The sequence below is a fragment of the Heptranchias perlo genome, chromosome 1, assembly GCF_035084215.1.
Source record: "Heptranchias perlo isolate sHepPer1 chromosome 1, sHepPer1.hap1, whole genome shotgun sequence".
Taxonomy (NCBI): domain Eukaryota; kingdom Metazoa; phylum Chordata; class Chondrichthyes; order Hexanchiformes; family Hexanchidae; genus Heptranchias; species Heptranchias perlo.
The window spans coordinates 69,365,580-69,509,758 of record NC_090325.1 but is presented as its reverse complement, the minus strand read 5'-3'; the positions used below and the strand labels follow the sequence as shown (position 1 = coordinate 69,509,758).

The window sequence follows — 144,179 nt, the reverse complement described above, 5'->3', positions numbered from 1 at the left end:
TGTTTCAAGAGCTCCTTGAAGCCTACGCATTTATACCGTGGAATGTTGGCCTTTATCTCAAAGTGGCTGGAATACAATGGGGAGGAAGTTATGCTTCAGTTGTATAGAGCCTTGGTCAGACCCCACTTGGAGTACTGCATTCAGTGGTGGACATTGCACCTCAGGGAGGATATCTTGGCCTTAGAGGGGGTACAGTGCTGATTCATCAGAATGATATCTTGGTGATTAGTAGAGTATACCAGTGGAGGGATGAATGGAGTCAGCAGCTATTGGAAGCATGCAGAAAGCAGCACTGAAACAGGATGGGAACCAGCAGGAGCAGATCAGAGCTAGGTCAGCACAGTGAAAAATTCCTGGCTAAGGATCAGAAAACTGTGGATGCAGGAGTAGGCCTTTTATATTTAAAAAAAACAGTAATGAATTGGCATATCACTTTGTTTACAGCTCTTGTTTCTGCGTGATACCTTCCATTGCAGGGATGGTCCATGGGAGATAGTGGGTCAATCGTGACTAATCATCTGCATCTTCTAGTTGGTTTCAGGCTGCCAGACTGTTCCCTTAGCTGGGAATGAATGGAGTATTGTGGAACAAGCTTATTTTTAAGAAAGGGCTCTGGCAAAAATGTGCTGAGGAGTTTCCTGTGGCAACAAAACATATTTGTTTCCAGGATGGATGTGGGGTGAATTGTAGTTTTTCCATTATCCTTCAATCAGATAGTCGTGACAGTCTGAGTTTAAGTGGTCCACACACAGAACACACGGTGAAAAAGATAGTGGGTATGTGGAATGTGAAGTATTTTAATGTAGGCTGCTTCAAGACTTAAGTATGTTGAAAAACTTGTTTTCTTAAGTGAACTGATTACTGTGTCTACTGATCGGTATGTCTGCCATGTTTGTGCTCAATTTTACAAAGGTTTGGAACGACTCACCTTTAAGTTGGAACTAAAGAAGTTTACAGGAGAAGAGGGAGAGGAGAAGAGAATTGTACCTATTGTATCTGCTGGCCCTTTTTATTCTAAAGCAATCCACTGCCCTGCTGTCTCTCTCCATTGTCCTGTATCTTCTATGCATTAAATAAGAACATAAGCAATAGGAACAGGAGTCGGCCATACGGGCCCTCGAGCCTGCTCCGCCATTCAATAAGATCGTGGCTAATCTTCGACTTCAACTCACTTCCTGCCCTATCCCCATATCCCTTGATTCCCTTAGTGTCCAAAAATCTATTGATCTCAGTCTTGAATATACTCAACAACTGAGCATCCACAGCCCTCTGGGATAGAGAATTCCAAAGATTCACAACCCTCTGAGTGAAGAAATTCCTCCTCATCTCAGTCTTAAATGGCTGACCCCTTATCCTGCAACTATGACCCCTAGTTCTAAACTCTCCAGCCAGGGGAAACAACCTTTCAGCATCGACCCTGTCAAGCCCCCTCAGAATCTTATATGTTTCAATGAGATCACCTCTCATTCTTCTAAACTCCAGAGAATATCGGCCCATTCTACTCAATCTCATAGGACAACCCTCTCATCCCAATATTCATCTACTCTTTTCAAAAGATCCAATGGTGTCTGCCTCAACCACTCCGTGACAAAACATTCCATGCTTGAACCCTCTTGCGTAATTTCTCCTAACCTCTTTCCTGACTCGGTGACCATTTTAAAATCATGACCCCTTCGTTTTCTCTCTTCACTCTTACCAAAACCCTTCTTCATTTTAAAACCTCTATTAAATCTGCTCTTAGCCTTCTCTGCTTCAGTAAAATAGTACCAGTGTCTCATAACCAGTTTACCGTCCCTGTCATCATCCTGGTAAATCTATCCTGTCTGCTTTTTAACAACACCCAAAACTTTGCACAGCACTAAGAACTTGACCAAGCAATTATTAAAATTTATCAATGCCCTCGAACTCTGTATCACTATTTGTAAAACCCAAACTGCCTTTTGTATGGCTTAGTAGTACAGCAGAAAATTCTATTAAAGTTTCTGTTGTTCTGTCAGTTTAGTTTTATCCTTGAACTGCATTAAAGGAATTTGTACAAGACTGTTTTAAATTTTATTCTGATCCTGTTTTCTGGAAAATGTTGCACTGAGCAGTACATGTTGAAATCTCTTTCTCCTCTTCCTTTCTCTTGCCCGCATTCTGTCTACAATTAGATTGAATTAAAAACATTGTTTTTCTTTTTTTAAAAAATACTGCAGATCGAATGGGATATAATTATTTCTAGCAAAGTATTAAGCTGACCTACATCTGGTAATAGAAAAAGTATCCTATATACTTTGTGGTCCTCTTGAAATAAAATTGGTATTTCATTACCTCTCTCCATAATGGGACAGACTTAAAGGAACTAAACTTATATTTTATTTGCAGAACTGAAGTACTCTCAAGTAGAATTTTGTACATTGCTGGAAATGTCTTTCAAAGAACTGACATCCAGAGCGGTGCTGCTATATGATGAATGGCTTAAAGATGCAGGTAAATGTCTTTTAGTGGAGGTGAGAAATGGGAAGAGGTTGACGTCGTATTAGATGTTGGAGTATCTTTGAATGTATGATATATATTGTGTACATGTTCCTGACATTCCTTTTTGTCTTTTTATTATCTTCAACTTGTGGATGGGGTCAAAGCAAACTTCCTGGAATAAGAATTAATTATTTTTTTTCAAATAATTGCCTGCTGTTGATCCAAGCTGATTCACTTTGCATTGCATTTTATCCCAGAACAATACATACTATGAAATACCATGTGTGAGCTGGGTGGGGTCAATAAAAAGTTGCACAATTTTTCTTTAGTTCTGAGGGTGGTGACTTTATGCTAAAGTACAGTTTATGTGGGTGTCAACAATCATTTGGTACCGCACCAACTTGCCAATTTTTACACTAACCTTGGTGTGAGTCAGCAGACTATTTCATTAATTGGGGAGGGGAAGCATTCTATCAGAACATGATTCTGTCGTTGCCACAGACTTGATCGTGTTTTTTTTTTCTTCCTGTTATTTTAACAACTGTGGAAAAATCAGGAGCTGTGAGTCGGGCATACCGATTTTTGCAACCAATTCTCCGACCCACACTCCCACCAAGTGAGGCTCTATGCTGAGAGCAAGTCTCTCGATATTTACCTAAACGACTGAGCCTTTAGGTGAGCTAAAGTCTTAGTTATTTAGGAGCAGTGCAAGTTTTGAGGTTGAAGGAAAACTGAAATGCACTCAACTATTTCTGTGCTAAAAGGTTTCTTTTTTCATTTTGCAGATCCCAGAGTTGAAGACTGGCCATTAATGTTTTCTCCGCTCCCGCAAACAATTATCCTTGGAGCCTACATCTACTTTGTAACGTCATTTGGACCAAAACTAATGGAGAACAGGAAGCCATTGAACCTGAAGCAAATAATGATTGTGTACAATTTTTCCATGGTGCTCTTTTCAATATATATGTGTTATGAAGTAAGTATTTTCTGACCGTAATTTGACGACTTCTGTAAAACTTGTACTAGGTAGACAACTGCTTATCAGAGTTGATGAGTTGAATTTTCACTTTATAGCTGTGAGGGGCCGATGTGAAAGGATTGAACACTTATTCATATTTCCTAGTGTGTGAGAGTGCACTGCATGTTGCTCCCATTGCCATCTTTGATGTGCTTGTTCTCAGCAAAGCTATCACTGTCTCCCATCCTTGCTTACCCCTCTAGTGCAGCATACATCTTCACTACCTCAAATCTGAAGGGTGCAAGTTTGATCCCACCTGATGTGCGTTGGCCTAGTCATCCGTCACCGCACCTAGTTTGGCCAAGTCGAGCACTGTTGTGTTTGGCTCACCTCAACCAAAGCCACCTGCTATTCCAGGATCACGCTGAAGTGTAACACCCAAGCGCTCTCTTTCTCTCATGAGCAATTGTCTCAATAAACTCCTCCCCCTGCCTCCTGTACCCTCCCGTCAAACACGAAGTGCAGGAAGCTTATGGATTTCTTCCTCGGAATCAAGACTTTCTGTGCAGCTGCCTTCCCAACCAGTAGTCTCCCTCTCACTCTGGCCCTGACTCCTGATTTGCAGCTTCCCCCTTATCACATGAGCCCCACCTCCTGCTATCGCAATCTTCTTCCCACTCAACTGACCAAGCAAACTCCCCATTTTAGCTGTAATCATAGAAGTTACAACATGGAAACAGGCCCTTCGGCCCAACATGTCCATGTCGCCCAGTTTATACCACTAAGCTAGTCCCAATTTCCTGCACTTGGCCCATATCCCTCTATACCCATCTTACCCATGTAACTGTCCAAATGCTTTTTAAAAGACAAAATTGTACCCGCCTCTACTACTGCCTCTGGCAGCTCGTTCCAGACACTAGCTTGATGCAGTCAACAGTTCCTTTTCCTCGGGGACATTCCCTCTTCCCTTCTTGCCATCTCAAAAAACCCACACTCTGTCCTACTGTCCTAATCAAATACCACCCTGTCCCCAAGTTCCTAGAATTATAGAATGATACAGCACAGAAGGAGTCCATTCAGTCGATTATGCTTGTGCCGGCTCTTTGAAAGAGCTGTCCATTTACTCCCAGTCCCCTGCCCTTTCCCAATAGTCCTGCAAATTATTCCCCTTCAAGAATTTATCAAATACCCTTTTGAATGTTACTATTAAATCTGCTTTCATCTCCTCCCAGCGCTGTGTCTGTAACTCCATTTGACTCCCTCTGGTGCAACTAGAAACTTCTGGAGCACCAAAACATCTTTAACCAAACTCACAAATGACATTCTCTCTGCCTGCTGCTTTATTCCTTCTCTATCTTTCTGCAGAATTTTGAAATAGTCTTTGTCCTTCAATGCCTCTCCTCTGTCACCTAACTTTGTTGGGCTGCCCTCATTGTTCCATTCTTGCTTATCTAAACAAAGCCAGCATATCTCCACCTATAGCTTCTCTTCCCTCTTCCTTACATCATAAGCTTGAGTCTCCCACAGATCTGTCCTTGAGCACCACCTCGTCCATATTTACCTACTGTTCCTCGGTGACACAATCGTCAAGCATGGGGTTGGCTTTGATGACATGCAGCTCTATCTATCCACCACCTTCCATGATTCTTCAACTGCTTGTGTGTGGTCAGACTGCTTGTCCAACATCCAGACATGAGTCACAACTTTCTCCAGCTCAACAGGAAGACTGAAGCTGCCATCTTCAGTCCCCCACCATGGATTCCTTCCCTCATCCTGGCCTCTGTCTCAAGCTCAACCAAACTGTTTCCAACTTTGGGGGCATTCTGTTTAATTTTGAGCTGAGTTTCAGATCCCATATTCTCGCTCAGTAAGACTGGCTACTTTCACCTTTGCAACATTGCCCATCTCTGCCCCATTACCACTACATCCCCTATCTTTGCCTTTGTCACCTCCAGACTTCACCACTCCAGTCCTCACCCTGCTAGCTTACCTTCCTCCATAAACTCCCATTTGTGGAAGACTTTGCTGCAAAACTCCTGTCCCACTGACCTAAATTGGCTCCTTCCCCCCAATGCCTTAAGTTTAATATCCTTTTTTTAAAAAAAAAATCAGTGGCCTTGCCCCACCCTATTTCTGCACTCTCCTCTTGTCTTGTAGTTTTTCTCCTTCCCTTCACTCCAACATTGGCAGCAAAGCCTTCAGCTGCCTGGATGAGTGCAGCTCCAACAACACTCAAGAAGCTCGACACCATCCAAGATAAAGCAGCCCGCTTGATTGGCACCCCATCCACCACCCTAAACATTCACTCCCTTCACCACCGGCACACTGTGGCTGCAGTGTGCACCATCCACAGGATGCACTGCAGCAACTCGCCAAGGCTTCTTCGACAGCACCTCCCAAACCCGCGACCTCTACCACCTAGAAGGACAAGGGCAGCAGGCGCATGGGAACAACACCACCTGCACGTTCCCCTCCAAGTCACACACCATCCCGACTTGGAAATATATCACCGTTCCTTCATTGTCGCTGGGTCAAAATCCTGGAACTCCCTTCCTAACAGCACTGTGGGAGAACCGTCACCACACGGACTGCAGCGGTTCTAGAAGGCGGCTCACCACCACCTTCTCGAGGGCAATTAGGGATGGGCAATAAATGCCGGCCTTGCCAGCGACGCCCGCATCCCGTGAACGAATATAAAAAAAAAGTTCTACCCTCTAGAATTCCCTCTGTAAATCCAACCCCTTTCTCTTCAGTTGTTTTTTTCGTCAAAATACAGCTCTTCAACCAAGCCTGGTCACTCATCATAACCTCTCCCTTTCAGGCTCGGCATCAGTTTTCTTTTTGCCCGTCAGTGAAGGTAATGAATGCAGTTTTTTTCACATTAACGGCACTATGTAAAAGCGTTTTGTCATTATCCCATAGCTTGAGACTTGCTCAAGGGTAATAATAATAATAAATGGGATGGAAAGTTGAGAAATTCTCATTGGTGTGTAGAGAATGATCTTTTGAGGCTGGGGGGAATAAAGTAAATACAGTTTTGCAGATCTTCAGGTTGTGTTGTTTGTAAACTGGAAGTGTTCAATTCAGATTGCTGGTTGTTCCATTTTCCAACACTGGCATGCCTCAACCTTGTCAGCATGAAAAGTCATCCCAGAAGAGTCAAATTATTATATAGACAATTAGATTGTTTGAATATTTTCCTCGTGAGGGATGGAAAACAACTTTGGGCAGATTTTTTAATTTTTTGGGGGTCGATGGGGAAAATGAAATCTGTCCAGCATTGTGCTGACTGAACACTGAAAATTGACACACAATAATAGCTCATATGAGTTAAGTATCACAACAACCTGAAAATTTTGGATTTCTGTAAACTACAAGGGTCCAATTAGTCACGCTGATTGAAGAATGTCAGAAGTATTCAGGAAACCCATGGTTTTTATAGAGTGGAAACTCATGCCAGTGAGCTGATTGTTTCTGTAAGCAGGCTGCATCCCATGAATTGAAACATGTGACCTTTTTATTTTCTGCTATACGGAGATAGTGTAGTCCAGGTTTAAAAATATAACTTGATTGTGGTGAATTGCTTTATTGGACTTCACGTAAGATGCTCATTACATTTCTACCCAATGCAGAAGGTGAAAAATATAAACTTGAGTACTTTGTGCAGATTAAAACTACTGGTCAGATGGTTCATAGAAACAAACATACTGACACCACTGTATAGTGGTAGTTTTGTTATACACGAGATGACATTCTCCCTGCTGCTTCTGGCAAACTCTGATAATATGTAAGCTGCTTAGAGTTCAGTGCATCCCAAAATATCTGACTATGGTGATACTGGGGTTCCTCTTCTGTGAAATTATATTTTACACTGCCACTATTGTACCTGTATTAATACATATACAATATTCCTGTTTCATCACATTTTAAAACTTCCTATATACAAATGATTTGGCTTTAACTGGATACAACATTTCCTCACACTAATCCTCATGCTAATTCAGGATGGAGGTTTTGGGCCACTTTTGAAGTAGGAAGAAAGAATTTGCTGAATGCTGCTGCCTTTTTAATGCATTAAAATAAACTAGTGCAAATTTCATAATTGGAGGTGGTGACCTTATTAGTATTTTTGAATTGCAAATACAACCTCACCCCCACCCCATACAACCAGCAAGAAGGCGGCATGGAGAAGAATACTCTTTTTTTTGTAGGGAGAAGTCAGCTGGGTGTTTGATTTGGATGGTGATACATTTCTGCTTATGCCATCTATTGTGAAATCCATGCTAGTAGAACGTTGATGTCTTTTCCTCCTATGCACTTAGGTAACAGCTAAGGCTTGGGGTTCCTGGCGTGTACATAGGTGGCTCTGCTGGAGCTATAATGATGCAGCTTACGAGCACAGGGCATTGGCAAGCGAGGGCTATTGTACATATTGGCTTGTAGGGTTATTTGGAGCCAAATGGGAAGAATCTTGCCCAGTATCAATGAACTAACCAGGTTGAATGTTCAATCAAAAATGTGGAGAACTGTGGTCTACTGGCTGAAGTACCTCTGTTGGCAATCTCTCATTGCCAGGCATATTATCTTGCAGCTGGCTCTCTTCCAAATAGATCATGTTTATCTCCCCACTCTCTCTCTTGTCTCCCATATGATAATAATGGTAATTTATTACATAACTGATGAATACAGATTTGAGTCCTTGCTAGGTTGACAGAAGATACTGGACTCTCCTCCAGTGCGCTATGGTAAGCACAGCATGGGCATATTGCGCTGCTATGAACAATAGTTTTCATTGGCGGTTCATGTACTTGCCCTCCAGATAATGCCTTCCAACAGCTGTTGTCCTAAGCTACAACAGTTGCCTTCAGCATTCTGCAAGGATTTACACAGGACCTACCAGCCACATTAAATGCTATATTGGCTGAAATATCATAGCAAAAATATTTTATTGACATTAAAAGGGTAATCAAAGAAAAACTGACCGAGAGATACATTGGAAGTGAAACCAAAGGCGGATCAGAGACGCACAATATTGTAAGATCGGCAGAGGGAACCTCGATGGGAAACGGGAAGAAAATTAGTATTTTAAAAAAAATTAAAGTATCTATGAACATTTTTGTGCCTGGTTGATACATTCTAGCACAATGAAAATAAAATTAACCACACTAGCAGTGCCAATATTGATCTGAAATAAAAGTTTCTTTAGACTTTATCATTCAGATGACTACAAAAATGTAAAACCACTCTAATACTTTCATAAGCACGATTTTTGAAGAGTACTTGGAATAATAAAAACAATTATTGATCCATGGGATGTGGGTGTTGCTGGCAAGGCCAGCATTTATTGCCCATCCCTAATCGCCCTTGAGAAGGCAGTGGTGAGCTGCCTTCTTGAACCGCTGCAGTCCATGTGGTGACAAATTGAACTTCAAATACAGTATTAATGCCAATTTTTTTAAAAAAAACTTGAAGCCAAACTTAAATTTGTTTACTTGAGCTGGCTTGTACCTAAAATAACATGGAATTTAAGTTCAAGTGATGGAAGCTTTTGAATAATTTTATAATCCCCTTGTTAAGTAAAATATGGTGCATGCGGTTTTATTTGCAACTGTTCAATTAGAACCTGCTCGAAATAAAATACACAATAATTGAGGTCTTGACTTTACTTTTACACAGTATTAAATGTATTTTTATGTTTTTCATTTAGCTAAGTCATTAAATGGTTTTATTACAATGAACCTGCTTCCTTCATACGCCTGTCTTCATGCATGTGTTTGGAATATCCTGAACTGAGTGCCATCTAACTGAAACTGCATGTAGATAATGAACAAGTAACTTGTTTTCTAAGATCAAATTAGACCTATTGAGATGCTGCAGTTTCTTTCTTTCTCCATTTTCTCTTGCCGTTGAGCACTGTTATTTCGGGAGTGATTTCTGTCCCTATGTACATGTGTATGTCTGTGAAAACATGGGAGAAGAAATGCAGACACAGGGAAGGGCATGAGAAAACAGGGAGTGAAGTGAATATGTGAGGGGAAGAGGACATGAGAGGAAGAAATTGCAGCTGTAAGGGAGGGAAAGAAAATGGGGGCAGTGAAAAGGTATGGGGAAGAGAATTATGCAGATGGGGAAAGAGAACTTCCAAGGAGGGAAATTGAGATGTGGTGAATGCATTTGCATATTGGAGGATTTAAAAATTGTGGCCAGCACCTCTCCTGACTTTCAGCCACCTACGGTGCAGGCCATCAGGACCTGGTGACTTACTCACCTTGAGTTCTTTTAATTTTTTCAGAAGCAATTCCTTTTCTACAGTTGTCTCTAACAATTATTCTATATCATCCTGTAGAACACCCATGTTCTTAATTCTGACATCACTTGTAAAAATTAATTCAAAATATTAAATATCTCCATCATACCTTCATGCTTCAAGTAGACTCCCTCCTTCATCCAGATGGTCCTATCCTTTTTTATGCTTCTATAAGCCCTTACTGTTGCCATTTCTATTTGAAAGTCTTTTTAGCCCCTCTAATCTCTATATTCCTCATGATTATCTTTATAGTTAGCCTTAGCTTCCCTTATTCATTTCAATTTTGTTTTAGTCTCTCTATTTAGCCATGGAACGGGATACTTTTCAACTTGTAGGAATGTGGAATTTGCTGCCCCAGGAAGCTGTGGAAGCTACATCACTAGATAAATTTAAAACAGAAATAGACAGTTTTCCAGAAGTAAAGGGAATTAGGGGTTATGGGGAGCGGGCAGGAAATTGGACATGAAGCTGAGGCGGAGAGGGCCCAGGGGCTGAGTGGCCGGGTCCTGCTCCTACTTCTTGTGTTCTTTAGATTTGTGGTTGGGATCAGATCAGCCATGATCTTATTGAATGGCGGAGCAGGCTCGAGGGGCCGATTGGCCTACTCCTGCTCCTATTTCTTATGTTCTTATTTATTTTGTTCGTCTCCTATTTGAAGAATCCCCACTGTCGATCTGCCTACTAACTTCTGTCCAGTTTATTTGGGCCAAGTTCCCTTTTTATCACTGCTGTCATGTTCCCCTCTCACTTTTTGACCCTCTGTCCTTTTCTGTTCTTGCATAGTGACCACAACATGCGTTCAATTTCTCATTTGCTTTCCTTCCTTTACATCAGTTGTTTATCCCACTTCATTCCCAGAATTAAATTGAACAATGCTTCTTGTTGGATTAGAAAAATACTGATCTATGAAGCAGTCCTGCAGGCACTCTGAATACTTTGGAGGGATGAGAACACACCAGGACAAAAAAACACCTATGGGGAGAGTCAGAGCATGGGAAAGAGAGAAACACAGAGAAGCAAAAGAGAAAACACAAAATGTAGAGGGGCAAGGGAGGGAGAACATGGGAATGTGTGGAGGAGGAAAACCAAAATATTGGGGGGAGGCTGAAAAGAGAAAAAGTAAAATATTACAGCATTTTTTAAATTGATACTGTGAGTAGTTTAAAAATTCTTAGAACAGTTTTATTTATGCACTCATTAATCTAGCTAGAGTGGATAAGGTAAATGCTTACTTTCCATGAGTAAATAAGTGAAAGAACTTGGCAAAATCAGAGCTGCTGATTTCTTTTTCCTGCTTAAAACTGTATAATTTGATTACCAAAACATCAGTGAAATTCCCAATTAACCATATAATTTAGTTTCACGTATTCAGTCATTGTAACTGAGTGGCCACGATAATACAGTGTCACAAAACAACATATCTTCCAACTCCTGGCGAGCAAAACCAGAGGGCCACATTTAGTATAAAACCAGTACATGGCCATGTGCATTTCATGATTCTTGTGTCACACTTCTAGGCAAGCTAATTCTAGGTTAACTTGCAGCTTACTCCTATGCAAGTTTTTTTTCAACAAATTTCTTCCAGTCACTTGGAATGTACACAGAAACATTCTCACCAACAGAAATTGCCTTGCTGACACACAAGGCAGAATAGATGTAGCCTATAACTTTAAAGAATGAAAGCCAGCCATTCCATCCTGGATTCTGGCCTACAGACTGAAGAACAGTTTAGCCCTGGTCTTGACCTGTGCAGTTCCCCTACCAAATAATTAAACTCTGATTTGAGCCTAAAAGGGTTACCCCTCTTCTGCAGCAACATAATAATGCATTGTGTGTTATAACACTCCTGTCTTTAGTAAAAAGTGTATTATCCAATTTATTGTGAGTAATGCTACAAGAGGTCTACTGGCTTGTAATTTTAATTAATATGAAATGCATAACAGCCATTGTTTGGAAATTGGCTTTTTGGAGGTGCAAGGGTCAATGAGCGATTTAATTTGAAGATGAAGAGTACAGTATTAAAAAAAAAAATCTTTCTACTGACTGGAACATGGCCTATGTATGTTATAAAACTTGCTAACCAATCTGGAACTTGAAGCTAAAAACCTTCTACAGACCAAAATGGAGTAGACTACTTCTGATAATTCAGTATCTTCACTCAATGAATTCTCTTTTTTCCCCCTTTTCTTTTCACCCTGGAATCTGATTATAGTTGAGCAACCCTTTTTCCCTCTTCAAGTATCTTTGTTTTGATTAAGATGCTGTAGATGGCTGTTGTTCAAAGCTGGGACTTTGGTATTAAAATTGAGATGTGTTATGCATTCTGTCCATTAATATAATTACAGAAGAAAAAAAAATTAAAGTGAGAAGAAAACCAACTGACTTGTTAAGCATATTAAAAGGAACAATTTTACAGTCTAAATTTGATTTAAGGCTACTTTGTTTTTCCATGTAGCCTAAATGCTAATCACCTAGCTCTAACTAAATTGCTTTGTACTGCTGTTGGCTGGTTTCAGTGAAGGAGCTTTAAAACAATGGTGGCTCACTTGCACCAACCAGGTCACATGGTACACAATAGTATGCCTTTGCTTATAACATTCAAGGTACCACTGTGCAGACAGATGTGCACTCCACATTCTGGGGGAAAATGGGAGCACCTGATTATTTGCAAGTATCACCTGGCAATATATGTGCATGTCTGATCTAGCTGAGGTTAGGTCTGGTAACTTGTGAAAGTGGCCCTTCATTTGTGAGGCTGGACAGTGAGTGTTGGCAAGCTGTTTGATTTATAGAGCTTGATGCCATCATTACCTGACAACACAAACGTGCACTAAATTAGCAGGGGTTACTGGATCAGGAATGGCCATTTTTCTACTTCTCCACCTGGTGATTGTTACTGCTCTGGCCAAAATCAGCCAAAAATCTAAACTGAGAACTTCCTGGTCTGTACAATTCAATATTATGTCACGTTAATTTTTTTTTTAAAACCCTGAAAATGCCAAAAAATTGAAATGCTGCTCTGTTGAGGGGTTACACACATGAAAACATCAATAACCTGTCCTACAGCCATCTACCATTTACTGACCAGCTGTATGTTTACAACATTTTTGATTTTTGTTTATCACATGCGTTTACCCACTGACCCTTCAAGGGATTTTGTAGACGCTTGCTTAGTTTGGATTCCAGGAGGGCAGAATCCTGTATTTACATTAAATCTGACTTTCACCTTTTTTTGTGTTGTAAGGGTTTTTGATTCTGTGGCTGGTATTGGGATATTTAGCAGCATGAATAACTCAGCTGCTGGTCTCTTAAAATCCAAACTAGGGTCTGGTGCAAAAGGAGCTTCCTTTTGTAGTATAACAAGGACACATTTTGTTTTGCATGACTTTAAAAGCATTCTGTTAGCAAGGATTCTTAGGTGTGTTTGTAAGTATTAACCTACCTCTTTGACCTTCATGGATTTTTTTTTTAAATGTGCAGTAATTAACTTTTGATTGCTTTTCTAATTAACAGTTTCTTATGTCTGGCTGGGCCACAGGATACTCATTCCATTGTGACATGGTGGATTACTCCAGGTCACCGCAAGCCCTCAGGGTAAGTAAATATTCAACTGCCCTTTTTTACAGTCCTGCTTTAAATCTGAGCATAACCTGAAAGGGTTTCTGACTTGATCTCTGTAGGTCAGCTTTCAATATTGGGGATGGGGTGGGGGGAAAGTGCATGTAGATTTGCAATTGGTTATGGCAGGAAAAACAGCCTGGTATAGTAACAACTACAAATTGTTCCGTCTGAGCAAAGTGTAGAAGAACAGACTTAACACTTTTTAGTAGTTTTAGTTCATTGTACAATTAGCTACAAAGCATAATGTTTTCTTGCATGTAGTTAGGAGTACCATATAGAGGGGTAAAGATATAGTGGCATAAACTGGGCGACATGGACATGTTGGGCCGAAGGGCCTGTTTCCATGTTGTAAACTTCTATGATTCTATAAAAATCTTGATCTCTTGTCTATGCTCATATTTTATAATTTTAAAAAAAACTTGAATAAGTTGAAGGTAAATAGTGAAAGCCCATTCTGAGGGATTTCTGAATTCCAAATTCCGAATTCCCCCTGGAAAAAAAAACTGTTGCTGCCACATCCAATGTGTCTGTTTATGCATCTCCATGCTTTAGATGGTGCAAGTTGTAATCTTTTCCTCTCTTTTGCTGCTTTTGTTTGAGACACTGAATAGAGGCCCCATCCACGCTTTGAGATGGATGTAAACGGTCACATGGCACTATTTAAAGACAACCAGGGGCATTCTGCTGTCCTAAGCAACATTCATCCCTCAACCATGACCATCAAAACAGATTATCTTCTTGCTATTTTGGGGACCTTGCTGAGTGCAAATTGCCTACAAAATAACAATGACTACACTTCAAATGTTATGTATTGGTTGTCAAGCCCTTTTTTGACATCCTAAGGATGTGAAAGATGCTATATAAGTTCAAATTTGTTCTTTCTGGAAAATTTAGTTGAGATGCATTTTCACTTATTAAAATATCTTTGTCTTAGATGGCCTGGACCTGCTGGCTTTTTTACATATCTAAGTTTATCGAGTTGTTGGACACTGTAAGTATCGTGGGTGCAGATTAGAAACTTTATTTGTATCTTGGGTCTCTTTTTATGGATTTTTTAAAAAAAAGTATTAATCTTGTAGAAATATTATATATTAAGTTATATAGAAACACAATTAACAATATTAAGTTCGAGCATGAAGTGCTTAAGAAAAATGTTTGTTTAAAAGGTTGAAGTAATAAAAGTTGTATTAAAAATGTTATGCATCTGTTTAAAGCTGTAATTAGGTTATAAGACTCCTCCGGTTGTACCTTGTGGCTCACAAGTTAGTATCTGGTGCTTTTGCAAGTATGACCAGTGTCAATTTTCTGAGACACCCTGTTCCTTTCCCTGTCCCCCCAAAAAAAAAACACACAATTAATGTTGACATTGCTTAGACTCTTGCAAAGCTTCCAATGCCACTTTCCCCTTTATAAAGCAATATTGAGTGGTTCACTGACTTCAGTCCCTAATACTGCTGAAGCAAATTTCTTGTGCTTAAACATTTAACCTTAGGTTTATGGTATATGAATCTAAGATATTATGTCCTAAGTGAAGTGCATTGTAACCCCAGCATGCTGTGTCATATGCTAGGTCATACAAATGACCCATGAGTTTCAAGTCTCCTCCATGAAGCTGTGGCAAAGTACTAAACAGAGATCAGGTACTGTTCCACACACCAGCCAGTATTTGGTTTGCAATAGCATTTTTGGAGACTGAGGAACAGCTCACCCTTCCACTCTCTAGGTGGAAATGATCTGTGGCATGGGGAGACCAAAGAGAAAGTGTTTTTGTTTGTGTGTTCATACGTGCCAACCTAGAAACTGATTCAAAGCTGATCATCAGTTTTATATTTTAAAAAAAAGCTGATATCGCCACTAGAAAGCTGACGACTCAAAACGACAAGTAGTTAGTTACATGGACCCTTTAACTTAAGCTCTAGGTATGGACAACATTCCTTCATTTGTATTGGAGGAAAACACATGAACGGGAAATCAATTGCTCATTAGGGGGATGCAGGCATGTTCCCCCAGAAAACTTTGAATTTTTATATTTTTTTTAAAAAAGTAATTATACATTCTAGTTAATTTTAAGCACTTCTATAATTCAGTTAATTAATTTTAAAAAAGAAAACCGAAATGACCGTTGGATTTTCAACAAACCAGGCAGATTATCACTTATCCAAAAGATACCTCAATAGTCACTATCTTGCACCCAAGCCCAGAATCTTAAAGACAGACTTCCATCTGGAGGTCAGACATTGTACCTCATCCATCTCCCTTTCAAAGGGCTGCTCTGTTGTCCTTTTAACCCTGCTAGTTCATAATAGTGTTCTCCTCCTTTCTCCCCCCCGCCTTTTAATTTAGTCTTGATGCAACCCCACCAATTTCTAATTGTTTTTTTTGTTTTCTTGTTTTCAAACCCAATTTTTAAAAAATGAAATTAATCCTGAATTTAATCAAATACTTATTGTGATTTACTCATGTGGATGAGGGAAATTTGAGAGCTAATTCATTACAATGAGAATCTAGACCTTTCTGGTCTAGATGGTTCAGCTGGTCAGTATTTTTGACCTATCTGCACTCCTAATGCATGGATGCCCTATTTGAATCCAAAACAGGAGACGGCTATTCAATTAGATCATGGCTGATCTGCCATAATTTTGCCTCTAACAATGTAGTTAAGCCAGTGTGTAATCCCAAATCTACCTCAAGATTGGTTTTACACTGGTACCAGTTTAATGCTGTGCAACCTACAATTCGTGGACGCCATTGCAGATTTCTCCCCTGTTGTGAAGTTGGTGCGTTCACTTGATGTTTCCTGCTGCACTTTACCGTTCGCCTATTATCTGACTGTTTCGAATCAAAGTTGTGCGCCCTAGCAAAAAGTTGGATTTGATTTGGTATCGAGTTGTTCTGCTGAGTCAATTCAGTATAGCGATCCATTTATATGGTCCTTATTTCTCCCTATAATTTGAGGTTTAGGTTTTGTCCTGCATAACTGAAACCAATAGCATCCTCCTCTAATTAATCTAAACGTTGCTACACATGACAGCAATAATGCCTAGCATTAACTGCAGGAGTGATGATATTTGAATTTTTTTTTTGTGACTTAATTCAGAATGAAATGAATTCAGAATGGCTCACCACCAACTTCTCAAAGACAACTAGGGATGGGCATATCCCAAGAATGAATAAAATTTTTAAAAATGGATAGTTGGTAGAAACAGTTAACCACATGACAATTTCTCAAAATACTACATTTTTGTATTTAAATATATTCAGCCATCGTTCAGATATAATTGGAACCTATTCTCCTCTCTTCCTCTTCTCTTTCTGCCCCCCCCCCCAAAACCTCCAATTGTGTAGCAGTTATATATTTTTTGAGCTGAAGCTATTATCTTGATCTTGACCTCTGGTTGATGAGCAAAGCTTTAGATTAAATAAATAAAAAAAATTCCTTGCAAATTGGTAAAACAATTTTCAGATGACTCAAGACACCAATAAATTGTGATGGCATTTCCTGTTTTCCCACTTTCACAGATCTTCTTTGTGCTTCGAAAGAAGAACAGCCAAGTGACATTCCTTCATGTCTATCACCATACCATCATGCCTTTCACATGGTGGTTTGGAGTCAAATTTGCTCCAGGTAAAGTTGTTGGCCTGCTAACTTGCTCTTATTGAATGGGTTGTTCAACCCACCAATCAACCATAATGGTTTGGACTTTTTAAGGTTTTACTTTCAACAAGTGGGTCACTCTACCTCTGATAATCTGGGAATGTATGTCTTAGTTTGTGAAGCTGTCTAACAATGACCGTATTTAGCAGAAACACTGCGTGCTGGGATTTGAATTGCAGTCTCACTACATCTCCTGTTGGTCCAAAACATGGAAAATACTGCACACTGACCCACATTGTACAGGCTAAACTGAAATCAAATTTGAACAATTGCTAACACCTAAAAGTACAATAAATATATGTACATCCATAATATATTAAGTCTAGTGTATAGCGCACACTTCTAGGAAGTAACACTGTTGTATCATTCTATTGGCATAAATTTAATTGTCTGGCATGTTGGCAATTGAGTGATATAACAGTAAATGTTAACTTGCTAGAATGTAACACTTACTGTCATATCACTCAATTGCCATCAAGCCAGGCTATTAAATATATATATTGTGTATATATCCACGTTAGTACTACCACATCACTATGCCAACATCAATTCTCCCTGATCTTCTCTGACTGTTGCCAAATCCTAAGATCCCCATCCCAGTATTATGACATCCTGGGAGTTCCTCCCCAGTACTAACAGGCCCTCCGATCTCCCTTCACCAGTAAATCTCTCCCAGACTATGCAGTCACACTCCCAGTGCTTTCAAATCCTAATGACTGGCCAGTATAGCTGGACAGTGTCCCAACCCCAATACTCCAAACACCTACACCTTCTGCAGTACTAGCACCTTCCCCCACCAAGTGCTAATCGACTCTCCTAATTCTTCTCCCTTCCCACAGCGTTATCCTGAGAACACTCTGTCCCACCCTCTGCTGTAAACCTCAAATCATCCAATAAACCAATCCCTCCATTCTATCTGCAGTACTAGCATCTCGTGGAACCACCCCCCAAATCTAACAAACCAGAAGAGCCCCATAACTGCTGCTAAATCCCACAAGCCACCCTCTCCCCTATTGCTAAACTGGTTATATTTCCCTCCTTTCTGTTACATTATCTACCATCTTCCAGTGTATTGTTTTTAAAAAAAAATGCTAAGATAAAAATGAAATACTGTATAGGTGAAGGAACGTATAATAAATGTGCTGAGCTATGGTCTCCAAGCACAGGTCAGAGCTGCAGAATTCCAACCTTAGAACACTGATTTTTAAAAAATCACTGAATACCATCTAATAAAACCAAATTTAATCAGTGGATTTGGTAATAGTGTTGCATACCATTACACCTCTATGTATAAATAATTCCTCTCTAGCTTACATTGATTTATTTTATACTTATGAACATAAATATGCCATAAATGTAAGACAGTCACCAATAAGGAATTCAGGAGAAACTTCTTCACCCAGAGTGGTGTGTTTGAGGCGAATAGTATAGATGGATTTAAGGGGAAGCTAGGTAAGTACACGAGGGAGAAAAGACTAGGATATGCTGGTAGGGTGGGAGAAGGCTCATGTGGAGCATAAACTCAGACCTGTTAGGCTGAATGGCCTATTTCTGTGCTGTAGAATCTATGTAATTTATCCCTAAACCTCCAAATTATATTTTTTGTATACAATTTAATCTAATTTCAGTTTTTACGTCCAATATAATTTGCATTTTTATATATTTTTTGGTAAATTAGAAGTATTTGACATATCTTATACGTTTTTCTCCTTTATAAAACTGCATATCCTTCGATTCTCGCAGATACCATGGGCGATCGGCTCAGTCTAGGAACAGTTAACCTATTAAAGTTAATTGCAAGACTGTGTATAAGGTGCTGGCTAACGATGCTTGCCATCACTAATGGCAATTTGAAAATAAATTCAGCGAAGAAAACTGCCGTGTGTGTGTCTGTGTGTGTGTTGATATTCTGCAGTAATTGCTTACTGCCATTAGGTGGCGCAAGCATACTTTGTGAGATAGCTAAATGTACAAGTGCTAGCCTGTGATGCATTTTCAGTAATGCAGCAAATTGGATATATATCAGGAAATATGGCTTGGGGAAGTGGGGAAAACCAACTTATCCATACTAGTTGGTGCTTAGAAAACACGCTGTCGATGATGTATTAAAAAACTGTATTTTGTTTTGAATAACCTAGATATTAGAGGTTGGGATAACTAAGCATTTTTTAACAGGAGGGTTGGCACTACAGATTATGTTCTCTATAATTTTATCACTTTTTTGAAAAAATATTGCTGTACTTAATATGTACTGCTCGTCCTTTTAATCTAAAATTCCTTAACACTAGATGTTCTTTCTATGGGCTTAATGTTATGTACCTCAAACCAGTAGGTTGAAAGTGCATCAACACAATTGTAACTGCTTTTCTCTTTTTTTTTCTCCCACCGCCCCCACCCACACAGGTGGTCTCGGAACATTTCATGCTCTTGTAAACTGTGTTGTACATATTATCATGTATACATACTATGGTTTATCTGCATTGGGACAAACTTACCATAAGTATTTATGGTGGAAAAAGTACATGACCACAATTCAATTGGTAAGTTGTTTAATTTGTTCTTGGGTTGCGGGTGACACTGGCAAGGCTTCATTTATTGGCCATCCATAGTTGCCCCAAACGCATTTAGTCAGCCAGGTATTATGGACCAAGATGAGAAATTTCTTCACTGAGGGTTGTGAATCTTTGGAATTCTCTACACCAGAGGGCTGTGGATGCTCAGTCATTGAGTATATATTCAAGACTGAAATCAATAGATCTTTGGACACTAAGGGAATCAAGGAATATGGGGATAGGGTGGGAAAGTGGAGTTGAGGTAGATCAGCCCATGATCTTATTGAATGACTGAGCAGGCTCGAGTGGCCGTATGGCCTACTCCTGCTCCTATTTAGGTTCTTACTATAGGACAGGGGTGGTGTAGACAAGGACCAGATAGGGGTGGTGGATTCCCTTCCCTGAAGACCATCAGTAACCCAGTTGGGTTTTTACAAGAGTCCAGCAACTGCTTGGTTCTAGCCCACAAATTACCAGATCTTTAAGTTCAATTTCACAACATGCCACGGTGGGATTTGAAGTAGTCCAGTACTCTTAACAGTTAGGCTACCGTACCCCTGAGTTTGGTGACCTAGTTTTCCTTTTAGCAAAATGAGGTGGAAACCTGGAATACCCTCCATATCTGATGAAAGTTTGTGTGACTTTTTGTTGCACAATAGCTAATGGTTTTTGTTTTGATGTTTGTACTGAGAGAAATTGTGAAAATCAACAATATCCTGGAGATAACAAAACTACTTCAGTGGTTTTCTTGGACTTCAGTACAGTCTACTCTTAATTGAAGTTGCTTAATTTGAATTATATGAATTAACATTGTGCAGAGAAAGCTTAATTTGTACTGCAAAATTAATTTTTTTGAAGAAACACAACTTTAGGATCCTGGGATGAGAGGGTTGTCCCAAGAGGAGAGATTAAGTAGAATGGGCCTATACTCCCTGGAGTTTAGAAGAATGAGAGGTGATCTCATTGAAACAAATAAGATTCTGAGAGGACTTGACAGGGTAGATGCTGAAAGGTTGTTTTCCTTGGCTGGAGAGTCTAGAACTAAGGGGCATAGTCTCAGGATAAGGGCTCAGCCATTTAAGACTGAGATGAGGACTTTCTTCACTGAGGGTTGTGAATCTTTGGAATTCTCTACCCCAGAGAGCTGTGGATGCTCAGTATATATTCAAGACTGAGATCGATAGATTTTTGGACTCTAGGGGAATCAAGGAATATGGAGATCAGGTGGGAAAGTAGAGTTGAGGTTGAAGATCAAACACGATCTTATTGAATGGCGGAGCAGACTCGAGGGGCCGAATGGCCTACTCCTATTTCTTATGTTATTGAATTAACAGGTGTAGACTTAATTAATAGTATATGCCATGGGCACTATGGCCTACAATAAACCTCTGGCCTCCCTTAAGGAGACCATTATTTCTTTGTGTCATTTGGTTAGCTTGTGCTAGTGCAATTACTTAACACATCATGATGACATATGATACTTATCCTAACATGGAGCATGTTACAGACAAGATAGCATTTTATAAAGAGAGCAAAAACAATGCATAGAGGCAGTTGGACTGGCTTATGTTACAGAAATTTCACTGATATCAAAGCAGCCTAACAGTTTCAATTGTGTAAAGGTATAGTGCTGCTTCAGCAGGGTATATTCCAAGATGTGTATTTTCTTTCTCTCCATTTTCCTCCTCCTCTTTGCCCCCCCCCCCTTTCCTGAGGCCCTTCCTAGTATGAGGCCAGACAATGTTGGCATTTGGGGAGGAATCACTGTTGTCGGACCCTGTTACCTACTGACATACACATGCCTTTCCAGCAGAGGTCGATAGATTAGTAGGAATCCTGACTTTCCCAGAAGTCAGGCATTTAAGGGGAATCCTTGCTCCCTGTTTGAGTGATTTGTGGTAGGTTGAAGATGTTGGCTGATTATATAGAAATGAATGAAGATATCTCCCATTTCCATGATTAACTGTCTTAAAGTACAACGAGCATGAGTTTCTATCCTCTCTCCAACCCATAGCTCAACATGTGCTCTGACAAGTTGTTCTTTCAAATAGAATTTGGTTGTTCTGTGTTTAAGATGGATCATCTACAAATCTTTGTAGATGAGTGTTAAGTTAGCACTATTCATTGCTGGAATTGTATTGCTATATCCATTTAAAAGGATCTCCTTTAAGACTAGTTGAGTAAAAATGTCATGCCACAGAGCTCTAGTTACTACCAATTAACTGGCTTGTTTTTCCCTCAACTTTCAGATCCAGTTTATAATGATTACTGTCCATATTGGGCAGTTCTTCTTCATGAAAAACTGCCAGTACCAGTATCCAGTCTTCCTCTACATAATATGGCTTTATGGAGTTATCTTTATGATTTTATTTCTTAACTTCTGGTACTACGCATACACAAAGGGTCAAAGATTGCCGAAGAACACTACAAACAAATCAAAGAAAGAGCAGTAAAAATTACGCTAACTGGAATACAATTGACTTGTACTTCGTGCTTTAGACAATAATGAACATGTATTTCACAATATAGTACATGGTGTACTTTTTAAAAACTGGATAATATGGGTATATATTTGTGATTAATGTCTCTAGTTGATTTATCTTATCAAAGGATGCTACCATGTAGCTGCTAAATTTGTAAACTAAATTAAACCTCTAGAATCTGTTGTCTCCTTCACTAACTCAATCGTTTGCCCTGTGTTCTTAACAGATCGCCTGTGTTGTGGATAAGTCCAGCATGTAACACTCACATTCCATTCCTTCCCTCTTCCTGCTTTACTAATTCTGTATAAAATGATGCTAATGAGTCTTGTGCTTAGTTATACTGCACATTTGAACTTGATGTTGTGCCAAGTTGTTTTTCTTGTGCCAATAGCAGAAGTGTTTTATAGTGCTGCTGGTCCCATTCTGGCAGCAGTGATGCAGTTAAGCAACTCTGATCTTGCATCTGTTTTGCTTTGCATCGCCCACAGTGCAGCTGAGGTCAGTACAGAACCTCTTTTTTTAAAAAAAATACTTAAAGGGACAGGGTGGAAACTGGCAGGCCAGCTTTCTATTTTGTTTAAAAAGTTTCTTGGTCTTTTTTAATTAAAATTGAAAAGCAATAGTAAGTTGGTTAAATCTCACTCAGTTTCAGCACACATTGGGACTCTGCTGTCTTTCTCTCCCTGTTTAAGATATGAGTGGATAATGTATAATTATATCTGCTTGGATCATTTTTTGTGATGCTGTTCTTTTTTGAGGGAAATAATCATATGAACTTTTCACATCCTTAATGCACATGTCTGTGTAAATCACTTATTTTTAGGAAGGAAAAAACTCCCGTGTAGTATAAATAAGTTTAAAATAATTTGACTTTGATCTGATGGCTTTTTAATTAAAAAAAAATCTGCAGTAAATAACTGGTGAGCCTTGCTCGAGAAGTATTTAATTGTAGGATTGCAGGTTTGCCCATCTTTATGCAGCTGTCTTCATTGTTGAATGTAACTCTACCTTCAAGGTGTATGTGAATATGTGCGTTTTTGGACTGGCAAAAAATGTTCGCCCTCCATCCGATGCTTGTAAGTGTCCTATTTAATTTTGTTCAGCTGCTGATTTTGTGAAGGGCATGAGATGGTATTTTGGGGATATTAGCAGGAGGTTGTGGAAATTGAAGCTTTTGCTTTCTTGTTTCTGAAATCGCATGCTGGCAACAGTTTTTAAAATGTGAATTTTACTTATTTTTGAGGTGCTTTAGGTTTAGATATAGTAAGATCACAATGTTTGCTTAATCTTCAAGAAAAACAGATTAAAGGAATGTTTGGCTGTTCCAGGTTCATGTTCATGGTTGGATGCTGCAACTTTGTTCCAAATGTGTAAAATTCTATGGTAAAATATGTTTTTCACTACTTGGCTTTCTACAAGAGGTCAGTTCCTCCTACTGCCATTTATTTTTCTTTTTGTACCCCTTCCCTGCTCAAATGTTCCTTGTAGAGTTATAGGGAAAAAGGTTTAGTCACTGAATAGCTGGTGGTTATTTTTAAATTCCAGGTAAGCACAGACAAAAGTATTGGACCGATCTCACCTGTTTAAAATTCTTACCTAAAGTCAGCAAAGTTTTTAACACTTATTTTTGAAGAATGAATGAATAATGAAACTGGAAAGTAGTGTCACAAAAATCCCATTGCTTAAAATAGAAACGGAAGTGAAAAGTATGAAATGCACAGTGAATTCCTTTTGCCTCTGTGAACTGTTTTGAATCTAGACCAAACTGGGATCAAAGCTCCTTTCCTGCATGTAATGGTTATAACTGAAATATGTTTGGGAAATCTTCGCCTGGTTGGCAGAGCCACAAAACTGAGCATTTGACACAGTTGGTACTGAATTGACCATAGCAGTCAAAGAGGACATTGGGGTAGCTGGTACAGGAAATGGAAATGCTACTGTTCTAATGGACTGTTTTTTGAGATTTGGGTAAAAGCGTATTGTGGGGATGCAGTTAAAGCAACTTCTGTACCTGCGCTGGGAAAATGAATATTCTCCAGCACCAGGCTTCCCTAATAATGTTTTTTTTAAAATGCTTAAAATGGTGCCAAAAGAGAATAAATTCCCCAAAAGGTTTTATTCTCAACAGACTACAGTATTTCTAAATTAACATTGTTCTTAGACTTTTTTGAGCCAGTTATGTAGAGTTTTCAGGGGGAATAAACGCATTATTAGCCAACCCAGACATTGAAAGCAAGGAGCTAGAGGCTACATATTTTGTGTTTGAAAAGAGTGTGTTTTATCATGAGCTGGATATTCACAATACAAGCAGTGTGATGTAATCATGTATCAAATAATGTGACTGAGTAAATTGGAAAAGTTTAGCTTTCTAAAGAGAGTTGAATTTTACTTTACCATTTTTAAAATGAAGTAATGATACTGCTCTAATGCTATTACAACTTGAGGGGAAAATGCAGGTTTTTCTTTCAAATTATATATGAAACCATAGTTGGTGGGAAGCTACTGATCCAGATGCTTGTTTGAGATTACCACAAGTACATCAAGTGAAATATTCTGAGAAAAAACTATGATAGGTCCAGAAAGTTGTGCCTTGAAGTTTCTCAAATGTTAGTTGTGCTCTGCCCTTGCAGAAGATGACTATTGTATTTCACTTTTAGCAAGTGTTTCCAAATGAATTCACTTTTGTAAATGGTAATACTTGCAATGACGTGTCTTCAAATCATTTATATGTACATCCTTAATAAATATTTACCATTAAATCTAGATTGTATATTTTGTTTTTTACAACAAGTGTTCATCCAGCAGCAACAACTTGCATTCCTTTAATGCCATTAATAATTTTTAACATCCCAAGGCACTCTGGAAAATGGGTGCTGAGCCAGAAGGGTGATACTGGTTCAAAAGATGTTTTTTTTGGGGGGGGGGGGGGTGGAAAGAAGAGGGAGAGAGGAAAGAAAGAGGGGAGTTTAGAGATGGGAAAGGCAAGGCTATGTAGGAATGTAAACACGAGGATGAAAATTTAAAATTGAGGGACTGAGGTATTGGGAGCCAATGTGCAGGTTGACAAGGAGGTGGGGGTGGGGGGGGGGGGGTGAAGCATGGAGCATGATGGGTGAGTGGTAATTGGTGTAAGCTAGCATATTGGCAGCAGAATTTTGGATAAGCTATTATTTAGAGGATGGGAGGCTGGCCAGGAGAGTCTTGGAATAATTGAGGCCAGAGGTAATAATGGCATGGTTGAGGGTTTTAACTGCAACCGGGCTGAGGTTGGGTGGGGTGGATGATAGAAGTGGAAGTAGGCTGTCTTTGTGATGGAGATTATATGATTATATTGGATTGGAATCGGTGCCATGGGCGCACAGCGTTTGTGGTGGGGGCCAAAGATTTATGCTTCAGTCGTCCCAATGGTTGGAGGAAATTTCGGCTCATCCAAAGATGGATATCGGACAAGCGGTCTGACAAGAGGTGGTGGAGAGGAAGAGCTGGATACATGTGGCACCTGATACCATGTCTTCGGATAATGTCGCCAAGTGGCAGAATGTAGATGAGGAGGAAGAGGGGTCCAATGATAGATCCTTGGGGGACTCCGGAGGCAATGGGGTAGGAAGAGAAGCCATTGCTAGTGATGCTCCGGCCACGATCAGATAGGCAAGAGTGGAACCATGCAAGGGCAGTATACTGAGCTGGACAACGGATGATTGACCATCTCAGCTGATGTCATTGATACAGCAATCTGGTTCAGCATTTTGTTTGCTTTACTACAACTCAAATTTAGGTGGACAAAATCTATAATTGTAGGCTGGGTATTTTTCAAAATTCATGTGGACATCTTTATCTTAATTCTTGCATCCACCTGCACTTCCTGTCACTGTCATTTTCATGTTGACTTTTTCAATTCTAAATTGCTATGAACATATTTAGAATGGAAAATACCAATGTTAACTTGTCATGCTGTAATTATATCCTCCTGCCAGTGGTGGCATTGTAACTATGGTTTGCATCTGGTAGCTCCTCAACGTGTAGTAGAGAAACTCCTATGCTTGAACCAACTACTGTTCTGCTTCCAAAATTATCAAGTTTTACTATTTATAATATAAAGGTACATAAAAATTGGATAAAACTTATTCCGTCCTCATTTTAAAGTTATATTATACTATCTTCATCTGTCCGATTTATCTAATTAAAATTCTTGCGTCTGCTTGCCCTGGTCCAATTCTCTTCACTTGTAGACTACACTTGATCTTGACTTCCTGTGCATACACCAGGAGGATATCAACAAGTAAGGGAAATGGTACACCAACTATCATTCAGTTTTACTGAAATTCTAGTAATAAGACTGATCAGGAAAGTTCATGGAAGTGAGAATTATTCTAAAGTTAGTATTTTGTAAGTTGGTATTTCTGATTCAGTACTTCCAGTACTCTATAGGAAAAAATGTAGTTAATCCAGTATATTGATGTATGTGATTCACTTGTGATTCTCTTAATTCATCTCCAATTACTTCTATCTCTGCCATCACCAAAGGTAAACCTGTGACCATCAGTACTTCACACCAGTTATACAACACAAAATGTTTTCTCCGGACACGACCCAAGTTTGGAAGAATACAATCTATAATTGTGCTGCTGGGTGTTTTCACAGTTCAAATGGACAGTTTGAAAATTCCACATACCAGTAAATTTTATTGAAATCTTAACAATAGACTTTCACTTATTCTCACTCACAAACTTACGTAAGACACACTGCACCAGACTGTAGTGTCAGACTCGTGCTCATAATTCCACTCAGTGAGTTCCTCAGCTGTATAAGGTGCTCAGAGAAGACCAGCCAATTCATGACATGAAAGGGAGAAATCCTAGGCAGGATCATCTGGACATCCCCCAGATGCTAAACTCACAGTCTTTTAGCCAGATGTCCAAGTTCAGATTCAGAAAGTTAATGATGTAGTTTTCCCAATAAATGCACTGCTCAGTGTGGCATTGAGTTATACAGACCAGGAAGTCCTACGTTTGATCTTTGATCTGTGCTGAATTAGAACATAAGTAAGGATGCTAGAATTAGTCACAATATTCTTGGACTAGGAAGAGGAAAAATTGACCATAGAAAAGATACAGCACAGAAGGGGGCCATTTGGCCCGTCATGTCCACGCCGGCTCGAAGAACAACCAGGTGCCCATTCTAATCCCACCTTCCAGCACCTGGTCCGTAGCCCTGCAGCTGACAGCACTTTAGGTGCAGGTCCAGGTACTTTTTAAAAAGAGTTGAGGGTCCCTGCCTCTACTACCAATTCGGGCAGCGAATTCCAAACACCCACCACCCTCTGGGTAAAAGTTTTTCCTCATATCCCCTCTAATCCTTCTGCCAATCAGCTTAAATCTATGTCCTCTAGTTCTTGAACTCTCCTCTAGGGGAAACAGGTACTTCCTGTCGACTCTATCTGGACCACTCATAATTTTGTACACCTTAATCAAGTCTCCCCTCAGCCTCCTCTGCTCTGAGGAAAACAACCCCAGCCTATCCAATCTCTCCTCGTAGCTGCAATTTTCAAGCCCTGGCAACGTTCTTGTAAATCTTCTCTGCACTCACTCCAGAGTAATTACGTCCTTCCTGTAATGTGACCAGAACTGCGCACAATACTCCAGCTGTGGCCTTACCAGCGTTTTATACAGTTCCGTCATTACATCCCTGCTTTTGTATTCTATACCTCAGCTAATAACGGAGAGCATTCCGTATGCCTTCTTCACAACCTTATCTACCTGTACTGCCACCTTCAGGGACCTGTGCACATGCACTCCAAGGTCTCTCACTTTCTCTACCCCTCTTAATATATTCCTGTTTACTGCGTATTCCCTTTTACTGTTTTCCCTCCCTGAGTGCATTACCTCACACTTCTCCGGGTTGAACTCCATTTGCCACTTTTCCACCCACTCCACCAACCCGTTGATATCTTCTTGGAGTCTACATCTATCCTCTTCACTATCAACTACACGGCCAATTTTTGTGTCGTCAGCAAATTTGCCTATCGTGCCCCCTACATTCAAGCCCAAATCATTAATATATACCACAAACAGCAAGGGACCCAACACTAAGCCCTGTGGCACACCACTGGAAACAGATTTCCATTTGCAAAGACATCCATCAACTTTTACCTTTTTGTTTCCTGTTACTGAGCCAATTTGGATCCAATTCGCCACATTTCCCTGTATCCCATGGGCTTTTACCTTTCTGACCAGTCTGCCATGTGGGACCTTGTCAAATGCCTGACTAAAATCCATGTAGACAACATCCACTGCACTACCCTCATCAATCCTCCTTGTCACTTCCTCAATGAATTCAATCAGATTTGTACGGCATAACCTTCCCTGAATAAATCCATGTTGACTATCGCTGATTAAACCATGCCTTTCCAAGTGACAGTTTATCCTATCTCTCAGTATTGATTTTAATAGTTTGCCCACCACCGAGGTGAGACTGACCGGCCTATAATTGTTCAGCCTTTCCCTCGTACCCTTTTTAAACAATGGTACTACGTTTGAAGTCTTCCAGTCCTCCGGTACACCTCCTGTATCTAGTGAGAATTGGAAAATGTTCCTCAGAGCATCTGCTATTTCTTGCCTGGCTTCCTTCAATAGCCTAGGAAACAATCCATCCGGTCCTGGTGACTTATCAACTTTCAGGAATTCCAGTCCCTCTAATACTTCCAGGAATTCCAGTCCCTCTAATACTTCCAGGAATTCCAGTCCCTCTAATACTTCCGCTCTCGTTACGTTTACCTTATCCAATATTTCACACCTCTCTAACTACTACATCTGGTGGATCATCCCTTTGTGAATACAGAGACAAAATATTCATTTAAAACCCTACCCACATCCTCTGCTTCTACACACAAGCTCCCTTATCATCCCTGATAGGTCCCACCTTTTCCTTAGCTATCCTCTTGTTTTCTCAGCACATTAAGAACATCTTTGGGTTTTCTTTAATCTTACTAGCTAATATTTTTTCATGTCCTCTCTGCTTTCCTTATTTCCTTTTTTACATCATCCATGTACTGTCTATACCCCTAGGCTTTCTGCAGTATTTAGTTTTCTGTGACAGTCATAAGCTTTCTTTTTCTGCTTTATCTTGCCCCGTATACTTCGAGACAACCGGGGGCTCTAAATTTGGCAGTGCCACCCTTTTTCTTTGAGGGGACATGTCTGCATTGTACCCGTAGAATTTCACTTTTTAGTGCCTCCCACTGGCTTGGCACTGATTTCTCCTCAAGTAGTTGTGTCCAGTCCACTTCTGCCAAATCACCTCTTAGTTCTGTAAAATTTGCCTTCCCTCAATTTAAAACATTTATTCCTGATTTAACTCTGTTCTTTTCCATAATAATGCTAAAACTGAATTGTGGTCACTATCCCCAATATGGTCACTCACTGTCACTTCACCCACTTGCCCATCTTCATTTCCCAGGACTAAATCTAGAATTGCATCCCCTCTTGTTGGGCTTGTCACGTATTGGCTAAAAAAGTTCCCCTGGACACCATTCAAGAATTTTGTGTCCTCTGTGCCCCTCACATTGTTAGAATCCTAGTTGATGTTAGGGTAGTTGATGTCTCCTATTATTACCCTCTTATTTTTGCACTCAGAAATTTGCCTACATATTTGTTCTTCTATCTCCCTTTCGCTATTCGGGGGTCTATATTACACTCCGAGTAGCGTGACTGCCACTTTTTTTATTTCTTAGCTCAACCCATATGGCCTCGATTGATGATCCATTTAGCATATCATCCCTTCTCACAACTGTAATTCATTCTTTAACCAATAATGCTATCCCCCCCCCCCCCCCTCTTTTTATTACCCATTCTATCCAGGGATATTGAGCTGTCAATTATCCCCCTCTTTAAGCCAGGTTTCTGTTCTAGCAATGATATCATGCTGCCATGTGTCTATCTGTGCCCTTAACTCATCTGCTTTGTTTGTAATACTCCTTGCATTGAAGTATGTACCCTTTAACCCCGTCAAATTCCTGTGCTGAACACTATTTAACCTTTGCTTCTTTTGCCTTTGAGCTGCTAACTACGTCACTAACTGCTTTTCTACTTCCCATTTCCTGCTCTGAATTTGTCCTATCTGTACCTGCCCTTTGGTTCCCATCCCCCTGACATACTACTTTAAACCCTCCCCAACAGAACTAGCAAATGCCCCCGTGAGGATATTGGTCCCGGTTCTGCTTGGGTGCAACCCGTCCAGCTTGTACAGGTCCCGCCTTTCCCAGAATCGGTCCCAATGCCTCAGGAATTTAAACCCCTCCCTCCTGCACCATCTCTCAAGCCACGCATTCATCTGGTCCATTCTCCTATTTCTGATCTCACTAGCACGTGGCACTGGGAGTAATCCTGAGATTACTACCTTAGAGGTCCTGCTTTTTAATTTATTTCCTAATTCCCTATATTCTGCTTGCAGGACCTCATCCCTTTATTTTCCCGATGTCATTGGTACCGATATGGACCACAACCTCTGGCTGTTCACCCTCCCCCTTCAGAATGTCTTGCAGCTGCTCCGTGACCCTAGCACCAGGGAGGCAACATACCATCCTGGTGTCACGTCTGTGGCTGCAGAAACTGTTGCCCTTACAATGGAATCCCCTATCACTATTGCTCTCGCATTCTTTATCCTCCCCTCCTGTGCAGCTGAGTCACTCGTGGTGCCATGTTCTTGGCTCTTGCCGCATTCCCCTGATAAGCCATCTCCCCCAACAATATCCAAAGCAGAATATCTGTTTGAGAGGGAGATGGCCCCAGGGAACTCCTGCTCTACCTGCCTAGTCCTTTTACTCTGCCTGGCGGTCACCCATTTCCTTTCTGCCTGCATAATCTTTACCTGCGGTGACCACCTCACTGAACATGCTATCCAAGATAATCTCCGCATCGTGAATGCTCCACAGTGAATCCATCCGCAGCTCCAGCTCCGAAATGCGGTTAGTCAGTAGCTGCAGCTGGACACGCTTCCTGCACATGTGGTCGCCAGGGACAGCAGTAGTGTCCATGACTTCCCACGTAGCGCAGGAGGAGTATATCATGGGTGCGAGCTCTGCTGCCATCACTTGCCTTAGATTAAGCTCATTAGTTACTCCCTTTTAAGGAGTTTACTCCTTGAAATTACTCTTAATTTAGAGAATGTTAACTACACTAGGAACCTTGATTCACTAAAAAACGCTACTTGCTATAACTTAAGTTTAGTTTTGCGCTATAAGTTACTTAGTCCTAAGAAAGAAGAAAACAGAAGAGATACTCACCACCAACCACCTACCTGCCTTACCTGTGACATCGCACTGCAGTTTGGTTTTGTTATTGTGATGATCCGCTCTCGGTACGCTCCGCTCTCTAAACAAATGCACCTTGCCCCTTACTGCACCGAATGCCCTCACTCAGCAAATTCCTAATGACAGACTCTGTCGAAATCAGACTCCATTGATAGCTGCTACTCCGTGCTCCCTTACTCACCAGAGTACACACCCCTTGTCACTATCTAGTAACCCTTGCAAAAGTGTAAAATGTGTGGTTGTTGGGATGAGGATGGATTGGGCATAATGATCCTCACACTATAAACAATAAGTCTTTATTGTGAATAGATAGATCCATCGGGATAGGTGCATATCAAATCAATGGATAGGAAGGCTTCAGATGTTCCTGAAATTTTATATAAATTTATTAATTGAGTGGATCTTGTGAATTGCTCATGGTGAGTTGGAGAATAGGGTAGACATTTAAGAGATGTGGTCAGAGACAGTGAAGTATATGGATACTGAAAGTGTTTTTCATTGGTGCCTGAGAAATCTAAGCTATGGACACAATTAAAGTGTGACACAAGCTGAACATATATTGAAAGTCTGTATTATAGATATACAAACATCTTTTAAAGAATCTGTAAAATAATTCAGAACTACAATTTTGTTTTTCTCCCCACAACAGAAGCATTACATCCAATGCAAGGATAATCTTTAATAAAACTCCATTCACTTAGGACACATTTTCACTCCTCAGTTACTTGCCCGACTTCAAATGAATTCATTTTGCTGGGAAATAACACTGTCATTAGGTCGATTCAGCACACTGGTACCAATATACAACAGGGAAAAAAGTTACACTTAAGCAACTACACTTCTCATCTGATGGTCTCAATTTATCATTTTTTTCAAACTGTTCCCATCATTAGTACTTCACCCTACTGTTGTACAGAAAGATGTTCTCTTCAAACACAACCCATATTGGAAGGATAGAATCAGTAATTGTGCTGCTGGGTATTTTTCCACAGATCAACTGGTTCCAGTGCCCGGGGTTTTCTGCTTCAGTGCTTGTCAACTCACCCCTTTCCACCCATTCATTATAAAGGGTAGAAAATCATAGGCTTGGTGAGCGTGGAAATGGAAAACCCTGACCATTATTACACTTAGCTGAAATTCTAGTGACAACAAATAAGGTAATTTTTCCCCCCATTTTCCTTCACCACATGACATTTAATTGTTATTTTATTGGTATTTAAAAAACTTGATTTGCATCTCCTCCCCCAAATATGGTAAAGCTGCAGCCTATGGGTCAGTTAGACTTGGGTACAATGAAACAAGCATCTCGGGCAGTTACAGATATCTTGCTAAAAAGATGTTCCAAAAGTACCAGACATATCTTTCTTTCAATTATCAATTATCTCTGGATTCAGAGAAACTAGGGTCCTGAATCTAAATAAAGGAAATTACGAAAGTATGAGGTGCGAGTTGGTTATGATAGATTGGGGAACTTTACTAAAAGGGATGACTGTGGATAGGCAATGACTAATATTTAAAGAACGTGTGCAGGAATTACAACAATTATTCATTCCTGTCTGGCGCAAAAATAAAACAGAAAAGGTGGCTCAACCGTGGCATACAAAAGAAATTAGGGATAGTATCAGATCCAAAGAGGAGACGTATAAAATTGCCAGAAAAAGCGGCAAGCCTGAGGAATGGGAACAGTTCAGAATTCAGCAAAGGAGGACAAAGAGATTAATTAAGATGGGAAAAATAGAGTATGAGAGTAAACTAGCAGGGAACATAAAAACTGACTGTAAAAGCTTCTATAAATATGTTAAGAGAAAAAGATTAGTGAAGACAAATGTAGGTCCCTTACAGTCAGAAATGGGGGAAATTATAATGGGGAACAAAGAAATGGCAGAACAATTAAACACATACTTTGGTTCTGTCTTCACAAAGGAGGACACAAATAACCTCCCAGAAATGTTAGGGAACCAAGGGTCCAATGATAGGGAGGAACTGAAAGAAACCAGTATTAGTAAAAAAAAAGTGCTCTGGAAATTAATGGGGCTAAAGGCTGACAAATCCCCAGGGCCTGATAATCTACATCACATAGTACTAAAGGAAGTGGCCCTGGAAATAGTGGATGCATTGGTGATCATCTTCCAAAATTCTATAGACTGGAACAGTTCCTACAGATTGGACGGTGGCAAATGTAACCCCACTATTTAAAAAAGGGAGAGAAAAAACAGGGAATTACAAACCAGTTAGCCTAACGTCAGTAGTGGGGAAAATGCTGAAGTCTATTATAAAAGATGTGACAACAGAACACTTGGAGGGCATTAGCGGGATTGGACAAAGTCAACATGGGTTTATAAAAGGGAAATCATGCTTAACAAATCTACCGGAGTTTTTTGAGGATGTAACTCGTAGAATAGATGGGGGGAGAACCAGTGGATGTGGTGTATTTGGATTTTCAGAAGGCTTTTGATAAGGTCCCACACAAGAGATTAGTGTGCAAAATTAAAGCACATGGGATTGGGGGGAATATACTGGCATAGACTGAGAATTGGTTGAGACAGGAAACAGAGTGTAGTAATAAACAGGTCTTTTTCCGGGTGGCAGGCAGTGACTAGTGGGGTACTGCAGGGATTAGTGCTTGGCCCCTGCTATTCACAATATATATCAATGATTTGGATGAGTGAACTAAGTGTAACATTTCCAAGTTTGCAGACGACACAAAGCTGGGGTGGAATGTGAGCTGTGAGGAGGATGCAAAGAGCCTCCAATGTGATTTAGACAAGTTGGGTGAGTGGGCAAGAACATGGCAGATGCAGAATAATGTGGATAAATGTGAGGTTATCCACTTTGGTTGTAAAAACACAAAGGCATATTATTATCTGAATAGTGATAGATTGGGAAAAGGGGAGGTGCAACGAGACCTGGGTGTCCTTGTACACCAGTCGCTGAAAGCAAGCATTCAGGTGCAGCAAGCAGTTAGGAAAGCGAATGGTGTGTTGGCCTTCATTGCAAGAGGATTTGATACAGGAGCAGGGATGTCTTACTGCAGTTATACAGGGCCTTGGTGACACCACATCTGGAGTATTGTGTGCAGTTTTGGTCTCCTTATCTGAGGAAGGATGTCCTTGCTACGGAGGGAGTGCAACGAAGCTTTACCAGACTTATTCCTGGGATGGCAGGACTGACGTATGAGGAGAGATTGGGTCGACTAGGCCTATATTCACTAGAATTTAGAAGAATGAGAGGTGATCTCATCGAAACATATAAAATTCTAACAGGACTAGACAGAGTAGATGCAGGGAGGATGTTCCCGATGGCTAGAGTAGATGCAGGGAGGATGTTCCCGATGGCTGGGGAGTCCAGAACCAGGGGTCACAGTCTCAGGATATGGGGTATACCATTTAGAACCAAGATGAGGAGAAATTTCTTCACTCAGGAGGGTGGTGAACCTGTGGAATTCTCTACCACAGAAGGCAGTGGAGGCCAAGTCATTAGATGTATTCAAGGAGATAGATATATTTCTTAATGCTAAAGGGATAAGGTGGAAAAAGTGGGAACAGGGTACTGAGTTAGACGATCAGCCATGATCATTTTGAATGGCGGAGCAGGCCCGAAGGGCCGAATGGCCTACTCTTGCTCCTATTTTTTCTATGTTCACGCTGAGGTACAATTCTACAGATACCGACAACCCTCTTGTACCTCACCCCAAGTGGCCATTTTTCATATGTGGACCTCGACATTTAGGTAATCGGTTATTTGACTATGGGGGCATTAGTCAAGCCTGATTCTGTCTCCACCTGATATCAACACATGCAATCTTTCCTGACCTTTCTCCTCCCTGGCCTGAGACCAAATGCAGTTGTCATAGATCCAATCTGACTGAGATCAGCTTACTCCATGCAGATTAAGTATGGAGCTTGGGACCTTCCTAGTTTATATGGTTCAGAGCCACACAAATTTAAGCTAATCAGAATTTAAGTTAGAACAAATTTCTTTACAGAAGGTTGTTAGAAAGTGAAATTCTTTGCCACAAACTGTTGCAGAAGCAAACTCTATAAATTATTTTAAAAGGGAGAAACATAATTGTTTGTTAAAGAGAAATATTAAAAAGATTATGGGGAGAGAGCATACCATCCACCCTTCAAGGCAATGTAAAAGATGCCATGGCACTATTAGAAGAGCTGGAGAGTTCTCCTGGCCAACATTCATTCCTCAACAACAACCTGCATCTATATAGCACCTTTATAGGCACCTTAAAACGTCAACCAACATCATTAAAACAGATTATTTGGTTATTATCTCATTGCTGTTAATGGGACCCCACAGTGCACAAACTGGCTACCATGCTTCCCTAGATTACAGCAGTGACTACACTTCAAAAGGTAGTAGGTCTGTGGAATTTGCTGCCCCAGGAAGCTACATCATTAAATAAATTTAAAACAGAAATAGACAGTCTCCTAGAAGTAAAGGGAATTAGGGGTTACATGGAGCGGGCAGGAAATTGGACATGAATTTAGATTTGAGATTAGGATCAGATCAGCCATGATCTTATTGAATGGCGGAGCAGGCTCGAGGGGCCGATTGGCCGACTCCTGCTCCTATTTCTTATGTTCTTAAAAGGACAGTGAAGCGCTTCAGGACATCTGGAGGTCATGAAAAGCACTATATAAACTCAAGTTCTTTGTTAAGACTAGATGACTTGTGGAAAACAATAATGACACAGACTTAATGGGCCACACTGTTATAATATTCTGTGATTCTACCAAGCAAGACCTTTGTCAATCAGGGAGTTAAGTGTTAGATATTGAATATTGGGGAACAGGAGTTTAGGTCACATTGCAGTGCTTATGCTTCATCACAACTAGACAAGTTCGAGTAAATAAATCCACTGTCTACCTACAGCTGTTAAAAGACTCTTACTGAGATCCCGATGTGCAACCGAGAGCAGAGATGAACAATCCAATCTCACATAGAAATGGGAGATTCATCGAAGACTAAATAAACTTGTAGTCCTTGTTGCAGTTAGGACAATGCTATGCTCTCCACTGTATGAATCTGCTGGTGCTTCACCAAGAAAGAATGTTTGTTGAAGCCCCTTCCGCAAGAAGCACACACAAACAGTTTGTCCCCTGTGTGCGCGCACTGGTGTCTCATGAGGAGGTGTGACTGAGTGAACCCTTTCCCACAGATATCGCACTTGTATGGACGGTCCTCGGTGTGCACGCACTGGTGTTCCAGCAACGTGGACGATCGGGTGAACTTTCTGCCACATGTCAGACACAGGTATGGTTTTTCGCCCGTGTGGGTACGCTTGTGCCGCAGCAGGTTGGAGGCATCACTGAAACTCTTCCCACATATGGAACACTTATACGGTTTCTCTCCCGTGTGTGTGCGTTTGTGAGCTAGCAGGTTTCGGTATTGTCCAAACCTCTTTCCACAAATGGAGCATTTGTACGGGGTGTCTTCTAAATATTGGTCAGAATCCTTCTTGCTTTCGTTGCCCCAAAGCATTCTTTCTCCCACATGTGTGCGCTGATGAGCCACCAGGAGATGTAGCAGTTCAAATGACTTCCCGCACATGCTACACTGGAAGAGCTGATAACCCACATGAGTACGCTGGTGCTCTAATAACTCCAAAGGCTGGCAGAACTCTTCCCCACAAGTTGGACACAGTTGTGGCTTTGCCGGCATGTGTACACACTGATGCGTTTCCAATTCATGGAAGTCCATAAAGTCTTCCCCACAAGAATTGCATTTAAATACAAAATTGTCTGCATGAGTTAGGTGATGGTCCTTCTCAGAGGTCGGTTTATTTTCTTTGTGTGTGTGGTGGTGTCTAACCAGGTGATATAAGCAGAGGAATTCTTTCCAGCAGACATTGCATTTGAATGGTTTATCTTCACTGTGAATCAGTCTGTGACTTGACAATGTAGAAGAATATTTAAAGCTCTTCCCACACTCGGCACACTGGTAAGGGCACTCCTCTTCATGAATGCGCTGGTGCACCAGCATTGATGATGATTGGCTGAACTCTTTCCCACAAACCGGACACCGATATGACTTTGCACCCACCAGAGTTTGTTGGTGTGTTACCAAGCCACAAGAATTAACTAACCCATCCTCATCTACACCACATTTAAATAGTTTTGCTTCCACAGAATAGTGCCTCTGCTGTGGTATTGCAGGAGTTCGGCTTAAGTCATTCACATACTCAGGGAACCGGAAGGGCTGCTCTCCCTTGTGCGTGCGCTTGTGCCTAATTAGATGGTATGACCGGACGAATTTTCTCCCACAGTCATCACACTTGTACGGCTTCTCACCACTGTGAATACGCTTGTGACTTGACAGAGTGGATGAATAATTAAAACTCTTCCCACACTCGGAACAGCGATAAGGCCTATCATTTGCATGAGTGCGTTGGTGCACTAGCATAGTGGACGACTGGCTATACCTCCTGCCACATATCGGGCATGGGTAGGGCTTATCTCCCGTGTGGTTGCGTTTGTGTATAACCAGGTGATGGGACTGGACAAACTCCTTCCCACATACATCGCAGTGAAATGGTTTCTCGCCGCTGTGTATGAACTTATGCCGCAAAAGGCTGTGCGACGTGTTGAAGCTCTTCCTGCAGTCAGGACACTTGAATGGTTTGTCCCCTGAGCGCAAGACTTTCTCCTGAAGGTGAGCACATTCATTATGGCCCTTTACTGCCTCGGGACTTTCTCCTCCATGAACCTCCTGATGCTGTTTAAGATCACAGTATTGATCAAAGCTCTCTCCGCACTCTGAGCAGATGAAGAGTTTCTGTTTGTCTTCAGAATGATGTTCGTGCTGCTGGAGATCAGCCAGACCATCGTGAACAAACTCTCCTGAGTCAGAGTCTGAAGGGCGGGCATCCTCCATGGGGCCGTCTGACAATCCTACAACAGATCAACCAGGTTACTATTTTTTTTAAATGTCAGAGTGCAATTCAGTTGATGTAACTCTAAATGCCCACTCCCGTGAAACCCCCTTGTGTCTGGTTTCAATATGGGTTGCCATCTTTTGTCAAGTCCATTACCAGACAAGGTACAGCGATTGGGATGCTACATTTGACCCCTGCATCCCCAAGAAGACGACTGCCCAGGATTCCTGCTTCCCATCGGTATCCAGTTCTGCCTGCTTGAATCCGTGTGCATGGACATCAGGTGAAGATAGGAAGAGCTTAGCTATGATTCACCGCCCTGCTTGTCAAAAGCTTTCTGACACGCACTCTGCAGCTGTACACATGAATAACAGCACTGGGCACTTATGAAATCATGCCCCTGGAAGGAGCCAATCATGGTTTCAGAATGAGAATTGGTGAGGGCCTGGAAAAAGTTCAACCACCGCCTTCTCCTGATGTGGGATGGATGGGAGGGGGGGGGAAATCGGGAGAAGGGACAGCAGCAACAGGAAAATAAAACAAAGAGCAAACACAGGCAAACAGCCACGGGTCACAAATATCTGCACCCAGTTCGGCCAATTCCAACCACCTCATTCCCCCCCCCCACCCTCCCTCCTCGTCCTTCTTCCTCCCCCCCCTCCTCCTCGTCCTTCTTCCTCCCCCCTCCTCCTCCACCCCCTCCCCTCCTCCTCCACCCCCCTCTCTTCCTTGTCCTTCTTCCTCCCCCAGCCCACCCCTCTTCTTCCTGCCCCACTCTCCCCCTCTTCTTCTCTCCTCTTCCCCCTTCCCCGGGTTTTAATAAACCGCGTCACCTTCTCGGGCAGGCCCCATGAAGTATTCAGTTGAATGACAGCTACTGACGGCCACCTTTTAAGGCCTGATTAACTGCTCTCCACAAACAGCTTCCTTACGGTTTGTTGAGGGCTTTAAACGCTCTCCTCCCTCCTCTGATGCACGGACCAGACCCGCCCCTTCACCTTGAGTCTCCATTTCGTTGCCTCTCACAGCCGCTCCGGCTATCAAGTTCGACTGGCCGCCACACTCACAACCCCTTTAATCGGAAAGAAAATATTTTTCATTCGGCTGCTCTCCCGAAGAAGGTGCGGGGTCAAAATTAATGCGTGGGGTGCAACAAGGCGGCGCACACACACACACACACACACAGGGGTGGCCGGGTGCACTGGGAGCCTGCAGGCGGTCAGGGGGCGGGGGGTGCGCTATATACACACAATCCTGCAAACAAACCCTCCCCACCTTCCACAACAGACAGAAATAGCTTCCGACAAAATGTCTATTTCCTTCTCTCAGAGCCATGAGAGGTTAAGATAACCTCTTATAAGAGAGCAGAAATCGCGTGATGCAACACTTTCTTGTTACAAAAGTAAATACTATGAACAGTAATAAAAGGGCAATTTGGTGCAGTGTTTTTCTGAAGTGGGGGCGGGGTGATTGAAACAAAAACCTTCACGGTGGAGGAGAGCTCCGCGCACCGACACATTGTAACACACAGTAACAATATTCCCATCGGAGTCGCTACAAAGTATCCTTTCCCCCCCGGCCAAGGTCCGATGGCTCCGTCCTCCCTCTCGCTCCCCGCAAGCACCAACACTCCCTCCCACAATACTACACTATACTCCTTTGGACTGTTTCCTATTCGGCAAGGTTAGGTTTTTCTTTGATATAATATCGCGCAGATACTTAATTTCTTCGCCTCCCGCACTTCTTCTGGACTGGCTTGGAGTTGATCTTCCTGAAGATTTCCAATGCAGCAAAAATAAAACGATCCCCGATGCTCCGCCTGGGAACAAGAAAACCCTTTGAACTACGCAGCGGCTCTACTTTTTAAAAACCGAATGGAGCATCACCATTCTCAACTATGTGTGTGTGGCTGCGCCTTCAGGTAGTGTGTGAGCATATCGGCACCAGGGGATTGTGTGGAGCGAGGAGTTGTAGGAAATTAAATAGAGAAAAAATAGGCAAACCACAAATAAGCAAAACGGACCCAAATATCACAGTTAATGGCACTCATAAAGTTATATGAATAAGAAACGGTACAAATAATTTGCGTTTTTGAACAGGTTAAGATTTTTTGTTTTTATGTTCAAAGTAACTGATCAATGCAGAATTTAATTTTGATTTTTTTTAATTTAGTGAACATTTAATGCGTTGAAATTAAAGTGTGTTATTGTTTAACTGGGTTCTGGTGAATTTTGGGGCAATTTTTTGGAAGGTTGAGTACTGAAAACGTTTGAGAAACGATAAAGTTCCTCATAAGAGACTGTTAGCTAAAGTCGAAGCTCATGGAATTGAGGGCAAATTATTGACTTGGTTAGGAAATTGGCTGAGCGGCAGGAGACAAAGAGTAGGGATAATGGGCAGGTACTCAAATTGGCAGGATGTGACGAGTGGTGTCTCATAAGGATCGGTGTTGGGGCCTCAACTATTCATTGTATTTATTAACGACTTAGGTGATGGGATAGAGAGCCACATATCCAAGTTGACACAAAGATAGACAGCATTGTAAGCAGTGTAGATGGAAGCATAAAATTACAGAGAGATATTAATAGATTAAGTGAATGGGCAAAACTGTGGCGAATGGATTTCAATGTAGGCAAATGTGAGGTCATCCACTTTGGACCTAAAAAGGATAGATCAGAGTACTTTCTAAATGGTGAAAAGCTCAACACAGTGGAAGTCCAAAGAGACTTAGGGGTCAATGTACATGGATCATTAAAATGTCATGGACAGGTACAGAAAATAATCAAAAAGGCTAATGGAATGCTGGCCTTTATATCTAGAGGACCGGAATATAAGGGGATGGAAGTTATGCTACAACAATACAAAGCCCTGGTTAGACCACACCTGGAGTACTGTGTTCAGTTCTGGGCACCGCACCTTAGGAAGGACTGGCCTTGGAGGGAGTGCAGCGTAGATATATTAGAATGATATCTGGACTCCAAGGGTTGAATTACGAGGAGAGATTACACAAACAAGGGTTGTATTCCCTGGAATTTAGAAGATTAACGGGTGATTTGATTGAAGTTTTCAAGATATTAAGGAGAACTGATAGGGTAGATAGAGAGAAATTATTCCCGCTGGTTGGGGAGTCTAGGACTAGGGGACATAGCCTAAAAATTAGAGCCAGGACTTTCAGGAGTGAAGTTAGGAAACACTTCTACACGCAACGCTGGTAGAAGTTTAGAACTCTCTTCCGCAAACAGCAGTTGATGCTAGCTCAATTGTTAATTTTAAATCTGAGATTGATAGATTTTTGTTAACCAAAGGTATTAAGTTATATGGGGCTAAATGGCCTACTCCTGTTCCCACGTTCCAATGAATCTTAAATTAACTCGAATCTGTGACATGTTGATTTAATGTGAAGCAAATCATGTTACTATCTCAAGTGAGGCTGTTGACATTTAATCAATTATAATGATTTCAGTGGTGTTCCGCAGGGGTCGGCGCTGGGTCCCCAACTCTTTACAATCTATATTAACGATTTGGAGGAAGGGACCGAGTGTAACGTATCAAAGTTTGCAGATGATACAAAGATGGGAGGGAAAGTAGAGAGTGAGGAGGACATAAAAAATCTACAAGGGGATATAGACAGGCTGGGTGAGTGGGTGGAGATTTGGCAGATGCAATACAATATTGGAAAATGTGAGGTTATGCACTTTGGCAGGAAAAATCAGAGAGCAAGTTATTATCTCAATGGCGAGAAACTGGAAAGTACTGCAGTACAAAGGGATTTGGGGGTCCTAGTGCAAGAAAATCAAAAAGTTAGTATGCAGGTGCAGCAGGTGATCAAGAAGGCCAATGGAATGTTGGCTTTTATTGCTAGGGGGATAGAATATAAAAACAGGGAAGTATTGCTGCAGTTATATAAGGTATTGGTGAGACCGCGCCTGGAATACTGCATACAGTTTTGGTGTCCGTACTTAAGAAAAGACATACTTGCTCTCGAGGCAGTACAAAGAAGGTTCACTTGGTTAATCCCGGGGATGAGGGGGCGGACATATGAGGAGAGGTTGAGTAGATTGGGACTCTACTCATTGGAGTTCAGAAGAATGAGAGGCAATCTTATTGAAACATATAAGATTGTGAAGGGGCTTGATCGGGTGGATGCGGTAAGGATGTTCCCAAGGATGGGTGAAACTAGAACTAGGGGGCATAATCTTAGAATAAGGGGCTGCTCTTTCAAAACTGAGATGAGGAGAAACTTCTTCATTTAGAGGGTAGTAGGTCTGTGGAATTTGCTGCCCCAGGAAGCTGTGGAAGCTACATCATTAAATAAATTTAAAACAGAAATAGACAGTTTCCTAGAAGTAAAGGGAATTAGGGGTTATGTGGAGTGGGCAGGAAATTGGACATGAATTTAGATTTGAGGTTAGGATCAGATCAGCCATGATCTTATTGAATGGCGGAGCAGGCTCGAGGGGCCGATTGGCCTACTCCTGCTCCTATTTCTTATGTTCTTAATAATAACTTATTCTGTATACAGGGTGCTTATGATCTATAACTCGGACACAGCCAACCTTGTGTTATTTGTTTGATGTTATGCACTGGAGGAGTAGAAGGTTTGTGCTGGTCCAGGGCACAAACCTCATTCGAGGCATTCATTTTCTGTGTTTTGGCAGGGCCTCCAAGCCCTGCAAATTCCATTCATTTGCATCAATACAGATCATCATTACCTGCATAGGCAGTTCTTCTTTTCTTAAAACTGTTCAAAATAACTTGTGTATCACTTTTATGAGTTCACTTTTGGGTTACTTGTGTTGAATTACTCTAGCTGCACTGCTTTTTTTGGCATTGCACTTTAATTTTTTCTTTATTTTTCCTTTTTACTACCCACCATTCAAAGGTGTTTTACATGGGAAGAACTTTGAACCCTTGCCAACCCAATATACTTGGATATAACTGCAGAGCTGTGTCTTCACTGCTTACACTTCACCAGGGAAACAGTCGCAGAACAAAAGCAGAACTTTGCTATCTCCTACAGCCAGACCTCTAAACTCCTCTACAGCTGTCACCACTGTCATGAACTTCCATGTCACTGGCTCCTTTTAGGCTGCCATGCGTGATGTCTGTCAGATTAGCCAGCATAAAATGCACAGCTGCAAATATTGCCAGAGTCAAGGACTTTATCAATTTTCCTAAGATGACCTATCAATTTTCCTAAGATGACCATCACCAAGTGAGTGCTCTTCGTTTTTTTAAGATTCCAAGATAAGAAAGAAAATATCATGAGGCACATGCCTTTACAAGGATACAAATTAAGCATTGAATAGCTCTGTGGGTGTTGGTGGTTGGCAGGGGTGCTATTGTACAGCCTTAAAAAGGTCTCCAAAATGATAATTGTGTGTTGCATACTGGACAATTATACTGTCAGGTGAGGAGTCACCAAGCAAGAGGGGCAAGAAGAGGATCAGGAAGAGGCAAAACTAAATGGAAATAATGAGGCTGTGGTGCAGGATTTACCAGCACCATTGCAGCAACAACACAAATGGCAAATCATCAACAATACAGTTATGGTACCTGGAAAGTTACCTATTTATAGAATGCTCAAGTGTAAGATAAATTCAGTAAGGAAAGAAAAAGCTGCAAGAATGTGTACTAGCCTGCAGATACATGCCCTTCTCCAATGGGCTCAATGGAATCGCAGCAATGTTATCTGGAGTTAGCTCCTCCAGGTGGTTGATGGCTTTAGGTTGGGTGTGCCCCCTTCAGTTGTCAGCGCCTCCCTCCTGTTATGCCTCATTTTCCTACAATAATGTAGAGATTTGTCACCACCCAAATCTGTGCCCATCTCTCCCACAACTCCCTGTTTGAAACTCTCCAGTCAGGTATTCACCCCTCCCATAGTACCAAAATGGCCCTAATCAAAGTCACAAATAACACACTCTGTGCCTGTGACCATGGCGCATTATCCCTCCACATCCTTCTTGATCTCTCTGCAATTTTTGACGGGATCGATTACACCATCCAACTCCAAAGCCTCTCCTCTGTTGTCCACTTCAGTAGTACTGCCCTTGCTTGGTTCCACTCTTACTCTAGCTGCGATCGGATAGTTATCTCCAGCAATAGCTTGTCTTCTTGCCCCTGCACCATCACTTTGGGAATTCCCCATGGATCCATCCTTGTCCTCCCCTTCATCTTCATCTACATGCTGCTCCATGGCAAAATTGGGTCAGCTCCCACATGAATGCTGATGATACCCAATTCGACCTCTCCACCACCTCTCGATCCCATCACTATCTCTGCTGTCAAATTTGCTTTTCCAGTCTTGGATGAGCTGTGATTTCCTCCAGCCAAACATTGAGAAGACTGATGCCATCGTCTTCGACTTCTGCCACAAAATCCGTACCGTTGACACCAATTCCAGCTCCCTGCTCTTCCATTGCCTCAGGCTGAACGAGACTGTTCGCAAACTCAGCATCCTATTCAACCTCAAGCTGAGCTTCCAACCCCATATCTTCTCCATTCACAACATAGAAAATAGGAGCAGAAGTAGGCCATTTGGCCCTTTGAGCCTGCTCCACCATTCAATATGATCATGGCTGATTATCTCAATACCATATTCCCACTCTCTCCCCATACTCCTTGATGCCTTTTGTGTCTGGAAATCTATCTATCTCCAATAGCCGTCTTCTCCCCTACCTCAGCCAACTGCTGCTGGAACAAACCCACATCCGTGCAGTTATTACCTCCTCACTCCACTATTCCAATGCTCTTCTGGCTGGCATCCTATCCTCCACCCTCCGTAAACTTCAGCTTGTCCAAAACTCCGCTGCCTTTATCCTGTCGTCAATTTTTCTATACTTCCTTACAGGAAATAATAATTTAAAAAGTGAAAGACATGTAAGACTATGCATGTAGCAGAGCAGAGTTCATTTTCCGTGAGTTTAAGGCACATCGTCAGATGGATTTCAAATCTGTGAGACTCGGGGAAAATATCTCCTCGCACTTGTCCCTAGAAACATTGGTAAAGACCTAGGAGCAGGGCGCAGTGATTAGTTTCGGATTGCCCCAGCAAAGAGGCGACACAGACTCGGACGGGCCAATTGGCGTCCTCTTTTCTGTATTTAATGTTAAAAAACAGTCATTATGCTCTTCTGAGCATAGAATAAACACACCGACCACAGGGACTGGAGTGTGTAGTTGATAGTGAAAATAACATTATGATTTAATTTTATGTTTTCTTTGTCTTTTGTATGATTTGGGTGTCCACTGGCCGTGCTCCTCTAAAAAGGGGGCACTTTTGTTGGATTTTATGAGTTGATGACACTCAAAAGATGATAATCGAAAGAGGCCCAAACACACCAATGACCGACTGCTCCCCGCCCTCCAAACACTAACTGACTGACTGACTCCCCGCCCTGCAAACACTGACTGACGACTGACTGACTCCCCTCCCTGCAAACACTGACTGACTCCCCGCCCTCCAAACACTGACTGACCACTGACTGACTCCCCGCCCTGCAAACACTGACTGACCACTGACCGACTCCCCGCCCTGCAAACACTGACTGACCACTGACTGACTCCCCGCCCTGCAAACACTGACTGACCACTGACCGACTCCCCGCCCTGCAAACACTGACTGACCACTGACTGACTCCCCGCCCTCCAAACACTGACTGACCACTGACTGACTCCCCGCCCTCCAAACACTGACTGACTGACTGACTGACTCCCCGCCCTCCAAACACACTCTTCCCCCACCGAGCCGCACGCGCCGCCGCTCTTGTCTGATCTCCGATTGGTCTAACCCTGTGAATTCGAACGTTCAGTGGTCCTTACACAAACTGCCTGGTCGCCCCTGGTTACCATTTCCCAATGAGAGCAGCTCCTGCGGGTCATGGGACTGTCGGTCCCGTCCAATCAGAGCGCGGCCTCCTCCCCCTGCTCCTGATTTAAACTGGCCAGGGTTTAATGCGCGAGGTTGAGAAACTTGATGGAAGTTAACGGACACTGAGGCCGAGCCGCCCGGGGCCGGGCACCGACACAGGGGGACACAGTGAGGCCGAGCCGCCCGGGGCCGGGCACCGACACAGGGGGACACAGTGAGGCCGAGCCGCCCGGGGCAGGGCACCGACACAGGGGGACACAGTGAGGCCGAGCCGCCCGGGGCCGGGCACCGACACAGGGGGACACAGTGAGGCCGAGCCGCCCGGGGCCGGGCACCGACACAGGGGGACACAGTGAGGCCGAGCCGCCCGGGGCAGGGCACCGACACAGGGGGACACAGTGAGGCCGAGCCGCCCGGGGCCGGGCACCGACACAGGGGGACACAGTGAGGCCGAGCCGCCCGGGGCCGGGCACCGACACAGGGGGACACAGTGAGGCCGAGCCGCCCGGGGCCGGGCACCGACACAGGGGGACACAGTGAGGCCGAGCCGCCCGGGGCCGGGCACCGACACAGGGGGGGGACACAGTGAGGCCGAGCCGCCCGGGGCCGGGCACCGACACAGTGAGGCCGAGCCGCCCGGGGCCGGGCACCGACACAGGGGGACACAGTGAGGCCGAGCCGCCCGGGGCCGGGCACCGACACAGGGGGGGGACACAGTGAGGCCGAGCCGCCCGGGGCCGGGCACCGACACGGGGACACAGTGAGGCCGCGCCGCCCGGGGCCGGGCACCGACACGGGGGGACACAGTGAGGCCGAGCCGCCCGGGGCCGGGCACCGACACAGGGGGGGGACACAGTGAGGCCGAGCCGCCCGGGGCCGGGCACCGACACAGGGGGGGACACAGTGAGGCCGAGCCGCCCGGGGCCGGGCACCGACACGGGGACACAGTGAGGCCGCGCCGCCCGGGGCCGGGCACCGACACAGTGAGGCCGAGCCGCCCGGGGCCGGGCACCGACACGGGGACACAGTAAGCCGCGCCGCCCGGGGCCGGGCACCGTCGCAGCTGGAGCGCTGCGAAGTGAAGTAGAGTCGCCGGGCAGAGTGACCATGGAGAGTAAGATCACGCCGGGCCCGTACAGGGCCACCAAGTTGGTGAGTCACTCTGACCTTTCGCTGTCCCGGTAGAGCCGGGGCTCGGTCGGTGGTTAAACGCGTCCTTTTTTATTATTGGAATTATTAGCTAAGTTTCACGTTGGGTTTTAAAAGTTCTCAATTTTGATTTCAAAATGCCGCTTTTTGGTTTCCGAGTGACTTGTGCTCAGGATTAGAAGTGAGGGAACCTGCTGGATACTACTTGTTTATCCAAGGAGTACACTTGACTTGTGATTTCCATGTGTGAGCTATTTGCTCATCTGTTGGGTAAATACTTTATCTGGATTTGTTTTTCGTGTTTATGCCTGTGACAAAAATGTAATTTTGTTTTCTTATGGTTTATCATCTTAGTTCTCTTGTGCTGTGGTATATGCAGGATTAAAGGTGGTGACTATTAGCTGATTAGTTTTCTCCAAGTTGCAGAGAATATGTTGAAGGTATTAATGTGTAGCTCTTTCCTGTTCTAACTGAGAGTCCCTGATGGCTGAGTGAGCAAGTGGTTACACTTACAAAGTATGTACAACACACGAACAGCCCATGCGACCCAACAGGCCTATGCCGGTGTTTATGCTCCATGTGAGGATGGATTTCCTGCAATCGCATGATGCAAACCTCGAGCAACCGTTCTATTCAATTTAGACATCTTGTGCATTTGAAATTCTACCAATAATTTAAAATTAGATTGATGTTGAAAACTTGAACTAGGTTTGTACGAGAGGCAGGGCCATGATTGTAGACTCCTTGATTTTTGGTGCCAGGAGATGCAGTTTGTAGATTTTTTAACTGGCTGTCTAAACTGGCTCCTAACCAATCGCCTATCTTGTCCCACTGCTCAATGATATCATTCCCTTTCTGTAGGCATTATTCTCTCCCCTTTCAAAACTGCTGCCGTCTCTTCCACTGCTTGCCGCTATTCACGTCAGAATAATAGCTTTAGCAAACATTTCCATTTCTTTTAGATTCTCCACTCTTCCCATTCCTTCCTAACTAAATTTTAAAGTTTATTAAAGTTGACAAGTTTAAAAACAAGTACTTTACTCAACTGTTGTGCAGGAGTGAAAATATATACTGTAAATAAAAGAAAATATCTTTTAAAAATCCATGATTTAAGGAAATGCATTAATTACATTATTTAAGGAAGGATTGTTGTACGTTATCAGATCAGGGCTTCTCCACATCAAATAACATCTGTTGTAGCCATATTGCAGTTCAGAGAGCTACAGGAAATAGTAAAATACCCCAGTCCATGGTGACTTGTTTGCAGTATTTGTGGTTCCTGAAATAATTTAAACAAGCCTTTGGGGCAAGAAGTGCTGTGATTTTTTTCACTAAAAATAGTACTTTTGGGTTGTATACTTTAAGACTTGCAGCCAAAGGATAAGCTTATTGTACTTTAATTTCTAACACAGGAAACTTGAAGGGGAAATATATGGAATGCAAAATTCGTTTTTTTTTTCAAGCATTTACATTTTTCCTCCTTGCTTTAACATCTATCTCAGTGGTAGGACTTTGTTCTTGCTGTATGACAAGACGTCCAGAGTGAAAAGTTTCATAATATATGTAGGGCATAAACCTTGGGACAAATCTGAAAATGTTTTATTACTTTTCATCCCAAATAAGGACCTGTAGCTCCCTGATTGGATCAGCAGGGTTCAGCTAAGTGTCTGCCAGGTGGGGGTGTCTCTTTTGCACCACTACTCAATCTGCTCTGGGATGACTCTAGGATACCATCAGCCAGAATTCCTGCCCTGACTCACTTTGTCAGAGCAGGGATCATGAAATTTTGGGCCCAGTGTCTTTACCTCTGTATCCCTCTCTTTTATCTAGATGTTGATGTAATTTGTACATACATACGAATTAAGAGAAGGCGTAGGCCATTCGGCCCCTTGAGCCTGCTCTGCCATTTGATAAGATCATGGCTGATCTGTTTGTCATCTCAACCCTACTTTCCTGTCTACCTTTGATTCCCTTGTTAATCAGGAATCTATCTAACTCAGCCTTAAAAAATATTCAATGACCCTGCCTCCACCACTTTCTGGGGAAGGGAGTTCCACAGACTCTTGACCCTCAGAGAAAAACATTCTCCTCATCTGTCTTAAATGGGAGACCCCTTATTTTTAAACTGTGGCTCCTAGTTCTAGTCTCTCCCACAAGGGGAAACATCCTCTCAGGATCTACCCCTTCTAGTCCTCTCAGGATCTTATGTTTCAATAAGATCACCTCTCATTCTTCTAAACTCCAGTGTATACAGGCCCAACTTGTCCAACCTTCCCTCATAAGATAACCCCCCTCACCCCAGGAATCAGTAGTGTAAACCTTCTCTGAACTGCCTCCTAAGCAGTGATGTCCTTTCTTAAATAAGGAGACCAAAACTGCACACAGTATTCTGGATGTGGTCTCACCAATGCCCCGTACAACTGTAGCAAAACATCTCTACTTTTATATTCCATTCCCCTTGCAATAAATGACAACATTCCATTTGCCTTCCTAATCACTTGCTGTACCTGCATACTAACTTTTTGTCATTCATGTACTAGGACACCCAGATCCCTCTGTACCTCAGAGTTCTGCAATCTCTCTCCATTTAAATAATATACTGCTTTTCTATTCCTCCTGCCAAAGTGGACAAGTTCACATTTTCCCACATTATTCTCCATCTGCCAAATTTTTGCCCACTCACTTAACCTATCTATATCCCTTTGCAGACTCCTTATGTCCTCTTCATAACTTACTTTCCTACCTACCTTTGTGTCATCAGCAAATTTAGCAATCATACATTCGGTGCCTTCATCCAAGAGGCATGGGACCAGCAGCATATGGAAGCTGACACTTCCCTCAATCTCTGTGCCATCAAGCTGCAATTAACTTCATTTGAATATTAGGAAAAATGAGTCCAATAAACTCCACCCTCTGCTTCAGGCTTGTCAATGTTTTGAGCTCTAACAGCCTAGATATACTGGGCATCTTGTTAGTGCCAGCAACAATTGTGTTTATAATGCATTTTTAATATAAACATCCCAAGGTGTTTCACAATGGAAATAGATTGGGGAATGGAAAGTGAGCTATGGAGGGAGAGATTAGGAAGGGCGATGAAAATTGATTGTAAAATGGAGTTGAGTCAGAAGATTTAGGGACATAAGGCTGGAAGAGATTGCAGAGGTGGCACAAAGTGAGGTTATGGAGGGGTTTGAGGACAAGTATTTTAAATTTAATGGGTTGAGGAATGGAGCCAATATGACAGGGACAGAGGTAGCTGGTTACTAATGCAGGACAGGATGCTGCATTTTAGGCATGTTGAAGTTTATGGAAGCTGGATGATGGGAGGCTGGCAAGGAGGGCATTGGAATAATTTAAGACTAGAGGGGACATGAGCATGGATAAGGGTTCCAACAGTAGAGGGGCTGAGATGGGGACAGAAGAAGGAGATATTGTAGAGGTGGAAGTCAGTAGAATCAATGACAGAATGTGAGATCTGAAGCTTGGTTCTTGGTAAAAATGGAATGCCAAGGATTTGCACTCATTCAACCTGAGCAGGGGGATGGGGTCAGTGCTGAGGGAGTGGAGTTATGGTTTTCATTTTTCCCAATAGTCAAATGAAGGAAGATCTGACTGTCAGAAATGTACAGCATGATGGCACACAGGTTGAAGGAAGTGTCAGCTTCCATATGCATGCTGGTCCCATGCCTACAAATTACATTAGAGGGTCAACATCTAGGTAAAAGAGGAGAGGGACATTGAGGATAGATCCTTGGGTGCTCCAATGGTGATTTTGCAGGGGCATGGAGAATTACATAGAATTTACAGTGCAGAAAGAGGCCAACTGGTCTATGCCAGTTTTTATGCTCCACAAAAGCAGTGGTCTCCCCCTGGCTGTCTCTTTTCTAGTCGTCATTAGACTTTATAGATGGGGGTGAATCATGCATAGGCAGTCCCACACAGCTAGACAATGGAGGAGAGGGATTTGAACACCAGGATTTGAAATTGCAGGAAGATTGAGCACATGGATAATGACTTTTCCCCAGAGCTGAGAAGGGTAGAAGCTGGACTGGAGGGATTTGAACAAGAAGTTTTGGACTGCACATTGAGCTAGGAGGGGACAATGTATTTGAGAACCTTGACTGGAAAGGGAGGCCAGGGCTGGAGCAATATTTGGAGAGAATGATGGGGTCAAATGTTTGTTTTCAGTGGGGTGGTGGGAGGAGCAATTTTTTTTTAAATGGAGCTGTTACTCACATGATGGTCAAGAGGAAAAGTTAAGTGGTGGAGTCGGGCAGGGAGAATATCAAGGGACAGTAGCTGGATATCATGGAAGCAGTATGTGTGGCAGGGTCATTGGGAAGTGAGGAATCTGTGGCGTGATTAGAACTGGAGTGTGTAGCTGACAGGAGCAGGAAGGGAAAGGAACACGAGTAAGCAGAAGGGACAACTGCATGGATGGTTTCAACCTCAGACTGAAAAAAAATTCATGAATTGTTCCATTCAGTGTTGGAAACAAGTATATAGGAGCAGGGGAAAGAGGTTTAATAAGGAAATAAATCCTCAGAGGAGCTTGTGTTTGTCCTTGCCCTCCAGGATGACCCTAGAATAGTAGGTTTGTTTCTGCAGAGAAACATTCAAGTGTTTGATAGACTTAGCTTGATTATGTCAATGGCTGTCAGTAGTGTGCTTGTGCACTTTGCAGCCCTCACACATGAGGGCACTAAGATGGGGGATTGTTTCAGGGAAGCAGTAGGAGTGATAAAGTGAATGATTTGGTAGGAACAAGGGCACCAAATACAGAAGCAAGGGAGTGGCCAAGCAAGTCACTGGTGACGGGTGTTGTGGAGGGTCAGGCTATTGGGAGTTGGTGAATTAGTGATTAAGCTGGAGGAGAGGTTTTTCATGGGCAGATGGAAGAGGGTTGTGGCATTAAGGGACAGCAGTGGGATGTGGGTGGAGAGGGAGATAGCCTTGTTGGTGAGCAATGCCTTGGGAGAAATGCGATGGCCACGGGTGTGGGTTGGAAAGTTTTATATGACTGAGACTGACAGTAAAGACACAGTGAAGTCAGAAGAGGACCTAGGGGAGTTAAGTGTAGGTTTGAACTTGTGATGTAATTTGGTGGTAAGGGAGAACACCTGAGGAAATTGACTTGGGAGGGCTGTCAGCAAGGATTTGAAATGAGGCGGGGGGGCGGGTGTATGGAAGAAGACAAGGAAGAGATGGTGCTAGAGGAGATTTTTTTTTGGAGGGAGAGGGAAAGGGGAAGAAAGAGGCCTAGGTGGCCTTCAGCAACCTTTCACTATTGCCCCTGAGTGGTTATTTGTTTGGGAGAACGGACTTTTTTTTAACCCCCTCCCCTGTCCTCTGCAGTCTGACGAACCTGAAACCTTGGCTAAGGTCAGTTAATTCAATTCGGCCCACAAATTGAAATGGGTGTCTTCCACTATTTTAAGTTACCTATTGGAGCCATTGGGGGAGATTTTCTCATTTGCATTACTTTTATACATACTGTCTGAGATGTCATTGATTTGAGGTGGAATGACTGAATACAATATTTTGGAGGAGGATAGAGGAGACTGTTTACATATAGTTGCCATGATGTGGAGATGCCGGTGATGGACTGGGGTGGACAAATGTAAGGAATCTTACAACACCAGGTTATAGTCCAACCATTTTATTTTAAAATCACAAGCTTTTGGAGATTATCCCCTTCGTCACTCACCTGACGAAGGGGATAATCTCCGAAAGCTTGTGATTTTAAAATAAAATTGTTGGACTATAACCTGGTGTTGTAAGATTCCTTACATACATATAGTTGAGTTTACCTAACTGGAAGGTAGTATTAAATTGCCTACCTGCCCACTTCATGTACTGAAAGCTTCACTTCTCCAGTTCATGCCAGCCTGATGTGTATTTTCTTTTGCCAGCTCGTACAACTGAGTTAGGTGTGGAGCTATTTTAAACAACTGTTGGATTAAATAATCTCGCTCTATACATTACTGCAATTCAACTGTAAATTGGAACTTCCCCCAAAAGGCTGTGGATGCTGGGCCAATTGAAATTTAAGATTGAGATCAATACCTTTTTGTTAGGCAAGGGTATCAAGGGAGATGGAGTTGAGGTACATATCAGCCATGGTCTAATTGAATGGTGAACAGGCTTTCGGGCTGAATGGCTTACTCTTGTTGCTATATTTACCAAATTTTAATTATTTCTGGTTTTCAACTTTAATTTCACTAGTTGATGATGATAAACCTGGGGGGAAAGGGTCCTGTACATGATGGGATGTAATGTCTACAAGTTAACATAGTTTGTTTCTTTTGAAAACACCTCTGCTAGTACTTAACAAAAAATCTGATTGGATTATTTTTTTTTTTCTCCCCACCTCTCCCAGTGGAATGAAACTATCGAGCTTTTTCGAGCTGGGATGCCCCTGAAGAAGCATCGTCTTCACTTCCGTACTTACGAGCGCTGCTTTACTGCCGCAGAAGCTGTTGATTGGTTACATCAATTACTTAGAAGTAATCACAATTTTGGACCTGAAGTTACTCGTTACCAGACTGTGCAGTTGCTCAAAAAGTTCTTAAAAAATCATGTGGTTGAAGATATAAAAGGAAGATGGGGAAAAGAAGATTTTGAAGACAATAATCGGTTGTATAGGTATGACATTTTTATCTGCTGTGATATTTTCTTTTTTAAAAACCTGGTATTTTTAATCCCTTTCCTTCATCTGGCACATGCATCTGACACAATGGCCCACTGCTCACTCCCTGTCGCCATCTGCTGAGGTGCCAAAGAATTTCCTACTGAATTCTCTTCTGATCTTTGCCTCTACCAGGAAACTGGTGAGCCCTTGCTTGATGCATCTCAGATTGGCAGCTGAGCAGAGTAGGACCTGAACTTGCATTCATCCCTGCTCAGTGGTATTGAACATTAAATTACTACTGTCCTGCTCTTCCTGTTTTTCCATTTTGGTTCACTTTAATCCAGTGACTTCAGATGACTAGCAGTTCGCTCCCATGCCAATAAGGTCATTCTTGAGCTGCACACTGGAAGTTTAATGTGAGTAGCTGTAACTTGCTTTTTGTTTTCCTGTTGTCCAGAAGTATCATCCCAATAGCATAGCCCCCCTCTTTCTCTCTCCTTTTCTTCACCCCCCCACCCCCCCAAACAACCCTCACATGTGTCCTTCATGTGGGGAACTCTGGTATAAATGCACCTCCTAACACAGTATTGGATAACTGTAATAATAACCAGCAATATGCTGTTACTTTCATTTTCTAATCTTTTTGTTTCTGAAGTTTCTTGCATTACATGTTTCTTAAGTTGTGATCTCTTTCTGTATTCTTATTCCTGTACAAGTGAGTGTGATGCTTGGTGGGGAGAATTAATGAAGTTTGTCTTGAGTTTAAAAATTGAAATGATGGGCACCATTGGCACTTCAACTTGCAATGTTCAGGCAGCCGACAGCTGTTTTTTTTAGATTCCCAAAAGTTGTTACAAATTTTGTTTGTACTAAATAGTCTCACCTGTAAGTGGATCCTATAATCAGGAGTTTTCCCTGTGTACGCAATATCTAGTTATTTGAAAGTGTGACCATGGTCATAATGGTGAGACACCTCATTGTGTGAGCTGGATACTGTATAATCTTGCATGTGGTCCCACATGTTTCATCAACCTTCCAGGAGATTGATTCATATTCTCCTTGCCAATTGTAAACCAACTAGTTGGCATTTTGAACAAACAGAATGTTTAGTGAACTTCAACCTATTTCATAATACTACTTGTAGCCTAAGGTATGCTACACGATCCTTGTTAATGGGCTAAGTTCATTTTACAAAATAACAAATCTCAAACTAGACAGCACTGTCCAAAAGAGGGTTCTCACTGTCTTCCACATCAGGTTTCTCCAGACTCTGCCCCAGCTAGACTATAAGGCAAAGATGACCTCTGACTCACTCCTAGCTCTCCATGCCTTCAATTACATTTTTTTCTTTCTCTCTTGCTTCTCCACCACCCCCCTCAAGTGTTTACCATAACATCTAAAACCTTTGCGTTGTTGTGGCCTGTGTGAAAATATAATTTTTCCTCTAGCTATTTCTAGGTGGACCCCATTTCCAGAAGCATGCTTTCATAGAAATTTACAGCACAGAAGGAGGCCATTTGGCCCATCGTGTCTGTGCTGGCATGCTTTATTGAGGGTTTATTCCCTTGAGGGCTGAATTTATCTGAAGATATGATATAAATTGCACAAAATCCCTCTTAAGCCTATAGTCAAATCCTAGTGAAACTGGCTAAATGAAAATTCTTGGGTAGAGAGCAAGGGAAGAAATACACATCTAACTGCACTTTCATATTACAAATTTTGGCTTAGCACCAAAGCTAAACTCATGAAATGTAAATTTGGTGTCCTGAACTGACTCTGAAGCAGAGTAACACTTGTTATAAATTGGATAGCCAAGTGGTGAAGGATAGAATGCTATAGCCAGGTCTTCAATTGCTTCCAAGCCTTTACGCAGAGATCCCCCTTACACACACCCCATACCCCAGGTAAGCTCTCATAAAAAGGATACAAGAGAGTCTCCAATTGACATGCACCACGTGAATACAATAACACTAATTGTTATAAATCACATGATACAATTAACACTGCCTTCTCCAGGGCATCTCTTTGCTTCATTTCATTGTCAGCTCAGGCCCTGATTCTGATTGCAAGCTGTATTTGCACTAACTGCTGGTGTGAAGCAAAATCACTTTGCCCCAATGCTACAGTTGTACTATAAATACATAGTCTTCCAACCAGTTAACTAGAATTTCACCAGCCCCATGTCAGTTTAAGTTGTTACAGAATATAAAATCATTAACCTTGTGTAAATATAATAATTGCATGATGTATACATTTTGTTTTGCAGATTTCCTCCATCATCTCCTCTTAAGCCTTATCCAAAAAGGCCATCCCATTTAATTTGTGACATAAATCCCAAATTTCCAAATTGGAGTGACTATGATGTTCCAAAGGCAGGTCCTGTCCCAGTAAGGCCTATAATTTTGGTAAGGCATTTTGGAATTAATTTGTATTTCTTGATATTCATTCAGTTGCAATTCAAATTTGGTTCATAAAAAGTATATATGGTACATTGGCGATGATCTTCACTTCAACCATGTGTTTAACTTGTTAAATATTAAACTCTAGATTGTAAATTGCATTGTTTACAAATCTATGCAGGGTATAAAATATGCAAGAAAGTAAGATCTTGTGTTCAATTTAGTCACTTTTTTGTAGGAAGATGTGCCATGGAAAGTTAAATGGTAGCTAAAGTTTTACTTAACTGGTTCTGGGCATCATTTGATTGCATACATGTAGTCACTCATACATCCACCATCAAACCCATCATCATTTTTAGGAAGGTCTGTCTAAACATGCAAATGATATACAACTTACAAAAAAACTGCATCGTGATGTATGATTTGTGGGATGCAAAATGCTTTCATTGAGGCTATTGTGTCACAGGTTTTCTAAGAAAGATGGATGTTTAGCTTCTTGGTAATATAGGCTATGTATTTTAAACATGGCTGAAAATAGTTTAAAACTCAAGTTTTATATTCCTCCCAATGGCAAACTCTACAATGGATATGCTTGTAACTTACCTAGTTATGGGCAGTTTCATTATTGTATGCTTTATTGGATCTCTCATAGATTAATTATTCACAAGCCCTGTATATTTGTTTCTACAGCCACTCAAACTGCCCTCCTTTATGATCTATTGCAGAATTCTGAATTGTGGCACAAGCGCCACAGCATTGCAATCGGGGAAGTATCAGAATGTAGAATTGTACGTCGGGAAGCGGTTTCACAAGGAACTGTGGAAGAAATCTGGAAATCAATGACGCTAGCTCAGTATGTGTTAAGTTCTTTTTCTTGCTCATTTTCCTTTCTCTTTCTTCCTCTCCCTCCACCCTGCTCCCTGCAAAAGACAATTGCTTGTTCCCTTTCATTGGTGCTGATGCTACTACTACTTTCTCAATTACATTTCTAAAATATGATTTTCAAAGTAAATTTGCCTTGATCATTGGAAAGAGAACTTGTATTTATGTATGCCTTTAGTGTAACAAAATGTCCAAAGAGTTGCACGATGAGTGGCCAGCAGCAGGAATATGGCTTACTCCTGTTCCTATTCAGCCCCTCAAGCCTGTTCTGCCATTTAATTCGATCATGGTTCATCTGTATCTTAACTCCATCTACCCGCCTTGGTTCTGTAGTCTAACAAAAATCTATCAAACTCAGTTTTGAAATTTTCAGTTGCCCTAACCTCAGGGGGAAGAGTTCCAGATTTCAACTATCCTTTGTGTGCAGTAGTAGTTTTTGACATCACCCCTGAACAGCCTTGCTCTAATTTTAAGGTTAGGCCCCTTTGTTCTGGACTTCCCCAACAGAGGAAATAGCTTCTCTCTATCTGGAAATATATTGCCGTTCCTTCATCGTCGCTGGGTCAAAATCCTGGAACTCCCCTCCTAACAGCACTGTGGGAGAACCTTCACCACATGGACTGCAGCTTACCACCACCTTCCCAAGGGCAATTAGGGATGGGCAATAAATGCTGGCCTTGCCAGCGACACCCACATCCCATGAACGAATAAAAAAAAAACCCGATTAAATCCTTTAATCATCTTAAACACCTCATTTAGATCACCCCTTAATCTTCAATATTCAAGAGAATACAAGCCTAGTCTATGCGACCTGTTCTCATAACTTAACCCTTTTAACCCCGGTATCATTCTGGTGTATCTGCGTTGCACCCCCTCCAAGGCCAATATATCCTTCCTGAGGTGAGGTGCCCAGAACTGAATACAGTACTCCAGATGGAGTCTAACCAGAGCTTTCTATAGCTGTAACATAACTTCCACCCTCTTGAGATAAAGGCCAAAATTCCATTAGCCTTTTATTATTTTTTGTACCTGTCAAATAGCTTTGTGATTTCTGTACTTGGCTGCTAAATCCCTCTGCCCATCCACAGTTCTTTGATTCTTGTCATTTAGAAAATACTCTGATCGATCTTAGACCCAAAGTGGATGACCTCACACTTCCGTACACTGAACTCCATCTGCCACAGTTTTGCTCACTCACTTAATCTATCACAATTTTCTTCTCCCATCTACACTATTTACCGTGCCACCTAACTTAGTGTCGTCAGCCAATTTGGATATACAGCTCACTATTCCTTCATCCAAGTCATTTTTAAATAGTGAAAAGCTGAGGCCCCAGTGCAGATCCCTTGGGGACACCACTAGTCATATCCTGCCAATTTTGTACATACCTATTATCCCTACGGAAGTAGCAGAGAATTTTTTTTGAGGGGGTTGGGGGTAGGGTGATGTGACCAAAGGCATGATCAGAGTTATGCTGGCAGGAGGTGGAAAATAGATGACACAAAAAGTGGGAAGAGCAGAAGCTCCGTGCTATATTGTAGGGCTGGTGGAGAGGGTGGAATGAGACTGTGGATGCCAAAGGAGAAAAAAAATTAATTGTACAATTCAAATTTTTTATGCAACAAGATCCTGACATGCCTACCTCCACTGATTTCTATTAGTTGTCTATTGTTGCCTAATTTTATGAAACCTTCTAAAACTGTCTCAGTTGCTATTGAATTATATTAATTGCAGAAATATGAAAATCCTTAATAGATTATAAGCATTTAATCAGTAATTTGAGGTTCAAAAGAAAACTGCTGTTCCCCAGGCAATTCATGTAGGAGAGAGTATACTGAGCAAGAGTAGGAGAGTTGACCGATTTATGTGGCTCATCAATTTTGAGGCGACTCAGGTGAAGGGAGCGACAGCAAAGCATCTGTTCTGGGAGAGTTTAAAGGTTGGACCCAGACTGCTTTTTAAAAAAAAAACTCTGCCACTGAGTAAGGAGAATAGACAACGTGCAGAAATCAGTGAAGGTAGACCAGTCAGGGTCTCGTTCAATAAAAAAGTTGACTTGTATAAATGTAATTTTTTTTTCCTTTGGCGCTATAATCCAGCATTCAACACCAGTTGGGGGGAGTGCTTTTGGAGTAGTGATTGTTATATAAACAAATGCAGCAACCATTTTGCATCAGTAATGGCACAAAAACAGCAATGAGATCAATGACTAGGTAATAACTTTTAGTATTGGTTGAAGGAGGAATGTTTGTCAGTATACCAAAAGAATGTGCCTATTCTTTGAATCTTGCCATGGGATCTTAACAACATGTAATATCCTTCAGAACAGACAGATGCAATCTTGGTTTAGCATCTCAGGACAATGCACCATTCCCTCAGTACAGGAGTGTCAGCCTAGATTATATGCTCTGATCCTGTTGTAGAATTTGAACCTATAACCAACTGATCCAAATTGAGCCTAAAGTTGCAACGTCAACCCTAAATTAAGTAAAACCATATCCTTGTACATCCAAATAACACCCCTTTCCTGGATTAAAGAAAGCAGCAAACTGCTGTTACTTCGGATCAGGAGGTTACTTTTTAGCAGGAGGAATCAGTTGTAACTGAGGAAGGCTTGTAAATGGAAAATGCACAGTAAAATCCGCATGGGCAGCACCTTTTTCATAAATGGACATTTTGGGTGGTTATGGAGGTATCCTCCAATCCCTCCCAACACAAGTGAAGAGGGCACATTGATCAGTGAAGATGTCCCTTCAGCTTTCCACTGCAGTCTCTGCATGTAGGAGGGAAAATCTGATGGTCACAGACTACATCAGTCCTCCTTGTGATGATTAGAATGCTATAGAAATCCAAAAGATCAACTGAAGACCATATTGAAACATTTATGGATGCTGCCACTTCATCCTGAAGGTGATGCTATGGAAATCCTCCTAAAGCTCCTCCATAGTTATTTGTGAAGCCATTAAGCCTTAATAAAATTGTTGAAATCTGACTTAACGTATATCTCTTTGTACATAGCAACCTATGCAGTGATATTTTTAACATGAATACTGTACTGATTTGACAATTAGTTTTAAATAAAGACCAACCCCCTCCACTGCTCCTGGGAGGTAAATGCATTGTAATGAGATATAACTTTTATTAAGGAAGTGGTAACTAGGCACACAGAAAATCATAATATGGCTAGGCAGTGTCAACATGGTTTTATGAAAGGGAAATCATGTTTGACAAATCTTAGTTTTTTTGAGGATGTAACTAGCAAGGTAGATAAAGGGGAACCAGTGGATGCAGTATATTTGGATTTTCAAAAGGCATTTGATAAGGTGCCACATAAAAGGTTGTTACACAAGATAAGGGCTCATGGGGTTGGGGGTAACATATTAGCATGAATAGAGGATTGGTTAACGGACAGAAAACAGAGTAGGGATAAACGGGTCCTTTTCAAGTTGGCAGGCTGTAACTAGCGAATTGCTGCAAGGATCAGTGCTTGGGCCTCGGCTAGTTACAATCTATATTAATGACTTAGATGAAGGGATTGAGTGTAATGTATCCAAGTTTGCTGACCGTACAAAGCTAGGTGGGAAAATAAGCTGTGAGGAGGATAGAGTCTGCAAAGAGAATAGTAATTTGCCCAGCAAGCATTTTACCTATATTTGTGGCAAGAGTGAAGTTGTCATAGTAATGAGTTTATAAACTGCAAAATGCCAATGGCTTTTGTGGCCTACAAGGATTCTGGCCAACATAAGTAGCAAAGAATTGACCGGGAAGTTATCCAATTGACCTGACATCATCAACTTGCTGAGACAATGGCAAGACATTCAACCTCATCAGAAAGTTATGGTTTGATGCTGCTAACGACATGGGACAATGGCAAGGTACTCAACCTCATCAAGGCGATTGGCTGTTATCTCTCTGCGAGAAGACAGCCTGCCCATTCCCAGTCGTCTCAAACAAAGGATGAGCTGTGTCTCTACAATCCACATCCCCCAGACTAATCACCTTAAAACACTGTGCGCCTGTGGCTATCCCCAGTAACAGCCCCTGATAAAGGCTTATAATTGGTACAATATGTGTGGTTACATGTTAAATGTATTTCATGATACATACATTGTGTAAAAACAATTATTTGGTATGTTACACTTTTAGCGCACACCTGCATAATCTAACAGTATGAATATATATTTTTTTAAATCTGGTGTACTGTGAACAACTCCATGAGACCTAGTTTTTGGAATATTTTTAAGTGATCAAATTGTTAAGGGGGTTGATTTGTAAAATGTTTATTGTGCTCAATTTTAAGATATGAGCTTACTGATTGCTATGTAGTTTATATACTTTGCTTCTAGGGTAAGTAGAATAGGCAAAATTATATTGACATATTTTGTCTTCCAGTTTGCAGAAGATCCTAGGGCTCGATTCGCTGGATGGAGTGCTGGATTCTAAACTACTTAGCCCCAAACACATCATCTATAACGTTCACCACATTAATAAACAAGGAGTAGTAATTCTAGAGAATAAATTGGGTGTGTATTTTTACATATTCTAATAAGAATTTGGATTAAATACAAAAGTAAAACTAACTTTATTGAAAATGAGCAGAATATTACTGTCAAATTCTCAGTGGATTCAGATTTTAAGAAAAATAAGCTACCTACTTTTTTGATTGCAAGTGACTTTTACTTTTTTTTCCCCCCCCTCCCCCCACCCCAACCTCCTCAATTCTCCTTATAGTTCTGTCACTGAATATAGTGACTAATGCTTGCTATGGGTTCCGTGAGTGCAGGCAATCCTCTAGTTCCTTGCCCAAGTAGTCATGTTCATGTTGGAGCTTGGTTAATCAAATGTAATGGGCTAGTCTGAAGTATGGGCAATCATAGCTGGGTTGCTCCTTGCATTATATCCAAACATGCACACTTCCAGTCGGGACTGCTGGATGGGAACGAGGAGTACAAATCGGAGTTGTGGTTTTTCTTCTTTTTCCTCCTTACGCTTACCAATTGAAGCATGTGTACTGCTGCCCAACTGAGACCAACAAAGGCTAGTGATCAAAACGCAGACACTGGATCTGTTGTGGATTAGTCCTACACCTGAAAGTGCTTTTACTTTGACTTAAAGGATATGGAAATTGCAAATATCTCTTTAAAGCAAGGGTATACTTATCAAATGGTGCTGTTTCAAGATTTTTTTAAAAGGTGGCTTGGAGGAGATAAAATGTTGAAGACTACATAAACAGTAAAAATTTCTTTGTAACCATTCACACCTGCAGACTTTAAAATTTTTATAAAGTTCTTTGGAATTTAATCTATAGATCCTAATGGTGAATTTCGACTACTTAAAATGATTAAATAACTTCCCTCTTTTTAAATAGAAGAGCTTCCACACTGGGTTCTGTCAGCCATGAGGTGTCTGGCAAATTGTAAGTATTAACTTACTTGTTTATAATCTGTTTTCTGAATTTGTATAAAATGATATTCCTGTGGATCAATTAGACATGTAAGCCAAGATTTTCCACTTTTGCGGAAGCCCAATGGATCTTGATTGTGGATGGTTTTCCACTTGAAACAGTGGTACATCCCTGACACCAACTGATTTTTCTGGGCTCATGGCATTTTGCACATTTTAGGTAGGCTCCCAGGTGAAGTCTGCTTGGGAGCTGCTGTGGTAGGCCTGAGTTCCCTGTCACAGTGTAACATGGCTTGGAGCTGGATGCTAACGAAAACCTTTTTAAAAGTAAAAGCAAGCCCCTTGGTGTACATGATTGATTGCGTAGGCTATGCAGCCCTTTTAAACTTAAATACGTATGGCATCCCTTGTGCCCAGTGTTACTATGGCGTAAATGATGGAAAATGCTCTGGCTGGTGTACTTCCATTATTTGCAGAGTGTTTCAGTATGTCTACTGATACGTGTAGGGTGGACATATTTTACACCCCTGTCACTGCCGCAGAAGTGGTTGGGAGAGCAGGGAGCCAGGGGACATCTTCGGACCTAGTTTGTTCTGGAGTGGCTTAATTTGAGTGGAAAATTTAGGCCATACTATGCCCATAAATTATAAATATGCACATAATAAACAATTCTTGATTAAACAGGAGCAGAGGAATAATCTGGGCTTTCTGTGATTGGACAAGATGAGAAATAGATGAAGTCCTGAAGCAGGATTTGGATTAAAGCAAACTGATGGCTATTTTTTAGTTCCTACATTTTATAATGTTTTTATGAAGGTGGAAATAGCTTTGGCCCCTTAGTTTAATGCCGATATGGAAAATACTGTGATTTTTGTCCATCCTGGATTATAGGTTTATTTAGCATTGGAAGCTGAGGCTATGGCCTCAAAATTCCTGGGACTGGAGAGGGCATAAGTAGCAGTTATGCTGGGAAGGGTTGGAAAATGGGCCAAATCCCAATTGTGCTGGTAAGATCTTCCACTTGCCCCTTCTTCCCTCCCCCCGCCCCACCAAAGTGGAACCAGACTAAGGCTTATCTGAATCCATCCTCAATTCCACATTCAAAGAATGAATATAAGGTATTACTTGGGATCAAAATTTTGTGATGGCCCTTCCTAGACTTGCAACTAAAGAACAAACAACTGAAATATGTACCTCCAGCTGCACAGTTTCCTGGGTCAGGTCGCATTAAAAATGCTCCCAGCAGCATTGGCAGTGCTGCAGTGACGAGAAGGGGACATCAGCAGCAGTGGCTTGAAGATTCTTTTAAATGTTTAATCCGAAGGCTCTCTGAGCTGAGACCTCTTCATGACCAGATGTGGGAGCAGAAGAAAGGGAAGGGTGGCCACTGTTAGGCCCTCTTCCCCCAAATGGGCTTTCAGTGGATTTTCCACTGCTGCCCCAGGATATACTGCCACTCCTCTTTTGGGACCCAAGTTTCTTGCTTTTAAGGTAATCGCTTTGCTAGTCCTCACTTCAGCACAGATGTCTTAGTAAGTTGTATGGTTTTGTGCTGGTCTGGCCCATGTGCGTTGCCATTTTTATTTGTATATTTTTTCCTCTTAGGGCCAAATGGAAGTGAATTGAACCGACCCATGTACCCAGGATTTGAAAGAGATGTGTTCAAGACAATAGCTGATTACTTTCAAAAACCAAAGGAACCATTGCTGACGTTTGAGTTCTATGAACTCTTCATTAACATTTTAGGTGGGTATTTAATAATAAACATACACAGCATAACTCTAAGCAAAAATCACACATTTCTGAATTCATTGTGTGCAACCTAGTTTACATAGTCTTCTCCTGGCTGAAACTGATACCATTGGTCCATCTGGCTTAACTATCCATAGTATTCCCTTGTATTTCTAATAACCCTGGGTCCTATTTGTTGACCAGAACCTGTCTAGTTCCTTCTTGAAACCCATTAAGGTTTTATTGTTCCATCACCCATCCAAGTAATCTTGCATACTTACCACCTTTTGGTGAAAAAGATCACCCTGCATTTCTTTTGTCCTTAATTTGTAAATATGACCCTTTGTGTTTAAATTCTGTATGCAGAAGAACTTAATTGGATCTAATTTGGACAAACCTTTCACAATTTTAAATACTTCTATCATATCCCCCTCTGACTTTTCTCTTTTTTTAAGAGAATAAAGATCCACGATAGTCAATTTTTCCTTGTATATCATTCCCTTAAATTCTGGGATCAACCGTGTAGCGCTTCTCTCTATCCCCTCCAATAACTGAATAGCTTTTTTGAAATAGGGATACCAAAACTACACTCAGCACTCAAGCTGTGGTTTCACCAGGGCCCAATACAGTTTGAATATTACCTCTATGGATTTATTTTAAATCCCTTGCTATGCATACCAACTTTTTTTAGCAGCCTGGGAACATTGAACTGATGGGGTTTTAGTGGGCAGGTCACAAACCCAAGATCTCTTTCCTGTTCCGATACCTCAAGTACCTTCCCATTCAGCACATAATCCACATCAATCTTCCCTCTGCCTAATCTCATAACCTTACATCTCCCTGCATTAAACCATATCTGCCATTTCTCTGATCGAACTTGTCAAGATCATCGATATTCATCATTTGGTATCATCTGCAAATCATAGAATGATTTGCTCAGAAGGAGACCATTCGGCCCATTGAGCCCATGCCGGCTCTGTGAGAGCAATCCAGTCAGTCCCATTTCCCCCACTCTTTCCCTGTAGCTCTGCAAATTTTTTGCCTTCAAGTATTTATCCAATTCCTTTTTGAAAGCCATGATTGAATCTGCTTGCACCACCTTTTCAGCCTGCGCATTCCAGATTATAACTCTTTGCTGCATAAAAATTTTTCCTTATTCCACCTTTGGTTCTTTTGCCAATTACCTTAAATCTATGTCCTCTGGTTCTCGACCCTTCCGCCAATGGGAACAGTTTCTCTTTATTTACTTTATCTAAACCCTTCATGATTTTGAACACTTCTATCAAATTTCCTCTCAACCTTATCTGCTGTAAGGAGAACAACCCGAGCTTCTCCCGTCTATCCACGTAACTGAAGTCCCTCGTCCCTGGAACCATTCTAGTAAAATTTTTATGCACCCTCTCTAAGGCCTTCACATCCTTCTTGAAGTGCGCCACCCAGAATTGGATACAATATTCCAGTTGTGGCCAAACCAGTGTTTTGTACAGGTTCAACATAACTTCCTTGCTTTTGTACTCTATGCCTCTATTTATAAAGCCCAGGATCCCATATGCTTTTTAATCTGCTTTCTCAACCTGTCTTGCCACCTTCAAAGATTTGTGCACGTATACCCCCAGGTCTCTGTTGCTGCACCCCCTTTAGAATTGTACCATTTCGTTTGCATTGCCTCTCCTCCTACCAAAATGTAAAATTTCACACTTCGCAGTGTTAAATTTCATCTGCCACGTGTCTGCCCATTCCACCATCCTCTGTATGTCCTCTTGAAGTCTATTACTATCCTTCTCAATGTTTATTACACGTCAAAGTTGTCATTTGCAAATTTTGAAATTGTGCCCTGTACATCCAAGTCCAAGCCATTAATAAATATCAAAAAAAGGAGTGGTTCTTGTACCAACCCCTGGGGAATACCACTGTGTACCTTCCTCCAGTCTGAGAAACAACCGTTCACCACTACTCTCTGTTTCCTGTCACTTGGCCAATTTCGTCTCCATGCTGCCACTGCCCCTTTTATTCCATGGGCATCAATTTTGCTGGCAAGCCTATTATGTGGCACTTTATCAAATGCCTTTGGAAAGTCCATATACGCATCAACCGCATTGCCCTCATCCATCATCTGTTACCTCGTCAAAAAACTCAATCAAGTTAGTTAAACACGATTTGCCTTTAATAAATCCGTGCTGGCTTTCCTTTTATTAATCCCCACTTGTTCAAGTGAGTAGTAACTTTGTCCAGGATTGTCGCTTCTAAAAGCTTCCCCACCACTGAGGTTAAACTGACTGTTCTATAGTTGCTGGGTTTATCCTTACGCCCTTTTTTGGACAAGGGTGTAACATATTTGCAATTCTCCAGTCCTCTGGCACCACCCTCATATCTAAGGACGATTGGACAATTATGGCCAGCACCTCTGCAATTTCTACTCTTACTTCCCTCAGCAACCTAGGATGCATCCCATCCGGACCAGGTGACTTATTTACTTTAAGCATAGCCAGCCTTTCTAGTACCTCCTCTTTATCAATTTTCACCCCATCCAGTATCTCAACTACCTCCCCTTTTAACGTGGCTTTGGCAGTATCTTCTTCCTTGGTAAAGACAGATGCAAAGTACTCATCTAGTACCTCAGCGTCCATGCATAGATCTCCTTCTATGATTCTCCTAACACCTTTCAATATACTTGATGACACTTTACTGTGCTCTGTTTCCTGCTTGGTTTCACGATAATTAAAATTTTGTGATGAACTAAGAAATCATGGTTATTTTCATGTCTGAGCACAAAATAGGTGGACGATGGGTGGGGTGAGAACAGCACATTTTGACACTAGAGACACCATTCCTTCCTCTAAATCATTTGCAGCCCCAACACTCAACCTTGTCTCATTCCACTGGTAACTGACTGCCGACCAGTGAAGACAAATGAAGGTCCCTTACAGTCAGAAAGGGGAGAATTTATAATGGGGAACAAGGAAATGGCAGAGCAATTAAACAAATACTTTTGGTTCTGCCTTCACGGAAGAGGACACAAATAACTTCCCAGAAATGCTGGGGAACTAAGGGACTAGTGAGAAGGAGAAATTAGAGGAAATTAGTATTAGTACAAAAAAAAAGTGCTGGAGAAATTAATGGGACTGAAAGCTGATAAATCTCCAGGGCCTGATGATCTGCATCCCAGAGTACTAAAAGAGGTAGCCATGGAAACGGTGGATGCATTAGTTGACATCTTCCATAATCTATAGAATTTTGGAACAGTTCCTGCAGATTGGAGGGTGGCAAATGTAACCCCACTATTTAAAAAAGGAGAGAGAAAACAGGGAACTACAGACTGGTTAGCCTAACATCAGTAGTAGGGAAATTGCTAGAGTCTATTATGAAGGATGTGATAACAGGACAGAAAATATCAAAGGGATTAGACGAAGTCAACATGGATTTATGAAAGGGAAATCATGTTTGACAAACCTACTGGAGTTTTTTGAGGATGTAACTGGTAGAATAGATAAGGGAGAACCAGTGGATGTGGTTTATTTGGATTTTCAGAAGGCCTTTGATAAAGTCCCACATAAGAGGTTAGTGTGCAAAATTAAGGCACATGGGATTGGGGGTAATATACTGGCATGGATTGAAAATTGCTTAACAGACAGGAAAGAGAGAGTAGGAATAAATGGGTCTTTTTCAGGGTGGCAGGCAGTGACTAGTGGAGTACCACAGGGATCAGTGCTTGGGTCCCAGATATTCACAATATATATCAATGATTTGGACGAGGGAACCAAATGTAATATTTCCAAGTTTGCTGATGACCCAAAACTAGGTGGGATTGTGAGTTGTGAGGAGGATGCAAAGAGGCTTCAAGGCGATTTAAACAAGTTGAATGAGTGGGCAAATACATGGCAGATGCACTATAATGTGGATAAATGTGAAGTTATCCACTTCGGAAGGGAAAACAGAAAGGCAGAGTATTATTTAAATGGTGATAGATTGGGAAATGTTGATGTACAAAGGGACCTGGATGTCCTTGTATACCAGTCACTAAAAGCAAACATCAAGCAGTTAGGAAGGCAAATGGTATGTTGGCCTTCATTGCAAGAGGATTTGAGTACAGGAGCAAGGATGTCTTACTGCAGTTATACAGGGCTTTGGTGAGATTACACCTGGAGTATTGGTGTGCAGTTTTGGCCTCCTTACCTAAGAAAGGATATACTTGCCATAGAGGGAGTGTAGCGAAGGTTCACCAGACTGATTCCTGGGATGGCAGGATTGTCGTATGAGGAGAGATTGTGTCGACTCGGCCTGTATTCACCTGAGTTTAGAAGAATGAGAGGGGATCTCATTGAAACATATAAAATTCTGACAGGGCTCAACAGACTGGATGCAGGGAGGATGTTCTTATGTTCTTATGTAGGATGTTTCCTCTGGCTGGGGGGGGGGTCCAGAATGAGGGGTCACAGTCTCAGGATACGGGGTAGGATATTTAGGACTGAGATGAGGAGAAATTTCTTCACTCAGAGGGTGGTGAACCCGTGGAATTCTCTACCACAGAAGGCTGTGGTCGCCAAGTCATTGAATATATTTAAGAAGGAGTTAGATAGATTTCTAGACACAAAAGGCATCAAGTGGAAAGGGGAAGAGAGCGGGAATATGGTATTGATAGAGGATCAGCCATGATCATATTGAATGGCGGAGCAGGCTCGAAGGGCCGTATGGCCTACCCCTGCTCCTATTTTCTATGTTTCTATGACCAGATACCTGCCCATGCACTGCTACTTAGTTGTTGTTTACCAACCGACCATTTCTCACTCCCTTTTCATACGTTCCCATTGGACCTTATGTAGTAGCCTATTATGTTGGACAGTGTCAAATGTCTTCCTAAAATCCAGGTAGACAACATCCACTGGCTTTCCTCTATCTACTAGGTCTGTCATCGCCTCAAAGAAATTCAATAAATTAGTCAAGCATGACCCCTCATTCCTAAAGCCATGCTGACTGTCTTGGATTAGCTCATGCCCCTCTAGAGGATCCCCTCTCTTATCCCTCAATACTTTCCCAACAAAGGAGGTAAGGCTTTGCCCCTTTTTTTGAAAATGGGAGTCACAGTTGCTATTTTCCAATCTCCTGAGATTTGGACCAAGTCCAGTGAATTCTGGAAAAGAAGACTTGTAATTGTTTGAGCCGATTCTTTCAGAAGTCTGGTATGGAAGTCTGGAGTTTAGAAGAATGAGAGGTGATCTCATTGAAACGTATAAAATTCTTAGAGGGCTTGACACGATAGATGCTGAAAGACTGTTTCCCCTGGCTGGAACTGGAGGTCATAGTCTCAAGATAAGGGTTCGGCCATTTAGGACCGAGAAGAGGAAAAATTTCGTCACTCGGGGTTGTGATGGCTGTGATGCTCAGTCATTGAGTATATTCAAGATTGAGATTGGGTATTTGGACATCAAGGGATATGGGGATAGGGCAGGAAAGTGGAATTGAGATCGAAGATCAGCCATGCTCTTATTGAATGGCGGAGCAGGCTCGAGTGGCTGGATGGCCTACACCTCCTATTTTTTATGTTGGAGCCAGGAGCCTTATCTACCTTGAGTGTTAACAACGTCCCCAATTTAAAAAAAAATCAATTTCTGCATGAAAATGATAAGTCACCTGATGCTGATCAGTTGCTCAGTATTTAATTGGAGTCCAGTTTTTCATAGTGCAGGGGCATCAGCGTGACCTGAATTAGTCTACTCAGTACTCAGAACGCTCTTTGATTTAGCTTGTGTCATCGTCAAACTGTTGAGGGACTTTTGACCAATTGAATAACGAGGTAGCCAATATCTTTGTTCCTTCCAAATATTGGAGCTAATGGACTTTTTTTTGGTGTTTTCTGTGCCAGATATGTTGATAGCCACAATTTAGAACTTGTTGTATAGGCCGAGTATAAGCTGCCCTTTGGCAGCTGGCATGGGCTACACTTAGTTTCCAAAGTCCACAATGAAGTCCTGTAGGTTTTGTTCATAGCAGATTTTTTGAGGAGGTAACTAACGTGGTAGATAAAGGAGTGTCTATGGATGTTATTTATATGGACTTCCAGGAGGCACTTGATAACGTTCCACATAAGAGAGTATTAACAAAAATAAGAGCACAAGGAATTGGAGGCAACCTATTGACATGAGTAAGGAATTGGTTAGGAGGCAAGAAAGGTCAATAACCAGCAGGCATAGATTTAAAGTAATTGATAGAAGGATTAGAGGGGAGTTGAGAATTTTTTTGGGTGGTGGCGGTCTGGAACTCACAGCCTGAAAGGGTAGTAGAGGCAGAAACCCTCATCTCATTTAAAAAAATACTTTGATGTGCACTTGAAGTATCGCAACCTACAGAGCTATGGACCAAAAGCTGGGAAGTAAGATTAGACTGGATAGCTCTTTTTTGGCTGGAACAGACATGATGGGCAGAATGGCGGCCTCCTGTGCTGTAAATTCCTATGATTCTGAGTAGGGATAATGGGTATGTACTCCAATTGGCAGGATGTGACTAGTGGTGTCCCCCAGTGATCTGTACTGGGGCTTCATCTTTTCACTATATTTATAACTGACTTAGATGAAGGAATAGAGAGCCATGTATCCAAGTTTGCTGACAACACCAAGTTGGGTGGCATAATAGAGTGTAGATGGGAGCAGAAAGTTGCAAAGGGAAATTGATAGGGGCCTAACTTTGGTAGATGGAGTTCAATGTGTGGAATTGTGAAGTCATCCACTTTGGATCCAAGAAAGATAGATCAGAGTATTTTCTAAATGATGAGAAGCTGGGAACTGGAGGAGCAGAGAGATTTAGGGCTCCAAGTACAGAAATCACTAAAAGACAGGTACAAAAAAGTGATTTAAAAGGCTAATCGAATGTTGGCCTTTATTTCAGGGAGCTGGAGTACAAAGGGGTGGAAGTTGTGTTAGTTATATAAAGGTCTGGTTAGACCCCATTTAGAGTACTGCGTTTAGTTCTGGGTACTGCACCTCAGGAAGGATATATTGGCCTTGGATGCAGTGCAGATTCACCAGAATGATACTGGAGCTAAAAGGGTTAAATCGGGAGGACAGGTTGCATAGACTAGGCTTGTATTCCCTTGAGTTTAGAACATTAAGGCTTGATGTAATTGAGGTGTTTTGAGATGATTAAATGAGTTAATAGGCTAGATAGAAATAAACCATTTCCTCCGGTGGGGGAGTCAAGAACAAGGGGGTATAACCTTAAAATTAGAGCTGGGTTGTTCAGGGTTGAAGTTAGGAACCACTTCTTCAGACAAAGGTTAGTGGAAATCTGGAACTGTCTCCCCAAAAAGCTGTTGAGTCTAGGTCAATTGAAATTTTCAAACTGCAATTGATAGATTTTTGTTAGGCAAGGGTATTAAGGGTTATGGAGCCAAGGTGGATAAATGAAGTTTAGATACAGATCAGCTATGATCTAATTGAATGTTGGAATAGGCTTGAGGGGGTGAATCACCTACTTCCTGTTCCTATGTTCCTGAATCTAGAGTAAAAGTAATCTTTAATCAACAGGGAGTGACTTTTTTTTCCATGATTCTCCACCATAGTCCTCTCCAGATTGCTTATTAGTGTTGGGATGACTCACTGATACTTTCAGCCCCAAAGTGACAGTACAGTTGCTGACTTTTTGAATTAGCTCCCAAGTGTTCACAAGTAGACCATATTCCCAGAGGACATGGAGTGTTTGCAAAACACTTTACTGGGACATTTCCATAATTTTGTTCCATGGACCTGTTTCACAGACACTATCTATCTTTTGGAACAGCAAGTTCCTGTGTGAATGTCCTTCCTTTTTGCCTTCAGAATTCTACAGAAATTGTGGAGGAAATAGTGGCTCTCTGACCTTGTACAGGCAAGAACCACCAAGCCAATCTTGTTGCAGCGATAGGCTTTTTAAATTCCAACGGGAGACATAATTTGATATCCCTCCCCAAACATCTGGCAGAATTCTCTGTCAGCTAACAGTAGAGGTGAGATAGAAGAGGAGATTTGGAGGCAGTTGAGAGAGAAATGCAAAATCAGGGCAATAATATTGACAGATTTCAACTATCCCAAGATAGACTGGGATAACCACGTTAGCCATGGCTCAGTGGTAGCACTCTTGCCTCAGAGTCAGACGATTGCACAATCAAGTCCCACTCCCAAGACCTTAAAATGTCTAGGCTGATACTTCAGTGCAGTACTGAGTGCTGCACTGTCGGAGGTGCTATCTTTTGGATGAGATGTTCAACCGAGGCCCCGTCTGCTCACATGGACAAGGAACAGGAGTTCTCCCTGGTGTTCTGGTGAATATTTATCCCTCATTCAAAGGTTATAGTAGGTAGATAGGAAAGTAGGTTTGAGGTCACAATCAGATCAGCCATGATCTTAACAAATGGCAGAGCAGGTTCGAGGGGCCGAATGGCCTACTCCTGCTGTTAATTCGTATGTATTAAAACAGATTATCTTTGCTGTTTGTGGAACCTTGCTGTGCACAAATTGGCTGCCGCCTTTCCTACATTACAACAGTGACTACAAATTCAAAAGTACTTCATTGGCTGTAAAGTGCTTTGTGATGACTTGAGGTCATGGAAGGCACTATATAAATGCAAGACATTTTTTTAATGGTTTCATCAAAGTAGGAATATTTTTCAGAATGCATACAAGACGGCCTGTTACATTTTTTAATCCAACAAAGAAAGAAATATTGCTTGATATAGTTCCGAGAAATCAAGTGGATCAAATCAGAGTCGGTAAACGATTGCAAAATAATGACCACACCCTAATGAAAGTGGAAGAGACTGTGAAGAGTCAAAGGAAGTTAAGGAATTTGGCCTAAATCAACTGGACTAAAGTTAACAAAAGTTGACAAATCTGCAGTGGAGAATGTTCAAATATGCAAACGGAAAAGATTCACAACGATGATACAAGGGATGACGAACTATAGTTATGAGGGGAGACTAGAGATACTGAGATTATTTTAATTTAAGCAGAGACAGCTAAGAGATGTACAAAGATCATTAAAATGTCATGGATAGGTACAGAAACTAATCAAAAAGCCTAATGAAATGCTGGCCTTTATATCGAGAGGACTAGATAACAAGGGGGTAGAAGTTATGTTACAGCTCCAAAAAGCCCTGGTTAGATCACATCTGGAGTACTGTGTTCAGTTCTGGGCACCGCACCTTAGGAAGGATATATTGGCCTTGGAGGGAGTGCAGCATAGATTTACTAGAATGAGACCTGGACTCCAAGGGTTAAATTACGAGGCAAGATTACAAAAGCTAGTGTTGTATTCCCTGGAATTTAGAAGATTGAGGGGTGATATGATCAAAGTTTTCAAGATATTAAGAGAAACTATTTCTGCTGGTTGGGGAGTCGAGGACTAGGGGAGGTAGACTAAAAATTAGAGCCAGGAGTGAAGTTAGGAAACATTTCTACACGCAAAGTGTGGTAGAAGTTTGGAACACTCTTCTGCAAATGGCAGTTGATGCTAACTCAATTGCTAATTTTAAATCTGAGATTGATAGATTTTTGTTAACCAAGGGTATTAAGGGATATGGGGCTACGGTGGGTATATGGAGTTCAGTCACAGATCAGCCATGATCTCATTGAGTGGCAGAACAGGCTCGAGGAGCTAAATGGCCTACTCCTGTTCCTACATTCCTAGAGGATTTAATGGAGGTATATGTGGCAAAACTAATGAGTACACTGCATATGATTATGCAATAATGTGACCAGCCCCCCCCTCCCTCCGTGCCCGCCCCCCCAACATACACAAGAATGTGAGATCTCCAAAATTAAGATTACCATACAGAAAAAGTGAGACCCCCATCGACAAAGGAAAAACACCCCCATACACACAAGTGAGACCCTGTCCTCCATTCTCTGAAGTGTGGAAACCTGGAAGTTTCAGCTTTTTAAAGTTCCTGGGCCTGGAGGAATACTCTCGGCTTAAAACTTCCCCAATTGGGGAGCAGCTGCTTGCAGTCTTCTCGGGCAGGGAATTTTAAATAACTGTCCAAACCTGCTGAAGTTGGGTTTGCACACATGTGCAAAGCAAATAGGAGCTTCGCTGGCCAAATCAAAGGTGTTCATGGGCCGCATTTTTACATTACATAAAACGTACAGCACAGAAACAAGCCATATGGCCCAACAGGTCCATGCCAGTGTTAATGCTCCACACGAGCCTCCACCCATCCTTCTTTGTCTAACCCCATCAACATACCCTTCTATTCCTTTCTCCCTCACGTGTTTATCTAGCTTCCCCTTAAATGCATCTATGCTAGTTGCCTCAACTACTTGTGGTAATGAGTTCCACATTCTAACCACTCTCTGGGTAAAGAAGTTTCTCCTGAATTCCCTATTGGATTTATTAGTGACTATCTTATATTTATGGCCCCTAGTTCTGGTTTTCCCCTTCAAATGGAAACACTTTCTCCATGCCTACCCTATCAAACCCTTTCATAATCTTAAAGACCTCTATCAGGTCACCCCTCAGTCTTTTCTTTCTGGAGAAAAGAGCCCCAGCCTGTTCAATCTTTCCTGATAGGTATAACCTCTCAGTTCTGGTATCATCCTAGTAAATCTTTTTTTGCACCTTCTCCAGTGCCTCTATATCCATTTTATAATCTGGAGACCAGAACTTATATATTCGCAGTATTCCAAATGTGGTCTAACCAAGGTTCTAACAAGTTTAACATAACATCCCTGTTTTTCAATTCTGTCCCTCTAGAAATGAACTCCATTGCTTTGTTTGCTTTTTTATGGTCTTATTAACCTGCGTCGCTACTTTTAGGGATTTGTGTATGTGTACCCCTAGATCCCTTTGCTCCTCTACCCCATTTGGACTCTTATTTTCCAAGGAGTATTTGGACCCCCTTATTCTTCCTACCAAAATGTACCACTTCATACTTGTCTATATTGAAATTCATTTGCCAATGACACACCCATTCTGCAAGTTTATTAATGTCATCCTGTATTTTGTCACAGTCCTCCTCAGTATTAACTATAATCCCCTCCCCGCCCTGAATTTCGTGCTGTCAGCAAATTTTGAAATTGTACTTCCGAGTCCAAATCATTTATGTAAATGGTGAACAGTGGCCCCAGCACTGATCCTTGAGGAACACCACTTCCCACCTTTTAGTCAGACTGAGTAACTACCTTTAACCCCTACTCTCTTCTGTTTTGTAGCCAGCTTGCTATCCATTCTGCTACTTGTCCCGTGACTCCACATGCTCTGACCTTGGTCATGAGTCTACTATGTGGTACCTTATCGAGGGCCTTTTTGAAAATCCAAATATTATATCTACTACATTACCCTTGTCCTCCCTTTCTGTTACTGTTTTCCCTTTTCTAATGAATTTTTATATATATGTAATAGTGCCTCTGCTATCTGTTTCCTAACTTCTTTTAATATGTGCAGATGCAATCCATCTCGGCCAGCGGTTATCCTCTCTACGTTTCATTAGTTTATCAATTATCCATCCCTTTTCTAGCTTTCTTTTTTGATATCTTCTTCTAATGTCATGCCTACCATATTTGTCTCCTTGGTAAATACTGAGGCAAAGTAATTATTTAATATTTCTGCCATTTCGGTGTCATTACCCATGAGTTTATCGTATGTATCCCTATCCTGATTTTTCTTTTGTTATTTGTGTCTGTAAAATACTTCATTCTTTCTTTTCATATTCTTTGATAATTTAATTTTGTAATTTCTGTCATCCTCTCCATTGTTGCCTATGTACTTAATGTATGCCCTTTTCTTTAAGTTTCATTATTGGCTAGTTTGTTCTTGCTTTTTAGGTGGGATATATTTCTCCTGGACTCTCGGTCACCATTTTAAATGTTTCCCATTGCTGTTCTATTTCTTTCAGTTAATTTTTCCAGTTTATTTTCCCTAGTTCCATTCTCATCCCCTGAAAATCAGCTTTTATCCGATTTATTAATTTGGCCTTTTTCTTACTTATATCCTTCTCAGTCTTTTATCTTAAACCTTATGTTCTGATCACCATTGCCTAGATGTTCCCCTATGCTTACTTCTCATCTGTTCTGGTTCATTTCCCATTACTAGATCCAGCAATGCTTCCTCTCTTGGGCTTTTTACATAATGGGTAAAAACTCCATTCCTTGTACTCCTTTACCTACCTCTTGACAGTTTGTGAGGGTAGTTAAAATCTCCCATGATGATTATTCTATGTCCTTTACACATTTCACATATTTGCTTATATATTTCTTCCTCTACCTCCTTTCCACTATTAGGTGGTCTATAGTAAGCCCCTATCAGCGTGATTGATCCCTTCTTGTCTTTTATTTCAATCCATATGGATTCTGTTTCTATCCTTCTGTTAGTTATGTCCCTTTTTTTTCTACTGCCATATGTTATCTCTAATTAATACAGCTACCCCACCCCCTTCCTTCCCTGTCCTTTCTCATTATGTTATAACCTGCAATATTTAGTTGCTAGTCCTGTTCTTTATGTAGCCATGTTTCAGTTATTCCTACTACATCTGGTTCCTCGCTACAGATTATTGCCTCCAGTTCCCCTGTCTTATTTTGGATGTTGTGCACATTGCTGTGCAAGTAGTTTAATTCATCTTTAATAGTTCCTTTTACTTTATTTTTAAGAGTCCTTTTATACTTATGTTTTATAACTCATGTCCTGTTCTTTTATCTTTAGGCTTTTGCTATTGCTACCAGATCCCTCCCCTCACCTTGCTATTTTAAAGCCTTATCCAACACCCTATTTATCCTTTTTGCTAGGGCTCCAGTTCAGGTGGAGCCTGTTCCAGTGGCACAGCTCATTCCTGTCCCAGTACTGGTGCTAGTGTCCCACCTCCTTCCCACACCACTCTTTCAGCCACACATTCACCTTTCTGATATGCAGCTTCCTGGGCTCTCGGTTGCAATGGCAGTGGACTCTATATATCCCGCTGATTATAGAATCCCCAGTGATTACAACCTTTCTATTCTAATCTGACTTCACAACTGCCTCATGCTCCATGGTGCTGGTTAGCATTCTGGACGTCCTCCCTGCGGCCTTCATCCTTATCCTCGCAGCTATCGAGTGCCTCGTACCTGTTGGATAGGCCCAGTGTCTGCGACACCTCCTTCTCTACCTCACTGAAGGTTCCCGCTACCTTGCTGACTAACAGTCACATTCTCCCCTTTCTGCACCAGTGCTTTCCTCTGAGCTGTGACTGTACTCGAGATAAAACTATCCAGATATTCCTCCCCATCCCTTATGTGTCTCTAACTCACACTCCAGCTCAAAGACTCTGAGCTGGAGTGTCTAAAGTCAGAGACATTTACTGCATATATGGAAACCCGGGACAGTATCACTGTCTACAACTTCCACGTATCACAGTCCTGACACAATGTACTGCCATTTCATGTATATATGTAGCTTGATTTTGAAATAATTAGTAATTACTTAGTCTTTATTTTAGTATTTTTTAATTAAAGTTTTAAAAGTTGATATTATTTTATGGTCCCTTAGGAACTCCTCTCTTTGCACCTAATTCCCACACTCGCCAAATTCCCAGTTGAGTCCTCACTCTGTTAGCAATTCACTCTATTAGCAGTTCACTCTCTGTCCTTACCAACCTCTGCTCAAGTGCATTTGGCCCATGGGTGGCTGCCTCTTGGACACCCCTGCCTTACTTCAGCCTGTCTACAACCTTGTGATTTATCGCTCGCTCTTCTACTTAAAGCAGTGCACTCTGCACTTCTTATCCAGCTGTATGGTCTGCCAGCTCTAATTTTATTTTTACTCCTAATTCCATAGTTTTATCGGTGAGTGCAGTTTTGGGGCAGGCAGAAAAAGAAACATTCTACATTTCACTTCACTTCTTTAAATCATGGCAATTGTGTTCATAAATCTCCCCCTCATGCATGCAGGAGCTCGTCGTGCACAATTAGGGGCCAAGTTATGGCAGGAGTAGCTCTAAGCAGTGCAGCAGGTGGATATGCTGCTGTGCAATGTACCTGCTTAACGAGTGCTCATTCCCGATATTCTACCTTAGTTCAAAGGAACTGAAGGTGGTACAGTTGAAAAATGTTTTTAATGGACATGTACTGTTTCACAATGAATTACATCCTCCATTTAAATTGCATTTCTTATTTGTGATATCTGGAGAACCTAATTTAAACAATAAGAACGTCTGCACCCAAAGATGACCTATGTTCCTTCTTGGTCAATCTCAATTGCTGCTACACTCTTCTTAACTGCTGGCTGACTGAATTATGTGATTTTTCAGAAAGTCCCTGTCAACATTTAGCAGCATTTTCTTTTTGTTTCATTATCATTTAAAACATTAATTATTCTTTTTGTTTTGCCTTTTTTCATAGTATTTTATTAATCGACTTGGCTACCGTCTGCATTTTTCTTGTAGGATTTGTAGCATGATTTACATGCGTTCAAGTACAATAATCAAAAGGGTTTAACTAACTGCATGTCACTTTTTTTCCTAACATGCTGATTCTATCCTGCGTTTCAGTTAGTGCCATACAATGTTATTTTTTTTGGTTACATACCATTTTGTTACACTTTATGCAGCAATCTCTGAATTTATTGCATTTCCTCACCAAACTTCGGAAAACAGAGAATCGAAGAGAACCACTTCGTATTGATTCAGGAGAATATTGCAGTGCTGGAGAGAGAGGATGTCCTGAAAGGGTCAAGGACAGAATCTATTTGGTTAGAATTAAGAAACAATGGAGGTGCCATTACACTACTGGGTGTATTCTATAGGCCACCAACTAGTGGGAAAGATAGAGGAGCAAATTTGCAGGGAAATTAGCGAGAGGAGCAAAAACTATAGAGCAGTGATAATGGAGGACTTCAACTATCCTCATATAGAGTGGGATAATAATAGTGTAAAAGGCAACAAGGGGGAGGAATTTCTGAAGTGTGTTCAGGAGAACTTTCTTCATCAGTATGTTTCCAGCCCAATGAGGAAGGAGGCATTGCTGGATCCAGTTCTGGGGAATGAAGTGGGTCTAGCGGAGCAAGTTTCATTGGGGGTGCATTTAAGGAACAGTGATCATAGTATCATAAGGTTTAGATTAGTTATGGAAAAGGACAAGGAGCAATCTAAAGTAAAAAAAAAATACTTAATTGAAGGAGGGCTAATTTCAGTGGGTTGAGATCGGATCTGGCCCGGGTAAATTGGAATCAAAGATTAGCAGGCAAACTGATCGAACAATGGGCAGCCTTTAAAGAGGAGATGGTTCAGGTACAGTCTGGGTGCATTCTTAAGAGGAGGAAAGGTAGGGCAACCAAAGCCAGAGTTCCCTGGATGACAAGAAATGGAGAGCAAGATGAAGCAGAAAAAGGGGGCATGTGACAGATGTCAGGTTCATAATACAAGTCAGAACCAGGCTGAATATAGAAAGTTCAGAGAAGTGAAAAAGGAAATGAGGGGCAAAGAGACAGTATGAGAATAGACTGGCAGCTAACTTAAAAGGGAATCCAAAAGTCTTCTACAGGTATATAAATAGTAAATGGGTAGTAAGAGGAGGGGTGGGGCCGATTAGGGACCAAAAAGACCTATGCATGGAGGCAGAGGGCATAGCTGAGGTACTAAATGAGTACTTTGCATCCAAGGAAGAAGATGCTGCGAAAGTCACAGTTTAAAAAGTGTAGTTGAGATACTGGATGGGCTAAACATTGATAACGAGGAGGTACTAGTAAGACTGGCTGTACTTAAAGTAGATAAGTCACGTATGAAGTAAGGGTGGAAATTGCAGAGGTGCTGGCTCTAATCCTCCTTAGCAATGGGGATGGTGCCAGAGGACTGGAGACTTGCAAATGTTATACCCTTTTTCGAACAAGGGTGTAAGGATAAACCCAGCAATTAAAGGCCAGTCAGTTTAACCTTGATGGTGGGGAAGCTTTTAGAAACAATAATCCGAGACAAAATTAATAGTCACTTGGACAACTGTGGATTAATAAAGGAAAATCATCCAGGATTTGTTAAAGGCAAATCGTGTTTAACTAATTTGATCGAGTTTTTTGATGAGGTAGTAGAGGGTTGATGTTGTGTATCTGGACTTTCCAAAGGCATTTGATAAAGTGCCACGTAATAGGCTTGTCAGCAAAGTTGAAGCCCATGGAATAAAAGGGGCAGTGGCAGCATGGATATGAAAGTGGCTAAGTGACAGGAAACAGAGTAGTAATCAGTTGTTTTTTGGACTGGCAGAAGGTATACAGTGATGTTCCCTAGGGGTCAGTACTAGGACCACTGCTTTTTTTTGATATATAGAATCATAGAACGTTAGAAGGCGGCCATTTGGCCCTTTCTGTCCGTGCCAGCCGAAAAAGAGCTGTCCAGCTTAATCCCGCTATCCAGCTTAATCCCACTTTCCAGCACCTGGTCTGTAGCCCTGTGGGTTACGGCACTTCAAGTACACATCCAAGTACTTTTTAAATGAGTTGAGGGTTTCTGTCTCTACCACCCTTTCAGGCAGTGAGTTCCAGATCCCCATCACCCTCTGGGTGAAAACAATTCCTCCTCGGCTCCACTCTAATCCATCTACCAATTACTTCAAATCTATGCCCCCTGGTCACTGACCCCTCTGCTAAGAGAACTGGGTCCTCCCTATCCACTCTATCTAGACCCCTGGTAATTTTATATACCTCAATTAAATCTCCCCTGAGCCTCCTTTGTTTCAAAGAAAACAACCTTAGCCTATCCAATCTTTTCTCATAGCCCTAGCAGCATCCTCGTAAATCTCCTTTGTACCCTCTAGTGCAATCACACCTTTCCTGTAATTTGGTGACCAGAACTCTCTGCAGTACTCAAGCTGTGGCCTAACCAATGTTTTATACAGTTCCAGCATAACCTCCCTGCTTAGATGCCTTGGCTAATAAAGGAAAGTATCCCATATGCTTTTTTAACCACCTGTCCTACTACCTTCGGGGGTCTGTGAACATGCACTCCAAGGTCCCTTTGTTCCTCTACACTTCTCTGTATCCTCCCATTTATTGTGTACTCCCTTGCCTTGTTTGCCCTCCCCAAATGCGTTACCTTATACTTCTCTGGATTGAATTTCATTTACCACTTTTCTGCCCACCTGACTAGTCCATTGGTACCTTCCTGCAGTCTACAGTGTTCCTCCTCACTATAAACCAAAAAATGGCCAATGTTTGTATCATCTGCAAACTTCTTGATCAAGCCCCCCACATTCAAGTCCAATCATTAATATATACCACAAAAAACAAAGGACCTAGTACTGAGCCTTGCGGAACCCCACTGGAAACAGCTTTCTAGTTGCAAAAACACACGTCAACCATTACCTTTTGCTTCCTGCCACTGAGCCAATTTTGTATCCAACTAGCCACTTTCCCTTGCATCCCATGGGCTTTTACTTTTTTGACTTGGACTGAGGTGCATTAATGACTTGGACTTGGGTGTACAGCATGCAATTTCAAAATTTGCAGTTGACACAAAACTTGGAAGTGTAGTAAACAGTGAGGAGGCTAGTAATAGACTTCAAGAGGACACAGACAGGCTGGTGGAATGGGAGGGCACATGGCAAATGAAATTTAATGCAGAGAAGTGTGAAGTGATACATTTTAGTAGGAAGAATGAGGAGAGGCAATATAAACTAAATAGTACAATTCTAAAGGGGGCGCAGGAACAGAGAAACCTGGGGGTATATGTGCTCAAATCTTTGGTGGCAGGACAGGTTGAGAAAGTGGTTAAAAAAGCATAAAGGATCCTGGGCTTTATAAATAAAGGCATATAGTGCAAAAGCATGGAAGTTATGTTGAACCTTTATGAAACACTGGTTTGGCCACAGCTGGAGTATTGTGTCCAATTCTGGGCACCGCACTTTAGGAAGGATGTGAGGGCCTTAGAGAGGATGCAGAAAAGATTTACTAGACTGGTTCCAGGGATGAGGGGCTTCAGTTTCGTTGATAGACTGGAGAAGCTGGGGTTGCTCTCCTCAGTGCAGAGAAGGTTGAGAGGAGATTTGATAGAAATGTTCAAAATCATGAAGGGTCTATACAGAGTAGATAGAAAGTATTCCCATTGGCGGAAGGGTCGAGAACCAGATGACACAGATTTAAGATGATTGCCAAAAGAACCAAAGGTGACATGTGGAAAACTTTTTTACACAGCGAGTGGTTATGATCTGGAATGCGCTGCCTGAAAGGGTGGTGGAAACAGATTCAATCGTGGCTTTCAAAAAGGAATTAGATAAATACTTGAAGGGAAAAAAGTTGTAGGGCTACAGGGAAAGAGCAGGGGAATGGGACTAACTGGATTGCTCTCACAAAGAGCCGGTACAGGCTAGATGGCCCGAATGGCCTCCTTCTGTGCTGTAACCATTCTGTGATGCAATGACCACTGACTGGTGACTCAGGCAGTCAGCCCAGGCTCAGCTCATTATTTCTATTGAACATCTGATGTTGAGTCTGGCTAGAAAAGGGGAATTTTTGGAAGGTTCAACTGAAGCATTGCCTAATCAGCCATCACATGATTGCTCAGAATCAAATCCATGCAGCCAGTCTTTAAATGACTGATGTGTAAAGAAAAGTCAGAGGATCATAATTCCCTTGGAGCATACTGCAAACAAACTTGAAATGGACATATTGGGCTCGAATTTTGGACATCCGAGCCAGCACGTTCATGGTGGGGGGCTCCAAAAATCAGGGCTTCCCGGGGCGGGTCCGGAGCCCGGCTCCAACCCGCCCACTTCCGGGTTCCCCAGTGACGCACTTAGATGCGGGTGGGGTTTTCATCTCAACTGAGCGTGTATCCCCTCCTGGGGGAAACACTCCCAGTTGAAATGGACGTGTTGCAGCCACCAGCCTGTGGCAGCTGCAAAGGTCCATTTGACGGGGGCGGGGGAAGTCCCTCACTCATTGCAGGAGGCCACTCTGTTACTTTGGACAAAGTTTGGCCTCCACCATCCTCCTCCGAACAATAAAATTCACCAAATTGGAATCTCAACCCGGTGTGCAGACACATTTACCTACCTTGCAGACCCCCTCAAACGTACATCTTCTGGATGGGGGCCGCCATAGCTGCAGTCATGACCTCGGAGGACGGACAGCCACGCCGTCCACCGCTGACGCGTGGAACTCCACAACACAGTGCTGTGACATCCATCTGCACAGCAGGAGGGAGGGCAACCGCAGAGAGAGATGCGTCGCAGAAGGCACTACCCTCGCCCCAGGGTCTACAGACCGAGGCTCAGCTTCCTGCACACGGAGGCTCGGTCACTCGACATGTAGTCGTGGTCATCTGCAGCCTCCTTCATGCCGAGCTGCTCCCGGCTGGCCCGAGCACCATCTTCTTACCTGTCGCTGTCAAAGTCACCACTGCCCTCAACAACTTCTCCTCTGCATCCTTCCAGGATGCCACCGGGGACATTGCCGACGTCTGTCGTCTGCACAAAAGAGCCCTGCAAATACACCTACACTCACTCTGCAGTGACCCAATGGGTGGTATCGGTTGTGGGTCTTCGTGGTGATCCTCAGGAAAGGGCATTATTGCACAAATCAGACAAGATTTGCAAAGATGTGGCAGTAGTGATGACCATATAATATGTAATGTGAGTTGATCAGAAATCAAATATAAGTAAAAACCATGATAAACCCTCAAACACCCTTGTGCATCCCCTTCATGCTCATGACATGTTTGCCTTACGCTTCCTACTACACATATGTGATGCATGCCCTGTGGCTGCAACACAGGTAGTGGCAGGTTGGGTGAGGCTGACCGTGAAAGAGATGCATGAGAGGGTGAGTGAGACGGAGCCATGAGATTGTATGTGGATTGGGTTGAGTGGTAGTGGCGGGATGAGTACTGGCGAGGTGAGTAAGTGCAGGTAAGATGAGGATGAGCTTTGAGTGGGTGTGAGGAGTGATGTGACAGAGTAGTGTTGGCAGTGCAGAAGGAGATGTGGGGTGGAGGCGGTGATGTGGCAGACGGAGTGTAGGGGAATGAGTAAGTGTACTCACTTCGGCTGACCTACTTAAGTCATTGAAGCGCCTCCTGCACTGTATGCAGGTGCGTGATATGTTGGTGCTGGTGACCTCCTCTGCCACCTCGAGCCAGGCCTTCGTGGTGGCCGAGGCAGGCCACTTCCTCCTGTACGCTGGGGCGAAGATCTCTGTCCTCCTCCTCCTCCTCACCCCATCCAGTAGGACCTGGAGTGAGGCATCAATAAACCTGGGAGCAGCCTTCCCCCTCGGCTGCTCCATGCTGTAATTTTGGCTCCTTTCTACAGCATTAGTCAGTGGAGGACTGCCCTTTTAAATAGGGCTCCTCCAGCTGACAGCCTATGATGCGAGTGCGCAGTCCGCCCGCTGCGTAGCTTTCCAGCGCGAAACCAGGAAGCCAAGGTAAGTGGCTTCAATTAGGCTGCGATCGCGTGCGGAGCACCCCGCATTCACTAGGCGCGTTACCCACATGCCCTGTCAACCCGCCTCCCTCCTAATATCAAGCCCATTAATTCCTCAGCCCACCTCAGCATCGACTTTCACAAATTATGTGGATCACCAGAATATTATGCTTTCTAAGGAAAACAAACATTCTGTGGATGAGCCAAGGAAATAGCCTTCAAAACCTCAAACAATTTAAAAGATGAAACTGTAAATCCTTGGGTGTCCACATATCGCTATTGCTCATTAGAAAACCTCACCATGTTAGTAAATGGTAGTGAAATGAAGAAACATTCTTCCTTGCTTAATTCAAATCTGGATTTGCTTTTAAAATGGAAAACCAGGAAAATGAGAAATTGGGACTATGTCTAATTCAGCAAAAAAAGTCAAGTCATTGCATAGTTTGCCACTATGATACAAGGCTTCTGGGTTGGCTTCAAGTGAGTCAAATTCCTGAGGGTCTATCCATCATGTTTAATGAAGGCAGTAAATGGTAAATATAACCAAGGAAATAAAGCTCAGTGGGATAATTTTTAGCATTCAGTAAAGCCTCAATGCCATCATATTTCACACAGCCAGCAAATAACCAAACTGAAAATCCGTTTGCATGTCTGGTCATCCCTCGTCAGTCCAACATACTAAAGGTTAGCTCTTCAAGCAAGCCACTGAAAGACTTGAGTAATGTCTAAAGTACTTCAGCAGTGAGCCTGCCTTCTAGACCTAGGCCAGGCAGTGACTTTGGTAATCAACACAGCACTTCTACTAACCCACGTTCTGAAAGTACTGTTCAAATCTAGCAGCATGTCAAGTAAGCATTCCTCATTCAGATGATTCCTTTCTGTACTGCTATCAGTAATCATCTGGTAGCTTTTATTGATCTGGTCTTGGTGGCTTGTGGTGAGCTTTGCTTTCTGTGATTTACTTCCATAATTTACTTTTCTTCCTTTTTATAAAGGTTCTGTGAAATTATGAGCCAAAACATTACATGAAGCATTTGCTTTGAATTTTTTTTAAAAACTACTGATTAAAACTGGTGTGTTACATCAACTTGGGATGATTTTAGTGGGCTTGTGGTGAAGAATGAGCCACGTTTCTGTTGCTCCATCAGTGCATTCCTTTTGAATTTTCGGTAATTTTTTTTTCCAAATTCAACTTACCTACCTGCAATCAGATGTAGCATCAGTGGCTTTGGTTTAACTCTGCTCTTTTTCGAAAGCTAGGTCTTCTGCAACAACAGCGAGTTGGTATTGAAGCACTTCAAGTTTGTTGTCTTCTTTTACCCCCGGAAAACCGAAGAAAGCTTCAGCTCCTAATGCGAATGATGGCTCGAATTGCTCATAATGTCACAATGCCACCTCTTCATGATGCTATTGCTACCAGAATGCTGGTGAGTTTGACAGTTGACTCAATTTATCAAAGTACTTTGTTAATCCTAAAGTCATAAGTCATGAGCTAAACCCAAAATGGTCAAGAACTTCAGCTTGTTCAATGTAGTTTATTTTATTATTTACTTCTGTATGTTCTCCACTGTACATCAATGATCAAGGATATTTGCGGAAAAACTTTTTCAGATAAAATTCAATAAAAATGTCACAACTTGCCAAAATAAGCTAATTGTCTGACATTGGATATAATATGGTATATTTTCCAGTCCCAGGATTCAAGAGGTTTTTAATAGTGAAAAAAAATGGTAAAATATTAAAATTAAAGGCTCTTTATTTGAATGCATGAAGCATTCGTAACAAGATAGACGAATTAGTGGCACAAATAGAGATATATGGGTTTGATCTAGTAGCCATTACAGAGACATGGTAGCAAGGTGACCAAGGTTGGGAACTAAATATTCCAAGGTACTTGAAGTTTCAAAAAGACAGGCAGAATGGAAAAGGAAGGGGGGTAGCCCTGAAATTAAAGGATAACATCAGGACAGTGGTGAGAAAGGATCTTGGCTTGGAGGATAAGGAAGTAGAATCCGTATGGGTGGAAATAAGAAATAACAAGGGGCAGAAAACACTGGTGGGAGTAGTTTATAGGCCCCCTAACAGTAGCTATACCATTGGACATAATATTAATCAAGAAATAATAACGGTTTGTAATAGTGCAATAATTGTGGGGCACTTTAATCTTCATATAGACTGGACAAATCAAATCGGCAAAGGCAGTCTGGAGGACGGGTTCATGGAATGCATTCGAGACAGTTTCCTAGAACAATACGTTGTGGAACCAACCAGGGAATAGGCTATTTTAGATCTTGTATTATATAATGAGATAGGGTTAATTAGTAAGCTCACAGTGAGATCCTCTGGGGAAGAGTGATCATTATATAATAGAATTTCACATTGAATTTGAGAATGATGTACTTAAGTCAGAAACTAGAGTCTTAAACTTAAGTAAAGCCAATTACATAGGTATGAGGGGCAAGTTGGCTAAGGTAGATTGGGAAATTAGTTTAAAAGGTATGATGGTAGATAAGCAATGTCAAACATTTAAAGAAATATTTCAATATTCTCAACGAATATACATTCCATTGAGAAATTAAAAACTCCACAGGAAAAGTGATTCATCCGTGGCCAACTAAAGAAGTTAAGGATAGTATTAGATTAAAAGAAGAGGCTTATAATCTTTCCAAGAAGAGTAGTAAGCCTGAGGATTGGGAGAGTTTTAAAAACCAGCAAAGGATGACCAAAAAATTGATAAAATGGGAGAAAATAGAATATGAAAGTAAACTAACAAGAAATATGAATACAGATTGTAAGAGCTTCTACAAATATATGTAAAAAGGAAGAGAGTAGCAAAAGTAAACGTTGCTCCCTTAGAGGCTGAGACACGAGACATTATGATGAGGAATAAGGAAATGGCAGAGACATTAAACAAATATTTTGTATCTGTCTTCACAGTGGAAGACACAAAAAGCATATCAGGAATAATGGGGAACCAAGGGTCTAATGAGAGTGAGGAAGTTAAAGTAATATCAGGTGAGAAAAAGTACTGGAGAAACTAACGGGACTAAAAGCTGATTAATCCCCTGGACCTGATGGTTCACATCCAAGGATTCTAAAAGAGGTGGCTGCAGAGATCATAGATGCATTGATTATGATCTTCCAGAAATCCCTAGATTCTAGCAGATTTGAAGGTAGCAAATGTTACCCTGCTATTCAAGAAGGGAGGGTGAGAGAAAACGGGGAACTACAGGCCAGTTAGTCTGACGTCAGTCATCGGGAAAATGCTGGAATCCATTATTAAGGAAGTGGTAACAGGGCACTTAGAAAATCATAATATGATTAGGCAGAGTCAACATGGTTTTATGAAAGGGAAATCATGTTTGTCAAACACATATTAGAGTTTTCAGGGTGTAACTAGCAGGGCAGATAAAGGGGAACCGGTGGATGTAGTATGTTTGGATTTTCAAAAGACATTCGATAAAGTGCCACATAAAAGGTTGTTACGCAAGATAAGGGCTCATGGGGTTGGGGGTAATATATTAGCATGAATAGAGGATTGGTTAATGGACAGAAAACAGAGTGGGAATAAACAGGTCGTTTTCAGGTTGGCAGACTGTAACTCGTGGAATGCCGCAAGAATTGGTGCTTGGGCCTCAACTATTTACAATTTATATTGATGACTTAGATGAAGGGACCGAGTTTAATGTATCCAAGTTTGCTGATGATACAAAGCTAGGTGGGAAAATAAGCTGAGAGAGGGTCAGAGTCTGCAAAGGGATATAGACAGGTTAAGTGGGCAAGAAGGTGGCAGATGGAGTATAAAGTGGGGAAATGTGAGGTTATTCACTTCGGTAGGAAGAATAGAAAAACAGAATATTTTTTAAATGGTGAGAAACTATTAAATGTTTGTGTTCAGATGGATTTGGGTGTCCAAGTACAAGAAACACAAAACGTTAACATGCAAGTACAGCAAGCAATTAGGAAGGCAAATGGCAAGTTGGCCTTTATTGCAAAGGGAATGGAGTACAAGAATAAGGAAGTCTTACTACAATTGTCCAGGGCTTTGGTGAGACCTCACCTGGAGTATTGCGTACAGTTTTGGTCTCCTTATCTAAGGAAGGATATACTCGCCTTAGAGGCGGTGCAACGAAGGTTCACTAGGTTGGTTCCTAGGATAATCCTCTCCGCCCATGAGAGATTGAGTGGATTGGCCTATATTCTCTGGTGTTTAGAAGAATGAGAAGTGATCGCATTGAAACATACAAGATTCTGAGGGGGCTTGACAGGGTAGATGCTGAGAGGTTGTTTCCCCAGGCTGGACAGTCTAGAACTAGGGGACATAGTCTCAGGATAAGGGGTCAGCCATTTAGGACTGAGATGAGGAGGAATTTTCTTCATTGAGGATTGTGAATCTTTTGGAATTCTCTACCCGAGAGGGCTGTATACTGAGTCATTAAGTTTATTGAAGGTTGAGACGGATGGACATTGAATGGCGGAGCAGGCGCAGAGGCATATGGCCTACCCCTACCCCTATGTTCCTATGAAAGGTGGTGATGGAGTGAAGAGGGAAAGGCAATGTCCTCCAGGGAGTCAATGATCTGGGAGTACCAACATAAAACTGTCAATGAGAACAAGGTGAGGCTAGGATAAATGTCTGCCTACAGTGGGCTGTTGGAGCAGGGAATGCTTTGTCACAGGGAGTGGTTGAGGCAGAAACCAGTGCATTTTTAAAGGGAAAATTGGATAAATATTTGAAGCAGAAGGAGGTACAAGGGCATGGGGAGAGCACAGGGCAGTGGGATTGGGTTTGGATTTCTCTAGAAAAGAGCCACACAGACATGATGCGCTGAACAGCCTCCTTCTGTGTTGTAAACTTGTTTCAGTTATGCATGATTAGCATAATCTCTTCCAATGAATAGCAATAGTATATAGATGGCTGTCCAAAGTCATTGCACTGATGCATTTCCTAAAGTAGAGAGAGGGTGTGACAAAAATAAAGTTTATTTTTTGTCTAGTTGTGGCTTGCTGGCTGTCCCATTACATATAGAGTTTAAACATCAGCTGCAATTAAATTCCATATCTCTAGCCTGATTCAATTAGAAATGTTGCAAAGTTTTCTCATTTGTCTCCAAGGTTATAGGCTTGAGAGGAACCAAGCCACATCTTTCAAACACATACACTGCTGTGCGATTGGTTGAGTTGTGTGTATGACTGACTGCTCCTTTTGAATTGGGTTGTCAGTTGTTTAAATGCAAGGAACCCCAGCAGCTGATTTCAGGGGTATTCAAGGAGGTTGAATTGGACAACATTGGCTTAGAACTGGATTCGTTCAAACCACTGTAGCCCCAGTGATTGTGAAAGCTGAATACACTTAAAATATTTACAGCCTTTGCAGAGACTGCAACAATTTTAGCTGCAGCCCTTTAAGTGCATGTAATTTCCTGCTTTCCCATTTGGTGAACTCTCAATGCCAGTACCAGGCCCAATAGGGACCTAGAGCTTGCCTTCAATAAATGACTTGGAATTGTCAGTAATAAAAATCACTTGCTAGTTCTCTGTTATTACTGATATAAATCCATTTGCAATCATGAACTACATCCTCATCAAAAGCAAAATACTGCGGATGCTGGAAATCTGAAATAAAAACAAAATGCTGGAAGTACTCAGCAGGTTAGGCAGCATCTGTGGAGAAAGAAAGTTAATGTGCTGAGTATTTCCAGCATTTTCTGTTTTTATTTCCTCATCTCTAATGCTCTCCCTATTTTTGTATGAGCAAATTTAGCAAGTTTTCAATTGGTATCTGGATCATGATCATTTACATAAATGGGTGTTGAAACACTGACTCCTGATATTGCACGTAACACCTCCTCTATGTTTGACACTACATCTCTTATCAGGACGCTTTGTCAGGGTAATTCTGTGATCCCATTCTTCAAGCCTTTAAAAATCTAATTTTCTTTTAAATTTGAAGATGATTCAGACCTTCTCTCGCTGTATCCTGTGTTCAGAGGATGAAGTGGACCTTGATGAATTGCTAGCTGCTAGACTTGTCAGTTTTATGATGGATCATTACCAAGATATCATGAGAGTTCCTGACCATCTGCAAAGTGCGGTAGAGGAACATTTAGCCCACCTCCGAAGAGTTCAGGTACTTTTAAAGAGCTTTTGATTTAAGACCAAGTGTGAAGCAGCAATATCTTTTCAGTTGAGAGGAATAATATTGGAAAACAACATGCAATCTGACCACCTTCTGCAATAACTTTAAAATCTGTAGAACTTTGTGCTTATAGCCTCAAAGATTAAAAATTCATCAGACAAGGTTCTTGAACTTAGTTGTAAATATTTTTTTCTTTCTTCCCACCCAGATAAAGTATGCAGGTGCTGACGCTGATGCCACGCTGGCTTCCTACACTTTTTGTCATCAGATCAGTACTGAAGATTTTAAAGAACAGCAGAGAAGCTCCCAAACTGCAATTGCAGCACTGCTGGAAGAAATAATAATGGATAGAAGCATGTCTATCAAAGAGAAGAAGAAGAAATTAAAGCAGGTAGAACCATTTGAAAGCTCATCCTGTCATATTCATTTTAGAACATTAAAATATTTTTAATACAGAATAAATGTAGAGATTTTTTGACCTAAAGATGACTTACTATGGGGCATTTTTCCTTCATTGAGTACCCCTCGCATACAGTAGGATTAAAGCCTGACTTGATTGGTTCTGGGAAAGCAGTGTGTCTAGTGCACAAATATGACTACGTTGCAGATAGGCTGTGTTCTGCACGAGGTCATCTCCTCCCGTGTTGTATAAAGCCTCAGAATCTGAGTCATTGCACCAGTAAAAAGTTTCCATTTTCTGCTCCTCACATTGCACCTTTTTCTGATCTTTATTTTCTTGCCTCTCTAGCCCAGTGGTACTGAATTTAACTAGCATAACTGCTGCTGCTCCAGCTGTAATTGGCTAACTCAACTGAGACTAGAGATCAAACCTGGAATGTTCCTGGTCCACATGGCTCATCATGTCATGTGGTACATTTATCCACTGAGCTTTTGGGCTTAATACTCAATTTTTGAATTGGTGGGGGGGGGGTGGGTGGGGAGCAATCAACTGGTTGTCTAACACAGTTTGAAAATCATCACCATATTTAAGAGTCTGTGATCCATCTACACCTGTAGAATTTCTGAATACATAGGGAAGCACTCTACTTACCCAAGTCCAGAGAGCTTGAGACAGCCAACTGCGTGCAGGAGTACTGCTGGAGTTTAACTGTCGAAAATCGCACAGCTTATCATGAGAGATTTGGTAAGCTTCCCCAGTTAGGACCACTACACCTATTATGGCATTTATTTGCAGGATTATCTGGAGCCAAGAAGAATCCAAGTTCCTATTGACTGGTCTTCTCTTCCATTTTCCATTGGTGAGCCAGGTTGTCTAGCCAATCATCTGGACTGCTGCAGCCCTGACTGGTTCATGTGTCCACCAGAGGGTTGATTTGGTTCTGAACTTCCATAGCTGGGTATATCATTTTGGAACCATCTCAATCTCTACCCACCCCCTCCACCATTTCCCCTGGAAGATGTTCACTAGTCAGTTAAGGCAGCCAACACAGGTTTGAGTACTCACTAGGTGGCAGCAGGTACTAGGAGCTACTGACAAGTGACATGGTGAGCATAACCAACAAAATGTGTAAGTGCAATGCCACCATTCTCCTAACCAGAGTGGGGGCACAAATCATACCCCATGGAACGGTGATCCCAGCATTTGAAGAGCTTCAAAGATAGCTGCTTGACTATCTGCAACCCAGTCATGGTAGGCACCAAGCCCGAGATATATATTTTTTTCATTCGTTCATGGGATGTGGGTGTCGCTGGCGAGGCCGGCATTTATTGCCCATCCCTAATTGCCCTTGAGAAGATGGTGGTGAGCTGCCGCCTTGAACCGCTGCAGTCCGTAGTGAAGGTTCTCCCACAGTGCTGTTAGGAAGGGAGTTCCAGGATTTTGACCCAGCGACGACGAAGGAACGGCGATATATTTCCAAGTCGGGATGATGTGTGACTTGGAGGGGAACGTGCAGGTGGTATTGTTCCCATGTGCCTGCTGCTCTTGTCCTTCTAGGTGGTAGAGGTTGCGGGTTTGGGAGGTGCTGTCGAAGAAGCCTTGGCGAGTTGCTGCAGTGCATCCTGTGGATGGTACGCACTGCAGCCACTGTGCACCGGTGGTGAAGGGAGTGAATGTTTAGGGTGGTGGATGGGGTGCCAATCAAGCGGGCTGCTTTGTCCTGGGTGTTGTTGGAGCTGCACTCATCCAGGCAAATGGAGAGTATTCCATCACACTCCTGACTTGTGCCTTGTAGATGGTGGAAAGGCTTTGGGAAGTCAGGAGGTGAGCCACTCGCCGCAGAATACCCAGCCTTTGACCTGCTCTTGTAGCTACAGTATTTATATGGCTGGTCCAGTTGAGTTTCTGGTCAATGGTGACCCCCAGGATGTTGATGGGGAATTCGGCGATGGTAATGCCATTGAATGTCAAGGGGAAGTGATTAGACTCTCTCTTGTTGGAGATGTTACTTGTCTGGTGCGAATGTTACTTGCCACTTTGCAGCCCAAGCCTGGATGTTGTCCAGGTCTTGCTGCATGCGGGCTCGGACTGCTTCATTATTTGCGAATGGAACTGAACACTGTGCGATCATCAGCGAACATCCCCATTTCTGACCTTATGATGGAGGGAAGGTCATTGATGAAGCTGCTGAAGATGGTTGGGCCAAAGACACTGCTCTGAGGAACTCCTGCAGCAATGCCGTGGGACTGAGATGATTGTCCTCCAACAATCACTACCATCTTCCTTTGTGCTAGGTATGACTCCAGCCACTGGAGAGTTTTCCCCCTGATTCCCATTGACTTCAATTTTACTAGGGCTCCTTGGTGCCACACTCGGTCAAATGCTGCCTTGATGTCAAGGGCAGTCACTCTCACCTCTGGAATTCAGCTCCTTTTTGTCCACTTTTGGACCAAGGCTGTAATGTGGTCTGGAGCCGAGTGGTCCTGGCAGAACCCAAACTGAGCATTGGTGAGCAGGTTATTGGAGAGTAAGTGCCGCTTGATAGCACTGTCGACAACACCTTCCATCACTTTGCTGATGATTGAGAGTAGACTGATGGGGCGGTAATTGGCCGGATTGGATTTGTCCTGCTTTTTGTGGACAGGACATACCTGGGCAATTTTCCACATTGTCGGGTAGATGCCAGTGTTGTAGCTGTACTGGAACAGCTTGGCTAGAGGCGCAGCTAGTTCTGGAGCACAAGCCTTCAGCACTACAGCCGAGATGTTGTAGGGGCCCATAGCCTTTGCTGTATCCAGTGCACTCAGCCGTTTCTTGATATCACGTGGAGTGAATTGAATTGGCTGAAGACTGGCTTCTGTGATGGTGGGGATATTGGGAGGAGGTCGAGATGGATCATCCACTCGGCACTTCTGGCTGAAGATGGTTGCAAACGCTTTGTATCTGTTCCCTATAATACTTAGAATAGGGAATAGATAAATTCCACAATACCAATCCACCCAATAGCTCTGTCATCCATTAGAATTCCACTAATTCTTTGTAGTAACAGCAAGGTCTTGCAGTCACAAGTGGCCTGGAGGGTAACAAGGTGGCAATTTATTTTTGTGTTTTTAGTGAAAGAGAGGAGAGCTGCAAATTGCTTGTAGTGTGTATGAATATCAATTCTTTACGCTTTAATTTGTAAAGCAATGCAGTATTGGTTTAGTATAACTTAGTCCTTTTAAACTATTTCTCTTTTTTTTCAGTTTCAGAAGTCCTACCCTGATATTTACAAAAAACGTTTTCCAACAACTGAAAGCGAGGCAGTGCTGTTCCCTGAAAAACCAAAGCTCAAACCACAGCTCATGTTTTTCACGATGAAGAAATCATTCCAGCCATTTTATAGAACCAGGAGTTTCAGGATGTAAAATCTTGTAGTTGAGGAAAGCTGCTGCTACTGTGAAACCTTCTCGGTTACTGTCCTCAGTTTTTAATTCTGTCAATGGAGTTTGGGGATCCTCTGCTAAAAATGTTACTTTGGATAACGTCTAGTGATTTTAGTAGAATTCTCTAGGCCCTGTTACTTGATGGCTATGAATAACTGAGTCTGAAATTTGGGAGAAGCCATTCACTTTATAAGTCTATTCATTGGATACTGTATATAAAAAGTTTCAATTTGATTCATAACCGTAAAGTGTTAAAAGTCAAACTGTTTGACAGAGCAGTATTATGCATCTAACTATTGATGAGATACTGTAAGCAAACAATATTGGCACATTTTGGGCCCTATTTTCTTAGTTAATTTTTATGCTGACTTAGTCCCAGTTAAATCGCAGACTTGATGTTTCTTTTGAGGGTACGGTAGCCTACCAGTTCTGGTACTAGATGAGCAACGTAGAGGTCATGAATTCAAATCCCACACTGGCAAGTTGTGAAATTGAATTCAGGAATCTGGCAATTTGTGGGCTGGCACCAGAAATATATGAAAACTGCTGGATTGTCATTATTTTTTAAAAAAACACTTGTTCACTAATGTCCTTCAGGGAAGCCCAGTCTGGCCAATATATGACTCCAGTCGCACACTAGGTGGTTGACTCCTAATATCTTCAGGGCAACTAGGGATGGGCAATAAAAGCTGTCTTGCCATTATCGCACACATTGAGGAAGTTAAAATCAGTATTAATACCAATTCACTTTTTCAGTATGTGCTGAACTTGATGCGAAACATTTGTAGCACGTGGACTAAAAGCGTCAACTGTTCCTATTACTGGCGCAGAGGCAAGTAAATTAAGACACTATATTTTCTTGTGAAATTTAGCTTTTATGCCACTTATGCTATAAATCACATTTTGGACCAGGTTGAATTTAATACTGAACTAAAATCTCTTGGTTTAACAGTGAGGCTGGAAGTGGAGTAATGACTGAACTATATTATGTTCACACCTGAATTGGAGTGGTACCATTAATAGTAAATTAAAACCCCATCAATCCAAAATAATGGATGCAGTCACTGCAACAAAATGTACTTTTTTTTTATACAACACATAATGAAAACTCTCTTAAGAGCGTAACAACAGACACTCTGAAAATAGGGCTGTAGTTTTTTATTTTCTTGCAAACATCAGTTTCCATTAGCCCTCAATGGAAGTATAAAGGTTAGCACAGTCCTGTTGGAAAACAATTAGTTTGAACTTTCTTTTCCTCTTACTCCTCCTACCTTACCACACACTACCGCCCAATCCATGCTCCCAGCAGGGAACCACTTTGCAGGTGCACAACACATGATTTACGAGCTATTAGCAGTAACGTACAGAAAATAATCAGCTGTGCTCCTGCAACGCACTCCCTTAAGCATGAAAACGGCCCAACACCTTTCGAGTAACAAGACTGGCTGATGACTTGCTCCTAATCTGCCAATGCAGCTACCATGAGGTGCAAGATAGTAGTGTGAATTGACTTACTTTTTTAATTCTTTTCCCATGCTTTTCTCCTCCCCTTTGGAGAGGCATCTACTCTTGATAGTCTGGCTGACATTGGGAATTTACGGTGTGGGGAAACTACAGTATGAAAGGACCTACATACTGTGTATTAGTGCACCACTGTGCTATGCCACTAGGTGACTATCTTACTGTTCCGACTATTTTTCTTGGTATAGGGATTACTACCAGTGCACTTCTAATATTGGCCCAATATGTTTCTTTTCCCTCCCTCCTTGTCGCAATGTACTGAGCAGGCCATAAAGGTTTCACCTCAGATGGACTAGGGAGCCCACGCACAGTAGTTAAATGATTTTAGCTTTCAATATAAATAAGGGACTGTATGAAAATGACTATCTAGTTGACTTAGTATTTTGTAGATTTTGCACAGTTGAAAACATTTACTGTATGAGTTTTTTTTACTTTCAACAAGTCAATCTAATTTGTTAAATGCATTTGAGGCTGCTGCCTAAGTGCTGCCATCTACTGTAGTCAGTCTCAATCACTGAATACACTTTGTTGTATTGTTACATTTTTGTGTTCAAATGCTACATGTATCAACTTTTTTATTGCCTCAAGTAGCTTACATGAAGTGTGTACTCTATTTGGACACTTCATTTTTGTAAAATATGAATTGCAAATCTTGTTTTTTGTCTGATGTTTTGTTTCATCTTCTTTGTACCATTCCTTAGCTATGAGGTAGCATGGTAACCTACTTCCAAACCTCTGCCAATGATGTTCTTGAGACCACTGCTGGACAGCGTGCAAGAGTATTCTGGTTTAAGCTGGCTGCTTTTTTAAAAATCTCCTTCATGCTGATGGAGTGTTTTCCTCCTGTTGAGGTTGGCAACTTACCTGCAATTGTGAACCATGCATCCTACCACTTGGTGGCAAAGGAATGACTGTAACTGTAATCTCTGAAACAGTAAATGCACAGTTGTGGTAAAATAGTACAAATGTTAATGAAAAATTGTGTACTACATCTACTGTTGCTTTTCTGATAAAATTACTGAAAACTATTTTGCCTTCAATAAAGTAATTGAAAATAATTCATTTGTTCGTTTTCCATTGAATAATTTACCAAATCTGCACAACCTGTGAACCCTGCATATTATTTTGTAAATGAATTACCATAGACTTTAAGTTGTCTGGAGCCTTTGCTGTTGAAATAATTACAAATAGTGCATTTTTTCCCCTTTTTAAAAAATTTAATTTTTTTTCCATTCTTCCTTGAAGGAACTGACACCTTGTTGGTGTGCAGTTCACCTGTGAGCCTAGACAGTATATGTCGACCGATTAATTGACCACAAAGGGTATCACAGCTGAGCCCATCCTATCCTCCGACATGCAAATATGTGAGATTTCCAGCACTGGCCACTGGACAGCCATCAGGATTTGGAACCCTGGCTGATTTCTCCACCACCCCCCCCCCCACTTACTACAGCTTCCCAATTGCTAACAAAAACAAAAAATGCTGGAGACACGCACCAAATCAGGCAGCATCCATCGGAAAAATACATTCAGTTCATTTTTTTGGGTATAAACATTTTTTCTCAGAATTGAAAGATATTACAGATGAACCGCATTTAAAAGAAACAGAATGGGGGGAAAATGCACATAACGACATAGAATGACCTGCAAAGTGCTACCGTGGACATCAGGAAACAAGGAAATCAGAAGTGATGTGAACAGGAGATGAGGCATAATGAGAAAAATAGAGGAGCTAAAAGGGGATAGGTAAGTGGAATGTGAAGTATGAAAAACTAGCAAAGTGGATCAGCGCAGTTGGTGGGTCCCCACCCCAGAAATGCTGGTACATGCATCCCACATTGCCATCACCTGCTGCTGGATAGAAAATGGCAACTATAGTTAAGATATAAAGTTGTTAAAGTCTTCACTAAAGAGGAGGATGCTGCCAATGTCACCATAAAGGAGGAGGTAGAGAAACTGGATAGGATAAAAATAGATAAAGGGGGGGGGGGTACATAAAAGATTGGCAGTGCTCAAAGTAGAAAAGTCACCTGGTCCAGTTGGGATGCAACCTCGGTTACTGAGAGAAATCGGGGTAGAGATAGCGGAGGCTCTGGCCGCAATCTTCCAATGCTCCTTAGATATGGGAGTGGTGCCAGAGGATTGCAAATGTTACTCCCCTGTTCAAAAACGGGGAGAGCGATTTAAACCCAGCAACTACAGGCCAGTCGGGATAATTTCGGTGATGGGGAAACTTTGAGACAATAATCTGGGACAAAATTAATCGGCACTTGGAAAAATAAATGATAGGCAGCATAGATTTGTTAAAGGCAAATTGTGTTTGACTAACTTGACTGAGTTCTTTGATGTAACAGAGAGTGTTGATATTAGTGCAGTTGATGTGTATATGGACTTTCAAAAGGTGTTTGGTAAAATACCACATAATAGATGTTAGCAAAATTGAAAACCACGGGATTAAAGGGACAGTGGCAGCGTGGATACGAAATTGGCTAGGGGACAGAAAGCAGAGTAGTGGTGAACGGTTGTTTTTCAGACTGGAGGGAAGTATACAGTGATGTCCCCCAGGGGTCGGTGTTGGGACCACTGCTCTTTTTGATATATATTAATGACCTGGACTTGGGTGTACAGGGTATAATTTCAAAATTTGCAGACGATACGAAGCTTGGAAATGTAGTAAACAGTGAGGAGGATAGTAGCAGATTTCAGGAGCACATGGACTGGTGAAATGGGCAGATGTGTGGCAGATGAAATTCAATGCAGAGACGTGTCAATTGATGCATTTTGGAAGGAAGAATGAGGAGAGGCAACGTAAACTAAATGGTACAATTCTAAAGAGGATGTAGAACAATATGCAAACATGTACCTGGGGGGGTATACGTACACAAATCTTTGAAGGTGGCAGGACAAGTTGAGAAGGCTGTTAAAAAGCATATGGGATCATTGGCTTTATAAACAGGCTGAGTACAAAAGCAAGAATGTTACGCTAAGCCTTTATATACCACTGATTAAGCCCAGTTTGGAGTATTGTGTCCAATCCTGGGCACTGCACTTTAGGAAGGATGTCAAGGCCTTGGAGAGGGTGCAGAGGAGATTTACCAGACTGGTACCAGGGATGCAGGACTTCAGTTATGTGAAGAGACTAGAGAAGCTGGGGCTTTCTCCTTAGAGCAGAGAAGATTAAGGGGAGATTTCATAGAGATGTTCAAGGTCATGAAGGGTTTTGATAGAGTAAATAAAGAGACACTGTTCCCAGTGGCAGAAGGTCAGTAACCAAAGGACAGAGATTTAAGGTAATTGGCAAAAGAACCAGAGGTGAGATGAGATTTTTTACACGAGTTGTTATGATCTGGATTGCACTCCTGAAAGGGTGGTGGTAGAAACAGATTCAATAATAACTTTCAAAATGAAATTGGATAAATACTTGAAGGGGAAAATTTTGCAAGACTATGGGGAAAAGGCAGGAGAGTGGGACTAATTGGATAGCTCTTTCAAAGAGTTGGCACAGGCAAGATGGGCTGAATGGCCTCCTTCTGTGTGGTATGATTCTAAGTCAATATTAGAGCAAGTGGGCTGCAAAATGCCTAGTAAAAAGATGAGGTGCTGTTCTTTGAGCTTCATTGGAACAGTGTAGAAGGCCAAAGAGAGGTCAGAATGGGAGTGCAGTGGGGAACTGAAGTGGCACACAACAGGGAGTTGCAGACAACAGAAGAGTAAGACCAATCACTTACTCTGCACTTGGTCTCTCCAGTGTAGAGGAGACTGCACTGTTGGCTGTGAATACAGTACACTAGGTTGGAAGAAGTACATGCAAATTGCTGTCTCACCTGGAAGGAGTGTTTGGGGTCCTGGACAAATTCCCAATTGCTACTCTGGCTAAAATCAGTTCATTCAACACAGATCAGGAATTGAATTTGGTGGCTTTCTGGTCCATATGGCTTGTTGCAAGGGGGACTTGTGCATGCATGGACTGAGAAAATAATTGGGCTTGGCTGTGATGCTCCTCTAATCACAGTCTGCAGACACTCACTATCTACGCCCACACATTAAAAAATGTTCATTTGACTTACCAAGAGCAGCTAGCACCTGTAGAATCGAGCAGTAGGGAATAGTTCAGGAGAGGGAGAATGTTTGCAGAAAAGTAGAGAAAAGTGTTTTTATCACTTTTACCAAAATAACCATTCATTTTAAAAGTACAACACTATCACATTGTTGAACTTTATGAATTTTGAATGCACAAGCAAAGAAGTTGCATTTATATGGCACCTTATGTTTTGGGATGCCCCAAAGTGCTTCACATCCAGTGAGTCACTTTTTAAAATGTAATTGTGAAATGTAGAGGGTTTAAATAAAAAGGAAAGCAACACAAAGAAACCCAACAATTCACTATAATCAGAATTGACCGAAAAAACCTTAAGTGTGCAGTGACAAGCATCTGGCTTGTTTGCTTGAGTGGTTGTAGTGCTTGTCTGGAGGGTGAATATTGAATACCAAAAGCCAGAAATCACCTGGTAATTGAGAAAATTGTGTTTTTTTTAACAGCTCGCAGCAGTTATAATTTCTGGGTGAAAAGGTGGTAGCAGCTGTTCATTGAACAGCATAAAAAAATCAGTGACAAAGTCTTCAGGACATTGAACCTATTGGTTCAAATAAATATTAGCACTCAATTAAACACTTTTTGTTCTTCATTGAATTGATAACCTAACAACATACCAGAAGCAAGCCTATGATAAAAGTATTTATCTATACATTTTGTTATACATGGAATTTATGGGCTTCTAGAGATGAATATGTACTAGATAAAACTTTATTTATTGGCTGTTAAAATATGTTACCTCCTGTGTGCTTAATTTATTCTTATAAGTTAGGTGATCCAAATAATTTACTCAAGAGGGATGTTACTGGATCTAATTTATTTAATGCCATCTGCACCTGATAATGGAAACTGTAAGCAATTTTTTCCTGTTCAGTATTTATCCAATTCCCTTTTGAAAGTTACTATTGAATCTGCCTCCACTACCCTTTCAGGCAGTGCATTCCAGATCATAACAATTCGCTGCGTAAAAAAAAATTCTCATCTCTCCTCTAGTTCTTTTCCCAATTATCTTAAATCTGTGTCCTCTGGTTACCAACCCTCCTGCCAGTGGAAACAATTCCTCCTTATTTACTCTATCGAAACCCCTTGTAATTTTGATCTTTTAAATAAAATACTAATTCTAACTTATTTAGATTTATGTGCAGAGTGTATCTAAATCAGTAAGATATAGTGTTGTAACTTTTATTAATTCTCAATTTACTTCTTTAAGTTGGATTTAGTTGTCTAGATTTTCTGCTGTCAGCTGTTGTGGCATAAGTCAAGCAGTGGTAGTGAACAGTGGTGGGAGTTCTGTCCCACTGGAACTTTGCCCTCTTTGCCCCGTGACACAATTTCAAGGAGTTGGGGGCCACCGGTTTAGGTAGCATGTACCTCAAATAGGTGGGCCATTCACTTAAATATTACTTTTGAGGGCAGAAATTTCCTACCATTAAATCACAGTAAATCACTACCATGTAAAATGGGCAACTAAGCTGCTGCCCCTAGGGGCAGTGCCACATTCAGCCTCACCAGTCCGACCCCTCAAATGAGAGAAGATACATCAGAAAGCAGACAGAACCAGGCAGTCACCATGACAGCGGATGTGGTGCCACCAGAGATATCTCATGACCACACACAAGGAGGTAAAGGGCCACCTCAAACCCAAGAGGTTTCCATTAACTCGCAGCAGCCAACTACCTCACTTATTGCTGTCACTGGGGAAACATCTGTGTGCACACAAACATACACTAGCACCCAGGGAAGCACCAGGGTAAAATATACTGAGCATGCGTAAGAAAAAAATTAGGTTTAATTTCTTGCCACTTTGACTGGACAGTTTATTTCTGCTGGTGTGAACTAAGGTGCCAGCAAATACCCTCTTTCATCTTGTACCTTTAAAGCATGAAATACAATGATAGGAACATTTGCAAAGCAACCCCAGCATTAAGGTAACAAGCACTACACTCTGCTACTAGTTAGATGCCATGGCACACCTGAGATCCCCTCTTCTTCAAGGATCTTTTTGTTCTGTTAAACTCTTGAAAAGATTTTTTTAATGGTGGGTTTCTCTTTGATATTGGAAACTGTTTCAGATGCTTGGCTACTAACATAAACATTTCCTCCATGTTCTGACCTGAAAAACTGGGCAAATTCTATTAAAAATAACCTTAGTAATTGTATAGTTACAATCCAACCAAAATAGTCCTTTTAAAATGTATCCTACTCATGCATCTTTCTTTAACACCTGATCTACAAGGATGGTAGTAACACTCAAAGAACTGGATATTGAACGAGGCAGGATGCATGCTAAATAGCTCCCACTTAGAATGGCCAGGAGTAAATGACATGGGAATTCAGCCCAAGCGGAAGAATGAAACAGGAATGTATCCAGTGGGGACTGTGAAGAGCAATGGCTGCTAAATGTCCTGACCTACATGCCTAACTCTCACTGGCAGCACTGATAACAACGGTTAAATATTTAATTTTCTGGCCGCAAAAAATTCTTTTTACAGTCTCCCTACAAATGCAGAATCCTTTTTCACAATTATTTAGTTTACTCTGAATTGAATATAGTGAATTAAAATCATGCTTTTAAAATAATATTGATTTTTAAAAGTTTGGGTTATAATCTATCTTAATTGATTTAATTGCTTCAGTATGGGGATGTGGAAAAGACATGGGTGGAGGTGGAAGCTAATTAGTTCATGGTTGGATGATAATTGAAATTTTGAATAACGTACTTTTGAAATGTTTGTGTTGCAATTCATCAGTTGTCAACTAGAATGAAATCTTATGCAACATATATTGCCTTCTAACCCATAAAAAAAATAACATTTTAATATCAACCAAGGTGAAATGTGGAAAATATTCTACTTTATCGTGACCATTTATTTCACATATACAGGATCAAACAACTCTGGTGTCGGCACCACTCTCTCCATAGCAACTCCTTTAGAAAAGGCTGCAAGTTCTTGTGATCCCTATCTCCCGTAAAGCTCTCCCTGCTCTGCTTTACATACTTTTCCTAACTGTATCATTGTAATAAAGATAGGGTATGTTATTTCCCTCCAACATGCAATGAAATAAAATCAATGTTACTGCAGTTCAAATAATGTGATGAAACAGCACTTCAGTTCTAATCACATGAGAGCACCTCACCCTCTCCTCCTCTTGCACATAAAAAGTCTGGGAAACTACTTCCACTGTTCCACTGCTGATGTAATCAGTGTTCCCATACTATAATCAGACGCTTCCTGTTTGCTACCATTTTTGCCTTTGGTTTCCTGCATAATTACGAGCATGACCACTCCAAGAGAAATCTTGGCTGTAATCTAACGGTTTATGCATTTCTCTTCATATCCGCACAGCCATGTGTCTCCAGAAAATATTTTGATGAGAAAAGTATTTAAAATAAACACAAGCTGTGATATTCCCTATAACGTGCAGTGAAGTAAATCTGGAAGCTACTGCTGTTCAAATCACACAATAAAATATCATTCTGTTCAAGACGCACAATTCAATTACTGGAGCTACTTGGTCAAGACACAATCATTGGCAAACACAGAAACTGTGGCTCATTGGGTAAATTCACCATCTGACAAGATACTAAGCCATATAGAAGTCCTAAATTTAACCCTGCCTGTGCGGCGGGAACAGGGCGGGCGGGTAGTTAAAATGGAGGGCAGCCGCTTTTTGCCCCGTTCCCACCCGCCACCATGTTTTTGGTTGCAGTAAAGGCACCTGCCATGGGCAGGCATGAGCCTCATTAAAATGTAAAAATTGTGTTCCAATGACATCATTTGGACCCTGATGTGATTTTAACTCAAATTGCCAAACCTGCCAGAGAAACCTGGTGGGATTGGTGTGTCAGAGCCACGGAAGCTGGGAGGGCTGCAGCTCAGTGGATCATAGATCTTTTTGCTGGTTTTCCAAGAGAGATTCTAGTTTAAAGATCACTTCTTTCCCACTTTCTCGGTACGCTTTATCATGACGACAATGTCATGGCCCGAGTTAAAATTGGAGCTAGAGTGGAAAAGTGCCAGATTTTAGTCCCTGGTCTGTACTGAGTTAGCTCATCTCAGCTGGGGCTATGGTGAGCTGCACCAATGACATACGTGCGCACCCAGAAAACTAGTAAAAGCAAACTAACAGCTTGAAGGAAGCAGGCACAGTACAAAAACATTGACAACTCAGAAACAGCCTATGAAATAAGAAAGCAAATAATTACATTGAAAGTACAGTGGACATGGGCGTGTAACTTAACCTGTAGTTTACTCAACATTCCTTTACTCATATTGGAGGGAAAAAAAAACATAAACACAAGAAAGCCTGAAGGAGGATACAAGTGTTAAAGGCACAACCTTTATTTTCGAGGAATGTCTAAGGAAATGCCTCCCAGGAAATGGAAGGAATTCTTGCTCAATTTTGTTGAAAACTACTCTCTATTTCCTACCATGGGAATAAATAATTGTTTGTATATATTTTAAAATTGCATTCTCCCAATAGCAATTACTACAAGAAAAACGTTTCAATTATTTTTCTTGAAATTGCCTAATAGCAAACAGGTCTTTCAAACCCAGTCTTACCAACTGTAGGATCATGCCAGTCTGCAGTATTAGCAGCAAATTTAGTTGGAAAACGTTGAACTTTTACATTAAAAACAATGCATTCTGGTTAATTTTAGACAACTTTTATACTTCACAATTGATAGGTTTTTAATCCATTAACTGGAAAAATAAACATTGGGGTTTTCAACAGAGCAGTCAGTCAGATCCAACTTCCCTCAAAGCCAACTCAACAATCACTCTCCCCCTACAAGTTCCCCCCCCCGCCACTTCATTGAGATATTCTACTCCCTATGGACTCAGTTCACAGAGACACTGTAACCCATCCACCCATCTATCCAGTTTATAGATACATATCTCCTCCTTCCACCCTACAAGTTCATGCTGATATTCTTCTCCCTCTCTAACCCCCTAAACGCCACTGTTAAAGCTGTCACACTTCATCGTCCCCATTTCAAGCTAACAATCATTTTCCGTTCCTCCCCCCCGTAGTCGATGTCCAACCTTTCCTTTCTCCTCCTCGTAAAACAGGTGCAAATAGAACCTATATTGGGGTGCAATGTCCTGCGGCCCATGGATGCCTGAAAAGCGTCCGACCCGAAATTGGGGCGGGCCATTTTACAGATGTGTAAGTGGCTACCTAAAACATGAATTAACCCTTGGCATATGCTCATGAAGGGCCTAACATCTGTTTAAGGACCCTTACTTGGCTCATGGGCGATGACACCTTCCCCCTGACTGAAGCTTCCCCGCCTAGGTTTGACCAGAAAGGCCTTTCTCCAAGTTGGGATTTTTCCCTTAGATCAGCAGAAAAGTAGTCTCGAGATGGTGAAAGTTGAAGGAGCACATACATAGTGACAAACATCCAGAACCTGCATGTCAGCAAATGATTGTGCATCATGTAGCTTTAAAATGACTTGAGATGTTATGGCCTTGAAAGGCTGAGTGTGGTAATGTTTCAATTCAACATTGGATCTTGAAAGTTTGCATGAGAAGCAGAGAAAGGGCAGTAAGGTTGTGTGAGGACTTGGCATGGATGAGGAGTACATGTGGCTGTCCGTGAGATACACGGTTGGGTAGTTTTTCCTTGCCAGATTTCTTTGTGTGAATTGTTGTGTTATCTTGTCAGGTCCTACAGTGTTGAGCCTGGTTAACACATGTTGCCAGGAATGGTGCACTTCTGTCTTCTGCATTGGGGGCCCTAAAGTACCAAAGTGCTACATTACCATTCAGGGGGATTAGCACAAGTTCTTAACCTTTTCAACATAACTTCTTTCAGTGGAGAAAAATAGGTCCCACTATGCCCTTCCGACAACTTTCCATATCCTTGCCTGCTAGTTGTACATATCAATTGATCTCAATGGATAGAAAATTGGAGACACTACGCCTGCAATTTTTTGATACGCACTGTAGTACGACAAGCGAGATTTCCTGTTGCCGGTGAGCATGCAGAAAATCAACCCCACCCCCTGATAAGTCTAGTGTTTCTAGTATCGATAGTTCCCTTAGCTGAATCTCTTGACCTGTTGGGATTATACTGACACAAAATGAATCACAAACATTGATAACAATACTTGCCACTAGAGGTCCCTTGTGTGACGTGATAGAAATATTTCAGCACAACCGACCATATACATAAATATAATGGTATTTGAACCCTTTGTCATTGTGACTAATTTATTTAAAATAATGTGTCAATTATTTTGAAAAACTTACTGAAAACTTCATGAGGTCACATTGAAATTAGGTAGCTTAATTTCTACAACCTGTAATGCAAGAAAAGAAAAAAGATTGATTTTATGTACATGCATATTATCCATCTGAACTGATACTGAAGATGCATATTATACATTTAGAAAACATTCGACCGCAAAATAAGTTTTTTGGCTTTCTCTAGATATTTCCCTGGACAGTGATCTGTGCCAAAGACCACTCGTTAAGAAGTGTATGTCTTCTTTTTTTATATAATCATTCATGGGATGTGGGCGTCGCTGGCGAGGCCGGCATTTATTGCCCATCCCTAATTGCCCTTGAGAAGGTGGTGGTGAGCCACCTTCTTGAACCGCTGCAGTCCGTGTCATGAAGGTTCTCCCACAGTGCTGTTAGGAAGGGAGTTCCAAGATTTTGAAAGAACGGCGATATATTTCCAAGTCGGGGTGGTGTGTGACTTGGAGGGGAACATACAGGTGGTGTTGTTCCCATGTACCTGCTGCTCTTGTCCTTCTAGGTGGTAGAGGTCGTGGGTTTGGGAGGTGCTGTCGAAGAATCCTTGGCGAGTTGCTGCAGTGCATCCTGTGGATGGTACACACTGCAGCCACAGTGCGCCGGTGGTGAAGGGAGTGAATGTTTAGGGTGGTGGATCAAGCGGGCTGATTTGTCCTGGATGGTGTCGAGCTTCTTGAGTGTTGTTGGAGCTGCACTCATCCAGGCAAGTGGAGAATATTCCATCACACTCCTGACTTGTGCCTTGTAGAGGTGAGTCACTCGCCGCAGAATACTCAGCCTCTGACCTGCTCTTGTAGCCACAGTATTTATATGGCTGGTCCAGTTACGTTTCTGGTCAATGGTGACCCCCAGGATGTTGATGATGGGGGATTCGGCGATGGTAATGCCGTTGAATGTCAATGGGAGGTGGTTAGACTCTCTCTTGTTGGAGATGGTCATTGCCTTGCACTTATCTGGCGCGAATGTTACTTGCCACTTATGAGCCCAAGCCTGGGTGTTGTCCAGATCGTGCTGCATGCGGGCTCGGACTGCTTCATTATCTGAGGGGTTGCGAATGGAACTGAACACTGTGCAATCATCAGCGAACATCCCCATTTATGACCTTATGATGGAGGAAAGGTCATTGATGAAGCAGCTGAAGATGGTTGGGCCGAGGACACTGCCCTGAGGAACTCCTGCAGCAATGTCCTGGGGCTGAGATGATTGGCCTCCAACAACCACTACCATCTTCCTTTGTGCTAGGTATGACTCCAGCCACTGGAGAGTTTTCCCCCTGATTCCCATTGACTTCAATTTTACTAGGGCTCCTTGGTGCCACACTCGGTCAAATGTTGCCTTGATGTCAAGGGCAGTCACTCTCACCTCACCTCTGGAATTCAGCTCTTTTGTCCATGTTTGGACCAAGGCTGTAATGAGGTCTGGAGCCGAGTGGTCCTGGCGGAACCCAAACTGATCATCGGTGAGCAGGTTATTGGTGAGTAAGTGCCGCTTGATAGCACTTTCGACGACACCTTCCATCACTTTGCTGATGATTGAGAGTAGACTGATGGGGTGATAATTGGCCGGATTGGATTTGTCCTGCTTTTTGTGGACAGGGCATAACCTAGCAATTTTCCACATTGTCGGGTAGTTGCCAATGTTGTAGCTGTTATGGAACAGTTTGGCTAGAGGCGCGGCTAGTTCTGGAGCACAAGTCTTCAGCACTACAGCTGGGATGTTGTCGGGGCCCATAGCCTTTGCTGTATCCAGTGCACTCAGCCGTTTCTTGATATCACGTGGAGTGAATTGAATTGGCTGAAGACTGGCTTCTGTGATGGTGGGGATATCGGGAGGAGGCCAAGATGGATCATCCACTCGGCACTTCTGGCTGAAGATGGTTGCAAACACTTCAGCCTTGTCTTTTGCACTCACGTGCTAGACTCCGCCATTATCGAAGATGGGGATGTTTACAGAACCTCCTCCTCCCGTTAGTTTTAGTTGTCCACCACCATTCACGACTGCAGAGCTTTGATCTGATCCGTTTGTTGTGGAATCACTTAGCTCTGTCTATAGCATGTTGCTTCTGCTGTTTAGCATGCATGTAGTCCTGAGTTGTAGCTTCACCATGTTGGCACCTCATTTTTAGGTACGCCTGGTGCTGCTCCTGGCATGCTCTTCTGCACTCCGCATTGAACCAGGGTTGATCCCCTGGCTTGTTGGTAATGGTAGAGTGAGGAATATGCCGGGCCATGAGGTTACAGATTGTGCTGGAATACAATTCTGCTGCTATTGAAGGCCCACAGCGCCTCATGGATGCCCAGCTTTGAGCTGCAAGTTCTCTTCTGAATCTATCCCATTTAGCACGGTGATAATGCTACACAACACGTTGGATGGTGTCCTCAGTGCGAGGACGGGTCTTCGTCTCCACGAGGACTGTGCGGTGGTCACTCCTACCAATACTCTCATGGACAGATGCATCTGCGACAGGTAGAATGGTAAGGACGAGGTCAAGTAGGTTTTTCCCTCGTGTTGGTTCGCTCACCACCTGCCGCAGGCCCAGTCTGGCAGCTATGTCCTTCAGGACTCGGCCAGCTTGGTCAGTAGTGGTGCTACCGAGCCACCCTTGGTGATGGACATTGAAGTCCCCCACCCAGAGTACATTCTGTGCCCTTGCTACCCTTCAGTGCTTCTCAACATGGAGGAGGACTGATTCATCAGCTGAGGGAGGACAGTAGGTGGTAATCAGCAGGAGGTTTCCTTGCCTATGTTTGACCTGATGCAATGAGATTTCATGGGGTCCAGAGTCAATGTTGAGGACTCCCAGGGCCACTCCCTCCTGACTGTATATCACTGTACCGCCACCTCTGGTGGGTCTGTCCTGCCGGTGGGACAGGACATACCCAGGGATGGTGATGGAAGAGTCTTGGACTGTTGGCTGAAAGGTATGATTCTGTGAGTATGGCTATCGCTTGACTAATCTGTGGGACAGCTCTCCCAATTTTGGCACAAGTCCCCCGATGTTAGTGAGGAGGACTTTGCAGGGTTAATCTGGGCTTGGTTTGCTTTTGTCGTGTCCGGTGCCGGGTGGTCTGTCCGGTTTTATTCTTATTATGACTTTTTTAGCGAGATTTTACAACTGAGTGGCTTGTTTGGCCATTTCAGAATCAACCACATTGCTGTCGGTCTGGAGTCACATATAGGCCAGACCGGGTAAGGATGGCAGGTTTCCTTCCCTAAAGGGAAGTGAACCAGATGGTGTTTTTACAACATTCCGGTAGTTTCATGGCCACTATTACTGATACCAGTTTTTTTTTAAATTCCAGATTTTATTTAATTAATTGAATTTAAATTCCCCTGCTGCTGTGGTGGGACTTGAACTCATGACTCTGGATGATTCTCTGGCCATGCTTGGATTACTAGTCCAGTAACATAACCACTATACCACCTGCGTGACCAGCAATGATCCTTTTAAGGACCGCTAGTTAGGCTGTTCTCGTACTGGTACCAGCAGGTGGCGCTGCACACATTCCACCCGTTGGTACCTGAAAATTGCATGGGGTCCTATGTATGTCATGGGACCCTGATTTGCATCACTTAATGAGGTGCCCGGCTGAAGCAGGCGAGCACTCTGGCCACCTATTTCCAAGACCATTTGAAAATGGCAGATTGGGAGTGGGATGGGGTGGTAAGTTCAGGACATAATTTTTGGAGCAGTACCACTCCATTCCTGCAGCAGAGGCAGTGATAATTGGCCCCTGGATCTGGTAATGTAGTGTTGCCAAGGGATCAAACAGAACACCCTTGTTATCGTACTTAGCTTACTGGATCTGACAATAGTCCTCTTGCGATCTCATAGATTCCAGAAAGTGGAAGAATACGCACTAATATCAGACTATGGTTTAAACTGCGGAGCAGGTTTATTAAAAATAATCAATAGGCAGTACCAATAGACAATTTAGCCATTGCAATGTTTTCATAGAACTTTTAACTTGTGCATTCGCCTCATATAAAGAAATAACAAAGAACACAACACTTCACTAATTCTACTAATAATGCTAAACCTGGACCAAAGTCCATTCCATGAAACTTAGAAGTGGAGTCTCATCCAGCTACCTTGGAGTCTCACTGCACCACCTTCGCATTAACTGATACTGTATAAAATTAGTGAACTGGGGCACACTGCCCAGGATGTACCTATCATACCCTTTGAAGTTGAAAACTGGGATGCGATTCTGCCTGAAATGGGGTGGGATAGCAACAGAAAACAAGGCAAAATCTGGTGGTGAGACCTACTGCCACCTCACTGCCTGACCTTTCATCAGAACTGGAAGATGTTAGAGATGAACAGCTTTTAAGCAAGTACTGTTCTGATGAAAGAGGTTCTCCTACAATGCTGATAGGTAGGGAGTTCCAGGAATTTGACCCAATGATGTTGCCTGAACTGCTGAGTGTTTCCAACATTTTCTGTTTTTATTTCAGATTTCCAGCATCCGCAGTATTTTGCTTTTGTTATTGTACTTTCTTAATTGTCTCTTGAAGTTGGTTTTCAGATTGATTTGGTGGCCTAGTCTCTGATCTATACAAGACATAAGGAACATTGGTGGAACAAAGGCAGTTTCATTTTGCTCATTTCTTCTGCCAATTTTCTCTCTCCCTTTCCTCTCCTGCAGACATTGATTCCTTGGTGGGATATGGTTCCACTGGTTCAGGTCAACCCTCTGGTACTCGCCAAATGGTCATCATTGATCAATGAGCCTTGACAGTGAGTGCTGGCAGTCTATTTGGCTATAGGGGCATCACAGTTGAGCCCGATGTTATCCTCACCCATTGTTGGCACATGTGCACTTTCCTGCAGGGGTCATTAGATAGGAATCAGGAATAGATTTTCTCTTCCCTAGTCCAGGAGCACTCAGGCCTGTCAAAGCAACTCTACTGAAATTGGCATTGAGACCTTATCCAACAGAGGTGAGAAACTCTCATTTTGACTTTCTTGTTTAGATCCCTGTGGTTTAGCACATCACACTACTTACCACTGCATTGGTCCACTTACTGATTTTTCTAGAGATGTTGCTCGTTCATGAATGAGGGAACTGAGGCAGTACAGTCTAGCGTTACATATTTGATGATTTTAATTCCCTGAATGGATCCTAATATTTACTACGCTGCCAGTGTCCTGAGGTATGATGGAGGTTAAGTCCACCCCTGTTTTCATTGACATTCGAGAACTGCTCGAAACTACGATCCAAACATTGCAACTCAATACCAGTGAGCTCACTCACTGTACCTGTGAATACAAGGTCAAAAGTTTTCAGGGTGGATTTTGTACCTTACCCACCCAAAGAAAACCGTGCGGGTAAGCAATTAAAATCCATCAGCTTACTTACCTGCCAATATCCTGCCTTCTGATTTTTACCAGCTCTTCTGGACAGGTGTTAAGCTGCCGGTCCAAAGCCAGTGGGGCCCTTCTTTAAATATGCAGATCGGAGTCTGATGATGTCACCACGCACTGATAGTAATTTTAACTCTGGTCTGAGTGGGGAAGCCACTACAGCTTTCCCACCAGGTGAAGGCCTGTCAGAAGAGGATCGGAATCAGAAGGGGCCATTCAAGATAAGCTTTTTACAGGAGTGCTCCTCAGGTTCCCCCAAGGGAAGTTTAATCCTTCCCTGCCCCGGAATTCTCCTCCATCTCTACTCCAAGACATCCCGTTCCTGGCTGCCAACATGTTAATGACGCCAGGTGATTAAAATCGCTGTGGCTTCATTCTGTCACGGGCAAGTGGAGAATTAACTCGCCACCCCATGATGTTGCTTGCTCGAGTTCTAAAGCTGATGCCATTCTTAATAGCTTTCACACTTCATACTGATGACTGAAAGTAAGGAAGACAAGTTGCACACTTGTATTAAAACTCTGACAATAAACCTGCTGATTATTCTTTCAACAGTTCCTACATATCATGCTGGTGTCCTGTATAGCTCCCTGTAAGTGACATGTTTAGTTTGGTACCAGACTGGTAAAATACAGCCCACAACCCTATTTGTCAGAATCAACAGAATTCATTTAACATTGACAAAGGTATTCATGATGTGGAGATGCCGGTGATGGACTGGGGTTGACAATTGTAAACAATTTTACAACACCAAGTTATAGTCCAGCAATTTTATTTTAAATTCACAAGCTTTCGGAGATTTTCTCCTTCCTCAGGCAAATGTTTCAAGAGCTCCTTGAAGCCTACGCATTTATACATATAGAACAATACATGGTGTTTACAGACTGCCCCTGCAACTGCCCGTTGCCAAGGCAATCACCGTGTTCAGACAGAGAGGTGTCACCTGCAGAACCCCCGAATACACATTCAACAAAAAAACAAACAGGGAAAAAAAACAGAGAAAAAAAACACAGAGAGAGGCAGAAACATCCGGAAGGCAGAGAGAGCCAGCAAATGACCCATTATATTAAAAACAGATAACATTTGTTCGCTGGTGGGGTAACGTGCAGCGTGACATGAACCCAAGATCCCGGTTGAGGCCGTCCTCATGGGTGCGGAACTTGGCTATCAATTTCTGCTCGACGATTTTGCGTTGTCGTGTGTCTCGAAGGCCGCCTTGGAGTACGCTTACCCGAAGGTCGGTGGATGAATGTCCATGACTGCTAAAGTGTTCCCCGACTGGGAGGGAACCCTCCTGTTTGGCGATTGTTGCGCGGTGTCCGTTCATCCGTTGTCGCAGCGTCTGCATGGTCTCGCCAATGTACCATGCTCTGGGGCATCCTTTCCTGCAACGTATGAGGTAGACAACGTTGGCCGAGTCACAGGAGTATGAACCATGCACCTGGTGGGTGGTGTCCTCTCGTGTGATGGTGGTATCTGTGTCGATGATCTGGCATGTCTTGCAGAGGTTACCGTGGCAGGGTTGTGTGGCGTCGTGGACGCTGTTCTCTTGAAAGCTCGGTAGTTTGCTGCGAACGATGGTCTGTTTGAGGTTGGGTGGCTGTTTAAAGGCGAGTAGTGGAGGTGTGGGGATGGCCATAGCGAGGTGTTTGTCCTCATTGATGACATGTTGAAGGCTGCGGAGAACATGGCGTAGTTTCTCCGCTCCGGGGAAGTACTGGACGACAAAGGGTACTCTGTTGGTTGCGTCCCGTGTTAGTCTCCTGAGGAGGTCTATGCGATTTTTTGCTGTGGCCCGTCGGAACTGTCGATCGATGAGTCGAGCGTCATATCCCGTTCTTACTAGGGCGTCTTTCAGCGTCTGTAGGTGTCCATCGCGTTCCTCCTCGTCTGAGCAGACCCTGTGTATTCGCAGGGCCTGTCCATAGGGGATGGCCTCTTTGACGTGGTTAGGGTGGAAGCTGGAAAAGTGGAGCATCGTGAGGTTGTCTGTGGGCTTGCGGTAGAGTGAGGTGCTGAGGTGCCCGTCTTTGATGGAGATTCGTGTGTCCAAGAAAGAAACTGATTCTGAGGAGTAGTCCATGGTGAGCTTGATGGTGGGATGGAACTTGTTGATGGATGGAACTTGTTGATGTTATCACCAGTATCCCCCACGATGACGGCATCGCTGCGACAGCATCAATACTCAACACCAACAACAGCCAATCTCCGGAAGCCATCCTACAACTCATCCGCTTCATCCTGGATCACAATGTCTTCACCTTCGATAACCAGTTCTTTACCCAAACACACGGAACAGCCATGGGGACCAAATTCGCACCCCAATACGCCAACATTTTCATGCACAAGTTCGAGCAGGACTTCTTCACTGCACAAGACCTCCAACCAACACTATACACCAGATACATCGACGACATTTTCTTTCTATGGACCCACGGCAAGGAATCACTAAAGAGACTACACGATAACATCAACAAGTTCCATCCCACCATCAAGCTCACCATGGACTACTCCTCAGAATCAGTTTCTTTCTTGGACACACGAATCTCCATCAAAGACGGGCACCTCAGCACCTCACTCTACCGCAAGCCCACGGACAACCTCACGATGCTCCACTTTTCCAGCTTCCACCCTAACCACGTCAAAGAGGCCATCCCCTATGGACAGGCCCTGTGAATACACAGGGTCTGCTCAGACGAGGAGGAACGCGATGGACACCTACAGACGCTGAAAGACGCCCTAGTAAGAACGGGATATGACGCTCGACTCATCGATCGACAGTTCCGACGGGCCACAGCAAAAAATCGCATAGACCTCCTCAGGAGACTAACACGGGACGCAACCAACAGAGTACCCTTTGTCGTCCAGTACTTCCCCGGAGCGGAGAAACTACGCCATGTTCTCCGCAGCCTTCAACATGTCATCAATGAGGACAAACACCTCGCTATGGCCATCCCCACACCTCCACTACTCGCCTTTAAACAGCCACCCAACCTCAAACAGACCATCGTTCGCAGCAAACTACCGAGCTTTCAAGAGAACAGCGTCCACGACGCCACACAACCCTGCCACGGTAACCTCTGCAAGACATGCCAGATCATCGACACAGATACCACCATCACACGAGAGGACACCACCCACCAGGTGCATGGTTCATACTCCTGTGACTCGGCCAACGTTGTCTACCTCATACGTTGCAGGAAAGGATGCCCCAGAGCATGGTACATTGGCGAGACCATGCAGACGCTGCGACAACGGATGAACGGACACCGCGCAACAATCGCCAAACAGGAGGGTTCCCTCCCAGTCGGGGAACACTTCAGCAGTCATGGACATTCATCCACCGACCTTCGGGTAAGCGTACTCCAAGGCGGCCTTCGAGACACACGACAACGCAAAATCGTCGAGCAGAAATTGATAGCCAAGTTCCGCACCCATGAGGACGGCCTCAACCGGGATCTTGGGTTCATGTCACGCTACACGTTACCCCACCAGCGAACAAATGTTATCTGTTTTTAATATAATGGGTCATTTGCTGGCTCTCTCTGCCTTCCGGATGTTTCTGCCTCTCTCTGTGTTTTTTTTCTCTGTTTTTTTTCCCTGTTTGTTTTTTTGTTGAATGTGTATTCGGGGGTTCTGCAGGTGACACCTCTCTGTCTGAACACGGTGATTGCCTTGGCAACGGGCAGTTGCAGGGGCAGTCTGTAAACACCATGTATTGTTCTATATGTATAAATGCGTAGGCTTCAAGGAGCTCTTGAAACATTTGCCTGAGGAAGGAGAAAATCTCCGAAAGCTTGTGAATTTAAAATAAAATTGCTGGACTATAACTTGGTGTTGTAAAATTGTTTACAATTGACAAAGGTATGGTATATTGTGCTATTCTCCAGGATTGTCTCAACTGCATGAAGATATCAATGGACCTATGCATAAACACCTTCTGCTACAAGCCTGGGAATCAGTGAATTTACTTTCAAACCATCAGCAAACATTCTGTCAAAAATGGTAAGGGCCAAGACTCTGTTGTCAGTGATCAAATGACTAATGTCTCTGTAATTGCTTTCACTGAACTTTTACAGTTGTTACAATCTAGCTGTAATCCCATTAGTTGGCTATTTTGTGTGGATCCAAATAATATTAAAATCTATTTGTAATTTGGTGTGTTCCTTCCCTTCCTTGGCCATCTTTGTTGTTTTACCCTCCAGTTTGTGTGCTTCCGCACTCTTCTCCCATTGACTGGATGACTTTCTCTAAGTTTGCAGACATTAACTATGGAGTCAAGTAAGGATCCTCCAGACAATTTTTAAAAATTCATTCTTGGGATGTGGGCGTCGCTGGCAAGGCCAGCATTTATTGCCCATCCCTAATTGCCCTTGAGAAGGTGGTGGTGAGCTGCCTTCTTGAACCGCTACAGTCTGTGTGATGGAGGTTCTCCTACAATGCTGATAGGTAGGGAGTTCCAGGATTTTGACCCAATGACGTTGAAGGAACGGCGATATATTTCCAAGTCGGGATGGTGTGTGACTTGGAGGGGAACGTGCAGGTGGTGTTGTTCCTATGTTCCTGCTGCCCTTGTCCTTCTAGGTGGTAGAGGTCGCGGGTTTGGGAGGTGCTGTCGAAGAAGCCTTGGCGAGTTGCTGCAGTGCATCCTGTGGATGATACACACTGCAGCCACGGTGCACCGGTGATGGAGCGAGTGAATGTTTAAGGTAGTGGATGGGGTGCCAATCAAGTGGGCTGCTTTGTCCTGGATGGTGTCGAGCTTCTTGATTGTTGTTGGAGCTGCACTCATCCAGGCAAGTGGAGAGTATTCCATCACACTCCTGACTTGTGCCTTGTAGATGGTGGAAAGGCTTTGGGGAGTCAGGAGGTGAGTCACTTGCTGCACAATCCCAGCCTCTGACCTGCTCTTGTAGCCATAGTATTTATGTGGCTGGTCCAGTTAAGTTTCTGGTAAATGGAGACCCCCAGGATGTTGATGTTGATTTCTGCAGCACAATACTAATATGTAGGACGTCAGTGCTCAGTAGCTTTTCAAAGTGCCTTAGAATAATTTGATGTGCGGATATTGATCCCTGTGATTGCCATCTCCAGATGATCACAGACAGTACTGCTGAATATTAAAACATATCGAGAATATATAGAAGCAGCCAACAAAGATTGAATACATTGGATTTGAATGATGGAAGTACATACAAGTGTGGTGTGGGTAGCATGTGTTGAGAAGATATGGGTGGTCGCACCTGAATTGCTCTTCAAATATGATAACATTAATGAATTTCTCTCAGGATCTATTGAAGCAGTCTCTAGAAGGTGTTCTTCGCATCTTGATGATGCAAAAATCTCCCAGGCTATCACAGTCTACAGGGTGTTCTGCAGGTCATGGGAAACTTCCTACAATGTATTCCAGACGTGGATAGTGGATTCCCATTTGTCCATCATCTCAATCATATGCATGGAAACCATCTCCACTGGCTGCACATAAGATTGATGCTCCCTAATCATAGCTCTCTTGATGACTGGGACCATTAGATTGGGTCTCTAGGCTCATTAGCCAAAGGCGATTGTTTCTCCACCCTCCAGGGAGGAATGGCACTCTCCATCTCTTACACTCCCAGCTCCTCATGCTGAGTGCCTCACCTGGTGAAAACCCTTCTGACTCACCAGCTACTTCCTCTTGTGTGGATTTCTCTGTGTTGGACCTCGCTCAAGTAAAATGCCGTGACACAGTTGTGAGGAAATGGCAGCAGGTGAGGCTGAGGATCTGACAATAAATTCCCCAGTGGAAGTGGTCATCATTATGGCCAACCTCTCCCTGCAAGGCACCCTCTATGATGTGAAGCACTGAAGGGCTTATTTAGCTGTGCACCGAACGACATTCACCCTTAAAGAAATAGTTGGCCAGTGTACGAACATTGCAATACTTTTGAGAAAGCGCATAAAGATGAGACTATCATGTGGTGAACATCTCCAAGTTTCTGCTAACTTTCTGTTGTCACCTTGTGAGCTCTCCCACAGGCTCTTCTGTCTGCCCACCCTACAATTTGCAGTGCCTCTTCTTTACGTGTGCTCAGAGTTTTCAGCACTGTTGCTCCCTCCCCCAGTTGCATTTCTGTGGCGCTGGTTGTGGGCCATCCTTTTATAATGGATGGAAAGCAGACAATGTTAAGGGCATGTGAGTGGCATAGATACTATCCCCCATATGAATGCATGTATCCCATGACGATGAGGTGTGGAGGTGCATTGCTCCTTTAAAAAAGTGCCCTTGAAGACTACCATTAGCTCTTGTGGCAGGCAATGTGTGTTGCCAGTATGGTTTTGAGTAAATAAGGTTCTTGAGTGTTTGCAGAAGTTGCCATTTGTAGAAATAAGTCCCCATGACACCTAAATGCTGAGAGCATAAGATAAGGAGTGAATGCTTACACGGAGTGGCAGAGAGAGTATTGGCAACAGTGCCTTGACTTATCTTGGCTACCTTTGTGAAGTCATTGAATCTTTTACTGCATTGTGTGGCAGTTCTTGGACTGATGCAGTTGCACTGACTGCCTCTACCACCTCCTTCCAGACAGCCTGTACCCCTCTCTTATGGGGATTACTATCCACAGTGCCCAGCAGTCTGCTTCTTCTGCCCCTCTCTCCAGCCAGTAACACCTCCAGAGATGCATCTGAGAATCTGGGGCTCCATCCATCTGCTGACGGCCCCGAGGATGCTGCTGCTGCTGCAGACATTGCTGCTGTTCTTCGTCCTGCTGCTCAGAAAATGATGCTGCCCTTTAACTGGCTAAACTTTATTTCCTTTCCTCACAGCTATAGTAAAGCTATCAGGTGCGGTATTACTGCTCCAAACCCACCCTGCATTGGAACATAGGAACAGGAGTAGGCCAATCAACCCCTTGAACCTGTTCCACCATTCAATTAGATCATGGCTGATCTGTATATAGCAAATGAAAGCCCTGGAAAAATAGCAGTGGATTACTGGTGGATTCACATTGGTGTGTAGTATTCTCACTCCGCCGCTAACCTGCCAATGGGAGGAGTATTCAGCCCCTGTAGATACTGGCCTTGATGTCATCTGCTACGTGATATAATCACTCCTATTGTTATAAAAGAACATGACCCAGAAATTCGTGTGTGGCCACTTTTGGGCACGCAGAGGGCATGGGGTTCATTCCCTACACCTGAATGGCAGGGCACACGGATCCCCAGATAATAAGCCTCCGGCCTCATTATAATGGAGCCTGAGCGGGCTCAGAGCCTGCCGATGAAAAGCAGTGGAACATTTGGCCGCTGCTGGCGTAAGTGTATAAGTAAGTGGGTCGGGGATCGGAGTGGTGGGTGGGTGGGTGGGGGGATCGGGGTTGAGAGTGGAGAAGATCGGAGGTTGTGGCTGGGAATCCAAGGATTGGGGCCAGGAGTTGGGGCCTGGAGAAGGGGTTGGGGCTGGGAGCGGCAGTGATAAGGGTAGAGGGAGCAATCAATTTCTTTAATGTGGGGTTGGGAGGAGCACCCATGCTCCTCTTGGCTCCACATTCAGGTAAGTTACTTACCTTCTTGGTTGGCAGGCGATCCCTAGAGCTGGTTTCCCCGCGTGTAGCCAGCGATGGCACCGGCTACCTCAGGGCAAACCAATCTTCGAGAGGGGACTTCGAACGGGCATTAGGCCCATTATTTTAGTTGGTCTTCGTTGCTATCTTGTTATTGGAAAGGAAATCCAACACTAAATTGGCAAACTCACTACTAGTACATTAAAAGACACATTTTCCGCTTCTGTGCTTCATGCACATGGCAAGAATACATATCACATATCTCCAGCCCATGATTTCCTGTCCTTTAATTTTAAGAAACAGAAAATTTACTCTTGGTGTTTTAAGGCAGGAACAAAAATTGGCTAACAATGGGGTAATTGGTGGCGGGTGTGCCTACCTGAGGGAAAAAATGGGGTTGTGGATGGATTGAGGAAGGAGGCTGAGATGAGAATGCAGTGGGGGTTTGGGGTCAGGCGGTTTGTAAGAGGCCAAGGGAAGCTTAGATCTCATTCTCCTGTCTTCCACCATAAGGATGCTAAAAACCCCCCAGTGTCGCTACATTCCCGAAAACCTTCAATACTGCTAGATTCTACCCCCCTCCCCCCCAACTGCAAAACCGCTTCCAAGTCCTGCTGAACCCCAGGGTCTCCCTCCCCAGACTTCTGATACCCCAACCCACTGGGGGTTTGAGTGCTGTGCAGCTCCATCTGTTGTCCACAGATCCCTCTGTCCTGTGATATTTAAAGGGCCATGATGTGGAGATGCCGGTGATGGACTGGGGTGTACAAATGTAAGGAATCTTACAACACCAGGTTATAGTCCAACAATTTTATTTGAAAATCACAAGCTTTCGGAGGCTTTCTCCTTCGTCAGGTGACACTCACCTGACGAAGGAGAAAGCCTCCGAAAGCTTGTGATTTTCAAATAAAACTGTTGGACTATAACCTGGTGTTGTAAGAATCCTTATATTTAAAGGGATGCAGTCATTTAAAGCTAAGTTGTGACTTCCCTTTAAGTTTTCCCAGAACCTTTGTCAGCAGTTCATCAAGGGCTTTATGTCTGCAAAAGGTTGCACATATGTGATTTCCTGATCCCTTCAACACCCCCTGTTATGCTACCAGTGTCGGGCCCAAAATGGGCTGGGAGCTTGCTTACACTATTCAAGTTAGGCTGACCCCAGAGGATCTGATGGGGTCAGCTCCCCTCCACTTCACTGCCTGGCTAGTAATCTGGTGGAGTAGATCGCCCGTTCTTTATTGAACCATCTCAATACTAGTTCCGTTGAAATCAATAGAATGAAAATCAGGCAGGTTCTATAATGGGTGAAGACAAAAATCTATCCCTCTCTCTCTTCAAACCTGATTATTTAATTTTATGTGTTCCCTTGGGTTATAGAATCATCTTCCATATGTTTCTTAGGTTATTGGCAATAGACTGTTGTCAGGTGGAAAACTGCAGTTTAGGCATTAGGATACTTTTTCACCACGGTGAAGGGTTCAAATATTGGGAATACAGGTTAAAATGAGGGAGTTAGGAGTAAATAGGGCAGTCGGGGAAATAATGGAATTGTGAAATAAGGTTACCCTTGAAGACCATTGAAACACAGTAGAAATGAATTTAAGAGGCAAATGGCCAATTTCTCATCATTAACATTTCACTGCTGCAAGTGTTTTCTTTATTTAACCTTATGGCTCAGCCTTTGGATTTTTCAACCCAGGATTTACAACCCCCTATCATCAACGGCAGCTTTAACATAGAAAAACAAGCCAAGGAGCTCAGCCTCATCCAATCCCATAACTGTATTCTTCAGCTTTGTCATTACCTAATCTCAGGTCCCTCTTCTTTCAAAACTCTTGAGTTTCATTTTTTTGGAAAGTATGTAATGCAAAAGCACCTTAGCCCTGAATTTTCTCAGAGGTTGTCCAGATCAGCCACTGAAACTTCAGCAGGTGGTTGGCAGAACCCCTGGAGAAACTGTGTAAATGGCTGTTTTCACTTGTTTGCATCACATCTCTCGGGGTTCCCCACATCTTCTGCCAAAGTTATGGCAGAGGATCGGGAGAACTCCCATGGAAAATCAGGACCTTTATCTTTCTATTAGGCAGTCTGCCAGCCCTCTCACCTTTATATTGACTTTAATAACTTCAGACTTTAACTTTAACTCAAAGTCTTGATGAATTGGCCTAAGAAGCTTGTATGGGATTGTTGAGGCCCTGAACTTGTGGAATCCGTGCCATCTGTGAAAGTGCTGCCTATGGCACGAGAGATGGGATGGATATTTCAGGAGGCGGGGTAGGGAGAGAGGCAGCTTGGCACTTGGGGTAGGGACCATCAGAACATGCTGGCAGGGCAGTCCACACTCTTGATGTTGACTTACTTTTTCTTCTCCTAAACTCCTGGACTGCGGGATTCTGTTCCACTTTGCCTGCTTTTCCTCTTTCCATTTTAGGTCTGCCATACCCCCATCACCTCAGCTATTCATAAGTATTCCTTGTCTCTTGTACGAATTTAATTTCGATAATAATGCTTCCTCCTACTGTCTCATGTCAATATTACTTCAACCATTTAACCATCTCCTTTTCTCCATTTCAGCATTGTACAGGTCATTACATCCTCTCTCTCATGTGTGTGTGTGTGTGTGTGTGTTTTTTTCTCCCCCTTTCCTGTGTTCTGTTCCTAAATGCTGTTCATCTGTAATTTTTTCCAGTTTTAATGAAGTGTCTACACTTGAAATGTTAACTCCACAGGTGCTGACTGACTTGCTGAGCATTTTCAGTATCTTTTTGTTTATGTTCTGTACTTTTGTTGTCCTTTTTGTCATTGGAAACCTTTTGATATCTTCTGCGTCTTTATTCCGATTTTTAAATGTCTGCACCTCTGCGGGAATATACTGTATAAATGATCACCTAGTGACATGAGCATTGCAAGTACATATTGTTTGCATCATACTGTCATACCATCAGGCAAAAGTGGAACTAATCAGCATGTTATAAAACTCACAACTTGTCAACTTGAAAAATATAAAATGTTAAATTTGATTAAAAATGACCCACTGAAGCCGGGGGAGCTAGAAATGCGGGTGAGTGAGCTCCTTCAAAAAAACAACCTTGCATGTTTTTCTACAGTAGACTCATAATAATATTTTTGCAAGGCAGATGGCTGACACCTTTAAAAATTGCCATTTTTTAAATGATTTGCAAACCAACGGAAGTGCCCTGCAGACATGAAGCAGAATAGATAGATTTTTGGCAACCAAAGGTATTAAGGGATATGGGCCAAAGGCAGGTATATGGAGTTAGATCACAGATCAGCCATGATCTTATCAAATGGCGGAGCAGGCACGAGGGGCTGAATGGCCTACTCCTGTTCCTATGTTCTATGTTCCTTCCTATGTTCCTAAGTGGCATGTCTTCAGAAACTTGCTGCTGATATCTTTATAGGGAAAGGATCCATTGACAGCTGACAATCCCTGAATCAAGGCTGGTACTGTGGATTGTTGCAGGATGAAGGAGTTGTGACTACTTCCTGGGTAGCTGGTACCAACTGGCATGATGAAATGTCTGTAGTTGTGGACAATCTGGACGATTATTGAGTGGAGCCTCTTCCTCTTGATGAATTGGCCTAAGATGCCTGTATGAGATTGTTGAGGCCTTGAGCTTGTGGAATTCCTGCCACTCTGTGAAAGTGCTGGGCCTTCTGCGGGTGCTGTTCCTTATAATACATGATTTATTTGTTTGCTCTTTTAAACAATGGCCCGGTTTCCAGCTGGAATGCAGTGGTGCACTGGAATGCAGTGGTGCACTGGAATGCAGTGGTGCACTGCATTCAGGCTTATTTCATAGATGTCTCCTGTGGCACTTTAAAAAGAGCCAATTGCATAGAAATTTAATGCAGAGACAGAGAATAAACAAAAATGTCAGCAAGCTCAGATCCAAGGTCAAGGAGTACACTTAGAACTGTTTCCAGTGGCTGTGTGCAGCAGTCTTGTTCTCTGCTTCAAAGTTTTATGGTGCACATCAGTGACATTATGCCAATAGCACGACGCATTGGAATTTTTTTGGATTCCATGGACATGCCCCAACACAAAAGAAACATACATTTATAACTTTCTGCCACAGAGCAGCACAAGGCTTTTCTGCCCCACGTACAAGCCTCATGGAAAACTCGGGTCAAGCGCAAAATCAACGCAGGACATCTACCCTGGGTTTCCGCCCCCTGCATGCCCGGCAAGCATCTTCACTACTGGCACATGAAGAAAGAAAGACTTGCATTTATATAACGTCTTTCACAACCTTAAGACGTCCCAAAGTGCTTTACAGCCAATGAAGTACTTTTGAAGTGTAGTCACTGTTGTAATGTAGGAAATGTGGCAGCCAATTTGTGCACAACAAGATCCCACAAACTGCAAAGAGGTAATGACCAGATAATCTGGTTGAGGGATAAATATTGGGCAGGACACTGGGGAGAAGTCCCCTGATCTTCTTTGAATAGTGCCATGGGATCCCTTATATCCACCTGAAAGGGCAGATGGGGCCTCAGTTTAATGTCTCATCTGAAAGACGGCACCTCTGACAGTGTAGTACTCCCTCAGTACTCAAGTGGGACTTGAACCCACAACCTTCTGACTCAGAGGTAATACTGCTACTATTGAGCCATAGCTGACAGCAGAATTTCAGCTCATTTGGGATAGAAATTGCTCGGAGTGACGAACCAAAACTTCTTGCCGCTTCATAGATTTATACTAATCCACTAACTTACCGCTGTCTTTTTGTCGGCCACTTCCTCGATTAGGAAGCGGAGAAGAGTTCAGCGTCAGTTCAGGTGAAGCTAGGACCCTGGGAGAAGCGAGAGGAGCAATCTCTCCCCTCGACCAATCAGATCGCAGCATTTTTGACAGCTGCGATCACTGACTCCGCCAGCCTGGAACGTTAAACCAGGAATTGAAAGGTACAACATTAAAATCAATTAAAAAAACAGTTATAGACAGTGAGAAAAGAGAGGGTAAGAAATAATTGAATTAAATAAAAGAGACAGAAGAGAAAAGTAAAAAAAAATAATTTGTTAATTTAATTTTTTTTTAATGACCAAAAACTAGTAAAATAAGGAATAATATGAGATTCCACATTTTTAAAAGTTAATTTTTAGATGTTTGGCAGTCATTAAGACTTACTGCGCTGTTAAAACTTAGTTTAGTCCTGGTATTTTTAAATGTACCTGTTTTGTGATGTAATTAGTTATTTTCCAGCTGGGCAGATAAGCAAGTTTGCGCTTTTTCACTGATTCCTCTGATTGCAGCCGACGATATCCCTTTAATTCGAAGCTGTCATATCGCCGGCAAACTACTAGGATCAAGTTCTGGATTTCCGCATTTCACTGCACATATGCGAACGCAGGAACTTGCTCCTCCATTTCGTCACGAACAACGGTGAGCGCTGTTGAGCTCTCTGTTATTTCGGGAGCAATTTTTGCCCCATATTGTTTATCACTTGCTTGATGCCTATATGCACTGCAGACAGCTTGATGTGGTAGATCTCTCCTGGGGTAGCTTGGAAGGATCAGGTAACATGAAAGCTTCATGCTGTGATAACCTTCAGTTTTAAGGGAAATACCAGCCTTCTTGCAGATGCTATCTGCAGGTCATCCCCCTGCAGTTTGCACAACTCTATAACAGCCTCTTCTTTGTGAAGTGGAGGGGGAGAAAACAGGTACATGAAGAGTCCCAGGTGGTGATGGGCGCAGACAAAATGCCATGAGTTGTTCTACCTGCAGTAGTTGTTGGTCATGAACTTGTCTACCTTAACTAAATCATGCAGCGCTATGGGAATCCCCAAAGAAATTCACACTCTCACCACTTTGTAGAGGGTTGTTTAAATTGTAGCAACAGCCAAAAGTAATGGAGGAAAATATTGATAGAAGCCCCCTGCTACTCCATGGCGCATGACCCCAATCAGAAACCCCCACACAGCAGCATAGTGCAAATACAATGAGGCTCATCCCACCACCTGAGTTACTGTTGAGCATACCAGTAAAAAACAAGTTCTCCTAACCTCTCCTTTTATTTGCGCCTGAGTGGTGCTGTGGAACAAGGGACACCTGTGAACCTCTGGCATCCAGCACTGCTAAGAGCGTTGGCCTCAGGAAGTGGATTGCTGATGTCAGGAAGTGGGATGGGGTCAGGGGTGTACCTAGTGGGCAGGTGGAAGTGAGGGGGGAGGGGGTATTTAAAATTTAAAAGACCAGTTTCCAGGAAGTAATCGATTGCTTTTGGAAAACTGGCCTCCAATGAAAGCAGCAGCATTTTTGAAATGTTAATTTCAGTTCCCTTAGATGCTGTGAATTTCTGCCCCTTCACCTGTGCTGAGCAATTTGACTGCATCGTAAATGGTGTAGGCACCCACCTAAAATATCTAAATGCTGCTGACCTCAGGAACTGGGATGGGGTCAGCAGTGCAACCAATTGGGCAGGTGGAAGTCTTGCCCTGCCATTCTTATGGTGGCAGAGTGGCACTCGAGGAAATTTTGAGCCCTATTTACCTCTACTCTCAGCATCAACTTAGATATATTAGGTCGGGCATATTCAAATAATGGCATAATGACAGGAGTGCGTCATTCCTTGTATTTCCCCTTACTGCTGTCCAATGTTGCTAAGGAGGGAGTGGTGGGGGGTAAATTTAAAGGCCTGCATAAGCTAATGCAAATGATCGAGAAGCACAAGGAAAAGTAAGAGGTTCAAAAAGTCTCTCCCGGCCATACTATACTGCGACAAATGCTGCATCCACTTACCTTCTCCACCTGGGGTGGGTGATCCATGCAGTAGAGGGAAAATAGCACCTTGTGCCTGCCACCAATATTGCTAATGAGCCTGAACTTAGAAGATCCCTGCTGGACCAAGAAGTCTATGATTCAAAGTTCCCCTTTGGGCAACTTTATATAATGCTGAGTAACCTCTTGAAAATCTACACAAATACAACCTAAACCTGAAAGTGGATATAGGTGTAGGGAGGGACCAGTATTTTTTAACATATCTTAATCCCCTTTGATAGATCTTAATCCTTTTATTTTCCAATTTTTCTGCTCACTCTTGGTGACTATTACACTGTATGGCAGGTTAGACTTTCACAAATGAAATGTAATTTAATCGTTTTAGGAGGCCGATCTGTGGAGGATCCGCCAGGCTTATTCTTTTATTGGTTTGTTATGCCTTAGGATGTCAGAAGCCATTCATACCAGCAGTGGTGTCTGCCTGCTCAAAGAAAACAATGGTGCCTTCTTCTGGGAGATTAACTGTGGTTAGGGATGTAGATGAGTCATCTATTTATCTATGTTGATCTAAAAGTGTGGTTCATGAGCATTGAACTTTGTACCATCTGAAAAAGTTTTTATTTGAGCTGTACATAAAACAATGAACTACGGCGTTAATGTTTCACTGTGCCACTCCTAGTGTGCACTGGGAGCGTGTGTTGCAAAATTGTATACTCCTAGTCTTCGATTCTCCATCCTTAAAGGTTGTGCCAAGAACATGCCAGCAGAATTTTATCCTAATATAAGCGGGATTTTCACTTTGACAGAATCCCACTCTATCTGTGGTGGAGGGAGAGGGCAATCAGCCCTTTTGCCCCATTCTTAACTCCAGCTGATTTCCTGGAGTCAGCCCAATTAAAAGTATTTTGGTGGGCTTCTGATGGGATATCCACCTTTACCAGGGAAACGACCTCAGGCGGAAGAAAATCCCTGCTGCAAGCTTCAGACTCCTGCAGCAAGGGAGAAAATCAGGTGTCTGCAGGGCAGCTGAAGAGGTTTTGGTTAAATTTTTAAATGTAGCAGGGTTCAGGAGTGCAACTGATCTCATCATGATTGATTTTGTTTCCTTCCCTCTCACCATAGAGATGCTGGACAAAAACAACATACTGTTGTCCCTTTTGTCCAGGATTGGTCCGGTGACAATGGTATAAGATATGCCGTATGGCATCAACCCATTATTGCTGCTCACTTAGAATGTGCCTGTCCATAGTTGGGCAGTAGTAATCTGTGGCTGCTGTCACATCTGGTGGAAAATCCAGGAAGTGCTGGTGACTGGCGGAATAGCTCTCCAGCAGATTTTTCACACCTGCCTGCCTCAGATGCACCTCTTATATGTTTGCTTGAAAAACATTATGGGACATAATTTGCCTGGAATTTCTGCAGGGGTTGTCCAGTGGAAGATTGGCCGAACCCTTGGAGAGATTGTATGAATGGCTAAAAATGACCGTGATCTCATTGAATGGCGGAATATGTTCGAGGGGCTAAATGGCCTACTCCTGTTCCTATGCTCCTAATATTCCATTCCCCGGGATTGGCATCCCTCAATTGTTTAGCATAAAATTATAAATATATATGGACTGTATTATTCAATTGTGATGATTCTTTTTCTACCGTATCAGAAATATTTCCAAATGTTATCAGTTGACCAAAGTCAGTACTCAAAGAATGCCAACTATTCTTATTGTTTCACTTCCAGAGGTGAGGTGAGAGTGACTGCCCTTGACATCAAGGCAGCATTTGACCGAGTGTGGCACCAAGGAGCCCCAGTAAAATTGAAGTCAATGGGAATCAGGGGGAAAACTCTCCAGTGGCTGGAGTCATACCTAGCACAAAGGAAGATGGTAGTGGTTGTTGGAGGCCAATCATCTCAGCCCCAGGGCATTGCTGCAGGAGTTCCTCAGGGCAGTGTCCTAGGCCCAACCATCTTCAGCTGCTTCATCAATGACCTTCCCTCCATCATAAGGTCAGAAATGGGGATGTTCGCTGATGACTGCACAGTGCTCAGTTCCATTCGCAACCCCTCAGATAATGAAGCAGTCCGAGCCTGCATGCAGCAAGACCTGGACAACATCCAGGCTTGGGCTGATAAGTGGCAAGTAACATTCGCGCCAGATAAGTGCCAGGCAATGACCATCTCCAACAAGAGAGAGTCTAACCACCTCCCCTTGACATTCAACGGCATTACCATTGCCGAATCCCCCACCATCAACATCCTGGGGGTCACCATTGACCAGAAACTTAACTGGACCAGCCATATAAATACTGTGGCTACAAGAGCAGGTCAGAGGCTGGGTATTCTGCGGCGAGTGACTCACCTCCTGACTCCCCAAAGCCTTTCCACCATCTACAAGGCACAAGTCAGGAGTGTGATGGAATACTCTCCACTTGCCTGGATGAGTGCAGCTCCAACAACACTCAAGAAGCTCGACACCATCCAAGATAAAGCAGCCCGCTTGATTGGCACCCCATCCACCACCCTAAACATTCACTCCCTTCACCACCGGCGCACTGTGGCTGCAGTGTGCACCATCCACAGGATGCACTGCAGCAACTCGCCAAGGCTTCTTCGACAGCACCTCCCAAACTTGCGACCTCTACCACCTAGAAGGACAAGGGCAGCAGGCGCATGGGAACAACACCACCTGCACGTTCCCCTCCAAGTCACACACCATCCCAACTTGGAAATATATCGCCGTTCCTTCATTGTCGCTGGGTCAAAATCCTGGAACTCCCTTCCTAACAGCACTGTGGGAGAACCGTCACCACACGGACTGCAGCGGTTCAAGAAGGCGGCTCACCACCACCTTCTCGAGGGCAATTAGGGATGGGCAATAAAAATGCCGGCCTTGCCAGCGACGCCCACATCCCGTGAACGAATAAAAAAAAAAAAAAAAAACTTCTGCTCTGGTCAAATTCTTTACAAAACGCCATATCAATTTAGAATTTTACAGCTTGCAAAACAGCAGATACAAGTAATAAAGTTTGCATTCAGTGTAATGCAAATAGAATGGATTGTATTCAGTAGCATGCAAATCTCCCAACTTTACACAATATTTCTTCACATGTGGAATGGCATTTCTTCCTGTTACAATTTTATGTTTTTATAAAACTTCTCACTCTCAACAGATTCAGAACAATAAGAGGACTTAGCACTTCTTCCAGTCATCTGCTTACTAGATAGAACAGATGAATGCGTGGCTAAAGAGTTGGTGCAGGAGGGAGGGTTTCAGTTTCCTGGATCACTGGGCTTGCTTCTGGGGAAGGTGGGACTTGTACAAGTCGGACGGGTTGCACCTGAACCAGAGCGGGACAAATATCCTTGCGGGGAGGTTTGCTAGCACTGTTGGGGGGGGTTTAAACTAACTTGGCAGGGGGATGGGATACAGAGTGGAGCTACAATAGGGGGTGATGTGCAGCCAAATATAGAGAAAAAAACAAGTCAGCTTGGAAGACAGGGCAAATATGTGAGGGCAAGGCTGGATGGCATCTATTTTAATGCAAGGAGTCTTGCGAATAAGGTGGATGAACTGAAGGTGTTGATAAACACATGGGAGTATGATATTGTTGCTGTCACAGAGACATGGTTGAGGGAGGGGCAAGACTGGCAGCTCAATATTCCGGGGTACAGAATCTTCAGGCGAGACAGAGGGGGAGGTATAAGAGGAGGGGGGGTCGCAATATTAATTAAAGAATCAATTACTGCCATAAGGAGGGATGATATATTAGCAGGTTCCTCTAATGAGGCCATATGGGTGGAGCTTAAAAACAAAAAGGGGGCAAGCACTTTGATGGGAGTGTACTATAGGCCCCCAAACAGTCAGGAGGAGATAGAGGAACAGATATGTAGGCAAATCTCAGAAAATTGTGCAAATAATAGGGTAATAGTAGTGGGGGATTTCAACTTCCCCAATATTAACTGGGATACTCAGAGTGTAAAAGGCTTAGAGGGTACAAAATTCTTAACGTGCATCCAGGAGAGCTTTTTGAGCCAGCATGTAGAAAGTCCTACAAGAGAGGGGGCGGTACTGGACCTAATTCTAGGGAATGTGGCCGGCCAAGTGGAAGAAGTGCTAGTAGGTGAGCACTTTGGTGACAGTGACCATAATTCGGTGAGATTTAAGGTGGTCATGGAAAAGGATAGGGAGGGGCCGGAAATAAAGGTTCTAAATTGGGGGAGGCCGATTTTAATAGGATAAGGCAGGATCTGGCCAAAATGGACTGGGATCAGCTGCTTGTAGGAAAATCCGCATCGGAGCAATGGGAGTCTTTCAGAAGGGAGATTGAGACCATACAATGGCAACATGTTCCCGTAAAGGTCAAGGGTGGTACCAAGAACTCCAGGGAACCTTGGATGTCAGGGGATATACGAGAATAGATTAGGAAAAAAAGGAGGGCTTTTGGCAGATACAAAAGGCTAAAGACGGAGGAAGCCCTAGAGGAGTACAAAAAGTGCAGGGGGATACTTAAAAAAGAAATTAGGAGATCAAGGAGGGGCCATGAAATAATACTGGCAAGCAAAATAAAGGAAAATCCTAAGATGTTTTATAAGTATATTAAGGGTAAGAGGATGACTAGGGAAAAAATAGGGCCCATTAGGGACAAAAATGGCAATCTGTGTGTGGAGCCGGCAGATGTAGGAGGGGTTCTAAATGAATTTTTTGCATCTGTTTTCACTATGGAGAAGGACGATGTAGACATAGAAATACGGCAGGGGGACTGTGATATACTCGAACATATTAACATCGAGCGGGAGGAGGTATTGGCGGTTTTAGCAGGCCTAAAAATGGATAAATCCCCAGGCCCGGACGAAATGTATCCCAGGCTACTGTGTGAGGCAAAGGAGGAGATTGCGGGGGCTCTAACACATATATTCAGAACCTCTCTGGCCACAGGGGATGTGCCAGAGGACTGGAGAACCGCTAATGTAGTACCATTATTCAAGAAGGGGAGTAGGGAAAAACCGGGGAACTACAGGCCAGTGAGCTTAACATCAGTGGTAGGAAAATTATTGGAAAAAATTCTGAAGGACAAAATTAGTCTCCACTTGGAGAAGCAAGGATTAATCAGGGATAGTCAACATGGCTTTGTCAAGGGAAGATCATGTCTGACTAATTTGATTGAATTTTTTGAGGGGGTGACTAGGCGTGTGGATGAGGGTAACGCAGTGGATGTGGTATACATGGATTTCAGTAAGGCCTTCGATAAAGTCCCCCACAGGAGACTGGTCAAGAAGGTACGAGCCCATGGAATCCAGGGTGCCTTGGCACTTTGGATACAAAACTGGCTTAGTGGCAGAAGGCAGAGGGTGATGGTCGAAGGTTGTTTTTGTGACTGGAAGCCTGTGGCCAGTGGGGTACCACAGGGATCGGTGCTGGGTCCCTTGCTGTTTGTGGTCTACATTAATGACTTGGATATGAATGTAAAAGGTATGATCAGTAAGTTCGCTGATGATACAAAAATTGGTAGGGTGGTAAATAGCGAGGAGGATAGCCTCAGTCTGCAGGACGATATAGATGGGTTGGTCAGATGGGCGGAACAGTGGCAAATGGAATTTAACCCGGAAAAGTGCGAGGTGATGCACTTTGGAGGGATTAACAAGGCAAGGGAATACACAATGAATGGGAGGACCCTAGGCAAGACAGAGGGTCAGAGGGATCTTGGTGTGCAAGTTCACAGATCCCTGAAGGCGGCGGAACAGGTAGATAAGGTGGTAAAGAAGACATATGGGATACTTGCCTTTATTAGCCGAGGCATAGAATATAAGAGCAAGGAGGTTATGATGGAGCTGTATAAAACACTGGTTAGGCCACAGCTGGAGTACTGTGTGCAGTTCTGGTCGCCACACTACAGGAAGGATGTGATCGCTTTGGAGAGGGTGCAGAGGAGATTCACCAGGATGTTACCAGGGCTGGAGCGTTTCAGCTATGAAGAGAGACTGGGAAGATTGGGTTTGTTTTCCTTGGAGCAGAGGAGGCTGAGGGGGGACATGATTGAGGTGTACAAAATTATGAGGGGCACAGATAGGATGGATACTAAGGAGCTTTTTCCCTTCGTTGAGGGTTCTATAACAAGGGGACATAGATTCAAGGTAAAAGGCGGGAAGTTTAGAGGGGATTTGAGAAAGAACTTTTTCACCCAGAGGGTGGTTGGAGTCTGGAACTCACTGCCTGAAAGGGTTGTGGAGGCAGGAACCCTCACAACATTCAAGAAGCATTTGGATGAGCACTTGAAATGCCATAGCATACAAGGCTACGGACCAAATGCTGGAATATGGGATTAGAGTAGACAGGGCTTGATGGCCGGCGCGGAACAGATATTGCAATTCCAGTGCAAGTACTGCTGGAATCACATTGTGGGGGTCACTGCAGAGTAGGGAGCTGGGCTTGTTGGATATTGAGAACTCAGCTTATGTGATCAGACACTGCAGGCAAGGAGCAATCTGCCTGCACTATGGGTGCCCTGTGCAGTTAGTGTGACAAAATGGAGGGCACGGAATCATGGCAGCTTGCAGCCCTTAAAGGCATGCAGCTCCAGATTTAAAGGGAAGTAACCACTTAAAAGGAAGTAGCCACATCTGGATACCAAAAAAAAAATCTGTGACCCTTTTTAAGCCTTTGTAAGCATCGTATGGGGAGTGGGGGGAGACGTGGGGGAGGGGAACAAGGTGATAGGTGAGGCCAAAAAGAAGTGGAAGAGTGGCATTATACTAGAGCCCCTGTTTGATGTCTGGCAAAGCAGACAAGCTACTGCATGAGATGAGTGCAAGATAAAGATGATTTTTCTGGTTTTTACACCCAGGGATCTTAGAAAATCAATGCAATGAAAATCAGCAGAATTCTTTAAGGGGCAGGTAATCCACACCAACAGATTACTGCGAAGATGAAAATCTACTCCATTGAGAAGTTTCTCTCTAAATTGGCTTTTCTGCAAAATTTCAGCTCAAAATTATTGTCTTTCTTTTTATACCTTTTTGTAAAGATTATTTGCACCTGTAACAAAGTATGGCATTGAAAGTGTGACAGACTTAAAGGCACAAAGATCCAAGGCCCTTCCAACATCCTCCTACTGTTACTTTATATACATTAGGTCCAGCCTCAAGTGGGAATTCCTGCTCAGCCTTGTAAGGTTCGGATTCTGTGCCCACCATATTGATATGTGCAAACATTTTGGCCCTTAGAATCTACAGGGGATGCATTCTGGTGTAAGTACTGAGATGTGCCCTTAATTTCCATGACAATGGCATGGACCTATGCCACTAGAGCATATCTAAAGCATATGTCCACTGTAGAGGCTAGACAAGGCCAACGGCATAAGAGGCGGTGGGGTTGGAATTTCCATGTTCCCAGCCTCTCAGTTGGTGGGGGCAGGATTGGCAGCCGATGAGACCAGGCCACCAAACAGCGTAAGTGGTGGGGATCCAGGCCGGGATCGTTGCTAGAATCCCTGCAGAAAATCTGGATTTTCCCCCAAAATATTTAAATGTGGCACCATTACAAAGGGGGCTGTTAGATGTTCCTGGAGAGGGGGAGGACTCAGCACTCCCTCGGTCACTTGTTCTTCAGTCAGATTTTTCTAGCCTCTACAGTGGACATACGCTTTAGATATGCTCTAGTGGCATAGGTCCATGCCATTGTCATGGAAATTAAGGGCACATCTCAGTACTTACACCAGAATGCATCCCCTGTAGATTCTAAGGGCCAAAATGTTTGCACATATCAATATATAGCTTGTTATTTACAAACTATCGAGCTCCTTCTCAGCTATTAATGGAAATCTGATTGATGACTTTGACAATTTTGTTTCTTTTTCCTCAGTCACACGTGAGATACAACTGCTCAATGACTTTGAAATTTCTTTGTCCCAGAATTGTTATTTTTAAGTGGACCAGTACTTGCTTTCAATCTTTGTTTATTACTTATATAACCACCTTCCATAGTTACTTAAGATTTTCTCAGTAATGTTATGTCCACTGTTTCTTTGAATTCTCTTGCTTTTTCTTGTCTTCAAAAATGTGTTTACCAAATCCCATTGCCTATTCCTTGTATATGTTTTAAAAGCTTTCTTTTTTTTTCACTTTTTAGGGTAAACTTACTAATCCAGTGCTCCTCACTTGAAAGGAACATGGATTGGAGAATTGCTGTCATAATGTTGAAGTCCTGTCTCTTACTGTCTCTTTGATCGAGGCTGGAAGCATGGGATCACTGGATATACTCTGTGGACCTGGGTTTCCGCTAGATTGAGCTGGCTTTTTCAGCGCAATCCGGCCAAGTCAGCGCAAAACATTCACTGATTGTGCCCGCCTGCGGCCGTTCGAGGAGGGCCTTAAAATTAAGCTAGTTTTCTTAGGTACACAGGCACTAATAGGCACGTTTTAAACATTTCAAATATTAAAAAATATTTAATTTACTAAGAAACTGACTCGTGTACAGCAATGAAAGTAATAAATGGTTCACTATAGTTTTTTAAAGTAATTTTCAGTGATTTAAAATCAGGTTACTCACAGGTGGAGGACTAGACACTCTTATTAAAAATGCTATTGTTTGTGATAATCCCATTTTCAGCTGTGTGAATAAAACTGCACCAAGTCACCACGCTTGAAATACATCTTAAATACCTCAGTGAATACTTTTTATTGGAAAAACATGAATAAATGATTATGCTCTGTTAAGCTGCCGGATTGTGCTGATTCAAGGAAGATTTTACATTTGTGATAATGTTAATGCAATTTAGCAGGAACTCACATTAAAATCCGGCCGGCATAATTTTCGGGCACAATTTGGGCCCAAATACCGTTTGCGCTCAAAGCAGAAATTTAGGGCTTATATCCTTACTTGACCACTCGGGTCATCAATATGTTTTGCGTTAGCTGGAACAAATTTTGATTGTAGCCCCATCAACAGTTCATTAAGTATTTACAGTACATTGTCTCAATATTGATTACTAATCTTTTTATTTTATACTATGCACAGAAATGTCTATAATTCAGACCTTTATGGCTGTTTTTTCTTCTATTTCTTGCTCCTTTTTTGAAGAGATTGACTCTTGATTAGACACCATCCACCACATCCCCAGGTGACCATTATTCATCCATGAACCTTGACAATGAATGAATAATAGCAGGGCTTTTGACCACAAGGAATCAATCGTGTCCTCACCCAATGTACACATGCTTGTACCTCTGGCATGGTTCACTGGACAATGATCAGAAATGGGAAGCCTGACTAAACAACCCCTCTCTGACTAAGGGATGCTTAGGCTAATTGCAACATTTTGACCAAAATCAGTTAACTCAACACAGGTTGGGATTAAATGTGGGATCTTCCTGGTCTGCATGACTTGGCTATTCATTTATGAGCCATCCAGGAGACCTTTCATGCCTTTTATTTTAATTGCCTGTAAGTTCAGGGTGATGAGGGAACTATACAAGATAAAATAAACTGTATGGAACAAGGAAGGTTTGCATTCCTTTGAATATTGCCTTCTAGTTTTTGGCATTCGGATGAGAGAACAAATTGAAGAAAAGATACCTCCACAGGCATCTTTATATTACTTAGAATTACATAGAAATTACAGTGCAGAAAGAGGCCATTTGGCACAACACGAGCCTCCTCCCACCTTCCTTCATTTCACCCCATCAACATACTACTGCAGCAGAACATAAGAAGATAAGAAATAGGAGCAGGAGTAGGCCATGCGGCCCATCGAGCCTGCTCAGCCATTCAATAAGATCATGGCTGATCTTCGACCTCAACTCTACTTTCCTGCCTGATCCCCCTATCCTTCGATGTAGGCTTTAATGCACGCCCTGATGTAATACAAAACTTCCCACATTCAATTAGTTTACATATAGTTGATGGTAAAGTTTTAGCTCAAACTTTCTACACAGTTTAAATTTACAGAATTTAAAAAGAAAACAAAGTCTAACTGAAAATGTTAATCAATTCATCTTCAGTCCTACAGGAAACATTTTCTTCTGTATTTAAAATTTTAGAACATAAGAACATAAGAAATAGGAGCAGAAGTAGGCCATGGCTGATCTTCTACCTCAACGCCATTTTCCTGCACCATCCCCATATCACTTGATGCCTTTAATATCTAGAAATTTATCGATCTCTGTTTTGAATGTACTCAATGACTGAGCCTCCACAGCCCTCTGGGGTAGAGAATTCCAAAGATTCACCACCCTCTGAGTGAAGAAATTTCTCCTCATCTCAGTCCCAAAAGGCCCCTTATCCTGAGACTGTGACCCCTGGTTCTAGACTCACCAGCCAGGGGAAACATCCTCCCTGCATCTACCCTGTCGAGCCCTGTAAGAATTTTATATGTTTCAATGAGATCACCTCTCAATCTCCTAAACTCCAGAGAATACAGGCCGAGTCTACTCAATCTCTCCACATACGACAATCCCGCCATCCCAGGAATCAGTCTGGTGAATCTTCGTTGCACTCCCTCTATGGCAAGTATATCCTCTCTTAGGTAATGGGACCAAAATTGTACACAATACTCCAGGTGCGGTCTCACCAAGGCCCTATATAAGTGCAGAAAAACATCTTTACTCCTGTACTCAAATCCTCTTGTAATAAGGGTCAACATTCCATTTGCCTTCCCAATTGCCTGCTGCACTTGCATGTTAGCTTTCAGTGACCCACGTACAAGGACACCCAGGTCCCTTTGTACATCAACATTTCCCAATCTCTCACCATTTAAAAATACCCTGCATTTCTGTTTTTCATACCAAAGTGGATAACTTCACATTTTTCCACATTATATTCCATCTGCCATGTTCTTGCCCACTCACTTAGCCTGTCCATATCCCCTTGAAGCCTCTTTGCATCCTCTTCACAACTCACATTCCCACCTAGTTTTGTGTCATCAACAAAATTGGAAATATTACAATTGGTGCCCTCATCCAAATCATTGATATAGATTGTGAATAGCTGGGGCCCAAGCACCGATCCCTGTGGTACCCCACTAGTCACAGTCTGCCAACCTGAAAAAGACCTGTTTATTCCTACTCTCTGTTTTCTGTCTGTTAACCAATTCACAACCCATGCCATTATATAACTCCCAACTCCATGTGCTCTAACTTTATTCATCAACCTCCTGTGTGGGACCTTATCGAAAGCCTTCTGAAAATCCAAATACACCACATCCACTGGTTCCCCCTTATCTATTCTGCTAGTTACATCCTCAAAGAACTCCAATAGGTTTGTCAAACATGATTTCCCTTTCATAAATCCATGTTGACTCTGCCAAATCCTATTATTATTTTCTAAGTGTCCTGTAATCACATTCTTTATAATAGATAATAGATAATTTTCAGGCATATGTGAGTAAATGTTATGATTTAGAACTCCTGGAACAGAGCACCATGTGATGGGAGCATATATCAGGAACTTCGGCACAGAGATCAGCAAGTACCTGATTTGCAGTCCATTTTATATACATTTTATATAACGAAGAATCATGCGGGCTGCGAATTAGGTTGCGCTATCCGTGCTTGCATTTCCAATAGGCGAGCCGGGAATTTTTTAAAAATTATTCGTTCATGGGATGTGGGTGTCGCTGGCTAGGCCGGCATTTATTGCCCATCCCTAATTGGCCTTGAGAAGGTGCTGGTGAGCCGCCTTCTTGAACTGCTGCAGTCCGTGTGGTGAAGGTTCTCCCACAGTGCTGTTAGGAAGGGAGTTCCAGGATTTTGACCCAGCGACGATGAAGGAACGGCGATATATTTCCAAGTCGGGATGGTGTGTGGCTTGGAGGGGACCGTGCAGGTGGTGTTGTTCCCACGTGCCTGCTGCTCTTGTCCTTCTGGGTTTGGGAGGTGCTGTCGAAGAAGCCTTGGCGAGTTACTGCAGTGCATCCTGTGGATGATACACACTGCAGCCACAGTGCGCCGGTGGTGAAGGGAGTGAATGTTTAGGGTGGGGGATGGGGTGCCAATCAAGTGGGCTGCTTTGTCCTGGATGGTGTCGAGCTTCTTGAGTGTTGTTGGAGCTGCACTCATCCAGGCAAGTGGAGAGTATTCCATCACACTCCTGACTTGTGCCTTGTAGATGGTGGAAATGCTTTGGGGAGTCAGGAGGTGAGTCACTCGCTGCAGAATACCCAGCCTTTGACCTGCTCCTGTAGCCACAGTATTTATATGGCTGGTCCAGTTAAGTTTCTGGTCAATGGTGACCCCCAGGATGTTGATGGTGGGGGATTCGGCAATGGTAATGCTGTGAATGTCAAGGGGAGGTGGTTAGACTCTCTCTTGTTGGAGATGGTCATTGCCTGGCAATTGTCTGGTGTGAATGTTACTTGCCACTTATGAGCCCAAGCCTGGATGTTGTCCAGGTCTTGCTGCACGCGGGCACGAACTGTTTCATTACTTGAGGTGTTGCGAATGGAACTGAGCACTGTGCAATCATCAGCAAACATCTCCATTTCTGACCTTATCATGGAGGGAAGGTCATTGATGAAGCAGCTGAAGATGGTTGGGCCTAGGACACTGCCCTGAGGAACTCCTGCAGCAATGTCCTGTGGCTGAGATGATTGGCCTCCAACAACCACTACCATCTTCCTTTGTGCTAGGTATGACTCCAGCCACTGGAGAGTTTTCCCCCTGATTCCCATTGACTTCAATTTTACTAGGGCTCCTTGGTGCCAGACTCGGTCAAATGCTGCCTTCATGTCATGGGCAGTCACTCTCACCTCACCTCTTGAATTCAGCTCATTTGTTCATGTTTGGACCAAGGTTGTAATGAGGTCTGGAGCCGAGTGGTCCTGGTGGAACCCAAACTGAGCATCGGTGAGCAGGTTATTGGTGAGTAAGTGCCGCTTGATCGCACTGTCAACGACACCTTCCATCACTTTGCTGATGATTGGGAGTGGACTGATGGGGGGGTAATTGGCCGGATTGGATTTGTCCTGCTTTTTGTGAACAGGACATACCTGGGCAATTTTCCACATTGTCGGGTAGATGCCAGTGTTGTAGCTGTACTGGAACAGCTTGGCTAGAGGCGCGGCTAGTTCTGGAGCACAAGTCTTCAGCACTACAGCCGGGATGTTGTCGGGGCCCATAGCCTTTGCTGTATCCAGTGCACTCAGCCGTTTCTTGATTTGACATGGAGTGAATCGAATTGGCTGAAGACTGGCTTCTGTGATGGTGGGGATATCGGGAGGAGGCCGAGAAGGATCATCCACTCGGCACTTCTGGCTGAAGATGGTTGCAAACGCTTCAGCCTTGTCTTTTGCAGTCACGTGCTGGACTCCGCCATCATTGAGGATGGAGATGTTTACAGAGCCTCCTCCTCCCATTAGTTGTTTAATTGTCCACCACCATTCACGATTGGATGTGGCAGGACTGCAGAGTTTTGATCTGATCCGTTGGTTGTGGAATCGCTTAGCTCTGCCTATAGCATGTTGCTTCTGCTGTTTAGCATGCATGTAGTCCTGAGTTGTAGCTTCACCAGGTTGGCACCTCATTTTTAGGTATGCCTGGTGCTGCTCCTGGCATACTCTTCTACACTCCTCATTGAACTAGGGTTGATCCCCTGGCTTGTTGGTAATGGTAGAGTGAGGAATATGCTGGGCCATGAAGTTATAGATTGTGCTGGAATACAATTCTGCTGCTGCTGATGGCCCACAGCGCCTCATGGATGCTCAGTTTTGAGCTGCTAGATCTGTTCTGAATCTATCCCATTTAGCACGGTGATAGTGCCACACAACACGTTGGATAGTGTCCTCAGTGCGAAGACGGGACTTCATCTCCACGAGGACTGTGCGGTGGTCAATCATAATATTTGCTACATGGTGGAAAAGTTGGGAACTTATATAATCATGAAGGTTTTCAAACTGGGACATGTGGAAACCACAGGATCTCAAGAAGTCAATAAGTCGGAAGATTTCTGTCTTTCTGGAGCTAGATATAATGTGTGCCTCAATCACAATATCTTGAGAATTCTGTATTCTACATTTTTTTCTGCATTGTTACCAAGTTATTTCTGTTGTTGTACGCTGATAAAAAATGTTTTCTTCAGTGATTGCACTGTTTATCCCTTTGGATAGTTAAGACTGTCTTTTGGAAGTTAGAGCCTATCGGTATTTTCAGGGATTCCCTGATAATGTCAGTATTTGCAGGGTCCCAGTATTGTGTTAATATTTGCAAGAGGTCCCTGGGATTGTGTCAGTATTTGCAAGAGATTCCCCAGTATCATGTCAGCACTTTCAGGCAATCCCTATTCGTGTCATCTTTTGCAGAGTAGCCTGCACCCATAACATTTTTAAAATTACAGTAATAAAGAACAGTGAATGAAACATTATTACCTCCCGGGCCAGAGATTAATGATCCAAAACTGAATCAAAAAATAATTGACCGTCTCAGTTTTCTGTGCATGGTCACATAAAGATACCTTGTGTAATAATGAGTTGGAAAGAAAACTTGGAAAAAAGTATGAAGCATTATTGTCAAGAATAGGAACAGAAAGTGGGGAAGTTTCCTGAGAGGAACAGAAGTTGAAGCAAGCTTACAGAATCATAGAATCACAGAAAATTTACGGCACAGAAGGAGGCCATTCGGTCCATTGTGTCCGCGCCGGCCAAAAATGAGCCGCCCAGCCTAATCCACTTTCCAGCACCTGGTCCGTAGATTTGTAGGTCACGGCACTTCAGGTGTCCATCCAGGTACTTTTTAAATGAGTTGAGGGTTTCTGCCTCTACCACCCTTTCAGTGAGTTCCAGACCCCCATCACCCTCTGAATGAAAAAATATTTCCCCAGCTTCCCTCTAATCCTTCTACCAATTAGTTTAAATCTATGCCCCCTGGTTATTGACCTCTCTGATGAGGGAAATAGGTCCTCCCTATCCACTCTATCTCGGCCCCTCATAATTTTGTACGTCTCAATTAAATCACCCCTCAGCCTCCTCTTTTCCAAAGAGAACAACCCCAGCCTATCCAATCTTCTCATCGCTAAAATTCTCCAGTCCTGGCAACATCCTTGTAAATCTCCTCTGAACCCTATCTTGTGTAATTACATCCTTCCTGTAATGTGGTGACCAGAACTGTACACAGTACTCAAGCTGTGGCCTAACCAATGTTTTATACAGTTCCAGCATAGCCTCCCTGCTCTCCTATTCTATGCCTTGGCTAATAAAGGAAAGTATTCCATATGCCTCCTTAACCACCTTATCTACCTGTCCTATTACCTTCAGGGATCTGTGAACATGCACTCCAAGGTCCCTCACTTCCTCTACACCTTTCAGTATCCTCCCTTTTATCGTGTACTCCCTTGCTTGTTTGCTCTCCCCAAATACATTACCTCACACTTCACCGGGATTTAATTCCATTTGCCACTTTTCTGCCCACCTGACCAGTCCATTGATATCTTCCTGCAGGCTACAGCTTTCCTCCTCACTGTCAACCACACAGCCAATTTAATCAACATTAATTTGAAACTGGGCATTTCATTACATTATTTTCATAATGCATAGAGCATTATCTCTTGTTTGAATGGGGCACAGTCTTCATATCAGAAAGTGTTCGCCAAACAAAAAAGGTTTGTTAAGCATTTAACACAATTAGTGATGAAGATGCTGCACCTTTTAAAATGAATAAGCATTTAAAAAGGAAACATTCAGGTTTTACTAGTGTGTAGAGTGAAAAATGATTGCTGTGAAGGCTCTCTGGGCATTATTTCCACAGCAGCTTTTTCAGCTAGGCACAGCTAGCTAGACTTATTACATGAAGTACAGTGATTGGCTGGGTTCTTAGCTGAGGTTCATAAATTCTAGGCAAGCGTGTATGAGCATGAAGGCAACCCAGAGGCCTGGCTGAGTCCGACTTCTTGCTTGTTTATTCTTCCTTAGGTTTCTGCAATACAGCTTTGGATTTTCTGTTCCAAATCAGTTGATGTTAGAAGCTCCCTGGGGCAGAAAACAGTAAGTTGTCACTTTTCTCAGTCAGGAATCTTTTACTTAAAAGAAAATAGACTAATTTATCATACAATGTGAGTTTGTGTTTGGGAATGTTGGAAACTGATTCCTATGCTGGGTGTATAAGCTATAATGATTCATTTATGCACTGATGTTGTAATGATCGAACTTAAATATACTACTGAAAAACATTTTTGCCTTTTGCTTCTTGTAATAAGGTATGATACTCATTGTATTCTTCAACTCAATCTAGTAATTAAAATCTACATGGTAATTCGATTCAAAATCTAATTTATATTCCACAATACAATACATATCTTTTAAGGTGACTTACCTTGAAGATTGAACTGTTGATTGGCAGAATGTCTTTAATTTATTCCCATCTATTAGTTTAGACAAGTCTGAAATGCTTCTGTAATTTTCCACTCACAATGCTGAAAATAAGATGTTGCTCATTACATTGTAAGAGCACATAGTTAATATGTACATTTGGCATAAATCTACTGATTAACTTCCAGGTGAAAATATTCATCGTTACAAAGAGAATAGAAGAAGAGTTTTAAATAATTTTCATATTTTACTTTCAAAAGGCTGATGAAAGGAGGGTCTGAAAATAGTATCTTTAAAAAATTACATGCAATCTAATTTTGTATGTTATATTTGAGGTTTTGCAAACTCTTAAATTCTCTTTATCCTTCCTACTTAATCGCCTGTATGGACAAGTAGAGAAGTTTCAATTACATTAGTTTGTTATTATATCAGTATTGTGGGTATTGTGGAAAATCACTTTTGTCCTTGTTATTAAAAATACATTCGTATTCTGCATAACAGACTACTAGAAATTACAAAGGAATCAAAATGTTTCACAGTTAATCCTGAGAATATATAAAACTGTCAGTAGAAATTCGTTGTACCAGTTATTTTATAAAGTAGGTCAGTTCAGCTTGAACTGTGTATGTAGCTCTACGTCTGAATTTTTTGATATGAAAGGATACAAAGTAGTAGATTCACCACTGCAACATCACAGTTTAAATTCAACAATGTGGGACATTTATATTCAACTAAATACAAAATAAAGTCTGCCTCTTACCCATCTCTAGAATTGCTGATATGCTTTCAATGATCTCTCCGATCCCCGGCCTCCGACCTCCCAGGCCCAGTCCTCATGAGCACTGCTGCAACGCTAGCAGTAGCCCAATCTTAGATCATTCCTCGCCGGGCTCTTTGCACCTTGCCTGTGGCTCGATATCGAGGACACCTTGATCCTCACCATTCAAGCCAAAAATGGGCACGCCCAAATTTCTACCCCATTGTGTTCTACTATTAAAGTTTAGGTGTGTCCTTTAATCCTACAAAGTTTAATTGGCATTAAGTAAACATGGGGTGAGTTCATACGGAGGATGGTTAAGAGGCTGGAGACCTATTGGGATGAATTTGGTCTCGGGCGGTAATGCAAATCTGGCGATACCAAATCGGCCACCTGTTTTACACTCCACCTGATTTACACTGCCAGTTTTACACACTGCCTGATTTACACTCCACCTGTTTTACACTCTGCCTGTTTTACACTCTGCCTGTTTTACACTCCGCCTGTTTTACACTCCGCCTGATTTATACTCCGCCTGTTTTACACTCTGCCTGATTTACACCCTGCCTGTTTTACACTCAGCCTGATTTATACTCTGCCTGTTTTACACTCCGCCTGATTTATACTCCGCCTGCTTTACACTCTGCCTGATTTATACTCCGCCTGTTTTACACTCCGCCTGTTTTACACTCCGCCTGTTTTACACTGCGCCTGATTTACACTCTGCCTGTTTTACACACTGCCTGATTTACACTCCACCTGTTTTACACTCCGCCTGTTTTACACTCCGCCTGATTTACACTCCGCCTGTTTTACACTCCGCCTGATTTACACTCTGCCTGTTTTACACTCAGCCTGATTTATACTCTGCCTGTTTTACACTCCGCCTGATTTATACTCCGCCTGTTTTACACTCCGCCTGTTTTATACTCCGCCTGTTTTACACTGCGCCTGATTTACACTCTGCCTGTTTTACACACTGCCTGATTTACACTC

General features: G+C 42.6%; 3 protein-coding genes across 4 annotated transcripts in view; 2 read left to right on the top strand and 1 right to left on the bottom strand.

Annotated features, from left to right (window-relative positions):
- elovl7a (ELOVL fatty acid elongase 7a) overlaps positions 1-24,783 on the top strand; it is a 52,142-nt gene extending 27,359 nt beyond the window's left edge. The window contains exons 2-8 of the mRNA XM_067986423.1: positions 2,368-2,472; positions 3,246-3,436; positions 13,239-13,319; positions 14,281-14,337; positions 16,866-16,971; positions 19,405-19,541; positions 21,803-24,783. Of these exons, the coding sequence (XP_067842524.1) occupies positions 2,409-2,472; positions 3,246-3,436; positions 13,239-13,319; positions 14,281-14,337; positions 16,866-16,971; positions 19,405-19,541; positions 21,803-22,006 (840 nt within the window). The 5' untranslated portion in view covers positions 2,368-2,408 and the 3' untranslated portion in view covers positions 22,007-24,783. The remainder of the gene's footprint in view (positions 1-2,367; positions 2,473-3,245; positions 3,437-13,238; positions 13,320-14,280; positions 14,338-16,865; positions 16,972-19,404; positions 19,542-21,802) is intronic.
- Positions 24,784-31,892: 7,109 nt separating this feature from the next.
- On the bottom strand, positions 31,893-39,636 carry LOC137323036 (zinc finger protein 271-like). Of its 2 annotated transcripts, none has more exons than XM_067986402.1 (2): positions 39,165-39,636; positions 31,893-38,248 (listed from the first exon to the last, which is right to left on the bottom strand). In XM_067986402.1, exons 1-2 carry the CDS (start codon positions 39,241-39,243, stop codon positions 36,351-36,353), a joined length of 1,977 nt encoding a protein of 658 aa, XP_067842503.1. In that variant the 5' UTR covers positions 39,244-39,636; the 3' UTR covers positions 31,893-36,350. The 2 variants fall into 2 exon arrangements, with proteins under 2 accessions (XP_067842503.1, XP_067842513.1); XM_067986412.1 differs by having other exon boundaries at positions 39,066-39,188.
- Positions 39,637-47,005: 7,369 nt separating this feature from the next.
- Positions 47,006-97,155, top strand: LOC137331187 (DEP domain-containing protein 1B-like). Its single transcript, XM_067994837.1, has 11 exons — positions 47,006-47,254; positions 53,631-53,896; positions 56,149-56,287; positions 57,007-57,134; positions 61,556-61,686; positions 62,532-62,579; positions 64,172-64,312; positions 85,900-86,066; positions 90,593-90,769; positions 90,987-91,169; positions 94,424-97,155. The coding sequence occupies exons 1-11, from the start codon at positions 47,210-47,212 to the stop codon at positions 94,583-94,585; spliced, it is 1,587 nt and encodes a 528-aa protein (XP_067850938.1). The 5' UTR covers positions 47,006-47,209; the 3' UTR covers positions 94,586-97,155.
- The last annotated feature ends 47,024 nt before the right edge of the window (positions 97,156-144,179 follow it).

Bases quoted from the DNA above. Each gene is read 5' to 3' on its own strand.
- LOC137323036 (XM_067986402.1), bottom strand. From the start codon at position 39,243: ATGGAGACTCAAGGTGAAGGGGCGGGTCTGGTCCGTGCATCAGAGGAG. The intron at 38,249-39,164 runs GTAAGGAAGCTG...GATCTGTTGTAG, and splicing joins TTTAAAGCCCTCAACAAACC to GATTGTCAGACGGCCCCATG.
- LOC137331187 (XM_067994837.1), top strand. From the start codon at position 47,210: ATGGAGAGTAAGATCACGCCGGGCCCGTACAGGGCCACCAAGTTG. The intron at 64,313-85,899 runs GTGGGTATTTAA...TTCGAAAGCTAG, and splicing joins ACTCTTCATTAACATTTTAG to GTCTTCTGCAACAACAGCGA. The intron at 90,770-90,986 runs GTACTTTTAAAG...CTTCCCACCCAG, and splicing joins CCCACCTCCGAAGAGTTCAG to ATAAAGTATGCAGGTGCTGA.